At 45.6% G+C, this 140544-nt stretch overlaps 4 protein-coding genes across 5 annotated transcripts in view; 1 reads left to right on the plus strand and 3 right to left on the minus strand.

Moving 5' to 3' along the window:
- The window catches only part of lsm6 (LSM6 homolog, U6 small nuclear RNA and mRNA degradation associated), a 2520-nt gene extending 1162 nt beyond the window's left edge, over positions 1-1358 (minus strand). Inside the window, exons 1-3 of the mRNA XM_070980646.1 lie at positions 1294-1358; positions 742-847; positions 531-644 (exon numbers count right to left, since the gene is read on the minus strand). Coding sequence (XP_070836747.1) covers positions 531-644; positions 742-835 — 208 coding nt within the window. The 5' untranslated portion in view covers positions 836-847; positions 1294-1358. The remainder of the gene's footprint in view (positions 1-530; positions 645-741; positions 848-1293) is intronic.
- Positions 1359-13615: 12257 nt separating this feature from the next.
- On the plus strand, positions 13616-77725 carry znf827 (zinc finger protein 827). Its single transcript, XM_070975992.1, has 14 exons — positions 13616-14063; positions 33054-34328; positions 36595-36767; positions 37069-37564; positions 45932-46216; positions 55186-55428; positions 58912-58966; positions 59048-59148; positions 64388-64525; positions 65887-66058; positions 66808-66974; positions 69747-69956; positions 70738-70915; positions 73529-77725. The coding sequence occupies exons 1-14, from the start codon at positions 14021-14023 to the stop codon at positions 74553-74555; spliced, it is 4563 nt and encodes a 1520-aa protein (XP_070832093.1). The 5' UTR covers positions 13616-14020; the 3' UTR covers positions 74556-77725.
- A 12569-nt stretch (positions 77726-90294) lies between these two features.
- Positions 90295-99482, minus strand: mmaa (metabolism of cobalamin associated A). 2 transcript variants are annotated; one of them, XM_070991714.1, is made up of 7 exons: positions 99391-99482; positions 98633-99059; positions 97591-97713; positions 97171-97341; positions 96359-96444; positions 95396-95545; positions 90295-92153 (listed from the first exon to the last, which is right to left on the minus strand). In XM_070991714.1, exons 2-7 carry the CDS (start codon positions 99057-99059, stop codon positions 91869-91871), a joined length of 1242 nt encoding a protein of 413 aa, XP_070847815.1. In that variant the 5' UTR covers positions 99391-99482; the 3' UTR covers positions 90295-91868. The 2 variants fall into 2 exon arrangements, with proteins under 2 accessions (XP_070847815.1, XP_070847823.1); XM_070991722.1 differs by lacking the exon at positions 99391-99482 and adding an exon at positions 99141-99254.
- Positions 99483-100921: 1439 nt separating this feature from the next.
- Positions 100922-117049, minus strand: smad1 (SMAD family member 1). The gene is made up of 7 exons (XM_070985169.1): positions 116981-117049; positions 108757-109328; positions 106116-106385; positions 105902-106018; positions 103696-103917; positions 102869-103125; positions 100922-102538 (listed from the first exon to the last, which is right to left on the minus strand). The coding sequence occupies exons 2-7, from the start codon at positions 109154-109156 to the stop codon at positions 102395-102397; spliced, it is 1410 nt and encodes a 469-aa protein (XP_070841270.1). The 5' UTR covers positions 109157-109328; positions 116981-117049; the 3' UTR covers positions 100922-102394.
- Positions 117050-140544: the final 23495 nt, after the last annotated feature.

The following is a 140544-nucleotide window of genomic DNA, read 5'->3' on the forward strand; positions in this document are numbered from 1 at the left end:
AACATTGTCAGAATACACTGTTAGCGCATTTCCATTTTTAGCATTTCATCTCTGTCTAACACACTTCCTGAGATAGCTTCTCCCACAAGATCCTTACACTGAGCTCACATTGTGCATCAATGTTTTGGGCTGTTTGTAATAAGAGAATAAATGTGCTCAAGTAACAGGTGCTCTTAGTTTGCTGTATCCTTGCTTGTATACTAAGTAAAGAGCCAGGTAATGTTCAGCTGTTGCACTTTGCCGAAGACGTCTTTGTCAGACATGTTTGTTCTGTCTCTGCAGGCCAACGCAACCCTGCATGTAACTTGATTTCCTTTGTTCTGCTGTAGACAACAAAACCTCACCAGTGACCTGATTACTTCAAAGCCGATTCAGAATACCACAATAACAGGAGTCACTCATCTCAGCTTGTATATGCCAAACTTTAGGACTCGTGCATCGATCATGACGAGAACCACGTCCTGCTTCATGTCTCGAGGAGCCCAAATGTCTCTGAGTTGCAAATATAATCCTAAATTGGAGAACCTTACCATTGTTTCCTCGAAGAAACGCATCCCCGTACTTGTTTTTGAGCTGCCCGTTGACATACTCTTCAGTCTGCTCGATGGCGATGTTCATGTAACCATCCAGACAGGCCAGGACACCTGTGGACAGACCATAAGTATGCAGCGTTTAATCTAAAGAGGACATCAGTTTTCAAATCACGAACGGGAAACGGTGAAAACACACCGGTTGCATTACCTCTGTAATCCACACCGGAGTTCAGTTTGACGACCACAGGTCTCCCGATAATCTGCTTCAGAAAGTCGCTGGGGGTCTGTTTTCTCAGACTCATCTTGACGGTGATCTGAAAGGGTTGAAGATAAACAATACATGTCTCGCTTCACGCTGTTTACTTCAACTAGCCACATTAGCATATCAGCCAACTAGCATAATACCAGCTAGCTAGCTCGTGTTTAATAGCGTTCACTCGTACAGTTTCGGTTTCTTTACATTGATCATTGCTTGTAGCAGCACGTAGCAACGTTTCTAATTTGACCAAACATTCACGTATTTATTACTATCTTAACACTGTGTGGACAAGTAGGGTTAGCTGCTAGCTAATTAGTGTGGCTAACCGGCTAACTGCCAACTCTTCAGTGAATATGCTAACACTGAACGGTGGGTCAGGGTCGTTATCCTCGTGAGTGCATTTTGTACGTTTGTCGGAATGGAAGCAGACTGTATTGTACGTGCATAAGTTTGTTTTTAGATTTGTTATCAGCGGCTACATGTTTGTGGCATTACACTTACCCGTGAACGTCGTCCAAACGATCGTATTAGGCACGAGCCGCGGATTGACCAATCAGAAGCGTGAGCTCTACGGCGTCTGAGTGAGGACAAAACTCTAAAGAGCGCAGTGGCACAGCTTGTGTGACATCCATCAAAACTAGATGGTTTGATAATCGGACATATTTCACTGTGACACATTTTCAGTCAACAGGTCGCCAGTTTAAAACACAGGTGCACGGGTCCGTTAAAGAGCAGATAAAAAATATATGAATGTTCCTAAAATGCACCGTGAGAAGATAAGATCATGTTAGATTTGAATATTTGATTCTTAAGTATAAAAATATTATTGGGATAAGAAGTCTTATCCTGTGGTTGTGCATGCACAATAAACCAAATGAGCATATCATTAGAAAAACCCACCATAATAAGTATATGTTTCATATTTTCTATTCACATAACTAGTTTTTCTGAAGAGATCATGACCACAGCGAGATATTTTCAGTTGCAGTTTGTTTCAAATCATTATTAGAAACATACAACTTCACGATTTAAAAAAGAAATAGTCATGCTTAACAACAACAATCAAAATGAAATGAAAATGGGCTTTTAAAAAGAAAGTAATATGAGCTAAATTGCTATTGTCTTAATTAAACTGCATAATAAAAACTAAAAGTTCAAATTGATTAGTTGATTAACAGAAAATCTGCAACAAATTTGAAAATGAGCAAATATATTTTCATGCTCCAGATCTCAGACATGAGATAAACTGAACTGTCTCTATTTTATGGTAGTCATTACAATGGTATTAATGATACTAACCCTAAAGAACAGTGTTTTGTTCTTCTCGTGAGAGAAAAAATAATTAAGACATTGATGATTTCAGTATAAATTATGTATCTGTGGTAAAAATATTGAAAATGCATCAATATTAGATTTGTCTTGACATGAAGAAAACATTATATTTGAATTTACCCAATTATTAGGGCCGATATTAATTAACTGAGGCCTTTTATTTCACATTTGTAGGATGGTTTTCTTATTCTAATTCCTTTAAGATAATTAATTATAATAATGTTATAACAGTGTTGTAGGCACTTTTTTGCATATTATATACTTATGTACTTGTACTGTGTATATGCTACCCAAAACCTACCTCAAAACCTTATTTCACTTTATATATATTTATATTTCATCATTTTTAATATTCTTAAAGGAACATCTGTATATAGTAACATTCCTAAATGTATTCCAGCTTTATTTTTCTTATTTTCTGTGAGCACAATTTAAATTAATCATCCTGGAGGTTACAGATCTTTTCATTATTTTATTCTCATTCAGCCTGGCTTTGTTTTGAAGGATAAGAGAAAGTCTACCATCTGATAAAACTCTGGTTGCTGGGTGCATGACCCAAACACTGCGCGGCTTGGGAGGTACATGAAAAATGGTGTAGGGGGGAAATAGGGATGAAATGGTGAGGTGAAAGATAGAAGAGGGTAGAGGGAGGGAGGGAGGATGTGCCAGTACATGTTAACAGAGACAGAGAGGTTGAGAGAGAGAGGAAGAGAGACAGAGAAAGGGAGAGAGAGAGAGGGATTGTGAGAGGTGGAATCATAAAGTACTTCTTGTGTGTCTAGACAGGTTGCTTGTTAGCAGGGCATGGCTAGCCCTGTGGAGGCTAGAGGTTAATTTGGTATCTGCTGCTGTGTTAAACTAAGGTCAGTACTACAAGTCCTTAAGTCATAAACAAGAGTAGTTAAGAGCCATGTATACACCTAGGCACCGGTTAATGAATATTCAATGAAGATTTTTTTTTTCCCCTTGTCCCCTGTTCCCTTCGTTGTTGCTTGCTTTGAAGGAAATTTTTGGAAAGAAAAAACCCCACAGTTTATTTCTGTTGCCTTCAAAAATGACCTCTGTGCACTTACATTCACTTGTCCTTTGTTATCATACAAAACACGGCCTTAGTCGTAATAGAAAGTGGCTTTTTGCTATTTGAAATGTGGCACACTCATTATGCAGTTCTGTCCCTGAATGCACCAAATGTAACTACCCATAATTTGATTGCTTAATACAATAAAACCAATAATGTAATAATAATGTGTTTTTTTTCCCCCCACGTCATAAAGTTTGTGGTTAAAATAAAACTTATGACCAAGGCTACCTGCTCACTGGCATTTGGTGCAGATGTTTTAATATGCAGCCTGGCAGCTGGGCAGGCAATGAGAACTTGAACTGAGCAATCACGGACAAATCGTAGTATCCAGGGGCCCGGAGATAAGTGTGTTTTGCCGGTAACCTGCAGAAAATTCAACAATAACAATTCAGCTGAAATAGGGGTTAATTGTAAACATTGACACTGTGGTCTAAAATCATCATCACATCCCACGGGTTACATGCCAATGGTAGCCACACACTCTGCAGCCTATACATTATTTAGAATTAAAGTGCGTAGGCGTGCACACCTTTAAAATGCCAAGCCGTTTTCTACATAGCCTGTAATAGCTGTTAAACACATCAGCATTTGTAGACTTTGTTGTTGCTTATAGGTCAATCTGAGCGTTGACAGTCAGTATTTAAGATATATTATTTAAGGTTATCACTGATAATTAAGATGATTTGCTTGTATACTAATTGACTTCCTTTGAAGACCAGTTTACAGCCGTGCTATTAAAATGTTTTTTCCACTCAGATTCACGTAAAGTTCACAGTTTTGCAGGTGTTCTTCTTCTTTGGTGCCCATTGCTTCAATTGCTTCAGGTTTGTTTTCTGCCTTAATACATTATAATTTTAGATTAGTTATCAACAGTACATTTTACATGTTGTTTGTGATGCATTTCGTTTTAATGCCAGTTTTTGCTTTCATTGTTTTTACTTTAACTCATAATTCAAAGTTGCTATTTAAAATTTTTTATTTAAACATGGATACGTTAAATGTGAAAGGTGTTGCTCGCGGTGACAAACCTGCAGAATTATCATCTGACTCTACAGTTCCCCCTGCAGTGAAAACAGTGTAAACATGAGCTTTATCAGCAGCATTATTATAATATGATATTTTATTGCTCATAAATGAATTATTAGCAGAGTCTATAATTTCTTTGCAGCTCCTTCTTCTTCTTCAATCTGGCTCTTCTACTTGCCAGAGGCAACATTTCCTTAACTTCATTCAAAAAACACCTAAAACATCGATGTCTGGACAGTGAATGACTCAAATATGCTCCGACCGCCCGGTATGAGGCTGGTCAGCCAGAAAGCACAGCAGCAGTGCTGTCAATTGAGAGACAAATCCTGTCTCCATCTCCAGACCCCTTAACCCCGAGGGGCGGGCTCGTGAAATAGAAAGATTATGGTGACGGGAGATGCTATTGTAGGTGGGAAATAGGGGACTGGACCAAAGGAGGAAGGGGCTCAAGGTGAGTGGGAATAAGGAGGGGGCACATCCCTCTTGTATACTAAAAGCAATATGCAGGATGGGGGTGGAGGTGGGGGTCGGCGGGGGGAGGATGAGGAAAAAGTCTAGACTGCATTGACCCCTCTGAAGCCAGGTTTTCTCTTCAGGTCAACCTTGATATGGAGAAGATAATGGAAAAGCTTGGGGGAGTTTTCAGATAAAAAACATATTGGTAGACAGAGTGTCCCTGCTCTTGCTTCTATGTAATCCCTTACTGTATATGGAGGTAATAGCTTGGAAGAGATGGGAAACCATCTTTCCTCCATCAAAAAGGGAACAGGGAACCTCAGCTGCATGGCTTGATGCTCGGATCTGCTGCCCTCGTAGCACCGAGGGCTCTCTTAAATGGCTGAGATATTCAAAGCTCTTGCAAGTCCCTCCATGCCTGCCCTCTGTACATTTAATACCAAAACAGGCAGTCAGACCTCTACATCCATCCTCTATAAAGTACATCCCCTATAAGAGTTCTGGATCCCTTCGTCATAGCGTTCTGTACAAGAATGACAATTTATAACCAGCTGTAAATTACCCATAAGGTGCAACTAGTGTCCCTGCGCTCGGGGTTCTGCTCCTTATTATTTCCTTGCCAATGACACATCGCTCAACTTCCACTTAATGACTCAGCTGTGAGCACTGACAGTTGACAGCGGCTGGTTGCCTGGGGGCCCCATGCTGAGAGAAGGGGGTGGCGCGAGGCGGACGAGGTGGGATGTAATCACTCCCTGTAATTTGGAGGAAATTCACTGAGCTGCTCACAGCGGAGATGAAAGCACTGCTCTTGTACCGTCTCTCCACAGCCACCGAGCTCCACTGCTTGCAAAAGCCTGAAAAGAGAGGTTCAGAGAACCAATTCTGCCTGGTTGGTGTCCCCCAGGGGTTAGTCCTGGGACCATCTCAAATCAGCTACAGCCCTGGAGCCATGTTCTATCCCCAAGGAGTGACACCGCAGACAGACAGTCAGACTGGCCGTCCTGTGCTATACGGCCCAGCCAGCTAGCACACAACTCTCCTGAGATCCCCCTTAGTGGGAAGGGAGCTCAGTGGAGCTTATGCTGAGGGCTCTGCTTGTATCCGCCTGTCTCTCTGTCTCTCTGTCTGACACCCTCCCATGTCACCTTATCCCCTCTTCACTTCCCTTCAGTATCTCAATCTGAGGCAGGGAGGGAATGTCTTTTAAAGCCCCACATCCAGTGCTCCTTTTTGTCACATTAAGGAAGGAACAAGAGCCTTATATAATCCTTAAAATAAACAATTTTCAACACTATGACAAGCCTGTGTGGACGAGTTTGCCTCAAAGCATCCTGTCATAAAAAAAATAATTATGTGCGCAGTAACTAATAATTATATTTTGTTAACCTCAGCATGCTTTATTGTCTTGGCTGTCAAAACGACAGTCCATTTCACAAGAAAATTTGGCTCAAGCCATGAGCAGATCGCCCAGTTTGATCACTTTGTCACACAACACTATCCTACCAAGTTGTCAAAGAGACACTGTAGTGTTTTAGCTTGATAGATGGTGAATGGTGCTTATACAGGGAGCCACTCCAGTGCGCCCATAAATATGCATCGTGACATTTGGAACAAAGCCGCTCGTCCTCTCTTTCCTGATGAGCTCTGCCTGCATACTATAACATATTGCAATACTGTCACACCTTGTGTTTCATAGCCAATCTCTCTGTTCATCAACTTGGCAGATAACCTCTAGATGCTGACAGATGATATGGGGGATGGCATTAGGGCTCTATTGTATGCAAAACCAGGAAGTGAATTTCCAGTAGGGATGCTTAAACCAGTGATTAATAATTAATCCTCATTAGTTTATGATGTATATAATGTATGGTTGTATGAATATTTAAAAAGAACATACACAGTGTATCTGAATGAGCTGGTCCTCCAGACAGCTTGGGTAAAGTCAATCAAATTTCTCTATTGATCGACAAAAGGTCAGAGGTGGAAACATGTTCTCACATTCGCAGGCCGTAATCTGTTTGGCCGAGTGCGAAAGAATGCTCTCTGCTCTCGCTGTAGCATTAAGAACATAACTGGTTTCTTTCTCCAAACACCTCATTGCTTTAGAAAGGCATAAATATCCAAGACAGCCAGGAGCAGTTCCTTTCAAATCCCACACACACGCATATCTCTCTCTCTCTCTCTCTCTCTCTCTCTCTCTCTCTCTCCCTCTCTCTCTCTCTCTCTCTCTCTCTCTCTCTCTCTCTCTCTCTCTCTCTCTGTCATTTGACCAGCAGTGCTTCCTGCCACTGAGGACCTGTGACTCAACAGCCAGAATACAGCACCGTTCTCTTGCCCACCCTCTTGAATATTCATAGAAATGAAAGGAGTGAAGCTCAGACCCATCCATCTTGTGTTCGTCCACATTTATATAAAATAAGGAAGTGTGTATATGTGCGTGCCGGCGGGGGGGTTACAAGTAGCGCTGGATATCCGAACGGGTGCTGTGGGAGAGGGGGCGTGGGGGCTGTTTTACACTAATTTCTTTATCCCTTTCACAGGAGTGCCATGTTACAAGAGAATTCCTGAGGCGAGCCAATGGCCCGATAAATCTGCCGGAGCCTCTCTCTCAATTTGTCTCCGTGGAATGTCAGCTGGCAAGCGCCCAGACACTGAGAACCTCTTTTCACAATGCGCCAATCTAACAGACGAGATCCCATGTTGGAGCTACAGTACAAGGACTGGCATGGATAAATTGCCACGTGCCTTATCTAGGTCTCTTTATGTCTAACTGTCTGAGGTCTTGCTCCTCGCAGCGCCCCCCCCCCCCCCCAAGGCCGCTTCCTCCCGGCCCCGCCGGTTAACCTGACCGGCTGAGTGGGTGACATTGACAAAATGCAGGTGTCGCCAACCAGGAACCTGTGATATGACACAGATGCTGTGTCAACCCGTCTTACTCCATATGACCCCCAGTGTGAACAGAAATCGTCCTGTTTGGTGTCGTTCATCACCGCGTGGCGCATTCTCCCACATAGCTCGGTCCAGGTGGTGGAATGGCAGAGTGGGAGAACAGACCATGTTTGTGTGAAGATGCAACAACTATCTCTCTTTTTCTCTTTGCCTTTCTCCCTCCCTCCCTCCCTCCCTCCGTCCCTCCCTCCGTCCCCTCTCCCTCTTCCAACAGACTGCTGTAGCACTCTTTATACTCTATTTAAAGGTTGTAGGTTAGCAAACAGCAAGATGCCTTCCCACCTGTACCCCTAAATGAGTCATGAATGAATTTCTCCATTTATTTATGTACAGTATTTGCAGGGAAAATACATATATATACACAGATGGACATGAGTGTAGAGTTCCTCTTTCCCAATCAAGATATCAAGTTTTTTTTAATCTCTGATTACATAAATGGTTTTACTGGAATTAAGCTCTAAATGTTATGTTTGCTGACAGCATTGGTACATTTTTAAAGTGGACGTAAATTAGTAATGCCTCATAAAGATGCTTACAGAAATTATCGTGTATAACTATGTGGTGATCTGAGCATGTTAATCTATCTTTATTTTGTAAACCAAATCAAACCATGCAGGACAAAATAAAATAAAAAAAGCCCAAATGAATACCCGCCTATCCTCTACAACTCTGAAATTTCAACACAGCCAACCGCACAAGCGTATTTAAGGGGCTCATGTTACTGCCTGACAGTTGGCATGACTGTAAAAAAGAAGCATGTGCCAAGTGGAGCTGCCAATGCTCAGCATGGCCGGTTTTAATATTTTAATGTGTTTCATTACAACAGTATGGGCCAGATAGCCTTTCCGACGTCCAAACAATTGTCTGCAAATGAACAAGATTACATGACAAGCCCTGAATGACGGAGCTACCCGCGGCTGCCTACCCCAGCCACTTATCTGATGGTAGCCTAGCAACAGATCCCTGACCTGGCTTTGACCTCCACCCGATAAGGTCAACACCTGAAGGCTCTCCCATTGGAGGGCTGGCTGAGAGAGAGGTGGAGCTTGGGGATGTAGGGAGACAAAGGACTCACAGAGCAAGGGCAGCCTCCTCTGCATAGAGTTCCCTGCTCCCTGCTGACAACAAAATGTTCATACAAAAGCATGCCAGACCTCTTTACTAGGGTTCGTTATACCTGTGTGTGTGTGCGCGCATCGGACGCGAGCCAATCATAAGAGAGAGCACTTGCCGGTACAGTATCCCCCGTAGCAAATTCAGACAGCGGTGCCTTATTTTACAAAGGGTCAAAAATGTTTCCTCCCTCAGCGCAGCATCAATGAGAGGAAGCACAGCAGCTGTAACTGTTCATAATGAAAACTATTGTGGTGACAAATGGAAGAGACACATTATGAAGGAGGTGCTGAATGTGAAATTAATCGACCAGAGCAGCCCACCCTGATAAACATCCCCACTTCTCTATCGTCTGCGCGCACGCACGCATACAAACCTCACTCAGTTTAACGGCAGTGATATGGAAGTTAATCCAAATTGTGATCGTAGCAATATCCTATTAGACCGTGGCAGTAAAATCAAGCTGAGACCGGTAACACATTACAGATATCAGGACATGTTCAGCACGCTCCATTACAATATGAAGTGACATTAATCAGCAGGGGTCCTCTTACACACACATAGAGGCATAAAACAAACATGCAAATCACACACACAGACGCACACAAGCCTAAAGTACAGCTCAAAGGAACACGCTCGAGTGCTGAACTGCTCTTTCGTTTGATATAATTTCGAATGGTGAAAAGAATTTATCACTGGCCTTTTGCTAGATAAATTCAGACATATTGTAAAGGAAAAAGATAGTCATCCAGCCAAGGGCAGAGAGGTGGACAAATGAATAGCTGTTCGTAACACTTTTTGTAATTATTTTTGCTCACCGAGCCTCTGGAATAAAAAAGGGATTTAGAGGCAGGTGGCAGACGCTGTTATTGTCCTCGTGCTTTGTGACTTCTTTTCTGTGAAAAACGTACTGGACGCAAACTGCTTGAAATGATAAAAGAGCACATTGTTTTTAGGACTGTTCTCACGAGCGCTGTGTCACTGATTCCTCTCAGTTGTTAGTCAGTTTTTACTTTTAAACTGTAGGTCTCTCTTTCTTTCTGATGACGATGATGCATTCAGTGAGGTGTCGGCGCTGCGGGGATGATCATTCAGCCTGTCAGCTTCAGCGCTGCTAAAATAACTCTCGTCCCCGAGTTGAAGGACCTTCGCTTCCCTCCAGGGCCTTTTTGCAAGACCTCTGCCCCAGTTCACCCAGGGCAACCTAGGCTCCTCCTCTGAGTGTGTGTGTGTGTGTGTGTGTGTGTGTGTGTGTGTGTGTGTGTGTGTGTGTGTGTGTGTGTGTGCGTGTGTGTGTTTGCACTGTCTCCTGACCGCAGGGAAACTGTTGAAGGTCAAAGGGCAGGAAGTTGGCCACCTGCCTCTGTCACACTAGTAAAAGTAGTAGAGCAGAGAGGAAGTGGTGGCAGGAGAGTAAGACATGGCAGAAAGTGAATTTATATACAGTGTGTGTGCATGTTTTTCTCTGACAGATGAGCTTACAAGACGGTCGGATGGATTGTAGCGTAAAACAAGCGAGAAGCGAGTCGTTTCCTCTTTTTTTCAGAGCGTTTTGTTGACCTTTGTGAAACTTAGTCTATCTGATCTGCAGACTTTATGCCAGATTAAAGGAAACTGCCGCTGTAGGCCTTTGAGTTCCCGAGGACCACCGCTGAATAACCTGGCGCAGGGATCTCTCCGTTGCTATTTGCTGGAGGCGACAACCCTTCTCGCTCCCTGCATAAATGTGCCAACCGAGGACGAGAGCATAGAAGGCCAGAGGGCAAAAAGGGAGTGAACCACCTGCTTCTGTCACGCTGTCAGGATGAAGGCGGACGAGTGCAAATAGGGTGAAGTGTGTGTGTGTGTAGGCGTTGGGTTGGGGATATTGTGTAGGAGGGGGACAGGTGGCACGCCGGACAGCGCTGGCACACTCCACCCCAGGATTTATCACTCGGCGACAGTCACGGCTGGGCAGGGGACAGATGTTTCTGTTTACCCCAGGGCAACATCTGACTGGCCGAGCCCAGCGCTAGCCCGGCCGGCCTTGCCCACGCAGGACAGAGCCGGAGAGGACAGAGGAGGAAAAAAGAGACGCGGAAACTGGAGGATGTTCACTTTGCCCCCAAGGCACATAAGCAAGTTAGCTCATTTCTCTCCAGTCTGCTCCATCCTCCACCGAAGCACCTGAAACTCATTTAGCCCCCAGTAACTGTTGTGCCACTATAGGGAACCATTTTAATAAGTAGTAATAATACCAAGTGACAATATGAGCTGTTTTCAAAGCAGGGAACCTGCACCAGTTATTGGGAAATGAAACAAAACAACTCTAATTGACCTCCGGTACCTTCTTCATCTGAGCACAGCGCTTATCGTGTCTTTATATTTACGGGCGATTCAGTGAAAGCCCTTTTTGCGTTAGTGAATAACGCACAGTGTGTGTTCCAGCTGGGACATTTGAGAGCCGTCACTGATAACATAGCTGGAGCACTCATCCCCACAGCAATGAGGACTGACCTTTAGGTTCAACCCTTGCCATGGCTACTATCAGCAGGATGTACTGTTACCAGCATTACCTCAGCTGCCTGGCATGGCCGGGGTCAGAGAACAGGCTGTGACCTCCCCGTGGTGATCAAACTTAACTAGGAACAAAAACGCCGCCAAGACAAACACGAGTCGAGGAGGACAGCTTATATTTCTGTTAATGAACGCGTTCAGTGGACACGATGCCACCGGATGCAGACGTTTTACATTTCTGCACTGATGTGTGTCTGGAATAAGTCATCCTGCTTAATTGAGGTCGATATTATGTAGAGTTTGTTATCATTAATTGGTGCAATAAGCAAAGGGTGGACACACAAGGCAGATATGGCGCCGACTGAGCCATCCACTGTGAAAAGGCTTAAGGGAGAGTTTCAGCTTCTCTCGAATTATTCATACAAAACTGTTAAGCACAGACATGACTCTCAGAAATCTTGAAACCCGCTGAACAAATACATTTATCTTTGGTGTCATGAAGACATACAAACCGGAGCTGCACTGTTTGCACTGCACTGCATTTTATAGACATGGGAACTGATCCGGAGCAAATGTCTATGTATGCTCTCAAAGTCACCTTTTCCATCTTCTGCAACTTATTTTATACGTAGTGTAAAATCGCATATTTGTAGTACAAACACATTGTCAAAGTTGAATGTTTCAGCAGCAGAACTACAGTAGCACAGACTCCGAGTGTTTAAACGCAGTATTTTTCCCCTGAGGTAGTTGGAGAAATCGTCTAGAGGTCTTGCCATATGCATATTTTGTGCTGTCCACAAAAATACAGACAGCGTGCAAAAAACGCAGAAACCAAAATGAATTTAACCTTTTCCTCGTAGCAGCATATCCACTGTTTGGTCAGAGCGCCTGTCCATAAGCTGTCCATCTGCAGGCGCAGGTAAGAAACACAGCTGTCTGCTCACAAGAAGTCGATTAAAATTCTAATGTAAACTATTATAATATTCAGTATTGCACCCTCACATTATCCCCGCCACATAATGGGATGTCTTAATCATTTCATGCAGGAGATGCAATAATATATAACTCTTTTCTATTTGTGGAACATGTTTGTCCACTCTCCTCCTGATAGGCCCCATTTAATCATGTTGTTCTGTTTCCTAATTAGCAGAAATGCAAAGTGTCTTTGTCACCTGTGGACAGCCAAGAGGGCTAATTTGGGCTTTTCACTAATTGCCACGGTAACGAGCCTCCTGCGCCTCCGCTGGGGGTGGGTGGAAGGCATGGCAGGAGGAGGACTGGAGGATGGAAGGATGGAGGGATGAAGACACAGCTCTCCTCACACACGGCCGAGGTGTGAAAGAACGCGGCAGGCCAACAGAACGCAGCCTGGAGGAGTCCAACAGCAGGGAGTGGGGGACAGCCTGCGCTGTGAAAAAGCCCCAACACCCAGCTGAGAGGGAGGAGGATTCAGCTCTGGCCAGTTCTGGTCTCTCAACTTTGATGAGGAGATGACTACATTGGGTTGGATAATTGTTGGACACTTTTCTGACGCTGACACCTGTTATTGCCCCCACCTGATTTAATACCGGTTCCCACACAATGCACCTTTTTCTCCGCTGTTCTAATAATAGACACATTTTAGGTATAACTCAGCAGGCAGTTTTTAAATTAGCGGCGTGACATGTATGAAGCCTGCGTGCTGAGACGGGGGCAAGAGGAGGTCATGACAGACACACAACAAATTAAAATATAGCATGTTTGATGACGATGAAAATCGTTAACTTTCATTCAAGTGTCAGCTTTTGGTTGCTTTTTACTTCATGCAACTTTTGTGTAGTTTATGAATCCTGGTGAAAATCATGCAGCCTTGTAGAAACTTCAGGGCACCCTGAATGTAAAATACTATGTGTACTAATATACTAAAAGTATTATCAGTATCACAGTTATTACAGCAGCATAGATTTAATACATGCATTTGCAAAATCAGTGTGTAAAATAAGTCCTCCAGTCAGTATTAACTGCTAATATTCATATTCAGTTTTTTAAATTCTACCATGCTGCATGTGGGATAGTTATTTTTAATTATAATGAAGATCTAGTGACAGCAGTGAATTGTCGTTTTTTTTTGCCAAAACAAGCGAAATTCGTGTATGTCATTCCTCTGCTTTACGTCCAAACTGACATGTGCGTTCATGTTTGCATCATTCGCATAAACCCTCACTGTTATCATAATCCTCTTTATTATTTTTGGGTACATTAAACAGATTCCGTGAACGCGCTCTCGGTGCTGAATTATCCCCTCTTTGCTTTTTCAAATACATCCTCTTTTCAGCAATACACCCTGAAAGCTCGGGGGCACCTTGTCCGTACGCCGCTCTCGGGGGCGAGCTCCTCGAATGTGTGCGTGCGCGCAAGAGCGCGTTTGAGTGTGTGCGTGAGTGTGTGTGTGAGAGCGTGTGAATGTGTGTGCGTGTGTGTGTGTGTGTGAATGTGAGTGTGCGTGCGTGCGCGTCTGCTCTGCTGTTGCTGCCCTTTGATCCCTGCATTAGTGTTAGTTAGGGGCTCGGAGACACACTTGCACCGAGAGCAGCCATAGTCAAGACACGGCAACAACAACAGCGGCACCTCCTCCGCCTGTGCTCCCATTCCCCAACAATACACTTTAAACCGAGCAAAGCCAGGTGCACGACCAAGTCCCTGCCATCACTGGCGCCTCCAGTCTCAATGGGAAAAACCTTTTTTCTTCTTATCCCTAAACAAGGACGAGAATGTGATTAAAAACGGGGGAAAATGCCAAGGAGGAAGCAGGAGCAACCCAAGCGCCTGCCTTCACGTAAGTCGTTCACTCGATTTGCTCAATTTTAACGGCTCTCCGTGTGTTTTGCGCAGTAGTTTAGGGTTAAAGAGGTGAAACAGACAAAAGACTCGGCGTAGGTTATTTCTCCCTTTTTAGGTCCGAGCGAGGCAGCCATGTTGTTGGCGATGGGCAACGTTAGCAAGGCAGAGAGTGGATAAATGATACGTGGCTTTATTAAAGAGTATAATCGTTAAAGGTCCGATTCCGCTAAAGGTTGCGGTCAGTTGGCATATGTGTCGGTTGTGTGTGAGGGATAACGGCAGAGCGGTTTTTCGGGGAATGCGTTCGCCTCTGCTAGGTCGCTTTTCGGGTAGAAAGGGGAGGATCTGGGAGTCTGGCCGCAATAAAATGAAGGGTCAGTCGGATCAGACAAGCCAGAGTCTGGCTACCCGTACCCTAGTGTTCCTAGTTAGCAATAGCGCTATCTAGCAACGCTCGCTAAAGTTCATTTCCGCGGCGATTAACGGCTAACTTTCGCCGCGTACTTCGGCTTCCCGAACCGCGGAACCGAATTCGCTTGTTTGTCGTCGACTTTAAAAAGTGTGGAGAGGGTTTTTTTGTCTTTCCCCAAGCCGATGGTAGTTTTTTTCCCTACCCCTCCCAGTCTGCATGCAGGCTGTGTCAGAGCCATGGTCGGTCACCTGAAGTTCAGGGTTTTCCCCCCCTTCCCTTTGCAGCCATTCATTGCAGACAGACTACGATCAATAACGCGGTTAGAGGAGGGAAACGACGGTCGTGCTCCGCCACATTGCTCGAAACATCGCCGTGCCGCAGCCTGAAGCCTGCTGTAATTCCCGTGGAGTTAATTTTGCGAGCAGCTTGCTTTACTTTTGTACATTTGACCCTCTGTATCTTGGATGTTCGTATTGTGCCTTTATCGGTCCAGATAATGAAAAAGCTGCAGTTACACCCTCCGGCCGCTAGAGGATCGCTTGGATGGCAGTGGGCAATGACAACCATTATTAAAAGAATTATCCCAGAGTGACATCTTTTTCTTTTTTGCTCGTGATCATTTCTGCTCAATACATGCGCAAGCAAACAGCTCAATTAGTCACATTGGGATGCAAATGCAATGAATAATTGAGTGATTCATCTTTAAATCAACGACGGCCGGGTACATTTATCTTATGACACTTCTCTTCTTCATCTCTTAAATGTCAGACCGTGCCAGCTGTTCAGCATAACCAGCCACCACCGAAAAGGCCACTTTAAGTTGCACTCCGCTAACTGTCTCGCAGTGTGATTTCAGAGGGGTTTGAGGGGCGAACCTGGCGCTGCTTAACATTTCTGACACATTCGCTCAAATTAGATTTTGTTTTTTTGGGGGGGGGTTGTTTTAGTGGCTGATCAGTTGTTTGACCTAGGCTTGAACTTGGGGGTTTGCAGCGTTTGTGGAGACTGGCTGACAGTGGCGAGGGACTGGATCTGTGTGTGACTGAGTGACGGGGGGGTATTTGGACAGTGAGCCCTCCCTGATACGCTGCAGGAGGACTATGCAAGCCGCACGGCTGGACTGCACAGAACAGGGTCATGATGTACAACCAGACGTAACCCACTGCAGCCCTTTAGCCAGCGTGTGCACACACCAAGGCTTCCTTTAGAGAGCTTGTCCCTGAATGCATTTTCCCCATCTTCAACCAGAATCTGTGTCTTACGAAGTGGACGGTTTGATCTTGAATTACATTAGTTTTAGCAGCAGTTTGTCATTTCAGCACCTGAAACGAGCAGCCTTTCCCTGAACGTCCCTTCCTCCTTCATGACGCTTATCTTCCTCTTTAGAAAACACATCTGTGAAGCCGTTTCCAGGCTGTTTGTTTAAAAATTCAGTATGGCGTGCAGTATGGCCCATTGATACTTTAATAAGTTGTACATTTTCCTTCCAAATGAGAAAAAAGTGTCCTGTTTTGGCTAATTGGAGTGACTCACTGTGTAGGATTTTATGACATGTCACCCTGTTAACAAGGACACGTATATTAATAGTTTTTGAATATTTTGGTGATATGACTCACTCGTCTCAAAATACAGCAAAATTGAAATAGATTTCATGTTTTTTTGTGTGTAGCAGATAGAAAATGATGTTTTAGCAGCTACTGTAGTAGCCCACCGAGGAAATAGCGATTGATTGTCCATTTCAACAACCGAACGTACCCTGGAGTTTCACCACAAGCCCTGCTTTGTAATGATCGGAATATTTAAGGGCACGCTTTGTTAGTTTCAAATGTGATCGAACCAAGAGGCTTTTTAAAACATCATTTAACAGATGGAAAAATGGTGAGCAAAGTAATTTTAAGATCCAGCAATTAGAAGGCACACAGTTTATGTGTGAAAGCTGTATTTCACACACTGTCGTCATTATAGAGTCTGGATCAGTCAAACATGAAGTCCAGTATTTTCCATCTTTTGGCCAAGTGGACCGTAGTTAGCCCAACTCAACCTTTCAATTAAGCTTTGTAATTGGCCTGCAACAAAAACACTCTTCACACACCAATCTGAAAGCGTGCACTCCAGTGTCGGCACTGCGCTGTGTTCCTGGGTCTAAATGAAAGCCTCTTTTTTTCCTGATTGAGGAGTTGTTTCCCTCCTCAGTCAACAAACTGTCACCGAAAAGTATGAATTTGTCAGAAGCTTTTTGCGCTTTGTTTTGGATCTTCCCACTCTAGAATGGAAGTGTCACCTCATGCCATTCGCTGTCAGTCTGTGTGTTTTCATTATTCAGCCAACAACACCCTGGTGGTGTGCCAGCCAACAAGCCGGCACAATATCGAGCTTCAAATCTCTTCATCTGTGGTGAAAAAGGGCACGCTAATACACTGGCTGCAATGCTGGAGGTGCTTTATCTTAGCACAGACCCAGATATATGGGTTGTGCAGCCCCGTGTGCACTGTCCTATTGTCTGTGTCACAGCCTGTGAGACGAGACTATTCTTTAAGTGTGTGTGCACGGCACGCACATGTGAAAGTGAACACGCAGCCCTTGTGTGTTTGTGTCTGTCTGTGTGTGTGTCTGTGGGTACATAAGCCGGCTATGGAGGTCACTGTACAGTATGGCGCCTTCACTCTGACAAGTAAACATGACCTTTGGTGCCACAGTGAAAACTGCCATTCTTTATGACCTTGCAGCGTGTTATTGTTTGTGTAATTTCACTGCCTTATTACTCCCTCTGAAAAGTTAGGGTTAGTGAAAATGCTTATGAGGTTTAACATTTTGCGTGAAAGACTTTGCAATTTCAAAAATGGCATCTTGCATCAGTAGGAAAAAGGCTTAATATTCAGCATGTTTCATGCCGAGCTGTGCATGTTAAAGGTGGTGTTGTTGTTAGATTGAACAAATCCCTTTAACGTCCCTCAGCTCGTGGTCATCCATGTTTAAAATGCAGCCTGACTGACAGTCTGTACCAGGAAGAGCGCATCCTTTAATGTTTCTGGAAGAACAGTTGTGTTCTGCTCCGTCTCCATCTGGAATGGAGGGATTTTTAGCATTTTTTCCGGATAGATTTGGGCTCCTCTTCGTCGGCCGATGGCTGACTGACTGGGTGGCTCTCTACCTTACTGTAATGGTGGGTCACTGGCTCCCTTCCACTCGCTATGATTATAATGACCTTGGTGGGGCTGGGGCTTGAAAACATTGGTTTAAGGGGAAAGGAAAATGAGAGGAGGTTTCCATTTCTCTCTTGGCATAAAATTTGTGGGGAATTTCTGCCAAGAATCCCCCACCTCACCACCACCGCCACACCCCCCATCCCCCCTCGAGTCGATGGGGCTTGGGTGCTCCGGCGGTGTCGGGCGAGTGGAGCTCAAGCGAATAATGATGCACAGGCTTTAACTTAGAAATGAATTAAAGGGCAGGGGAAAGGTGGTGGATGCCTCGCTCGCCATACGCTGTCATGGAGAGCGTGGAAGCCTGCTCGCAGCGAACGCTCATATTCAGCGGCCAAACTGAACTCTGTCTTTTGTGTTTTTACTTGAGAGTAAATGAAAGCACTGAGCCTGTGAATGTACAGTCGGGTGAGGTCTAATTGGCCTGGTTTAAAAGACGTGGCTGAGCCTCAGGTTGTGGATCTTATGCACAAATGTTACACCTTATTCGCTGCTTTAGACAAAAGGCGAAGCACATCTGTAGCACGGCGTTTCATCCTGTATGATAAGATTCAGGGTCAATACAACTTGAAAATACATGTTTTTCTAAGAGGCAGAGTTCTCTGTATGTTACCCAAGAAAAAGAGTTTTCTCAAAATCACTTATTTCACGTTGTTGTTGTTGAATGATCCTTTTGATCTTGGGCGCCCCTTCATTTCATGTAGCACATTACAGTGTCACTATAGGACCTGGCTAATGCCTGAAATAGAAAACTGACTCTCAGCTTGAAAATAACGACTGAGTATTTATTGATAAAGTCACAGCTTCACTTGTACATGTCAGGACAATCAGTTTGAAGATTCACGGTTGTGTTGTTTCAGGGTGTAGTGTCTCTTTCTGTGCAGGGCTTCATCCTCAGTGCGAGCTGAACGAGTCGTCGGTGTCTTGGCAGAAACTGGTTGTTTGCTGTTAGCTAAGCTATGCTAGTCAAACCAGCCCAGCACATTCTTCAGATATGAACAGTAAAGCAAAAGTAAATGAGGAGCCAGAGCGTGAAGACCCTCCACGTTTATTTAGATCTCCTGTTTAGGTGTCTACATTGTTCAGCCCAAGCTAGCATAAGCTGTATCTGCTAACTCCCGCGGCAGCATGAGCCAAGTTTGTCTGTTATTGAAGCTTTAAAAAAAGACTGAGTGCAGGTCCTCCTTTCTGTGGCCGCACATGTTTATTGGCGTGAATATGGGAACATCATCAGTGACTGGTACGAAGCGTATGATCAAAGATCCTTGTGTAATGTTCCATTTTTACTTCAGTACTTATTGACAGAATGCAAATGTACATGTGCCTTAATTTTAACTGTAGGATTAAGGCTCTTTGTATTTGTTTTTCAATCAAATTCACAGCAGAATTCCCCAAATTTCACTCATTTTCATTAATTCAAAATGAACACAAATGTATGGATTTTTAGGAAGAACTACAGCCCGCGTCTTCGTGTCCTCTCTGGACTGAAAACACGTGTAAGCCTCACCTGAAAACTGTGGGACCCCGTGGTGTTTTTGCATATTGCTAAACCCCTAAATTGTTGCTCTTATCTTGTCTTTTACACCACAAATTTTCTTGATTAGAAAGTGTTTGAGGTCACTGGAAGGAGACCTGAGTGCTTAATAATTTAGCATTCAGCAGAAGAGCTGATAGTGTTTACATGTGCGTGGAAAAGGCTGGCTGTGCCCCGAAAGTCGAAAGTAGCTCACCCAAACTTTTTAAGTAGCTCACTTATTTAATGGCAAAGCAGCAAAACTGTGCGAAGCATCTTTATGAAAAGAAAAGTAATGCTTTGACCATGTTCATACATTTATTTGTTATTATTGTACTGGTTATTATAATACTTTTACTTCCTCTGAAAGGGGTTCGTAGCAGCAGTTATCAAAGACTGTCAAACAAAAGTTGATTTTACTTTCACCCAATGGAAAACGCTGATGTAAACAGCAAACATTGATCTCATTTTGATGAATGATCAGAGAAATCAGCATATTTCTATCTACCCTGAGGTTTTCTCAGTGCAAGGAGCAACAACTTTCACACAGTCTGCATTTGCTGTGATGATGAAGGAACATTGAAATACATGCTCTTTCCAGTTTGTGATTCATTGGTTGTCTGCTGGCATCTCTAAAAAGTAAATCCTGGTGCTCGACACCACAGTCAAGTTCACATCGTAACATAAAAAACTGAATTGATCAACTTTTAAAATGTTGACTCAGATGATTTTTGTTGGTTTTTTTTTGCTCCGCATCTGATTACGAATTACTTAATTCAGTATCAGGAAGTTAAACTGAAATTCGCTGCAGACGTGTAGTTTTTTTTTTGTTTGTTTGTTTTTTCAGATGTTTGTTATCTAATAAGTTCAAAGTGCCTTCTCTAAGCAGAGAATCCTCTGCAGCACAAAATCAGGGAACAGTAGTCATCCTAATACCTTCAGTACAGTACCTGCCTGTCTGCCTGGTCTCAATCAGACCCCCTCTGTGTGGAATGGAAGTGCCTCAGCCTTGGTAACGATTTTTCCCGTGTTGACAAGTCACAACATGGAGATCTACAGCTCGGAGAGCAGCCCTTTGGCTACGCAGAGCCCTGCTTGCACTGAGTAATAGCAATCTCACAGGAGTAGCAGGCTTTCAGCTGGCAGCAGTTCATACGGAACAGCTCGCCGGTGCAGCTGGGAAAGACAGAGCAGAGTGGAGAGGGAGAGAGGAGCTGGTGGTGGTGGTAGCAGTGGAGATGGAGGGAGGGAGGAAGTGGAGAGGAAGAGCTGTTAAGAGCTTTGGGCGGTTTCTCTGTTGTTGTACCACACAAGTGCATCCAGGCCCTGCAGGACAAGCCTTTAACAGGCATGAGGGATGGAGAGCATGAGAGGAGAGGAGGAGGAGGAGGAGGAGGCGGTGGAAGAGGAGGTGGTGGTCTGGGGAGCTGAAGCCGGCCAGTCGTGCCAGACGCCCGCTCTAAACAGGGATGTGATTTATTGTTGGACTCTGTCTCACGTTTCACTCCTAGAAAGACACTAAAATTACATTGTGCACATACAAAGAACTTCCTCAATTGTCTTAGAAGAAAGAGCATCGCCCGCGGCCTGCGAGGAGATTTTGGGAGCATGTGGTACTTCTTTAACTAGTCCGTGAACCTGGGAAGTTTTTGGCATAAGAAGGGCGTATGATTCCTGTTTTTTTGGCTGTGGATTCTGCGTTGGTTGTTGCTTTTTGATTGTCCCTGCGAACGCGCCGCTTTAGCATACTGCACATCAACTGTCCATAAAGCTGCTCTTTGAAACGTGGTAATTCAGCGCAGGTCATCAGTGTGTGTATATTTTGCTTGGGGCCTTAAAATGGCTTTTGGCCAACGCGTTGATCTTTGTCGCCCTCACTGAATGCACTCTGCACGGCGCAATGCTATGAGATGACCTCACTTCCTGTGTGGGTAGAGGAGGGCAGGAGGCCTCTTACACACACATGCACACAGATATTCTCTCTCAAGCACAGCCTGGCTCTAGTTAGCCTTTAGTGCACTAGCCAGGCTAACCCCTCTCTCCTCTTGGTGTGGAAGTGTTTCCACATTGCACATTTAGGCAGTCGAGAGCAAGGCACAGGCTAATGTCTTTAACCAGCCGGGCTAACAGCTGCATGTCTGCAGCTTTTTGGGCTGAAGGATCAGTTTTATAGGGAGATTAAAAGTAGGGAGAAGGAGGGGGGGGGCTGTTACAGACACAGGATAGTAGGACCATAAGGCAGTGACAGCTCTCCAGGGAAACAATATATCATCTCTAAAAGGAGAGTGGAAGTGTTTGGCTGCGGGACAAAAGTCCTGAGAAGTTAAAATCATTGATGTGATGTCATCTCTGAGAAAGCCATTGTCAGTGCCGTGCGAGATTATTTATGGTGCAGAAAACGCAGGTGAGCGTCTTGACTAATGCAGCATTGTGGAGGAGGCTTCCCCATTTGCACAATGTAGCCGAAGCATCACCCAACGCATTAGAAGAACAATGTGACTCCGGTCTCATCCTTTCATTGTTTACCAAGGGCATTTGGTCACTTGATTTCGCCCTTGTGATGCTAATGAGATTAGCTAATCACTGTGTATTCCATTGTGAGGGAGGAGCCCTGTAGTTTATGGTACCTGCAAGAACCATAACCATAAGCAGAGCGAAGCTGGGCGAATTAGCCGAGCGAGATAATGAATGAACGAGTGAATGGATGGAGGGAGCGAGTCAATCAGAACGCTCTGCTCGTGATTGCCCGTATGTTCCCACTGCCCACGAGTGTTTTGAATGGGGGCCATGTTGGTTCAGACTGCCATGTCATTAATCCCTCGTACTCTACGGGGGAGTGGTCAGCGGCAGATGTATTTGCACTTCCTCCAGAAGGTTTTCTAGATTAGCACAAATCCTCCCAGAAAAACCGTTTAAAAACCTCATTTGGCACGCACAGCCGGACTTTGTGCTCACAGCCGGCCAAAGATGGGCATCCCTCCCTCTGCATCTCATTCTCTGAGACTCCCCCGATTTAACAAAAAAAAAAAAAAAATCTATATGTTATTTTTAGTTTTTTATCCCCCACCTTGCGGTTCTGAGAGCCCAGCCCCGTGTCGATCTGGACAGGCCTGTGTAATTGTTCGGAAACTCGGTTCTGTCATTTGCATGTAGCAAGCAGCCACTTTGCCAGTTTCAGTGGTTTGACCTTGTTGTACCTGCCAGCCAGAAATGAGATCATCAGAAGAGTAGACGAGAAGCTGACATCTCTCCTCCACCTACCCGTGGCTTTAAGTGATGGTTGTCATAGCAATCATTATGCCACAGAACAGACTCAGTGGGTGAAGGATGGCTTTGAATGCGGCAGCCTCAGGTCACAACCTGGTTATGACAGAACAGATAGACCTGTGAGGGTTGCAGTCGACAGTTGCGCAAAGTAAACAGCTGCATACATCGCATGTCAGGTACATATAGATTTCAGGTGAAGATTGAAATTACCCAGGCGATGTCTCTTTTTATACCTTGGAGAAAGCGAGGCAGGTATTGGTGTAACGGAGAGGGAGAGAGCAGCATGGGGCGAACAATGCCTCTCATTCCCATCAGCTGCCCTGGCCAGCATTTAACATGGAGATTGGAAACGGAATAAGCTCTCCCCCCGTCCTCCCTGGACCTGCATGTAAATGAGGTTAGCGGTTAGCATTTCCTGCTGTGCCACGGCAATTCTTCTCCCTCTCTTGCTCCCTCTTTTTCCTTTTTTTTTAAAAAAATAATGGCCTGAAAGTGCTCCCCCTTTCCTGGGGTAGGGACCGGGACCAATGCTGATTAGTGTCCCTGTCCTAAGTGACAGGCTAAAATCCAAGCAGGCACTGCCTTGGGCGCCTCTGCCAAACAGCGGTCAAAGCAATACCACCATTAAGAAAAGGCATCTTCCCCAACCCCCCCTTAGTTCTCAAGATTCCCTCCCTCTTTCGTCTTCCTCGCTCCTCCGCTCCTTCTCCCTCGTCGTCCATGCTGAGTGCTAATAGATACGGCCTCCATCGCTCTAACACACTGTCCCCATACATACATGCACATATAGAATTACCTCTCACTCTACCCCCACCTCCCACTGGACCTTGCTTTGTATCCCTGGGAGGACTGGCTGCTATAGAGCCGAGTGTCCCTTTGCCAGTAGGGCGATTTACAAACAATACATGGACGCTGTACACACTCCCACCTTCCACCCTCCTACTCTCTCTCACTTCTCTTCCACAGACACACAATCACCTCTGTGAGGAGCTTCAGTATGCCAGAAAACTACACAGCAGGGTGATGGCCTGTTCTTTTCGCACTTGTTCCAAAGAATGTACCCTGTCTGCTTGAGAACGCTAGCGCGACATCCACGTCTTGGTTGAATGAGGTTACTTTGTCAACCGGAAGGGGGGGGGGGGGGCGGAAAAGATGGATCTGACACGTATGTCAGGTGGCTTATAATTAGCAAAACCGCACGAAGCGGTAATCTGAGCCACATTCATGACAATTTCGCCTGATGCAAAGCAAGTGCGAGAGGGAGTTGTGTTAGCTGAACAGCGGGGATATGCTAATTACTCAGTGTTTGAGAAGAGGAAATTGTGAAAAGTGAAAAAAGCACTGAAATAATAACACCGTTGTGTCTCTATAGTAGCTGTAATGAAGGGGTCACCATCGCGCCGTCTTCTGGATTTGTGACGATGCCAGCCTTTAGGAAACACTGTGTGCACAATACACTGTGAAACAACCGCCGCAGCCCAGCAGATTAATCTGGTTATGTCACTCAAAATGTAGTGCCACCAGGTTCATTTGGGCATTTATAGAAAAGGAATTTGCACTGTTGTGAGCACTTATGTCTCAGAGGCATCATTTCTTGTGTTTTTCCTCTCATGTGTGTGGAAAAACACAAGTTTTTTCCTGCCATATGTGGTGTTTTAAAGTGTGCTGCATGTGCTCGCCTGTATTCAGTTTTTACAAAGAAGCATGCCACCCACATACGCCTATTTCTATGAGACAGAATGGCTCAAGTCTTGATGAATATGAAGAGCTCTTTCTCACAGAATCAAGAGATTGGTCTGTGTCGTACAGCCTTTGCTGGCAATGAGCCCCGTTTATCGAGCAACCTGTGAATTCATTTTTTTCCCTCTTAATTTGTTTTGACATTTACAGGAAATTCACAAAAAGCGTGCTCATGTGCATCAGCAGCAGATCCGCGTGTTCCTAAATCTAAGGTGTAAATGAATCAGTAGGAAAAAAAAACACAGAAATGTAAACACAAAGTGTTATTTTTAATAACTACTTGATGAAAATGAAGGTCAGTTATTCTTAATTTGTTTGAGGGAACATCTCAATAGTATCTTTCTGAATAGCCTACTTCTTTTTCAGAAATGAAAGGCTTGTGTTTTGGCTGGTTACAGACAGACTTGGCATCTGGCTTTTATCCGCAATAAATGGAGTGTTATATTGTGATTCATGATCGCAGTGCCAATTACTTGTATTACAGATTTTGGAGAAACTACGTTTGTTCTGTATTGAAATGAAAGCAGCGTTGTTTTGTGTCTTTAACCTACAAGCAGGTTTAGAATAGAGCATTTAAGAAGCATGAAGGCCTTAAAAGACTGAACTAAAAGAAGTGCGTAACGCAGACTAAAGCGGTGAAGACGAGAATACGCAAAATGATGCAACGCAGCGTGAAGATATTTGCAGAAGTTTAGCACTTTCCAAACAAAATGTGACCAAAAGGCCTTTTCTGAGCACGATGGCTGTCAGCACAGGGACACGTCGCTGTGAAAGACCCCGACCCGCTCGTCTGTTTTGGGGTTATTTCCTTGCGTTCCCTGGATGGATTTGCCGCCAAACGTTTTCTAAATAGCTTGTTATTATGTTTAATTTCGACAGGAAATGCTCGCTCACCAACAAACCACTGAACCGGTGACCTCCAGTGAATGGGAGGCTATCCGTCGCATTACATTTGACCTTTGACGTTTCTTTTCTGATTTTAAAAATGGCCGCACTGCCTGTTGTGGAACACGCTGCTGCGGCGGCGATCCACAGATAGAAGCTGTAGCTGTTACTGCCTGTCAAATTATCTCGTTTTTCTTATTCATTCAATTGAGAGCCAAGCACAGAATTGCTTTCAAAGATAAGAGGAAATATGCACAACCTTGTCGGACGTGAGGTCTTCTTTTCTAATGGCTGCTTGTGATATTTACCAATGCTTGTAAAGCAGGTTCAACAAAAAAAAGGCATGACTCATCATTACCGAAAACACTGCAAACAGCGGACAAGTCATTCATGATGAAATAAAACATTTTGGCACGGAGTTTGACAGGAACATCGTCCAGTAAGATGCTGACCCAGAGCCAGCTGATTGTCCAAACCGCCGCCTTGGGAATGCCACCATGCTCGTTTTAGTATTTCTCACCTTGTAATTGGTCAGTTAATCCTTCTGTCTGTGCTGTGGCGCAGGCCCACTGTCCTGAATGCTGTTTTATGCACCCAGCAGAATCACTGCTGTCAGCTGGGGAGGCGTGGAGAGCTGTTCACAAACACATCAGTGTGCCAGGGATGTTACACGCATGTCAGTCATATCAGAAGGCGTAATCTGTCGCTTTAAACAGCAGCTTCACCTACTAACGTACACGATATTCAAAGCATCAGATTCACACATGAACACAACAAGTGAGCCTCTGTGTGTTTGTGTCCTTCCTTGAGTTGATTTGATGAAAGTCATCTTTTTTGGTCAAACATAATCGCCGTCATGTTGGGCTGTACGACAGGACGATGTGCTGCGTGTGTTGAGGCTGCTGTTGTGACTGTGGAATATTGAATTATGATTTTTGCATCAATTCGATGAATTACTCATTACTCATCTGCTAGATTAGCCAAAAACCTGACATTGCTGTGTGGTTATGTGAAGCATTGATAATTTGTTAATTAGTTGATTGACAGTCTGAAAGGTTACGTCAGAGGTCGAGGACTCATCTTGAAGAGGGGGACGGCCTTGATGTCACCGTATGCAGAAGTTACCGTAGTCACCCCCGTGATTAGCAGTTAGCATCTTCTACCCACAACTGAAATCTACTGCACAAATACAACCCTGATTCTGAGAAATTTGGGCGTTGTATCAAACATAATGTGATCGTTTGCTAATGCCAACTGACTTACCCTCAATTTAAAATAGCACAATATATTTAATGTCTGACCTCATCAGCTTCATTGATTTTTAGAAATAACCGCTTATTGTGAATCTGATGCAGCAACACGTTTCACAGACTGGGAAAGAAGTGGAACGCTCCAAAAACACCTGTTTGGATCGTTCCACAGGTAAACAGGCTCATTGGTTCATTGATTCAAGAAGGAATCCAGGCGTTTTTTTAACGGACCGCCAAAGGCTAAACGGAGGAGGCGCACGGTGAGCGCGCGTGTCCGTTCGCCACCTTCACTTTGACTCACCACAGATGCACATATTGTGACCAGAGCTAGAAACAACAAGTCTGTGCGTTGTGTCGGCAAGCTGAGAGTTTTGATGTGATCCTAAATTCCATTTCCATCACATTTGCCTGCCATCAGCCATCATTATTGCCTTCGGCTATTTGCAGACAAATAGTTTATTGTTACGGAGGGGAGGCGCATGCAGAAGCCAGACATGGTCGCTCCCTCCTGAGTGACAGTCAGTGTTTTTCATTTTCCTTTCATAACTGAGGTAAACTGCAGAAACCAGTTGAGAAGGAATTCAACATGCTATTAGAGGCCGCCAGAGGTTAAATAGATGTAAAGTGTAGTGATACCTGCACAGGGGCTGCGTAACATTAACCAACCAAGCAGACAGATCTCACATAATGAAATCAAAATACATCTTCAGCGCAGACGGGCAGGATTTGTCTGAAGCTGACTTGGTCTCGCTCAGGCTGGTGTCTGTATGCCTTCAGGCTCTTCTGGCCAACATTTACACACCGCTGACCGTCCGCTACGCTGAACTGGTCATGGTTGATTCTTACGGCCTTAAGTTACGACTTGTAGAAGCTTTGGCGTATCTGCTTTTGCCATGTAGGTAACACGTGAAAAAGTCACATTTTTTTTAGCAGACTTTTGAAGAAGAAAAATACTCCAAACACACAAACATGGCATTGAAAGCCTCTGATCGTACGGTACATTAATTAGAGAGTGACTGGCCTTTGTCCACTCAGTTGAAATGAGGATTGGTAGACAGAGATGGGATTTGAACACTCGTCTGTAATAGACATTTCAAACATTTTGATGCTGTTCTTGGGACTGTGACAGCGAACGCTGGCCCGTTTTCACTCACCAATTAGTGTCATTAGCTGGGTAATGCAGTTTGCTTGAAGCCTGGGATGTAGATTATTGCTGGAGTGATAATCCTTATAATTTAGAGAGATACTCTCTGCGTTAAACTACAGAGGGTCTCTAGATGAGATGAAAAAGTTCTAAAATTGCAAGATACCTCTGTCTGTTTCTGGGCAATTAGTGACTCACGCAGGCTTTGCTGTAATGGTACCACATGCATGCTTTTGCATCAGGATGTTGTTGCATGTGCAATGGAAACTGTCTTCAGGAGTGTGGGAAAACTTTTAAAAAGCTCACTGCAATTAAACTAAATTAATGCAATATACTGCGAGACAAGGCAGCAAATAAGATCTGAATTTCAACAACAGGTTTGCTAATCCAAACCGTCGCACTCTAAAAATGCACCCATATGTCGCACTCATGTTCAGATGTCACAATGCAGACACGCAGTAGGTTATGTGTGATACCACCTTTACTGTGATGCCATAATACACACACACGCACAGCATCCAAAGCATGCTCAGGAACATGAGTTTCACACTAATTTAACCAGATGCAGTCGTTATCTCCTCTAATCACAATCTCTGTAACGTGTCTGTTTGTGCTGCAAGGATGCAATAAACACAGCGCTTCTCTCCCTCCAGCAGTTCAGATCCATAGCTTTGATGACACATTTGAGGCTATGAGCAGGTTTTTTTTTTTCTTATTTAACACAAGATGCTAAAAATGGAAGGGAAAAATAAACCAGGGGGTAAAGTGCACTTCATCTGCAATGAGGAATTTCAGAGGTCTGGGGCTCTCAGTCGTCTCATTCTCTTCCAAGAACACTTCTCCTTCCTGTTTCACCTCTGGCATGCGGCCCAAAGTGCCCACAAACCACGGAGGCCAAGGCCGAAAATACACAGATGGTAATTTGCACTACATTTCAATACGACTCAACCGCCATTATATATAGCCCTGCTGCCTGCACCCTGATCCTCGCTGAGAGTATCGCCTCACCTCAGATTCCAAATAAAAGATGGACTCTTTATGTCTTTGTCGCAGACCGCCGGTGTAACGGCGGTGGGCTGAGCTGGAGGGAAGTTTTCACAATGTCTAACATGAACCTTGATCAGCGTACAGGAGGACGCTTTTCCTCGAGTCAAGACGTCATGTCAACGTAATTAATTGCTGGAGGGGTGTTGAATAGTTAAGCTCACTTTTGCATAGAAGAAACATGGGTGTCACATCTCTGAAAGTACAGGCTTTGACAGCTGCCACGTGATAGATTATTGTTTGTTGGTATGAGGAAGTGCTTCTAAGAGTACAGCTCATCTGATGGATGCATACTTCGTTTAGATCGGCTAATTTAAAGGTATTACTTCCCGCCGAGTCACCAGGTCGTCATCTCAGAGCTGAATATGTTACCTGCTCCACAGTTTGCCACTTTGCTTCAGTGATCTCACGCCTTTCCCGTACTTGGTTGTCATGTTTCATCAACTTCCTAATGGAAGTAACACGATGGTTAAACTTTGAAGCAATTATCATGTTGCTCCTGCAGAAGAACAACAGCATTTAACAGATTGATGGCGTATAGTTTTATGTGAGGGGGGAGGAGGAGGGGGGGTGGTCTCCCACACATCCAGCTGGATTTATTTAGAGCATCTGTGATTTATTTATTTCTTTATTTTTAATATTTGCATTCCCAGTCATGGCGGCATGAGAAAGAGGGAAAGGGGTGATTGGAGATGTATAGAAGAAGAAGAAGAAAAGCGTGTGGGTGTGAAAGACATCAAGCAAGCGAGAGATTATGGAAAACTGAGCGATCCTCATCCAGTGTGTCCCAATTAATGGAATTACCTTCTTCCTCGAGAGGACTGTTAGTCATTTGCAGAGACGTGAGCCCGCCAGTAGAGCGTCTCTCCCACCATATTGTCCAGCAGGCACTAATAAGGCAGCCCTGACCGCCGGGCGTGCTCATTAGCATAGCCCGCGGCCGTGGTAACCCCCGCCAGGGCCCGGCCGGACACTTAATTACCGCCGTGGCTCCTTCCTCGCTAAATCCATACTTCTACCTTCCTTCCTATGTCCTCACCCCCTGCTCTGCCTCCTTAACCCACCGCGCGCACGCCACCCCCGCCTCCCCCGCCTCCCCCTGGCAGAGCAGGGAAAGATGTGAGGCCAGTCACTTAGGCGATGTGGATGCGATGCCTTTAGTCTTGGTGTGTCGTGGCGGTCTTTTATGTTACCTCACTTTTTATGCCTTTGCGGTCAGCAATCTTTGAGATTTTAGTGATTCCCCGACCTGCTCCACCTCTCTCTAGCTCCTGCTCCCTCTCTCTCTTGGCCTCTCTTACTCTCATTGCTATATTAGCTCATGGGCATGACTCTCATTTTGACATCAGCACAGTATCGATGCACCCCTGTCCAGCCTTAATCGGCTAATGGCCTCCTCCTCTTTCCTGCCCGGCCAAATCAACCCCTCCCCTAACCATCCCTCTATCTGTCCCTTCCTTCCTTCGCCTTCCCGGCTCCTCTCCCCCTACCCTGTTCGGGCCTGGGGTCAATGAGGCCAATGTTCATGCCTGGCTAAGTCACAGAATAGCTTTGTGTGTATATGTGCGTGTATGAGAAAGAGAGACATGTTAGTCAGCAGCCTCGCACAAGTCATGTGGTGGGTGACCTCATGACCTACCTTTACTTTAGTCCCTCGCTCTTCCCTTTACCAGCGATCGCTCTGTGTGACAGAGAAATCTGGCTGACTCCTGTACTAAACTCATACACATGTGCGCGCGCACACATACGTGCGCCCCTCGCTGACCTAGAAAAGCCACGGCCAAAATAATCCTGCCAAGTTCACAAATGGAGATTGTTGACAGCACTGCGTGGTGAAACAATGAACAAGAACACTACCTGCAACGTCCAACTGTTTTTAGCTGTAGTTACAGGCCGGGAGCTCCCTGTCTTGTTTTCGTGACAGGTTAACACAACGCGCCGCTTCCCAAACACTGTAAGTCACAGAGGTGCTACATCAAAATATTTTTAGCTGCTCCGTGTGCATCTCTGTTCAATCTCAGGCAGGCGGTTTATTGGAGCCGGTCTCGAAGCCTTGCGGCCCCCTCTTTATGTCGCCTCAGCTTGCACTTTGACTCCTCGTGGCTTTCTTTTTGTCTATAATGTGGTGGCGCTATACATCTCCGTGGCCCAGAGAGAAAATCCCCTGCCACTGCACCACTGAATCACCCATGTGTGAGTGATAACAGATCCAGACTGCTGAGCACCCCGCAGCTGTTTGTCTCAACATGCAAGTCATCCCCGCCATTACACCGCTAAATGGTTCCCTTTCAGTGGCAGACGCTCGCCGCCTCGGCCCGTATCTCCGTGCCTCCATCACTTGCGGGATGGGGGAGGGGGGAGGGGGTTGCAGTTAGTGTCGCCGAGCCAGCCACCGTACCGGAGGCAAAGCAGTTGAATGTGTGTCAGAAAAAAATGCAGCGGGGGTGAGGACTCCAGCATTAAATCACATTCTTGGCTGTGTACTTTAAACATATGTGTGCACGTGCGTGTGGTGGGCATACAGCGGCTGTCGAAGCCTGCCCCCCCCCCCCAGAGCTCGGGCCGGAGACCATGACCTTGGGAAATGTCATTCCGCCTACGGGGGTGGCTCGCCTGTGACACACAAAGCCACGGTGGTGGAGTGCATCGGTGCACTGTAGCGCTCTGGCAGGAGCCTGGTGGTGTAGTGTTGCGTCCAGCTGCACCTAACCCTGAGGTTTAAGAGTGAACCTTGGAAGCAAGAGAGTTCAGCCTCAAAGCTGAGACCTTGGGTCAGCAATCTAGCGATTTCCCTCTAACCACATTACAGCCATTAGTGGCTCTTGCTGCTTTTCGCATGTCACATGGAAATGGGTCAAGCCCTGCCCTGCATGACTCACTGGCTCTTTCTCCATCTCCCTCTTTCTTTCCTGTTAACCCTACTCAGGTGGCGAAATGGCTCCGAGGAGCATGGGAAATTGGCTCCACAATCAACGCATTATGGCGTTTTCATTCACCTTTATAAGAAATGAGGAGGGTCACGCGTGCTGGTTGTGCTCATCGGCGTCTGGCATCTCGCGCTGTTCGTCGAGGTGAAGTGTATCAGACGTGGGTTTGCAGGCGGTTTGCGGAGCCCTGAAGACAATATTATAACGTAATCTGGCATTTTCTGTCGGCTTTTGCTTATTCGATTGTGAAAAATGTAAGATGGGGAGTGTGTGTGTGTGTGTGTGTGTGTGTGTGTGTGTGTGTGTGTGTGTGTGTGTGTGTGTGTGTGTGTGTGTGTGTGTGTGTGTGTGTGTGTGTGTGTGTGTGAGAGAGAGACAGATGAGAAGATGTCGGGAAGTGTGTGTGATATCTGTTGCAGCAGGAGAGTAGCGGTCATAGCGGGTTGTGATCATGGTCACCTTTGCAGACCACGGTGCGCCACGCTGGCCAGATGTCAGCCAACCATAATGATCCCAACAGGTCGCTGGGCTGGGTTGCCTGGCAACCATTTTTGCCTTTGCCTGTAAACAGAGCGCGGACCCACCAGGCTGCCGTCAGGGTCGCGAGGGTGAAGACAGCTTGGGTGTGTGTGGATGTATGTGAGATTTTAAATAATTCCTTCATTGCCTCATGTTTCTTGCAGATGTGTGAAATCTCAGCCAGCTCCTCTCATCAGACGTTTTCTGAGGCTGTGTACGCTAACCCAAAGAGGAGGAAAAAAAGTCGGTTTTGACATTTTGCTTGGTGCTTTTGACATATTCTTATGGAGGTTTGTTAATATGTATCAGGAATATTCACTTTTCTTTGTTCGCCCTTGTCTGGCAAGCTGTAATGTTTTGCTTATGAATATTGATACATGAAGTGTATATTAATGACCCTTGGTGACCTTAACCCTATCCTTATTGGCTCCCCGGTGGTATCTGCAGGCTCATGAATATTAATCTAGTTCTGTAACCTCCATTACCCTAATCTTTGCTGTCTAGCCTCCCAGAAGGACCCGTTGTCATGGTAACCTCTTTACCAGACTCTTCCAGACCAAGGGTGGGAAAAATATGGTTAAAAAAGGACAGAAAAATCTAAATTACTCAAACATCTTGGATGCGCCTCGTGGAAAGCCGCCATTATATAAGAAAGGGGTTGAATTTGCGTCGGAGGCCGTCGTGGCGGTCGCACTGCTGAGCTTTTACTCGGGTTCAGATGGGCAGTTGTGTTTTAGGTGTTCAAGATGGTTGTGTCAGTTAGGTTTCTGCATGGTACACTGAATGCTCTGCAACATCAGACAAGCAGAGATGGGAAATAATAAAAGTGAATAGGAAATAGTAATTTCCAATGTTCAAAGCTGTCTGCAGTCAGCCAGAGGCTATGACTATTCCCTCTGCTTAACTCTTAATAATGAGTGTTTGATGTTCACAATTCTTACTGGGGATTCTGGAGTGTTCAGCAGAAATATAATGCCCGACTGTTCACCACAGCAGCGTGGTGATGTGTCCGTCACAGTACCTGCACAGCGTTTGTTTCTCTTGCCTCGCTGTAAATTGTGTGCTCTCTCTCCTCTTCCAGATGTGGACAGCAACGAGGAAGGAGGGCCTGACGACGGTCCTGTGGAGGAGGAAGGCTGGTTTGGGAATGCTTCTGACACGCGCTCAGAGTCGTCGTCCTATGGAGACACCCAGGATGAGCTCCTCCTGCCCAGGGGCTCCTCTCCCGATGAACGGCCCGGAGCCAGCACTGGGTCCGGGGACCCCGATGCCTGCGGAGGTGAGAGCTCGTTGGGTTGCCCCACACCCGTCCATCGTGCCTCTTTGGAGCTTCTTGGACTGGATGGAGGTGCATTCTCGGCCCAGGACACGCTCTCTTCTGTGGTGTCGTCGCTATATGGTGAGGCAGCATCTCGCGCCCTGGGGAAACCCCTCAGCAGCAACCTGCGGCGCCTCCTAGAGGCTGGGTCGCTGAAACTTGACACTGGAGAGCTCCTGGGTCGAGCATCCAGGGGAGGTGCTGGGGGCGAGTCTCCTCCAATAGGTCTAGCCCCACCTTTGACCCTCTCCCCGTCTTCCCACCACGCCCAACAGTTAAGTGCTCTTGCCCGAAAACTGGCCAATAACAACAACAGCGGCTCAGCCTCGCCGGCCTCCTTGGCACCCTCAGTCACCAACATTAAGCAAGAGCCCCTTGACCCCTTTAACTCTGTCACCCCCAGCAACGGCAGCGGCTTCGTGTGGGCAGGTGTTGCAGACAAGTGGCCACCGGCCAGCTGCTCCACGCCCTGCGGCTCCAGCCTGTCGCCGGACTCTGCGATCCAGAAGTTAAAAGCAGCAGCAAATGCCGTTCTTCAAGACAAGAATGCCGTGGCCTCCTCCTCGACAAATTCTTCCTCCTCCTCCACCTCTGCCTCATCTGCAGTGCCCGCCCTGGGAGGGGGTGGTCGAGGAGATGACGTGGTGCGCTTTGATGCCTTCAACTCTCCGTTCAGCCCACAGTCGGCTAGCTCCACCCTCGCTGCACTTTCCAAGAAAGTCAGCGAGCGGAGCCAAGCCTCGTCAACAGCCAGCGCTGCCACTGACCACCAAGCCTCAGCCAGTTCCTTTCTCTCGCTCGTGTCGATGACCTCCTCTGCTGCCTTGCTCAAAGAGGTGGCGGCCAGAGCAGCGGGAAACCTGCTGGCAGAGAAGAAGGACAGTTCCTCCTTGGCGCCCGCTGGGGTCCTCCAAGAGGATGTGAAGCCCCTGCTGGACAAAAACCAGAAGGCTCCCACGCCCTCGACACCCACACAGAGCCTGGAGTTGTTGTTGCCCTCCACCCCAAAGGGCAGAGGCAAACCCAACAGCCAAGCAGGTAATCTACAGTAAAAACATCCACAACAATCACTATTTGAAGTAAAATTACTGCGGAAATCAAAATAATGATGGCAGGATGCAGATAATAAGAGTATAGCTCAGCTCGGCTCAGGTTAGGTACATGTTTGGATGTTTTTCCCATTAAAAGATGTTTTTTTTCTTTAATGAGACACAGGTACAGAACACTCAGTTGCTGCCTTGTGTTAAACACTGAATCAGGCTACTTGAGCTCAAACAAGGTTGCTACAATGAAATAAAACGACCTTGTGTCTGTATGGAAGAAAGAGACCGTGAATATTCAAGATCATTTCAATCTGCAGCTCAAGTTTTCATCCTTCTTCACCAACATGCCCCTTTCTTTTAAAAAATAATAGTACAAAGTTACCTGAAGTTCAATAGAAATGTTTCCCCTGTCATTATACTTCTTCCCATTCAGCATTTATCCAAAGACTAACACCACTTACGTTATGAAATGCAAATTAGAACTCTTAGTGCTGATAAATTGAAACTAATATTGCGATGGAAGCGCAAATCCAAAAAAAGATCAAATGTGTCTGCTGTCACTGTGTGGGGGAGTAGAGGGTTTACTCGTCTCCAAAATACTATCAAAAAAGCACAATTCTGAACTTCCAGAATGACATGTTTTCTCTAGTTTTGTAATGGTTTTGTTCTCACCTCACTGGCGCCGAAGTAGCGAGTAGTGTAGCCTCGGCTCAACTGTCAGCCGAGCAGAGAGCGTAGCCGAGAGAAAACAGCCCTGGCTGGCCTTCTAGTCTGGGAAATGGTCTGTGGGCTCAATGGGGGGTTCCGACTGAGACCTCACTGCCTTCCCAGACCAGCTCGTTTGTGCTCGGATGTGCATGCTGCCAAAAGAGGGCCGTCAGTGTGTGCTCGGCACAGCGGGGAGCCCTGGAGTCCATATCCATCTCGGCAGCCTCCTCCTGGCTTCAGCCCCCACTAACCAGAGCCCTCTGCACTGATCAGCACAGCAGACTTAAGGCCAAACACATCATACTTTCCACTGACTGGATACAGATGCGTGCACACACACACTCTCCAGCTCTCATTCTCTCTCTGTTACTCACAAATGGCCATGCAGTATATTCTGCAGTGTGTACTCAGATGAAGACATGTAACCCAAACAAGGGTGCACACAGAGATCTCACTCCTGCTCGGGCAGAGAGAAAGCTTCAAAGTGCAGCCTCTCACTAAGTAGCCTTTAGGGAGAACAGAATGTTTTCAGGGAGATGGATGGGCACTTTTGAGGGATTGTGTCGCAACCCCGCCAAATCTAAAATGGCCGGATCAAATTGACTTCAGACAGATGAGGCAGTCGATGTAATATTCTGTGATCTGCATGCTAAAAAGGGGGTCTGCTCTAACCCGCGAGCCGTCAAGGTCGAGCAGCGCTGTAAAAATGCAGGTAGTTGTTTGGTCGCCAGACTGAAAAATGTGACCTTGATTACTGACTGTCATGTCTTGTTTTATTGTCGTCCCTCGCCACCATAAAACTGTACCGCGCGGGTATGCCGTGCACTTTAATGTATAAGGAAAGCTCTCTCCCTTTATCTGAAGCACAGTTGCGATTACATAGGCAGCGGATACGTTAAGCAGTGAGATGAAGGTACCGAACCCGCACTCGTTTCCTCTCTCCTGCTTTATTTCCGCTTCACTCGGCTCAACTCAGAATGAACAGGAGTCATTTTTGCATTGTGATCCGTGCTGTGCTTGGAGAGGTTGGGCCGCAGATGGCGGTTTATTGTTGCAAATAGGCAGTCTCGAGGTTTTACACCTCAGGTCAATGAATGGCTGAGCACAGTAATTTCACCAAACACTGATTACCAGATGTTTTTCAAGGAACAGCACTGGAATACTTATGAAGCCATCCTGACAGGCCCTTGTAGAATTTGTAATGCAATCATGCCTCTTTCTAATAAGACCAATTAAACAGTAATGGATGCCGGATATGAAGCCAACAACAATAATCGAGATACTAAAACATGCTTGAGTTTTTACTTCCATTGTTCCATTGCTTCCAGCTGGCATTTCCCTTGATAGTTTTCACCATTAGGTGTGGAGAAGTCGTCTCTTCCAGATCTGTGAATACTGTATTTGGGAAGGCAGCTTTTTAGTTTGTGACAGGAACAAAGGTGCATCTCAGTAACACTCTACATATTTCCACACGCTAAAAGACTGACGCCTGGCTTTTAAAGCTGCTCGGATGTTCTCTGTAAATGGTGACCGTGTTCTCTGGTGCCCTCAAGTTTCTCCGGAGGATGGCGGCAAACCGTTCCAGTGTCCTGTGTGTGGACTGGTCATCAAACGCAAGAGCTACTGGAAGAGACACATGGTCATCCACACGGGCTTGAAAAGCCACCAGTGTCCCTTGTGTCCCTTCCGCTGTGCTCGCAAAGACAATCTCAAGTCCCACATGAAGGTGAGGCGATATGGATTTTCTTCATCTCGTGACCCTGCACCCCCTGTCACCCTCACCCACATCATCTTTAATTAGTGGCTATTACGGCTCTTGGAATATAATTGTTAACATTAAAGGATGCACATGCTTTAGTTAAACTTGTGTTAAATCCTCTACACGGCATTGATTAAACACTCTGCGTGTTTGTTGTAGCACCTCATTTCTAACTTTAACTGATATGAAGCACAGTCTTTCCTCTTGATGTCCTGTAGTGCCAGAGAGAAGCAGCGATTTGACACTTAAACCTGTCCTCCTTTTCCAGGTACATCAGCACCAGGACCGGGGTGAGACGTTTCAGTGCGAACTTTGCCCCTTCACCTCCTCCCGTCACTTCAGCCTGAAGCTTCACATGCGCTGCCACCAGCACTTCCCCCGCACAGACGTCAAGGTGAAAGAGGAGCTCACCACCGACACGGAGGGCGAGGGCTCCCTGATGGGTGACAGCGGCTCCGCGGACCTGAGGGGGACGGAGGCGTCCCCGCTGCATTCAGACACTCAGCAGCAGACGTCGCCTCCGGCCGAGGCCTCCTCCAATCACGTCCACATCAAGGAGGAGCCGCAGGAGAGAGATCTGTCCGTGCTCTCCCCCTTTAGCATGTGCAGGGACCGTCCCAGCAGCAGTGCCAACTCCCTGGACCTACCCGGAGTCGGGGTCGGAGTCGGGGTCAGATCCAGTCCCAGTGGTCCAACCACAGCCTCCCTCTTCAGTCCTGACATCAGTACCAAGACAGCCACTGACCTGCTTATGAAGCTTTCAGGTGAGCTTTTCTTTTATTAATAAAACGAAAAATGCGATTCAGTCTAGAGCTGCAACTGATGATCATCTGCTGGAATGTCAGCGACCTCACGGACCAATCGTTTAATCTTCAGTGTGGTCAATCCACATGCGTGTGTGCAGTGTTGCAAACACAGCTTGTGTATGATGGCAGCAGCCTGTAAGAGCCTATAGAAGTTAAAAGCGTAACACCAGCGTCGTTATTGCCGATAACAAGGACAAAACCTCCGTTTCTTCACTTAAAAGCGTTGAGAAATTCGTGCAGAAACGGCTCGCGCAGAGACGCTGCCAGCGTGACTCCTGTAATCCATAATTGTTTTGTTTATTGTGCTGTTTTCTCAACTTGACTCTGTAACTCCAGTCGCCGCAGTCGCACTTTTATCAAAAGCGTTTCACTTCTCCCCGACTCGAACGTGAAGGCATCCGTTCTGATCTGCAGCTAGATGTTGTCTCCCCTTTGCCTTAAGTTTTGTTTTGATTCTCCGCCGTCACCAGAAATAACATTCGTAAGAAGTGTAAACGGTTTTATGTTTATCGTTTCAGGTCAGGGCTGCAGTGTGTCTCTGTGAGCTGTTTTTAATGGATTTTAAAACAATGGCAGCCTAAAAAGTCTGGGAGTTAGCTCAAACCTTTAATGAATAGACAGTTTTCGCTTTTGACAGTCGCAAATACGTTAATGTGTTTAGACTTTCTATGGGCTTTAACATCGAGGAAGGGAAAAAAAGCAAAATCCCACCAGTGTGTGTGTGAGAATAGAGCGAGTGTAGACGACATGTGCCAGATGACGCTGCGTGGGTCTTAGGTACATCTCCAGACAGGTTTGAGCTGTTGTTTTTCAGACTTTAACTATTATTGTGCATATCAAGGATATCAGGCATGCCTTCACTTGCACGCAGGGTTGTTCACAACCTTGGTTTCTGTGTCTTTCCCATGAGCACGATGGGAAAACAGGCCATGGATTTTTAGCCTTTTCTCAAGTACCACATGCCTTTTAACTGCTCAGGACAACACCCAACGAATTCACAAGCTGCCCCGAGGACGCCGATGTGAGGGAGACTAGAAGCTTTTCATTTGACTGAATAGATTCAGGTTTGCTTTTTCATTCGTGCAGAAAGTTTTAGCACAACGTTGTCGAGTGAGCACACACATTTGTGCACATACTGGTATTGAAAAGCGTAGTAGACGATCACACAGGAAGCTCCTCAGCTGATGTAACAGTGGGACAAACACATGGCGAATGTCACCTACCAGCTCTGACTTTGCAAATCTACATTCAGCGATCGAGGCTGTGCACAAACGGTGGACGCCATTAAGCCATCGCAGCGCATCGAACGGATTTACCGGCGCCCTCCTTCTAACGTGCCACTTCTGTGTGCGATGAAACTGTGTTGGAATAAGCAAAATGCAGAAGACATTCCTCGCATAACAACAGCACGTTCCCAGTGTTCTTAATCCTTCATGCGATGCGTGGAATCCAATATTGTGCTCTTTTTCTGACTTTTCAGAACAGCGCCTAAGTGGCTTCATGCCTTTAAACATCGCTCTGCTAAATGGTCAACGGGGATGTTTTTGTTCTTTCTTTCTCTCCCTTTCTTTCCATTCATCAGTGAGAGCGCTGCTCGCGTAGAAACAGTGTACTCCTGTGTGTCCTGTCATGATTGGTAGCAGCAGAGCAGAACACGCACATCAAAATCAACTCAAGTACCACTGCGCAGTGCTGAAGTCATGACCTAAATCAGAGCAGTACAGTATGTTCGTATCCAGTCTTATAGATAAATGGTCTGTTTTTGAGCTGCTTATTATTTGCTTCAAAATGTCATTACGGCACAAAATGATGTTACATTCTTCTACTGTTTTTTGTACTTCCTATCCAGCCAAGGATGCATAGCTGAAATGACACTTGATGTCTGCCCTGGTAGCAAACCCCAAGTCCTCTGCTGTTGGCCACTGATTAGCTCCATTGAGGCAGTTGGGGACTAAGTGATTTGCTCAGGGGCACCTCGACAATAGTTGAGGAGGGATTACTTTTTCTCACCCACGTCTTGTCAGCTGGGAGGGGATTTGAAGATCTGTCACCTGTAGGCATCTTCCTCCTGCGAGCAGTCCTCTTTGTATGTGTGTCAGTGTTATTGTGTCTGACAAGATGATGCTAAAGTTTATTCTGGTGTTTATGATACTGGAAATGACATACAAGTGGAAGAAGCCAGTCTGGAGCCCTGCGTTAAGCATGGCTTATGTAGAGCTACTGTACTTTTGTGAAAAGCCTCATTTGAATATGAATCTGCTTCCAGTTCTTCCCCATTCATTGCAGTTGATGCTGCCTGCACTTCACCACTGTGACTACTAATAGTGGCCTCACTAATATTTCCCATTCATGAATCAGTTTAAGACTTGATTATCGTTTAATTTGGTATTTTTTATCATTGGTAAAGTTGCGATGGGACTTGTAATTGTCCAAGTTTTATAACGTCATGATGCAGCATTCGTCTAACAAACTTCCCAAACACGCCACTCTGAGGTACACTCGGCCCAGACCGTGTTTAGATGCATTTCACCATGTTGCAGAATATCAAAGGATGAGCTCTGAGACGATGGCAAGATTGATGGAAAAAGGTTGACCGAGGTTGAGCGTCGGGGTCGAGGCTACGGCTGCCACTCTTCCACTTAATGCTGTGTAATTAGATTGAGATCTTGAGCGAGGATGGGAGGAAAAAACCCTGGGAACATTAGATTAATTAAAAATTTATGCATAATTCATAATTAAAAAGGAATTCATAATTTGAGATGATTAGCGCCCTCAGCGCCATCCTGTGACCCCGCCAGGATGCACAGGGACTAGGCCGGCTTAGTTAACTCCCCCTCGATCTCGCACGCCCCGGCTCCACATGGATGCCCCCTGGGTGCCAGTTGCACTTCACTCCCAGACTGCACAATCAAGCCCGGGCAACTCCCAGAGGAGCCAAGATGGCTCCCCGCAATGTCAGTCCAGTGTCAAGTGGCGGACATCTTAGTCAGGGCATCATCCAAGGAGAGTGATGAAGGATATAAAAAGACCGGGCAGGAGAGGATGTTGAACTTGAATGCGTGATGACGTTTTTTAATGAATACTGCTCCTTTGATCACAAAGTTCTCCCTTTGTTGGGGGGGCCGGATTAAAGGTAGAGGCTTCTGAAAGTGAGAGGAACTGGGCTCAGATCTCGGTGAGACTTAGCCATGCCACAGAGCAGCCCGGGGAGGGAGAGGTGAGGAAGTTCCTCCTGGGACCTCTAGACTCTATTTCTTCTGACCTCCCTGCCAACCCAGATTGAATGTGTACACGAGCAGCTCATCCCTCCTGCTTTTACTCTGCTGTCTCAGTGCCTCAATCCCACAAGGCCTGAGAGAGGGAGGGGCAGGGGACGGAGGGGGTGTATAAAAAGCAGGAGAGGGAACGACAAAAAAAAAAAAAAAAGACAGATAAAGTGACAGCAAGTGAGGGAGAAAGAGGCAAAGAGGGAGTTGCGTGGAGTTCCCCAGGCGTTAAAAGCCGGTGAACTCCTCCTGACCTCTGACATAATAAGCATATCATTTTTTGGGCTGCCCTGCTTTCCATTGAGTGTTGTACTGATACCCTTTGATTTTTATCCTTGCACGCTGACACAACCGTTAGCTATCCAGTGTGATCCACATTTTGATTCAGAGATGAAAGCCACCGAGACACTTTGAAATGCACAGCCCCTACCCTGTGCCCAGTGGACCCCGAGTTAATAATGACAGTGGGCACTGCACACCCTCCAAACACCACCCCCACCCCCCGCTGCGGTGACACAGGCGCAACGAGCTTGACCCTGGCTGGGTGTGAATAATTGGCATGCAGGGGGTTGTGGGAGGTGTTGCATCTGTCATGATGCTTCTGCAGTTGTCTTATTTATCTCTTTCCTGGGAGAGTATTTTGCATGCAGCGCTCTGCCACAGCGAAGTGGTGCACTGGCAGAATTTTAACGTGAAATCTTGAGTGCTTTTAAGGATTTTTAGAGATTATTTTTCCTGCGTCATCATGTCGTTATCTTAGTTATAGACATCATTTTTCTGTTACTGTATTTGAAAAGCCCACAGGGGGTGTCTATTGTATGCTCAGCTATGGAAATGTTTGGGCTTTTGTTGCAGCAGCTTTGAGTTGACAGAATATTTAGAATTTTAAAATGTCTTATCTTTAGTTTTGTCTTTTTTGTCAACATCTAGATTTAATCTGCATGTCCCTCGCTTTCCAGCTCCGCATGAGCTGACAGAGGCAGGCCTTTTGTGCGTGACCTCTGGTCCATACATCCCCGCTGCAGCCATCAGTATCACTGTCCGGTGTCTAGCACACTGTCAGCTATTGTTGGGTTCTCAACCTGCCCCACGTAGCCCTCTGCTTTTTTTTTTCCTCGGCGAGAAAACAGCAGCCAATTGTCAGAGGGGGAGCAGGCCGGCGTGACAGAGGTGGAAAGCTAATGAAGTTATTTGACGGCAGCCCTGGCCACGGAGCGAGAGGTGAGGCGAAGTGGACAAGCGCCTGGCAGCGAGACGGATGAGGCGCGAGAGAGAAGCGTGGCGAAGGGGAGAGAAACGGGCAAGAGAACAGCGATGGAAGTCGCATTGGTGGCAGGTGTCAGAGGGCTGTGATAACACGGAGACGGACTGATAGCATCGTTGTGGAGCTAGGAGCGGCCGTACAGTATCACGCACAGGGGAGCTGACATTGGCCCGGGTACGCACCGGCGCAGGCGGGAAGCTCGCAGAAGAGATGCCCAGTCACCCAGAGACGCCCGTCACCTCCTCAGATCTGTGCTCACTTGACGAGATCATCAGCTACAGACCGGACGCTCATGTTGCCGTTGTGAATGTGAAATTTGGACAGACTAAAGGCCAAAGTGTAAGCTGCATTGTTCCTGTTTGTACTGTGCTCTGGCTTTTTTTCTGTCATTGAGCCATCAGCTTAGAGGAATAAAAAACGTGCCTGTTGGATTAGGCTACTAAATAATTCATCGGGCTCTGTAACATAGATTCTTAGTGGAAATACACTCTATTTATAGCGACAATCCAAAAGGTCACCGTGTGGTGTGACTTTTTTGTGCGAGTGCACATCCCGGGGTTGTTGTTGTTCTCGGGAGGCCACGGAGGAGAAGAATTTGAAAATCTAAGTTTGTGTTCAGCCCGTGTTTGGAAGTGACTTATGTGCAGCCCAGCTTTTTGCATAGTTTGCACGCAGCATGACACACAAAGGCGGCGTTTGTCCTAACGCGTGTGTCTGTGTGGGTAAATGGGATAGTGTATTTTTCTGTGTGTTTGTAAGGCGCTGACCAAGTGTTCTGTCCCTGTCTGATCCGACATGGCCCAACACGCTTCTAATTAGAGGACGTCCTTCCAGGTGCTGACCGGGTTATACTTAGCCTGCCCGCTGACATCTGACGGTGTGACATTTCCAGCTGGTGCCGCGTGCGACCCTGCGCCACTGCCCCTGAACTTGAAGGTCACTGTCCCCCCTCCACCCCACCTCCCCCACCACTCAAACCTCTTCCCCCCCCCCCCTCTTGAACTGCAGCCCCGGCCCGCCATGGTGTGGCACTGTGGCATCGTGGCACCACATGGGTGGTCAAAACACCTGCACCTGTCCCCTTTCCCTGCCCCGAATCCCCCGTCCCCGAGCCCTCTATCCCTCCGGCATAGATCATCATTAATCAGAGGGGCTGGAGCCGGCACAGATTGATGATGCGGGCAGGGGGCGGCGGGCCTGTGGCGGTTAGAGATGTTAGGTGAGACGGTCGGGTGAGGAGCAGAGCAGATCTCTGCTGGGGCCAGAGGAGACTGGACAGCAGTCCGCCCGAGAGTGATAGCCTCTCTTATATCTGTGTGTGTCTGTGTGTGTGTGTGTGTGTGTGTGTGTGTGTGTGTGTGTGTGTGTGTGTGTGTGTGTGTGTGTGTGTGTGTGTGTGTGTGTGTGTGTGTGTCAGTAGTGATAGTGGACATATTGTTTGAAAACTGTTGGAAAGGGGCTTGATGTGTTTGTTGGTGCCCTTTCCAGCCACTGTCAAACTCCTCTGGAATAGCATTTTAAAACACGGAAATTCAAAATTTTTAAGATATAGTTTCAGTTAAAATCAAATTTTAATTCAAACATGTAGATGATGATAGAGGTCACTCCCTAAGCATCGAGCATCAGCAAACAAATGTGCTTATTTCCGTGACTTTTACATTGAGGTCAGGTTACAAACTGATTCTGCTGTGAGGAAAAATGACTCCTGATGTGAGGATATTTTAACAATAACAAAAACATTTACAGAAATATAGACATCAGCTCTGCTACGTTTCATCATCATTAGCATATGTGCTGCCTTTTAAACATGGCTTCAGCAGCGAGTGCTCTGCTCCTTACCTCGCATGGGAAACAGTCTAAAGCCTTGACGATACATATACTGATATTTTTTATTTTTTTAAAAAGGTGTTTTCCCCCACCATTAAAAAAAAAAGAAGCATGCACTTGACCTTTGTTGTGCACATGCAAATGCAAAAACGCAAATGATCATGTCAGAGCAGTAGCAGGTGATTAAACTATGCATCAATGATTGGTTAAATACCAGAGAAGAACATTCTGAGCATGAGTGTTTTTTATTATCGTATGATTAACCAAAATAAGTCAAACATTAAGAGTGAAAGTGTTATTGACTCATAAAACCAGAAATAAAATGGAAGATTTCTTTCAACAGTGTGATGTAAAAATGCATATTTTGCAGCAAACACAATGGCTCAAAATGACAGCATAACTTACACACTGATTCATGTGACAGCTTCAAGTTTCACGTATTCAGAGCTGTGCCGTGATTGGCTCTGAAAGACGGCGTGGTGCACCAGCAGTAAATCAGGTTACAGCAGTGGACAATAGTGTCCTCTAACCTTCCGCACGGCTCCCATAGCTGCACAGGATATCGAGTCACCTCGCAGACAAACACGATGAACTTTTAAACATATTTCCACTTCGTCTCTGTGTTTAACACCCATTTTAAATTTCGAGACCGCGCTAAACCGTAGCCTGTGTAAACCTTTGTTTTAGCAGAGTGTAGTGCAACACGCTGAGACACACAAAGAGAGGCGCTCGCCCCGCTGTTCTTTTCTTGGCGGCTATCGGAAGTTGCTCCATGTCTAATTATTAATTATTCATCTTAGGCGGATTAGATGTGGCCCAGTTTCTCTTGAAGATGACTTTAGAGCAGAGGGATCCATCTGACAGTTCACTCCCAAACCTAGGCTACACACAAGGCTTCATCTGATTGCTATCGCGCTCTACAGAAGTACAGGAATAATTTTATGTCCCTGCGCCTGAAGAGGATTCACCGGGACAGGATGAGGAAACCGGACTTAAAGGAGAATGGAGCTGAGAATAAAGTGTAGAGAAATTAATGTGATGGGGAGGGAAGGGGGGCAGAAAGGAGGAGGGAGATGAATTGTGAATTTGTTATGGATGCCCTGAAGACCGAGAGAGGAGGACAGTCATGAGGTTGCACCCTGTGTGTTTGCTCACAGCACACCAACTGTGGTGTCTGTTGCAGTGACGAGACTGTGAAAATGCACTGTGGGCCACTTTGTTGATCCATTTAATTAGCATTTTCATGTATTATACTTTCTGTTGTGTATACACGGTCCTCTTCGCTCACTGGAAACAAACGTTGATGGCACATCACAACCCCAATTCTGAGAAAGCTGGCACGCTGTATGAAGCACATAAACAGCCCAAAGACAAAATATTTAACGCTTGACCTCATTAACTTCATTGATTTTTGTAAATATCTGCTTATTGTGAATCTGATGCAGCAACACGTTTCACAGACTGGTAAAGATGTGGAACGCTCCAAAAACACCTGTTTGGATCATTCCACAGGTAAACAGGCTCATTGGTACCAGGCTCAGTCGTTCATGAGCGAAGTTCACCACTTTGTGAACACATGACTGTCTTCATTGCCTTCTGGTTTTATTCCTTTTGCACAGTGTCTCGACTTTTTTTTTTTTTTTTTTGGACTTGGTTTTGTACGCTAAACTTCAGCGTACAAAACTTCATTGTTTTTGCGTTTTTATTCTCAGTTTGCAATGAATTCGAGATCTGAAGCTGAGGAGTGAGTGGTATACAGAACGCGCTGTGTGACCTTTGGGTGCATGAAACTTTTGAGACCTTTAGTTTTTTTACATTCAGATGCTGTGTAGAAATAATGCAAACTTATTATTACTGGGTTAAACGCAACCCAGCAAACCTCATGTATTTAGTCTCTTTTTTTCTTCTCACTCCCCTCAAGTCTCAGTTTCTCCTCATTCCTTTGGTTTCTTTTCTTCCCGACTGCAGCGGCCAACCAGAGGGAGACGCTCAAGTCTCCATTCCACCTGAAGGAAGAGCCCAAAGTGGAGGAAGCCTTGAGCCCTAGACCATCCTCCCAGACCCAGTCCCAGGTCCAGGTCCAGCCAAGCTTCCCTGCGACTTTCTGCCAGGACGGGCCAGCGGGGGCTGCAGCAGCCACAGAGCGTCCAGGGCCGCTGAAACCAAGAGAAGGCAGCCCGATGGCGAAGAACAGCTTGCTGAGCCAGGACATCAACGTGAAGGTGGCCTCTGAGCTGCTGATTAAGCTTTCAGGTAATTCCTCTAAATCTAAGCAGCAAACATACTTGGATACATTAAAAAAACAGACTCTACACAGACGCTGATGTACAGAAATTGATATTTGTGCTGCTGGTCGGCTGTTGGAGTTTGAGATCAGTCAGAAGCAGCTCAGGTTAGCTGTAGGCCAAAGGTTAGGACACCGACTGCCATGAAAGGGCTCTGTTGTTTTCCACCGTGGCCCACCGAACCAAGCTGAAATTGGGGGCTTCTCAGAGGTGAGCAAAGTGTACCTGTGGGGAAAAAGCATATGTGGCGAAATAGTCTTTGTTTCTCCGAGGCCTCGGCAGGAGACGGTGCTGCAAAGCCTTTGTATCCTCAGCAATGATATTCAGCTAACTTGTCTTGACCTTTCATTTTCTTCCTGCGGCAGCTCTCGGTGGTTTATCACACGTTTCTGTGAAAACGAAGCGTTGACGTCCAGTTCTGCTTTGTGCTCTGCGACACTTTTCCAGTCTAACATCCCTCTTCAAAACAATGCTATCAAATGGCGGGGGATGTATCTGCTTGCTGTATTGAACTTAAAACTCGACCCTGACCTGCCCCGTGTTCCGTGACAGACGGTTGAACGGTAAGATATTCGACATGCACCATGTTTCAACCTGTGTGGACCGCTCTGACATCATCCAGCGCGGCATGATTTAGCCTGCACAGCGTCTGGTTTGAGCTCAGCAAGAATGCTGGTAACAAGTCCTCAGGCAGGGACTCAGACCTCGTTCTTTGTTTCGCAGCACATTATGTGTGCTGCTGCGCTGTTGTTTTCCAGTTACAAAACACTTTGTGTCGCTGCTAAATAAAGTTTCAATCTGCCGCTGCTGCTGCATCCAAAAACTGCTCCTGAACTCCAGGTCCAGTTTAAGTGTGTTATGGACAGGTGTTTGTCCACTGTGGGCTGCTGGAGTGCATCTCCCCGGCAGTTAAAAATGAAATTTGGTGAAGTATGTGTCAGTGTGTTCCCGAGCTATGTGAAGAATGCTCTTTTTTCCCTGATTGAGCAATTCATTGCATGTCACTTTAATCTGGTACCTATCGAGCCTCGTGAGCTGCGTTTCTCCCGGCTTCAAAATTGGACTGATCAGTATGCGAGGACTGTGCAGCCGTAAAATTTACAATGTGACACACGCGTGAAAATATGCATCCGCGGTGTTGAAAACCACAAAGCAAATGGCAGTCTGATGGTGGCGCAGTGGGGCGTTGCTCCATCCGCGGCGCTTCATCCTGTGCCAGTGTGTGCGTGCCTGACAGACACCTCACACACCGGTTGCCATTGTTCTCTCTGGGTCGACTGGTGTTCAGAGTGACTCATGCTGGCTGGAAGCTCTGTGGTACTACACGTGTGCTGCTCCACTGCCTGCCCCCGGGTCACGTTTCCCCGTGTGTGTGCGTGCGCTTTTGTGTGTTTCAGGAAGACAAAGATGACACGATCGCTGCTTTAAAACAACAGAAGAGCCTAATTTGAGATATCGGCCTTTGTGTTAAATCAGAGGGAGAAACTGAGAGGATGTTGTGGGCTGTATGTAATTCCTCTGCTGTGCTGCCTCCACCTATGTTCTTTGTTTCATCTTTGTTATCCTTCCTTCGCTCCCATCAGTTTTTGCCTTTTCCAATCACTGCACTGATGTTATCCTGCCAGTTTATTTGGTCCTCAAGCAGCTTGGCCAGCGTTTATCCCCTCCCATCACTTACACCAGCTCTGCAAGGTTGACCTAGGTTAGGGAAAGATGCTGCAGCGTTCATCCGTCCGCTGGCTCCCTCTGCCCCCTCACACAGTCCTCGGAGCGCAGTGCCGTCCATTGCCATGGCAACAGCGGGGGCGGTAGATGGAGAGGGCTGTCTAGAGTGACAGCCTTGACAAGAGTCTGGACCCTCGAATGACCCTGGGGGGAAGGGAAGGAGAAAAAGATGGCGAGGAGGAAAGGAGAGCGCCGGGGAAAGGTCAATGCCGTTACAGTCACGTGTGATTACGGTCGTGAGGTTCAAGGGCATCTCCGCCGCAACCTCCCTCTGTCCCCTGTTAAAGGTCAGCCCTGCAACACAGCAGCCCCGTGAGGATACTTGAATAGGGAAATCACTTTGGAGAGTTTAGGCTAAGCTTTTTCTTTGTTCAAAATACGGCTGCTTCTCTCTGTAAAAGTGCATCTTTTCCCAGTCTTGCTTGTCGTACAGCAGACGGACGCAGCCTAATTAGATTTCTGGTGCTCATCATTCGTCGGCCACGGCATCGGACGGTCGGAGCAACTGGGGTTGTCATCATTACTGCCCATTGTGCTGTAACATGAGTTGCATCATCCCTTTAACTAGGTCACTTCTTCTCCCCCCCCCATCTCTCCTCTCTTCCTTATCAAACATTGGTTGGTTGTGTTGAGTCGCCTTGCTAGCGCTACCTCCCCCACATCTGTTTAAAACCAGGCTGCTGGTGTCTGGGGGCTAATTACGCCGGGCTAAATAGTCCCCGGCGCCAGCGGCTAACGTGTCCTAGCAGATGGGCACTGGTGTTGCAGGGCAAGGGGAACATGGCGTCACAGGAAGGGAGGGGGAAGGGGGGGGGGGGGGGGGGGGTTCAGGCAGGGCCCTAGGTGGTGCCCTGGCAGACTGGCATCGTGTGGGTAACAGCCGTGCCACCCACTCACCATCCAGCCACCCTCACTATAGGTGTGAAATCACACTTTGTGCTAGCTTAACTCATTCCTCATTCCTAAGGAACAGACCTTCCATATCTGAGGACATTTTACAGGCCCTCTCCCCTCCGCAGTGCTCGTTACCTTGCTAATAAAAGCAATTAAGCAGTTTCAACCACTAAGGTGCAGAAACACTGGTGTTTATCCCCGGTTTGGTCCACCAGCCCTGCCAGTGGTTTTTATCAGAAACCGGATTGTTTTGGTTTTGGTCTGTGCGTCAGAACAATTAGCTGAATGCAGCAAGAAGAGAGAAAGTGGGAGTCGATTTCCAGAAGCATTGGCAGGTCTCGCAGCAGTGGCCAAAGCTGATTGATTGAGTGATAATTAACGCTGTTTATAATCAAAGGATGCCAACTCCACCTGGCTTCCCCTCAAAAGGTTTCACGGCTGCCTCTGCTGTGGGAGCCGCCGCTGTCCACGCTGTCGTCCTGCAGCGTGGACGTTCTCACCGTCAGCTGGATGAACTGACGTGACTCTCCATCAACAGTCCCACTTCACCCAGTTCACCGCAACATTCCCAGTTTTGATTTTGCAGATGCTCCGAGGTCTGCGTGGGTTTTGTGCAGCTTCCCCGGTCGGTCGTGCAGTGCATGATTTCCTCGAAGTTAACCACAGTGGATCGTGGTGCGTCATGGCTCTGCTCTTTGCCACAGCACTTGATACAGATGAAACATGCACTGAACATCACCTGCTGCCTTCAGGTAGCTGTAGGGATTTATTCTACCAAAGTGCAAGGCTTTCCTAAAGTCTAAAGGAGGTTTACGGCGACAGATGCAGACGGGATTGTTGACATTCTTTCTTAAATTGCATAATACTTCTGCTATTTCTTTCTTTATTTCTATAGGTTGTAGAATGTGTTTATTCAGCATTATTATGCCATACTTCTACCACACATGGTCCTTTTTTAGAAGGTATTCAATGTATTGAATATTCAAACAGGCAGTTTTCACCAAAACACCAACCCCTTGCCTTATTTATAGTACATGTCCTCGCATTACTCCTACAGAAAGTACAGCTGAAGGTTAGCTTATAGCACTGGTTATGCTAATCGGCAAGTTTCGAGAAAATGGGAAGCCTCAGTTTCTTTGGCTTCCTGGAGAAACCACCCAGCAAGATTAGGAATGAACCAAAAATATATACAGCCAAGTGACTTAAATGCTCATTATTTATGTTCATCCTTACGTTAAAGGATTCACTGTTTAGTCAGCAGAGCTCATCACAGCTGACTGTAAGCGTTGTAAATCACAACACTGGCGTCACTGTACAGTGTGACTTTATGTTAAGCTCCGCTTTGCTCTGCTCTGACAGCGTCCTCGTCGTGCCCCCTCAGTGTGGCCGCTTGCTGACCTCTCTTACTCCCACCCTCCCTACCTCCACATCTTTCTTTCTGTCTCACTGGCTTCTCATCACTGCCTATAGTTCTATTTGCAGAGATGCAGAGTCGATTCCTTTTGCCTCCTCGCTGTATATTTGTTTCCTGGGTGGGCAGTTTTCTACGCGGACGTGATGGATAGAATCACCGAGGCAGTCGCTTGTCGTCTTTTGTCTTGCCCTTGTATGATAAAGCTTTGCTAGCCTTGGGTCAGCCCTGGCTTGCGCCGAGCGTTTTTGTTTAGGGCTGCTTTATAAGGGCCATATCTGGTTCCTGATGGGCTGTTTATCAAGCGCGCTGCTCCGGAGTCAGATGTAGCTGCAGTTTGCAACCGTCGGAAGGCTGAACTACTGAGCGCTAGCTGGTCGAGGATCAATTGTAGCAGCAGCTGTCTGTGAAGTCTGCAGGCACGGCTGCTGTGGCTCCCACATGACATGCAGTCTCCACACTGCAGCCTTTGAAGCGCCTGAACTCTTCACCCCTGTCTGAGCAGGTCGGCTAGAGAGCAGGAGAATAGAGAGAGAGAGAGAGGGATGGGGGCAGGGATAGAGAGATGTGGAATAACAGAGCAGGGAGAAGGATAGGGGTGGAGAGGTTGTCATTTAGGCTCTAGCCGTTCCTCATCCTTCGTTCCTCCCCCAGCTCTTCTCTCTCATCCAGCTTTCTTCTTTCCTCTCTTACCCTCGGGTGTTCTTTTCCTGGCACTGTTTGACAATTTCTTCCCTCTCTTTACCCTTCCTCTTCGCCTCTCCCACTGTCTGTCTGCCTCACTGTGGGTCCGTCCAAGTTTTTTTGTTCCTCTGCTGCGTCACAGTGCTGCATTAAATTGACTTTGCATGCATTAAATCACTAATGGTATGACCTTTTTTTCGTGTAGTTACAAATCCACCCAGGGTCCTTACCCTCCTACTGTATATCCTGAGCGAAACAAGCTGTCACATCCATGCAGATTCAAGTAGACACCTGAGGTCAAAGTTGATCACTAAAAACAGAACATCGCACAAACCCCAGTCACTTTCGTTCTGACTCAAAACTTGAGCAGTGCTGCATCGGAGGGAACAAGGTATGTACAGTGCATTTAGAGGAAGCTGGCACACAGGCCGCGTCCAGACACATTGTAAAACTGTGGAACACGGTCGCAATTACAAACCACGCCGAGCTGAAAGAAGCTTTCATTTGCGGACGTGATGGAGAGTAACATTCGTACAAAAGTTTAAAACCCGCCTCATCCAGTCAGACTTTGTCAGAGAGGATCCATGTGCGAACCTTAAGCACTGAAACTAAAACCTTAGTAAACTAAAGGTGTGTGCAGTACTTCACTGTCAGACCTGCTCTTAAATCAACCGCTGTGGAAACTCTCAGGACAGTCAGGAATCGTCACAGCGATTTGGCTCTAAAAGTTTTCAGAATTGCACCAAATAATCAGTTTAATTATGCTTTTGTGCCCCCCTGCTCCCCCTTTTTAAACGTTGGCATTGAAACTGAAAGTGATGTCGGTGAGTTGAATGATAACATCGCTGGTTCCACCGGACTGCGTTGAGCCTGTAATGTTCAGACAAGAGGACTTTGTGCACTTTGCTGCGAGATTAATACTCTTTCAGATCGAGGCCAAATTGTGAATTTGAAGATGTAATAAATCTGATTGTTTGTAATGAAATAATACTACCCTGGTTTTTAATATTTCTCAAATATTACCACAGAAATGTCTCCCACGTATACCATAACTGTCTGTATTATCCACTAAATGCCAGGTTTCATTTTTGATTGGTGCAGCTATTACACACACACACACACACACACACACACACACACACACATGCACACACACATACACACAACCTAATAACCTGCAGTTTAACCCCTTTATTTCCTGTAGTGCATGAAAAATATGAATAGATTTTATTTACGTTTGTTAAGTTTTACCGGCACTTTGAAGTAATAAAAAGAACAACTGGAGCAACACTGACACGACCGAAAAGCTCTGATATTTGTTTTATAGAAAGGGCACTGGCAGTTTTGCACACACACACACACACACACACACACACACACACACACACACACACACACACACACACACACACACACACACACCCACACACACACACTCACTCACTCACACTCACACACTCACACTCTTCCAGACCTGGTTCTCTGGCCTAATGGCAGCTGGTGTATCATAGAGGAGGCTTCTGCACCCGAGGGGATGACACATAAGTGCGCGCGCGAACACACACACACACACACACACACACACACACACACACACACACACACACACACACACACACACACACACACACACACACACACACACACACACACACACACACTCACTCTGGATTCAGGCAGACTGAGGGTTGCTTTTTATGGCTTCAGAACATTAGGTCATGACCCTGACCAAAAAGCCACAGCTATTACAAGAGTGGGAGTACGGCCACATTTTCATTCCCCTTCGTTTTGTCACAGGTAGACTTCTGATGTCACGTCAAGCTGTGTGTTTACCGTCAGATGTTCTCTCCGTTTCATGTGATCTCTCCGTAATGGCTCTTTGGGTGGCGAGCGTGTTTGTCCCAGCGCGGCGAGCTCAAGTACATACAGTGCCCTCGGTGCGTGGATGTGTTTTTGTGTGCCGCTCTGTGTTTCTGCCACTCCGCCTCTGTCGTTAGGCTGGTGATCCACTGATGGAGGCTCGCGTGTCCCTTGGTTGACCCTTGCAGAGCAGTGCCCCCCCACCCCTCCGCCCTCCCATCTCTTCCCTCCATCAGCCTCTCCTAGGTTACTCTTGGCCAACTCTGGCCACCTGATTAAGGGATTAGCGGTGCTGATGGTTGTCAGTGTCCCCCACATGCTGGTTACTACCACTAAACCAGACACCTGGACCCGGGGGAGGAGGCGAGGGGGGAGTTTCCACTTTAATTCGTCCACATAAACAGCACACACACACACACACACACACACACACACACACACACTGATTCAGTTGTGCATTCACACGTGCACACAAAGGACTGTAGGTCCAGTCTTGGTGTCTCACACTGGCCTCGTTCAGCAGAGGAGAATGTGGGAGGGGAGGGGGTTGGCAGGGTTAGCGCAGGGTTACTGCCTTGTATCTCCCTCCCTCCCCACTCCCTGCCCCTCCCACTGCTCCCGATGCCCTGCCAAATTCATATATCCCATAATCGTGCTGAGTCGCCATGTCAGCAGCACTGTATCAACCCCACGGCTTTGTCTTGCTCCTGCTTGTCACCGCACTGAGACACTGCCTCCTGCCACCGCTGCAGTCAAAGGATCAGATACCTTGGATACACAGACACCCAGGGCTGTTTTTCCTCCACTCTGATTTATTTATTCATTTTTTTCCACATCATACAGCTGCACAGTGTGCAGGCCTACATTCATCTAGTAAATTTCGCCACAGAGACCATTAGAGAGCCGCTTTCTGACAACGGAATAGCCCTGCATTAAGAAAATACAGCCCGCCTCACAGTTTCCTTTTAGTACTTTCCAGTTTTTTTTTTTGTGGCAGCTTGTAGTCTTTTGTTTAATATCCGCAGACACAGGAGAGTCAGGGTTTGATCCCGCAGTTCGGCTCGGGACATTCCTAACAGATGCCATCTCGCCTATATTTAGCGCGCCGTCTTCGCCTCACCTTTTGAACTCGTGTGAGAGGCGAGTCAACAGCTGTGTTCAGGCCTTTGTTTACGCCCCGAAAAACTACCTTCACACAGATATCCAATAATTATCACTATAAACAGAGACTCATTGTTTCTTCGTTAGCATTTAAAGTGTTTTGCTGTCTTTCCTGTTTGCCTCAGTGAAGCTAAATGAGCTGCTGGAGCCCTGCGAGCGACAGCGTGACCTGCCGATGCCCTCGTGCCCTAATAATTACACAGCAAGATGCTAACCGGCTCAGCTCGGCTTCAGCAGCAACGCTCGTGTTTTGGCTGATATTTGGATTTCCCTGTTTTGCTGCAGCTCCATTCATACATCAGATATGATGCTTTCAGGCTGGATGTTGAATTCACATTTGAGTGTTTTGTTTTTTGTTATTGTAGATCGTAGATCAGACCAGCTGTGTGTAGTAATGATCCATACAAAGGAAAGAAATCCTTTATCCTCTTCTGTCGCTCTTTCTGAGGTTTGTTCTGTGGATCGTCCACATTGAGGATTCGTGGGTGTCACATATCTTATTTATTACTTATCTTTGCCAGCTGGTTGTTTTTGAGTTCTTTAAACTTGAAGTATTTTTGAGTTATGAATGTATTTACATGAAATGACCAAAAAAATGGGAACACCTGTACATTTTAATGTCATTTAATGCAACAGTCCTGTAGTAATGCTCCCTGATACACGTAAATAAAGCAGAAATACCTTTCAGTGAAGTCCAATAAAAGCAAATATAAAGCAAACAAAGTGTAGTAGTCAGCAGTAACTAACTGTGGTAGAAGTAATCTGAGCTTAATGTCAGTGAAAGTACCACAAAGTTAAAATACTCCATTACCAGTGAAAGTCCTGCATGCAGAGTCCTACTATGATTATTAATTATTGATTTACTGTTTGTATTTTTCTGTAATCTTTGCTTTTTTGTGAAATACTGTGTCAGTTTTACCTCTTTTGGGCCCTGAACACCTCAAAGTTTAGAGGGGGGAAGAACTGCTACTACAGTAACGTCTCAAAGATTTGACTGAGTTACTTTCCATCGCTGATCATGACAAAATATTTTTGGTACCTGTTGCAGGATTATTGCGTTGCACAGGTTTCTGTGTTTCTGCTCAGAGTATTGCAGTAACAGTGAATAAAACAGCCTTCTGTACTCGTGAATAATGTCCACCAGCTGAATCTCTTTAATCAGAGTCGAAGCAGTAATCGTGCTCTCGTTCTATCTGCTGCAGAGAACAACAAAGACGCCCAGTACCAGAAGGTGAAAGTTAAGGCAGAGCCCATGGAGGTGGACCCGCCCCCTGCAGAACTCACCCCGCCTGCCTCTCACCTGCTGGCCTTCAGCACTTTAGGGGCGAGTGAGAAGAGTGAGCCGATGAGCAACCTCCCCGAGACGTTGGCCCGCCCCCAGAAAGACCTCTTCTCCCAGGACATTTCGGTCAAAATGGCCTCCGAGCTGCTGTTCAAATTGTCAGGTATGTTCCTTCAGGACGTGTCAGGCACATGCTGTCCTCTGAGCGCCACACACGCACACACACACGCACACACGCACACACACACACACACACACACAGACACGGAAAGCAACATGTCTTCTTTTTCCTCGCAGCACCGCAGCGTAAACCTTGGGCAGTTTTTGATACTCAACCATAAAACCCACATGTTTCCATTTCCATCCTCTGGTGGCTCCGTAGTAAAGTCAAGGATATATGACATGTAATGACATCCTGCTTTTTACCTGCGCGGCCATGAAAGTGACATTGAAGCGGCAGACAGCTGTTTGTATTGCTAGATTAAGACGGAGCTTTGAGGTGGAACCGTCACCCCCAGAGAAAAGGATGCGTGCATGCGTGTGTGTGCGTGCGTGCGTGGCAGTGGGGGGGTCCAGGCTCGCGGTCCTGGGCCATGACCCCAGCCTGTGATTGCTTCGCTGAAATGCCACACAGAGAAACAAGCTCGTCTAAAATTCTTTTTCCTCTTGCTCTCACACATATTCACTCGTTCACACGTTGACAGCCTTTCTTTCCCACACAGTCTTGCGTGCACACCTTTACACACTCACACGAGGCCCCATGGGGAGCGGTGTCTGCACACACCCCCCCCCCCCTGCCTCCTCCCCGTCCTCCCTCCCTCGACTCGTTTTCAGACATGCCGGCTCAAGCACACTTGGCTGCACACGCTCTCCCCCTGCGCCTCCCCTCCCTTTACATTTCTCCCGTACGGCATCTCCATGGCAACGTGGAAAGAGACCTCTGTCCTTGGCGAGCAGTGTGACGGAGTGGGGTGTTCAGGGTGGGGCGGGGGTGGGGGGGGGGCAGAGGATAAGGAGGGTAGAAAGGGCAGCGGGGGTACGCAGCATGCCCACCCAGGGAGGGCTAGCCTGGCAACAGCAACAGCCGCCCCCCTTAGAAGTGGGTCTGAATGTGAGGGGGACTGGAGCAGAGTGGGCTGCTGTCACACAATGAGCAATCAATATGAATTACCCAGAGCAGTAGGACCTCAGAGACACATCAGTAGCAAGGTCGCTGTGAACACTGAGATGGTTGCAGCTTTGAAATTCGCTTCAGTCCATCGCCTTGAATCTCACACATACGGCTCCGTTCTCAGGCGTTCTGTGTCGCGCTCTTTACGGCTGAACACTCAAAACCCTCGGTCTGCGCTCGCATCAGCCGCCCGAGCGGCCGCATTAGCTGATTTTACAACTCTCGTTTTAGTTACCACTTAGAAACCTCTTAAAGTCATTTGTATTTAAGGCTCAGCCACTCTGATTAACTGGAAACGGCTCCTGTGTTAAACTGTTTTCAGCTCGTCATGAGCTTCGGCCATGTTGGTGCACAGAGGTGGAGGATCTGTCGCTTCCAGGTGCTGCAGCAGAAACTCGCCTTGCTTGTGCACAGAAACAGGTGTTCTCCCTCTCAGGTGCCAGAAGAACAGGTGTGAACACTGACTCCAAGTCAGTTATTGACACTTTTGACTCGTAATATCTTCATATTCGTGCTTAATCGCAGGATTTCCTGCAGCCTCGCCTGTAAGAAAGCGCCCGTCAGGAGAAATTATTCCCTTTTTGTGAAATAAAATATTACACTTGTTAAGCGTCAGGAGATGTCTGATTCTGCTCAGCAGGTGAGTGATCGATCGCACCGTGCGCTGTAATTAATCTGAGCAGCGGGCAGCTTTGTCGAGGGAGAAGAAGAGACAAGTTGGGAAAAGTAGACAAACAGTGAGTGAGGGCAGAAAATGCTGCAATGCAGACCAGAGAGCAGCTTGGAATTAGTTTGATGGTCACGAGTTAAAGCATCCTTCATCCTGGCATATGTTCACAAAGTGAACGACTGAGCCTTTCCAGGATGCCCCTGGATCCCCTCACCTGTTACCAATGAGCCTGTTTACCTGTGGAATGATCCAAACAGGTGTTTTTGGAGCGTTCCACATCTTTCAGTCTGTGAAACATGTCGCTGCATCAGATTCACAATAAGAGATATTTGCAGAAATCAATGAAGCTGATGAAATATTTGAACGTCTGTCCTGAAGGTAAATCGCTTTCAGCAGACATTTACATGCGTGACCAGCACACGTGCACCACATGGGCCGTCCAGCGCAGATCTGAGCAGCCAGCATGCTGAATCTTTTCACACTGGTGTTGTCGGGCTCACTTTGGGCCCACAGGTCGGCAGGCTCACCGCAGAGACTCCCACCTCTCCAGATGGCCAGCACGCCCCCGCTGGCACGGCGAGCCTGCGCCTCACTGGCCGAGCTGAGCTTCAAAGGTTCAGGATCGTATAGTGTTTGTTTCTCTGTTCTATATGTGCGCCAACATTTTAGGATATTTTTGGAAACTATTTATTATCTGAGTCAGTTATATTTGCAGGTCTTTACATCGAAATATCTGTTGTCCATCAGTGGACTCAAGACTTAGAATAGAACAAACTGAGCGAGAGTATTCATGCTTGACCTTCACAGTAATAGTTTCTAAACTCAAGTCTGTGTTCAGACACGTTATCCAGATAAAGGAAAAAAGTGATTGGATCTGCTGGAGCACATCTGGAGGTAGTCTGGTCCACCTCGTGTTCAGATCTGAGGTGTAAAATCAGTCCGCACTGTTATTCAGCAGAACTGAAACATGAAAGACAGTCAGAAATGAAGCATGACGCTGATCTGATGTTGACGAGTCGTTTAGTTTGTCTCATCCGACACAAACCGTCACCAGAGCTGCAACCAGTTAAAAAGATTATTTAGACAGCACCTTTCAACAGCAGACGTCACAAAGTGCTTCACAAAAGAAGAAAAAGAGCAAGTAAGAGACGTCCGGCTGGAAAGAAGAGGCAGAAACAACAACGAGAAAAAGAAATTCAGGAGATCAGATGGACAAAAGAAATATTTTGATCATCGATTCTTTGTTTCAGTCGAACATTTGCTGCTTCCAGCTGCTTATTCAGGAAATAGTGATGAGCATTTTTTTTTTTGGACATTTTATACACTCAAAACTGAAACGACTAATTGTGAAAATAATCTGAACATTAATCGAGAATGAAAATAAGTTTCAGTATATAATTTTTTTATAGAAAGTAATACTAAAACTAATACATGAAGTTCATGTATTAGTTTTGCCAAATTTACAAGAGCAGACAGACAATTTGACAACGTTTATACAGTTTCCTGTAACTTCAACAACTCACGAAAACTCAGATTTCTCTGATTACTCAGATTTCTCAGATTACTCAGATTTCTCTGATTACTCAGATTTCTCAGATTACTCAGGCGCAGGTTTTGCCCTGCAGAATCAAAACATGAAAAGACAAGATTGGATCATTTTTTATCCACGTCCAGATTTTCAGTCATGTCAGGTGGTGACAGGTGGTCGTGTTTGGGAAGTGGATTGTAGAAATGGAAATTAAATATGAGCATATACATTTTAATGTCTGGGTTGATAATTACTGTTATTTTCTCTTTTCTCGCAGAAAAAGTCAGCAAATCCAACAACCACAAAGACAGTAACATGGTGGGAATAAACAGGTGAGTGGACGATAAACGCCACGTGTCCGTTCTCCTGCGTTTGAACGTGTGGTAACTGTCAGCTTCACGCTTCACTTTCAGTCCGTTCCTGGACGAGTGCTTCAGACAATCACCCTTTAACTCGGGCTCCAAGAGCTCCTCCCCCGCAGAGGCCAGCTCTTCTACCAGAGCGCCGTTTCACGGTAAGACATGATACACACACACACTCAGAGCTGTAGAGAGCGTGAAGGTATCGCTGGCATTTGGTTGCAGGCAGTAGATGCATGGGTATTATCTCAGTGGAACAATCGATCCATTGGTCGACAGAAAATCAATATGTAACTTTTGTGATGATCAAACGAACTTTTTGATCATTTTTCATTCAAACGTGACAAACTTTTACTGGCTCCAACTCCTCAAATGTGACTGTTTGCTGTTGTTCTTCATCGTGTTTGACAGAAAGTTGAATATCTTTAGTTTCTGGACATCAGACGCAACAAGCAAACTGAAGCCATCGTCCTGAACTGATGACAGAGTTAGAAAACAATCAGCGGATGAATCAGTGGTGAAAATAATCGTTAGCTGTGGCCTCCGTGTCTTTACGCTTGTCCGCGTTTGTTGTTTTACACGAAGATCTCCAAAGTCTGCAGCGGGCCGAAACAACGAAGTGATTAAGTGCCAGCGGTCAGTGCTGCTGTGTCGATCAGGGGACGGTGTCTTCAAAGACGTGTGTCCACAGCTGCACATGGTCCTCACTGGAGCTCAGAGAAACGGCCGTTTATGCAGAGATGCTCGCTGTGCACATGCATGCAGCCGGAGGGCGGAGGTGCGATTTGAGGGGTGGTGCGTTGGTGCAGTTTGGGATTCCTCCCCCAAGAAAAATTTATTTGACTCACACATGACATGATCACTGAACATCTGAACTGAACATCACTGAAGAATGGGGCTTTTTGAAGTTATCGTTGTTAAATTAAAGAATAAATTTACAACAGCGAAGCCACTACACACACTGAGCAGTGTTAGTTAAGAGAGGGTGAATACGCGTCACTCTCACCCTCTCACTCGTTTTAACACACGTGAGGACACCTTTTCAGTCCATGGCCACAAGGACGCATTACAATTAACCACCTCCAGCTTTACGTGATCTCCCCCTCCCCTCCCGTAAACCCTCCTCCTCCCACCTCCCATATTCAGAGCTCCACCCGGCCGCTCTGCGCTCTCACACATTTCCCCAACCTGGAGGCCTCTGCTCGGGGCATCCCCCGTCTCCCTCTCCTCCCCTCTTCCCTGGCATCCCAGAACTTCCCTCCGTGTTCCTTTGGCAGTGAGAGATCCAGAGGTTAATTAGCTTGTGCCAGCTTTGCCTGCCCCTCTGCCAGTTAATGAAAATCTGATTGGCTTCTGGGTGTCAAGAGTGTCCTGAAAGTTAATTCGCCCAGCCCACCTTCCCTTTCCCTTGTGTGTTTAAGCTTCAGATCCAGCCTCTGCTGCTGTTGCACAGTTTTACTCTTTTCTCCGCTTCATGTGTGTCTGTCCCCCCCCCCGCCTCAGTTCCTGTTAAGCATCTCTACTCAGATGGACTTTGCTGTTCTCACAGCACGCAGCATTAAGAGACTTAGAGACATTTTATTTTTGGGTGATGACTTATAATTGGCTGCTGTGTCACGGCTGTCTTGCTGTTTATTTAAGAGGAAATGCCGACATTGTTGTTGCAGATGTTTTAATCATGTCTTTGGCAACATACCTGTTTTTCTAGAGGGGAAGATATAAATATTTGTATTATTATAGTCATGTTTTGATTAAAAACCTGAATATAAAGGCTGAGTTTAACACACTGATGGACAGTGCAACAGCTAGTGATGCAGAAATAGAGATTCTGGGTCTTTCTCTTTAAGACAGAAGGAATACATGAGCAGGAGTTTGTGTGACCTCAGTGAGTTTGCCATCTTCTCCCTTCAGTCTGGGGTTTAACACAATCCTTAATTTCTTGTTTGTGTCCCTCTCTGTCCGGCTCTAATAGCGCTAATTAACCCATTAACCACTTCAGGGCCCACGCCACTCCATAACTGGCTTAATCATCAGTGCGTTTGCCGGGTCGTGGCCCCGAGCCGGCACCCTGACCGGGCCATCCCCGAGTCTCACTTCTGAGTTAATGCTTTTACGGACTTAGCGTTAGCTTCAAGCCCCATAAGAAGGTGCAGGATTCTCAGAATAAGCCGCACGCAGACGATGAGTTTGGAGAAAAGAAGTGTGAACAGGCGGTCGAAGAAGTCAGATACGAGGGCCATGGTGGCGAGAGGCAGAGTGCGGCTAATGCAGGAGGTCAGGAAGTCTGTGACCTGCGGGTGGCCTGAGGTCGCCGTAACTCACGTCTGTCTGCTGCCTCCTTTACCACCTGTGTGCATGCATTAACCAACACACACACACACACGTTCAGAGCGATGAGTCACAGACCTACAGCAGGAAGGAGGTAAAGATATTCAGTAAACAGGTGATAATGTCACATTGGAGAAGCTGTCCAGGCAACATTTAGCACATTTCCTTAAAAATCAATTTAAAATTCAAATGTAGTCATTTCAGCTCCCAAACTGATCTGGACCGTTCGTTCATTTCTGATGTGTTGGGGACGACATTTTCCTTGAGAAAATACTGTGAAAAAGATGCTTCATCATCACTTAATTAAATGCAGTTTGAACGTGCTGCATCTCCTCGAAGCTGAGTTCATACAAATATTCTTTCAGTACTCTGAGTTTTGACTGCTGCGTTATTCCCCACGTGATATAAGCCCGATTTATTCAGCGTTTTTTCCAAATCAAGGTAATGTGAGACATGCAGTGCAATAAATTTTCATTATATTTGATTAATTATGAAACATTTGGCACATATATTACTGCATATATAACAGATACTCTGCATATGTAAATACATTAGCCCAAAAAATCTGAATTGAAATGCATTTTATGAGCTCGAATCAAACCGAACGTGCTGTTTCGCTTTGGCGCTTCCAGAAACATCGTGACACGAGTAAAAGCAAGCAAACAAAGGCGCGCAACAGAAATCTGCTAGTTTAGAGGGCAAAGAGGGGTTTAAACATGTGAGACCAATGCAGAAAAAAACGCTCCAAGGTTTGTGAGTCAGTGCCACAATAGTAAAATGTCCTTTCACACCTCCTTCCAAATCCAGGGCATCTGCTCTTTAACATTTGTTTTACACAATACTTAACCCTGAAAGTGAGAAAACAGTCTTTGCTCTTCCTCGTTGTGTGCTTACGCTCACAGACTCCTTCATCGGTGGGCGAGAACCCAAACGGTTTTCCCCTGGAGGCGAAAAATGAAAGTTAACGCTGGGCCAAAAGCAAACACCAGATGCATTAACTGAGTGACGTCATTAACAGTGTCACTCAGATTGTGGAAAATAATGAATAATTAGGGATCCTCCATAAAGACCATTTTCCCCTCATAAAAAATACATTTATTATCAATGTTATTTGTTTATTTAATCAAATCAAACCTTATGATGGGCCAACTTTGGCCCACAGGCCACTCTTTGACTGACATTTTACTGGTAAAATGCACCTTCATCATTATTTTGCATTAAACATAAATTGTACATTATGATATGTCTTTTGTGTTTCTCTTTTGTTAAGTTTATCCAGCTGACTTCCATCTGCAAAGAATTCAAAGCTTCAGTGAGAAACTGAGCATCTTTTATTTGCACAGGACATAAAAAAAACTCGGAGAAGCTGAAAGAATCACTTCTCTTTATCCGACGCCCTCCAAGTACAAACGTTTTGGCCGAGGTCAGGCTGAGTCGCATGTTCGGCGAGCACATAGACAGTAGCTAGAAATCATGCCTCCGCCTGCAGAAGCCGTGCAGCACGCCTTCATCCTCGTGGACTCGTTCTCCGCTCTGAGCCGTGTTCACGTGGCGAGGCTGAAGTCGAAGCTGGGACAGATTCGATCAAAGCGCCTGAAAACCGCAGCCGCTCATTTGTGTCTTTGATGAAGCGGTGGAGGGAAGTGGGGTGACGCATTGTAAGGAGAGTTTCAGCGATGTGTGTGTGCTGCAGGCTTTAGAGCAAAGGACTGATTCGCTGTTGACTTTAAGGATGCATTTACTCTGCGTCCCCCCGCCGGCTGCACGAGGAGCATCTGTCAAACGGTAGCAGACAGGTTTCAGTCTTGTGGGTTAGCAAATTAGCCCGCAGTGTGTTAGCCGTGTTGTTTCAGTGACCCTGAAGGGAATCAGACTTCTCCTGATTAGATGTCAGGAAATGTTATTGGAAGAATAGATTTGAGGCGCATCAGTCTGCTGCTGTCACCTTCGTATCTCGCTATGAGACGCTTCAACAGAGTCCTAAGAAGGTGATTTAAAGCAGCCAAATGAGCGAATGTGTCAGACACCAACCACTCATTAACCACAGGCTGAAGCGTGTCGTCTCTTTCATTCTCGTCTGTCGCCCTGCAGCCCCTCCGGCCTGTCTGTCCGGGAGGGTGGAGGCCAGAAGCGGAGCATGTAGTGATGCAGGCTGATTAGCATGGAAAAGCACACAGCCACCATAGGAGGGATGAGGACGGATGGGTGGAGGGAGGGCACATGGGCAGCGTCACAGAGAGAGATGATTGTTGCTGGTAGAAAATGTCTTTTTTCCTGACTATAAAGGAATAGTTTGGACATTTTTTTTGAGCTTACTCGACACAGCCGGTGAGTTTCAGAGCAGCAGGGAAGCAGCTAGCCGAGCCCTCCAAAGTTCAGGAATACACCTACGTACTACACGCACCTTTGAAGCTCGCTAAGTAACAAAAACCAAAGTGTGAAAACAAAAGAAGTGGTTTTATTGGGGTAATGTGCCAAGCTATTTCTAGGCCCGACACATCCACTTCCTGGTGTCTCAGCTGACCTGCGCTTTCCCCTTCTTTGTGGTCTTTGTGCTTAGCTTTAGCAAACCGCCTGCTGGCTGCAGCGGAGTGGAGTCAGTCCTCTGGTAACTCTCAGAACGAAAGCACATAAACATATTTCCCAAAATGTCAGAGTACGAGTGGATGAAACGGACAATACTGGATCGTTCCAGCTGTGTGACTGATGTTAAGACACATCTTTTATACCGGACTGTTGCTAATTACAGCTTCAGTAGGTTCGTTTCTGACCTTTGTCGCTTTCATCCCCCTCCTGTCCCCTTGAGTCCTGTCACCTCTCCACTGACTATCGAATTAGAAAACAAAAGCCTGAAACGCCGCCGTCAGGACTCGAGCACATGCCACAGCACTGTGTTCTGGTTTGGTGGTTACGCTTTCGACATCAATACATATTGAACCGAAGTTACTTTGATTTATAGCAGCGTGACTTCCCGGCCTTTTGTCCACCTGCAGATGCTTTTGTGGCTGATTGTGTCAGCGATGAATGATGAGCATGGTCTTCTGCATGTGTGTGTGTGTGTTCCAGAGTCGGAAAAGGACGATGGGGAGCCGGGAAACGGGATTGCCCAGTGGAGGCTAAATGAGCAGCTCTTCCCCTGTCCGGTCTGTGGCAAGGTGTTCGGCCGGCAGCAGACTCTGTCCAGACATCTGTCTCTGCACACGGGTAAATAAACACGCGTACACAAGGACATCGTCGGCGTATGTGCGCGCCGCCACCGCTGTCGCCTTGTACGTTTGCTAATGCTAATGCTAATGAACTCTTTGTCAATGTATAAATGCTAGCTGCTGTGTTTGTGCATGTGTGCTTGTTGTTGTGCTGCCCACAGTAAGTAAATAAGGCTTACTAGACTAGATTACCCTTCCTTTAAAGAGATTACTACCATGATTAGTCTCACTGGGAAAACTGCCCGTCTAATTACCCAGCTAGAGGGATGCCTCACAGAGCATCCACACACACACACACACACACACACACACACACACACACACACACACACACACACACACACAAGCGCAGCAGTACTTCTGATGCAGCCTCGATTGGTTCCCTCTTTCACTTTCAGACACGGGAGACTTCCTCAGGATGTAGCTGTTCGCTCCCTCGTGTCCTGATTACACTGTGTTTTCAAACTTGGCCCTTCTTTGCTTCAAATTGATCCATTCTAGCCCGTCACTGTCTCCTGCAGCCCCCCCCCCCCGTCCTTATTAGAGGGGAAAAAAACGAAAAGAATCAACATCCTGCTTAAACAATTTTATTTTAAGCAAATTATGGCTGGATTAGAAATGAAACAACCTACTTGAGATCGCAGACTCAATCACCGGCTGCACAAATGGAGCCTCGTGTACGAAATGCCCCCGCACAATTGGACATGCTCTCACATTTTGCGTGCACACACCACATCACACGACACACACACACACACACACACACACACACACACACACACACACACACACACACACACACACACACACACACCATCTGAGAGTGTTGGCTGTGAACAGCTTGGCCACACCACAGAGAGCAGAAGCAGGGGCATATGTCAGTGTGATGGTCTTTTTGGTTTCCCCAGCGACATAAAGGTTGCCTGGCTTCATGTCCTTGGGGCAAATGGTGTGTGTGTGTGAGCGTGTGTGCACGTGTGTGTGTGGGGGGGGGGGTGAAAAGGATGTGTGCTGTTACGTTGCTTTGTTTTGGGGTAAAAATGAAAAGATTTTTTTATTTAATTTTTTCATTTCGCTCACAAATGAGGTACAACGACATCTCAGCTTTTCACCGTCCTGTGGGAATATTCAGGCGCTTCCCTGAAAGGTTGATTCTGTCAGACATCACAAGGTGTTTTTCTCCATCCTCCCAGGATCAGAGTTACACATGGGGTCAAGCGAAGGTGAGGCGGGGTTGGACATTAAGCAATTAGGTTTAAGATAGCTTGAAAGGCTCCAAGGCTGAGCGCAACTTCATGAAATATCATCTGAGGTAACGTTTACGGAAACCCGGGGTCTTGTCTCTGTGTTCTGTTGCAGAAGAGAGGAAGTACAAGTGTCACCTGTGTCCTTACGCAGCCAAGTGCAGGGCTAACCTCAATCAGCACCTGACCATCCACTCTGTCAAGCTGGTCAACACAGACGCCGAGCAGATCGTCAGCGCTGTTACAGCCGACGGCGCCGAGCGCAAGAACTGCCCCTACTACTACAGGTAGCGATGACGGGCAGAAACACAACCCGAACTTCTTTTAGGAGGCAGTCACGATGAAGTCATTGCATTTTTTGATTGATCTCTATCTGCAGCGTGATGTTCGATTTCCTGATTAAATTTCTGTTAATGTTTTCAATGCTCTCTATTTATATGAGTCATATATCTGGAAATGATGCTTATTTGCTTTTTTGAGTGTTGGATGAGATCTTTAAAGACTGTATGAAGCTACAGCCAGGAGACGTTCAGCGTAGCTTAGCATAAACACAGGAAGTTGGTGGTGGGAGGAAACAGCTCGCCTGGCTCTGTCCAAAGGCAGTAATCTGCCTCAGCACCTCTAAAGCTCATTTATGTTAAATCATTTAATCTGTACAAGAATTAAAGTGCACAAATGTTTGTTGATGACTTCCTGTAGAATTTCAGATGTGTTGGTTCATAGATAATTGAACCTGGGACGGAGCCAGGCTAGCTGTTTCCCTTTATGCTAAGCTAAGCTAACTGTCTCCTTGCTCAGGTTCGTATTGACGGTATGATCGTACTGTCGCTTTAATACTTAAAAGCTCTCTGAAAATGGTCGCACGCAGTGTGGAAATACTGTATCTTCAGTAATCTTTAACAAATGCATCCACACTGTCCCACTTAGCAATTCATGCGGGCATAATCTAACACTAAAGCTGACGGTCCCCCCCCCCCCCCCCCGTTTTCCTTGCCACCTTCCTTCCTCTTCCTCTTCCTCTCTGTTCTCCGTCCAGCTGCCATGTGTGTGATTTCCAGACGGAGCTGAACGCCCAGTTTGTCAGCCACATGTCGCTCCATGTGGACAAGGAGCAGTGGATGTTCTCGCTGTGCTGCAGCGTCTGTGACTACGTCTGCATGGAGGAGAACGACATGAAGAACCACATTAGCACGGGGCACGCAGGTACAGACCCCCCCCCGACGGCCGCTGCTGCTGACGGACAGCATTGACACCATGCTCTCCTCTCATGTACATCAGTTATACTATATTATATTATTTTTCTCTGACACATAAACAATTTATTAATATTACGTAACACAAAGACGAGAAGCTACAGTCAAACTTGGCTTTTGTGCTTAAAAAAACGACTCAAATAAATCAGCAATCATCAAAATATTTGCTGATTTCAACTTTCCTGATTGATCGATAGGTCTGCTAATCGATTCAGGGGTGGTGAGCTTGTTTCTGCTGTTCGCGCAGGGTTCTCAAACGTGTCCCGGATAGTAGCAAAGTACATGTTTCAACCCCTAGAAAAATGATTTATGGAGTTATTTTCAAAATTACTCTCACATGTTCGAGTGGGTGGTAGCTTACACATTGTGGCTCTTGTTCACAGCTCAGAATAGAAATGCAGTGCAGCACTTGGACGGTGACACATTTTCTATTGTTTTGGCTCCGCACTCCAACACACGGGGTTTAAATTTAAACAGCGACCAGGGTTAAAGAGCTGACTTTCAGCTGTAAGGGTTTTAAGAATTGGAGCCTTTTTTATGTGTAATCCCTCCAGTTCCTGACGACGCTGAAGTTCCTGTCTCTTCACCGTTAATCTGAATGTTTGTTTATGTAACACCGTCGCATTCAAGTTCAAACTGCGTGTCGGAGCCTTACGGTCACCGCTTCATGGAGGACTGCAGCTAATTAGCATTGTCATTACGGATTCACCTGCTGATTAGTTTCTATAATGAGTCCCTTTGTTTTTAAAATGCAAGAAAATAGCGAAAAATGACTGAAGTGACACGTTAAGCTATGAGGCTAAGAAAACCAGCGGAAACACATATTTTATTTTATTTTATTTTATTTTATTTTATTGTTTTGGCAGGTTTCCTACAAAATGATGAGAAATCAATCAGCAAGATCTGTGCCAATTAACTGATCGGCTGATTGACGAATGGCTTCAGCTCTACTTTCGTTTCAGGCCAAACAGGTCAAATGAGCGTCGCTGTGTGAATGTTTACCGTGTCTCTCAGCGTTTTACTGCACAGGAAAGGAGATCAGCGAAGGCCGTTTCTTGTCAAATCATGTTGCTAATGTAAAAACAGTAATTCTTCATGAATCCAGAGGGCTCCGAGGAAGACGAGCAGCAGAATTGGGTTTCGCACTGGAGCCTCCTCCAGTCGACCTTCTTTGGACTTTTAAAGCCGCTGGTGTGAACCCCTGGTGGTCGATATGAGTGTTTTTGTCTAAAACAGCTTTGTCCAGTTTATTGCTGACATTTTGCTCTTCCACTGCTCCTCAGTGTGTGTGTGTGTGTGTGTGTTGTGCTTATGTGTGGGTGGGTGGGATTGTCCGGCCTAGACAGCTGAGGGTCTTTCAGAGGCCACAGTGGCCTTGTTTATCTGAGAAGGTTGGCCCTTATCGTGCCTGAGGGGAAAAAATCAATAGGCCTTGGGTCCTTTGGAGACGAGCCGGGTTTACGATGCCACTGTGGCCATCTTTTAAGTCTCCCAGCCCGGCTTGGCATTTATCTCGGTCTCACACAAGATGGACACCGCCACCGCCGAACACAAGCGTACGTCAGCGTGGCTGATTCTCGCCCTCTGTATGTGGAGATCATAATAATTTGTCGCCGTCCAGCCCCGTTTGTTAAAGTGCGTGTACTTCAGAGGCCGAGGCGGACGCCTAGTTATCTGGTCAGCTGTGTGGACACGCCCACGCAGGAGGCGGCTGAGCTCAGCGGGTGTCGTGGTTCAAGCTGACCCCCTGGGAAGCCTGGACTCTGCGCGGGTAAAGGGCTGCGAGGTGGGAAGGTGGTAAATTATGTGGCAGTATTCCTTCGTGTCTACTCCTTCGGCAGACTTGGCTTTTTTAATTCCCTTCCTATATCACCAGTGTTGCCGGGCAGTCGTGCACAAAGGTATGTGGTGAAAGAGAAAAGATGTTTCAATGAAGGTGTGTTCAAGGCTGAGGCCCGCTGGCTCAGAATACAGCATCTTTTTTTCTTTTTTTTTTTGCATACATTCTGTGGCATTAGCCTTTTGGATGTTGTAAGAGGAGGCAAGTGTATGTTAAATACTGCAGCAGACGAGATAAAAGCTTCCTCACGCTGGTTCAATACTGTATTCAAAATGCTGCTGAGGGTGTGCTGTGAATGACCCTGGTATATTTAGACTTGATTGAAGCCAATTAATCACATCTTCCCGTGCTGTATGTGTTGAGCGTGCATCCCTCTGTGTCTCAGACTCGCTCTCGTGTGGTCTGTGCCTGTATTAAAGAGATAGGTCAACCGTTTCAGGGTCCGTGCAGCCTTTTCTCCTCCTTTCACTCCCTCCTGAGTGAATGCCCTTTGTTGAGCTGTGCCCTGAGATGCTCCCGCCATCTTAGCTCCTTCGGCCATGACCCGCGCTCCCCACCCCTCCCTCCCGTCTCGCTGCCTCCCCTCCTTAATTCCCTCTCTCTTCCTGGTGAATTGCGGACTTAGAGCGGAGGATCAATAAAAGCACACTGCATCTTGATTTGAGTGGCAGCGGGGCCTCAGCCCGAGCGCAGGACTGTCGAGGCTGCCTGCTTCATGCTGTTGGTGCGTGCACATAACAGTGTGTCCATGAAAAAACAGGGTTCTCATATAATGTGTTCCTGTGAGTTCTCCTCATGGGAGCTGATGCAGTTTTTCCTCAACATCGCTTTCTAACACCCTGATAAAGATTCTACTTTTGCCTTCTGTGTTCTCGTGTCCAGGTCTGAACTCAAGGAGTCCCCTCAGCGAGACCAAGAGCACCTCCTCGTCGCTCTCGGCCCTCAGTGATTCGCTCAACAGCTCGGAGGGCGGAGACCTCACCCACGGTAACGAAGAGCTGAGGGGCCTGCTCGCCCCGCCCTCCTCCGCAGGCAGCCAGTCCAGCTCTGGAAGCCACTCGGGATCAGGAACTGAGGACAAGTCTGACAAAGGCAAGACGCCGCAGACACACTGACAACCTTCAGACCTTCAGCACAGCAGTGTGTGCAAACGCACCAGCTGCATCCAATAATGAGTCAAATGTTAAATCCTGATTGGTGTGTGCACCTTTTTCCTGCTGGCCCCGCCCACCTCAAACCAGTTAGAGCCTCACGGGAAAAAAAATATTCTAATAAGCAAAACTGTTATAACTTTGGCAGAAATAGTGCGTTGGTGCTCATCCCTCACAGTAAGACGCTGATTAAGAAGATGTGTTCAGGGCCTTTCCAGCACGTCTAAAGTGTAATTACCCTCATCTTCTGGAGCCATACTGAGACTGAACACTTGCTCTTTGGTCAGGAAGCTGCTCGCGCCTGGTGACAGAACAAAAACAGGCATCAGGGAGACGAGGGATCGTTCAGGAACACACGCGTTAATCCGGAACAGTTGCAGAAGGTTGCAAAGTGACAAAATTACATGTTGACTTCATTCACTTAATTGTGTTCGTGTGTGGCCCAAACCAGGCTGTTCTGAATTAGTCTCCTTCTTCCATTAAGTAACTCGACAGCGCAGCCTGCCAGTTTAACACATAATGTTTTCTCAAGATGGCGCCGCGCAAGTGGCAGCCTGTTACAGCAGCTCTCGCTCACCGTCGAGCTTTTTCTAGTCAGGAGGAGAAAAAACAAAGATGTCGTCAGAGTTAGATGATGCACAGTGGAGTTTGAAAAGTCCCCCAGCTGTAAATCTCTGTGTCAGCCTCCTCGACTCACCCGCTTCCTCTCTCCTTCCCGCCAGGCTTCGAATGCGTCTTCTGCAACTTTGTGTGCAAGACACGCAGCATGTACGAACGGCACCTGCAGATCCACCTCATCACGCGAATGTTCGAGTGCGACGTCTGCCACAAGTTCCTCAAGACGCCCGAGCAGCTTCTGGAGCACAAGAAGTGCCACACCGTCCCCTCCGGAGGGCTCAAGTAAGGAAAGCAAGTACAGACAGAGGTTCCTAACTCCGCCCGTCCTTCCCCTCCCTCACCCCTCACCCTCTCAGCTCCCTGCACACAAACACACACATGCAGGATGTGCACATTCGTAGACCAAAGCCAGGGGTGTGCGAGTTACAGCGTATTTAAAATGTGGCTTCATTTCAGGAAAATCTAAAGTTGTCAGGCAGTGGTTTCAGTTTTTAGTTTACATGCATGAAGCAGGCAGATAACTGAAAGGACAAAGACAGCTGCAGCATTTCATGCATATAAAACTGGCTGCTCCTTTTTAATAAGAGCTGATTGCAGCAGCCACACAGATGACACCTTTAAACTTTCATTCATGAGACAGAAACACAGATTCGAGCCCTGTTTGCACATTATTCCAGCCATGTGTCCTTAATCAGTTAACCTCACTTTAACGTTCATTATCTGCAGCCAGCAAATGACACGATACAAGCTGCAGTTTAGCTCGACAGCCTCTCTTGGCACATGTAACTTATCAGACAGTGGTCTCTGGGTCTGCAGTGGCTGCTATGAACAGAAGGGAGAGCGGAAAGGAGATGGAAATGGGCTTCGCCTCAGGGTCTGTTGTTCCACTGCCCACAGCTAACAGCCATGCCAAAGAAGAATATCTGATGAAACCTGCATTCCAGAAAGCTACTTCTTTTCCCCGAGAAAACAGTCAGTATACTGCGCTGTGTGTTACATAGAATTGGTTGGCACACCCCTGCAAGCTCATCATTTAGAAGCACACACTCCAGAAATGTCAGGGCGCATTTGTAAGATCACAGACTGGACTTAAAGTCAATCTGAAAGCATATTTAATGTACACAGCGCACAGCATGCCTCCTGCAGAATGACGAGCTTTAAAACGCGACGTCCAAACCGAGCTTGTGCTGTAGTTTGCATCCCACACAAACACACAAATACACCAAGAAGCACTCCTGCACATGCATCTGCATTTAGTTTTTTAAGCGTCCTTAATAAGGCAGCTATGTTTTGTTATACTGACCGTTTACGTAGCGCTAGTCTCCTCACACGCTTCCCTCTCCATCTCCATCCTCCAGCCCCACAGGAGCCTTTGTTGTACTGTGACACGTTTATGTCCCATTTCAGGCCTGTCGAGCTCACGTTAAGACCATCTGTTGATCTCGACATTCACACCACACTGATGATGCTAGCGGGTTTAAGCTAATCGTAATACATAAATTCACTTTTAGGGCGGCTCGGCTTGATTTCAAAAAAGAAAGAAGCTTCAACATGTTTGTTTAAATGTTTAGGGGGAAAATGCAGATTCATTTCAAGTAACACAAGCCATTTTTTTGTTTTTCAGTTGTTCTCATGTTCCCACTGTGTGCATGTGCAGAACCATTGAGCGTCATTATGATTATCGCCTCATCTTGTCATAAACGAAGATCTGTACTCGACATCTTTGTTTCTGTGCAGCCATCAGTGAAGTTAGGATGTCGTCAACATTGCCAAATGTGTGGAAACGGTAGCATTGCACTAAATGTAAACTAGGAAGCTGCCAACACAGTGACATGGACTTTAAACTTTAGACAAATCCTGAGGATGACAGAACACAAACACACAAGAAGCCCCTCAGAGCTCAAAGATCGCCACGCAGCATCTTCAGTGGCTGCTAGCTGTAGTGTGTGAGTGAATACATCCAACAGTTTGAAATGTTTCTTCTGTCTGGTGTTAATGTCTCTGAAGCCAGATTGATTTCCTTGAGCTAGCAATGAAAAGGGAGCGAAACAGGTTATTTTCCTTTTGTTCAAGGGAGAAAAAAAAGAGCTCTGTTGATATTTTTACAGTTAGATTTATCAAAATCTGCTTCAACTCAACGTCTTTGCTGTACTGTTTCTATCTGCACATGTGGGTTATGTTTTCAGCTCTTCAAGGTTTACACAGGCTCTTAATCTACGTAAACCACGTTGATATTTTCTCCCAAAAGCTGGCAGGATGGAGCCAAACAGGTGCAGGATGAGTTAACGGACCTTCAGGGCAAACGGTTTCAGATAAACTCCTGTTGCCCACATTTTCTGATCGCCGAGGTCCAGATAAAGTTTTTTTTCTAGACTGGCGTGTACACGTGTATGCACCTGAGCAATGTGAAGTGTTTCTAGAATTGCAGGAGTGTGTAGAAAGGGAGAGAGGGCCTTGACCATTTCGAGGTTTTCTGAGGTGATTCTGTTCTGCAGGGTTTGTGAAGCGCTTTGGGGCCCAGAGCAGATGAAAGGTGCTATTTAAATGTAAGTGCCACTCCATTCCTTCATTTCCCTTCATGTCCTACTGCTCCAATCTTTTCTCCTGCCTGTCACCACCCCCCACCCCCACCCTCCTCCTCCTACTCCTCCACCCACACATATACCTGATCACCTCAATTCTCCCACCATTAAACTGCCACACATACCGCCCTGAGCACACAGAACTGTACATGACACACACTTTTCCTTTACCTGTCCTTCTCCTCCTCATCATTTTGTGTTATTAAAATTCAAGGTGTGTTACGTGGTTGTCAATGTACACATCCTCTTAAACCGGCCTTTGCTTTTGTGTGTCATGTCCTCCCCCCCGCTGCCCCTTTGTCGCGCTCCTCAGGTGCCCTTTCTGCATCTACTCCACCAATCGTCCAGCGGCCATGGAGTGCCACCTTAAGACGCACTGTAAGATGGAGTACCGCTGCCGCATCTGTCAGGGACTGTGGCCCGACCAGACCTCACTGGAGGCCCACATGCGCGGGCACCGCCTGGGCAACCACTACAAGTGTGAGCAGTGTGGCTACTTGTCCAAGACGGCCAATAAGCTGATCGAGCATGTGCGTGTGCACACGGGCGAGCGGCCCTTCCACTGCGACCGCTGCTCTTATAGCTGCAAGCGCAAGGACAACCTCAACCTGCACAAGAAGCTGAAGCACGCGCCGCGCCAGACTTTCGGCTGCCAAGAGTGCCCTTTCACCACCACACACCCCTTCGTCTTCAGCCGCCACCTCAAGAAACACCAGAGTGGAGGGGCGGGGGGCCCGGGCGGAGGCCTGGGAGGAGAAGAAGAGGAGGACGATGAGGAGGCAGGAGAAGAGGAGCTGCCGCTCCAGGGAACATCTCCGGGGGGCTCCATGTTGCGGAAGAGCCAGGAGAACTTGCTGTTCGGCGGAGGAGGGGGGAGCAGCGGAGGGAGCGGGAGTAACAGCCCCCTCATGAGTCTAACGGCGTCCCAGGCGCTCCAGTCCGTCGCCCTGTCGCTCACGCTGGGCAAGTCCCACCCACCGGACGCCGCCGGCCCTCTGCACTCCTTGGTCAGCACCAACGGCAACAGCGCCGCCAGATTCCCCAGCGACCCGAGCAGCGGCGGCAGCGCCCCCTCCCTCTTCCTCCCCTCCTCCCGCCATGTGCTCGAGCAGTACAGGAACTGCGACCGGGCGCACCTGATCCCCCTCACCACCCTGTTCACCCACAACAGCCGCTTCACATTCCACTCGCACCTCCACTCCAGATGGCAGCCCGCCACATCTCCTCTCCTCTTCTCCTCCAGCTCGGCGTCCCCCTCCCGCTCTCCACCCTCACCCACCTCCCACAAACACTCCTTCCTGGCCTACCTGGGACTGATGGAGAGGGCCAAGACCGTTTGACCTCGCCCACCTCCTCTCCTCCTCCTCCTCTCCTCGCTCTTTCCCTCACTCCTCGGACGGTGGCGTGAATGACACTTGACCGCCGCAGTGGGAGCAACGTCTTTTCCAATCAGACCAGCAGAATAAGCTGGACCAGACAAACATATTGAAGAAAAGAAAAAAAAACATTTATAAGAGAAAAAGGCTGTACATGCTAAAAATGCATTTATATCAAAAAGCTGCTTTTCTTATCAGTTCTATCGATTGAATTATTACTACTTCAACTACTACTCTATTACCTTTTTTTTCTGTTTTTAAATGTCTGAATGACCTGGACCCAGTTGCATTACCTGAGGAAACTAACGTATCTCAGTTTTATAGATATTTTTCTTTAGTCGTTCGACGAGATAAAAAAGTTGAAAAAGATGAAACAAAACTTGCAAGTGCTATATTTTAGTGCATTTTTTGTCTCTTGCTATTATGCATCGAAATAGCATGCCTGTTTCTGTGTTTCAACTAGCTTTGACGTCATTAGGAAGCTAAATTCGAGATATCCTGAAGTGTTAGCGGTGCAACGTGGACAGAACCAATGAAACGGAATGCTTTTGATTGTGAAAGCAACGCCTCAAACCACGCACTTACTTATTTATCAGTCTTGTACATAGTTTTGTAGCCCCTCCCTTGCCCATCCTTTCGATTTCTGTTGGTTTTTTGTATAATGGTGAAACCATATTATGCGTAGCTGCTGCCTGATATCACCTCTGCCTCAGAATAAATGCCATTCAAAAGGGTTACTAGCTAATTTTAATAGTTTCCTATAAGCTCACACAAGAGAAGATAAGCTGTGATACTGTACATACGGAAAAGACTCAATCTGACCTATCAAGACAGAAACGTTCTACATTTATTACCAATAATTTGAATATAAATGTAAAATGTTGCCGGTGAATTTGCACTCGCAGGTGAAACAACGAGACAAAAATCCTTCTTTCTGAGACCAGGTGGATATCAGCACGGCGTCGTATGCAGAAATATGTATCACGCACCTATACTTAGAAGAGATATATGAGATAACCGTTTCGTGGAGGTGACCGGCTCTGGGTCAGCGAGCTGCCCGCGGCCAAGGTCACCGCAGGCCGATTCAATGGTGCTTTTTGGAGCTTTTTGTAATTTTTGTGTACAAAAAAAAGAAAAAAAACTGTTCCAAAATGACTTGAATGAATGTATTTTTGTTTATGTACATGAAAGTGAAGCGATACGGACGTGTGACCCGGGACGTCTTCTGTGCTGGAAAAGACGGGAAAGTTTGTGTGTTTGGTGGCCTTCTGTGTCTTTTTCTTTTGGTTTTTTTTTTGTCTTTCATTTTTTTTTAATTTTTACTTTTTTACTGAGCCTTTTACATCATAATAAAACATTTTCTACTAACATTCATAGAGAACCCATTGTGAGAAAAAGCTCCTGTAGGTGCAATGATGAAGCAAAGCCATTCGCTTGTACAGCGTTGCGTTCAATGGCACTGGCTTCTGTTAGGCCGGCAGACACGGTACTGCTTTTTGCCCCCACTTCTCCTCCTCCTGTCAACCTTTTGAGTTTTAATTGCACTTAATGTAGTTACACTTCAAGCCAAAAGCACTTAAACCTTTAATTTCCCTTTTTTTTTTTTTTTAAAGTGCAAACTTAGATCCACCAAGTTACCGTAATGTGAAGTGGACAGTATTTGCTGGAAATGACTCAATCAACACCCCTTAGTTTCACATCTAGACATTTCTAGCAGTGCAAAAGGGTCTGCCTCTGTGAAATCGGAGAAAGTAAATGAATACAAATTGCATGAATTAGACAGTAGAGGTCAAGCTCTCCCTGGGAACTAAAGGTCCCAGGCTAAATTGTGATGAGCCAATTTTGCACAGTGCTGCACTTTTTGATTAAGAGAATATGTATTTATCCGTGAAATGCTCAAAAAGAAGTATGTTTGCGACATGGGGCAGCATAGTACAAGCATTTTATTTTGAAAAGCTTTACCCATTATTAATAGCACTTGTGTTTTAAGTGGTCTTCAAGCCAAAATCCCTTATTTGTAAAGGGATTGTTTTTATTTTCCTTGTGTTTTCCTTTTGTCTGTTTTACTGTTTATGATGAATAATTGTCACCTCTTTTTTTTTCTTTTTATTATTTTTTTCTACTTAATTCATGTCAGAGAAATGCTGATTGGACAGAGAACGTGAATCATCAAGACCAAAATGAAACTGGCGGCGAGATGTGATGTTAGGATTGAATCCGTCACGTCCCGCTCTGGAGCGACGCCTCGATTGTCCCCCTTTACTCTGCTGTTTGTTTGTTCCTTTTTGCTCTGTCAGTGTCTGGCATGCTGTGTCTGGAGTGAGAGGAGCATCCCTCCAGCGCGCGCACGCACACACACACACACACACACACACACACACACCTCGTACTATCTGCGTTATCTTTTATACTCTAGTGCCACTTGGTGGAAGGAAACCACCTGAGACTTCTGAGAATGAGTCAAACTAATTGTCAGGGTCCAATAGAAAAAAAAAAAAGATGAAGAGATAAAAAGAGTGTGTCCACTCTTGACACCTTTTAAAAACGTCTGCCTTTTATTACAGCGGAATCATGAATGGCTGCACTTCCTCTTTATGCCCCCCTTAGTTTGAGTGTAATGTTTAAAAGGCGACAGGGCTCAATCCTTTGGGAATCCAGTATTCTGAAGCACTTATTCTGTTTATTTTTGCCCAATGGGAAGCAGCACAGCAACCTTTTTTTTTTTTTAAAGCTTGACTACCTTTCAGCACTTCAGAGTATGCATGACGTCGGCCTCTCTAGTTCTTCAGCACTTAATTGTGTTTAAAACTAACTCCCTCGGTTGCATTTAGTTAGCATCACACTGCACTGTCTACAATCAGTTAGCTTTACGTTTGGCTGTGTTTTACGATTAGGAAAGGCTCAACTATCTTATCTTTTGGCACTCGGTAAAGATTGGTATGTGCTGTACAAAGCTTTTTTTTATTACTCCATTGTTAAGGCTGTACAGGGTTGTGACGATAACTGGTAAATAGATCATTTGTACTTTTTTGGTTTTGTATTTGTTTTCTTTATTTGGCATTATTTTATGTTCAACTTGCCAGATCTAAATGTAACAGGATTTGAAAGTAAAGCTTACATCAGATATTACGTCACTTTGTCTTCTCTGTTCATTCTGTTGATGGTGCTCGTCTCATTTATCCTCCACCTCAAACGGCTTCGCCCGTGCACTTAGTTAAATGTAACTAAAGCTCATTCCTAGCGTTTGTGCCACATAGATTTCAGACAGTGTGCACATTAGTTTAATGTTATCTATGCTGCAAAGTGTATTTGCATGGTGAAAAACTGAAAGGTGACATTTTAGCAAACTGAGCAGGAAGCTCCAATCATGGATGTAATACTGATGCCCTTGGTTGTAGTTTCTAAACTGAAAATCCACAGCAGGGTTTTAGCATCCTGCTCTTCTCTGCTGAATATCTGAAAAGGCAAATTTTAAGTCTTTAAAGTCAAACACAAAAAAAATAAAAGGGATAAACATTACAAACTAAAACAGAGTTTATATCGCCGAACAAATGTCAGATTGATGTTTGGTTGCAACGAACTGCTGCAGGCAACGTCTCTTAATTATGTAAAAGAAAAACTTCAATATATCATATTCATATATTCAATAGAATTTCATACATTAAACTCAAATTCTGCAGAAACCCTTTATGCCCAGTCAATAATCCTGTCAGAGAAAAGCAAGTAAAGACACTGAAATACAGAGAAAGACTCGTTTGGACATATGAGATGGGCAGGAAAGGGCGGACGGGGACGGGAGTTAAGGAATTTGAGGGACGCGGCATTGTGTAATTTCTAACGCTGTCATGTCGTCATAATAATAAGGGATAGGATCTGTCATGGTGTCTAGCTGGTGTTTTTATTAGACCGATGGGAGGTCTCTCTCCCTCTCCTTCCTGCGTCGTAGTAATGAAAGTTACAGCACGTTCTCGGCCAGCCAAAGGTTGGCCCTGCCTAATGAAAACAGATGAAGCAGAGATAAAGTGTTTGCCGACATTAAGGGACTCATTTATCACCGTTAGCCCCCGAGCTATAGAACACCTTGGTCTGGAGCTCTCCTTTAACGGGCCCTGCCTCACAGCACCCTGGTGGCAGGCTGCAGCCGTCCAGGCACATGAAGGCCTCCATCTCTGCCTCTTTCTCTTCCGCTCGCTGCAGATTTCGCGTCACTTTAACGGATAATATCACTGCTGACATCTCTGCGCACGTCGTCTCATCCGCGCTGGTTATATAAGCTGAGGCTTTAGCTGCTAAAGAGGTTTTTTTTTTTTTGGAGGAACCTTTTGGCAACCCTTGCGGGACCTCCGTCGCCGCGCCCTCAGTGTTGACCCATGTGGGTTCAACAGCCATCCGAAGCCAAATCTCTTCTGTTGAAGGGCCGTGTTCTCATCTAGCTGCTCATCTCGCCTGTGTAATAATGAATCTTTTCGGCTGTGTTTAAAGCTGCTTAATTAAGTTCAAAGCAGCGCTCGGGGCACTGTGCGCCTGCTCATCTGACCTCCCCATGAGTGGAAGTGTTGATTAGGAAGTGAGGAGACACGCAGGCACTGCAGGGGATGGCTATTGATTGAAAGGATAGAAAAGCTCATTTGGATTTTGTGATTGGAGTATCGCACTGTACACGGGGGCTGTTTTTCTTCATTTGCCGAATAACAATAACTCCATTCCTGCGCTGACAGTTGGGCGAAATTGTCAACTAAGTGAGGAATTTCTGTGATAAGACTAAACGCTGGAGTTTTCCCTCATCCCAATAATAGCCCTTCACCCCGGCCCGAGCTGTCTGCACAATGTCGACCTTTCGACACCACCTCGCGAAAGTTGGCCGCTGTCGATCGATAGCGTGTTAGCTTTTTGTTTGAAGGTTCAGGCTGCCTTGGCTTTATTACAGCTGCTGAGAGTCATGGGGGAGTCGTGCACGGCTTTGTGAGAGAGGAGCTCCCTCTTGTTTGCCAAAAGTGTAATCCCGCCGTGACCCGCCGTGACCCTGCCCTGAGAGGAAAGCTGCTTAGACAGAAGTGCGTGTCTGTGGGAGCTCCCAGCTGCCTGGCCTCTCTCGCTCTTTTCTCTATATTTTGCTCACTGCATCCACCTCACACTCCTTTTCCCCCCTCTTCATCGCTCCATATAGCGTAGATCTTTCTATCACAGCCTCTCCTCATGCCCCTCACTCAGCGCTCTCCTCCTCTCCTGTGATGTTTACCTCCTCCTTCTTCTCTGCCCTTTCATTTTTCTTTCTCTTACAGTAAACTCCACGCATGCCTCGCTCAGCATCAATAATTCCGAGCCCCCCCCTCCTCGCTGCCCCTCGTCCACGGTGGAGGTTTTTTACCCGGCAAAGGAGCCGAGGCTTGCCTAAGTGGAGACAGATCTCCTTTTCTTTGCTCCAACAGGGAAAATAAACAGAGTCCTGCCATAGAAAGCCTTCAGAACGGGCTGCAGAACAGGACCACTGGCACACGGGAAGGAGAAAATGAAGGAAGAAAATGACCTCTGGAATCGATTTGGCATGGGTTGAAGCCAGAGCTAAAACTGCACAGAATAAGGCTCCGCTGAGGCTGCTGGTTGATTCGTAAATCTATTCATCTTTGGGAAAAAAAAAAACAAAAACAAAATTAGGCACCGAAATGAATGGTGAATATGAAACTCCATGTTTATTCAGTCCTTGATGGTGTGTGGACGCCGTATGAGTCTGCGCAGGCGGCTCGAAATACAAGCGGTTTTATGCAAAGCTAAAAACAAAGATGTCAGGTTCAAGCGCGTGCAAAACAAAAAAGACGATCCGCACCTGAGGCGCACCTGGGAGAGCAGCGGGGAGATGATCCGGAGGCTGTGCTGGCTCGGACACGCATGGCGGTGCATGTATTTACATGCATGTTCGGTGCCCGGCCCAGGGGCACAGCACCGCCGCCTGCCCGGCCCCCTGCTGCGCCCCCTCCCCGCTCTCCTGGGTGAGACATCACTCAGCGGGGGTCAGCAGCAATCTGATTCAGGAAACACTGCAGGGGGTGTTTTTTGGTGGGTGGTGGGGGGGATTACCCACAAGTCCCTGGGCCTGGCATATCAAGACTTAGGGCGGCCTGAATCAGCAGGAGGGGGCAGATCATACCCCCCCCGCTGGGTGCTGCCTCAAATATAAAGTTAGTGCTTAGCCACTCCAAGTGGATGACAAACACATTACAGAAGTGAGGGAGGGGAGGGGAGGGGGGCGGTAATGGCAGAGGGAGAGCAGCTCTACTTAAGCATGATCATGTCTTTGAAACAGATAGGACACAAGCCAGCCCACACCCCCCCCACCGTTATTAGGCTCCGCTGTTACCATGGCATTGGATGACAGTCACCAGCCATAGGTTTCTCGGTTTCTATGGGTAACAGTTGGCGCTGCACTTCATTCACATCTCCTCTGACACTAAAACTGAAGATGCTGCCCGCCGCTTCTCGCCAGCTTCCAAGTGAAACCTGTGTGACTGCAGCACAACAGACGGTGATTCTCAAAGATCCGCACGCGCCCCGGCCTCATAACCGCTCTCGCCTGCAAGACCCGGCGATTTCAATGATTCGAGTCTGCTGAGATCTGAAGTGAGGAGATTTGGTTAGCGAGGGCTTAGCAGAATAGCCCAAGGTCAAGCCCAAACTAATCAGCCTCCTCATTTCCCTGAATGGAGTAATGAAGTAGAACGCTGACCCCCGGCTGACCCTGGGAATCCGTAGCAGGGAAAACTGGCCTGGAGACCAATTAGCTGCAAGTAAACGGAAATATTAAAACAGAGTATTCATTTATTAATAAATATGATCTGAGTCACCCAAAAACACAGCTTCAAAGCGCCTAAGTGTGCCTTCATGTGAAGAGAGCGGTGGGTGTTCCTCACTAACTGTCCTCAAACCTTAAATATTGCAGGATAACGAGCTCCTTTTCGTCTGGATCCTAAAGATGATTTGTACCGAGGGTTGATTGCAACCTGGTTAGCTCCCCTAATTATCTCATGCACTTGAGCTTTTAATGATTTCCATGATTCAATTATCCCTAACTGAATTTCTGTCTTCAATCAATTAAAGCCATAGCTGCACACTCATCCATCTTGCAATCAGGACATCGGGAATCCCTCCATCCATTCTCATTTGAGGAGAGAGTGGGTCAAACAAATTAACAGAGATCGCATCCATCCACGTCTTTCTGTCTTTTTTCACATCTTCCAACCTTTTCTCTTACTTTCACTTTGTTGCCCGTGTGTGTGTGTGCTGAGGATTTGTTTGGGATGAAGGCATTACCTCTGGATTTTCTTTCAGAGCGACTGAAGCTGATGAATATGTTGAACGTTATCATAAACAGGATCAATGCGAGCCTCCTCCTAGCTTGACCCCACGTCTCCACCCCGAGCGACTGCTGTCCTTGTGATCATAATATATTCTCCTCAAACCTTGAGGAAGCACAGCTCAGTCTTTTATGTGGAAAGCCTTTTGTCCGGCTCCTCTGTGCTGGTTGTTGTGATAGTGATGCGAAGGTGAGCGACACGGCCTCTCTTCATTCCTCTCGCACAAAGACGCCCACAAAAGACATCGACACACACACACAAACGCTGGCTTCTGAACACAAACACACACAGTTTGGCACCATCTGCTGGAACCTTTGGAAACATGTAGGAGAAGGATGTTTAGCGTGAGGACGTTTGGAGGAAAGTAAACAAGAAGAAGATGTGTGTGGGGGGGAGGGCTAAAGCCTGAAACAAACATCAGAAATCGTTCAAACATGGAACATTTCAAGATTCCTTAACAGCTGACTGAAAGGCAAAGACTGATGACTGCAGCCAGTTTGGAGGAAAAGGAAGAAGACGAGGAAGAAGCCCAGAAATGGTTGCCAAGGTGCCCAGATAGTCACTTAACCCTCATTGGTTGAGAAAGAAGCCAAGGGCAGGGCAGCCTTTCCACACGCTGCTCTTTCCATCCCCATTATCTCCCCTGTCTCATCCCTGCAACCACCAATATGGCTTCCTTGAAAGGGTTGAACGTTCTTTTGAATGTAAATACCAAATTGTGCTCTTTGGGCGCAGGCGCACAGGATGGCGCCCGAGATTAGGTTTGATGTTTTATCACCGCGCCGGCTTTCTCTTGAGCAAAACCATTTACCGGCGGCGGCAACAGCAGAGCATCGGGGGCCTGTCGGTCACGTTTAACATCTGGGGAAGATCAAACGCAAAGACGGGCCTTCTGCGCCGCTGCGGCCTCGTCCGACCATCCCGCCACGACGGGCCGCGCGGCAGCAACGAGGCTGCAAACTTCAATCTCATCGCTCTCAGCGGCGTTCACCGTGTTACCCAGAAGCCTCAGATGTCTCCAGTCAGAGGGCAGCATCGGATATATCTTCTCTCAGAGCCCTTGCATTTTTTTGGATGGCGGTGAGCGCGCATTCCCTGGCACAATTTTCAATAGAGCTCCCCCTGGAGTAGCCGGGGAATGGCTATCACAACAATTACACTGACAGCTCTTTCCTAAAGTGCACTTGATTTATTTGATTTAGCTAAGATTAATGGCTCTCCCTCCAAGCAGGCCTGGCTGAGATGTGCAGCAAAGCACAGGCTTACTCCTGCAGGAGCACAGGTGCACGCTCACGCAGATAATGGAATTGCATCAGATGTATGCACAAATCCGAGAATACATGTACTTATACTCACAAATCATCCTCCACCGTCAAGCTTAGGCCTTTTTTTTTTTGTATTTTTTCTAGCTACCCCTGAACTGACAGACACAATGCTCCCAGTCAGACATCAGGATGATTACAGTGGAAGAAAAGTAAGATGGAAAATGGAAGTCCAGAGCTGCCAGGTTTCATTAACATGTTAGCTATTATTTATTATCCGAAAAAACATTGCTGATGAACTCACTTGCTAACTGCAGTTTTCCCTTTCAAAGCTTGAAAATGAAATGACAAACTTAACAACGTGAACAGCTTTTTTTTCCCCGCATCATTAATGTCGTGATTCCCTGAATCTGCCAAAGCCAAGCATCAAAATCACTGGATTTTTACCCACAACATCCAAAATACAAACACCAGAGAAGGCCATTCTGCTGCTCTGGTTCCTGGACACAGTTATCATGTCTGTCTGCTCATCTGGGCTTGATTCAAAGTCCAGCAGGCTGTCTTACTCACTGCTGATGTCTGTATTTTAGTCTCAGGTGGTTGTTCGGTTGCTGTTGTGCTTCATTTATGTACATATTTGGATTTATCATGAATACTTGGCCCACTTTTACCATTTGTCCTTTGTTTAGCCTTCTGACAGTCGTGCTATACAGATTTAAAAAACAGCATGCTAATTTTTTAGTCAGGATCTACGTACATATAAGGAACTGTCGCTTGAGCATCATTTAAGTTATGAAGGCCAAGCCGACCAAAACGTGTGTTTTATATTCATTTCTGATTAAACTGTGAGAGTTGTGCTGCCCTCTGACTCACCTGTCAGGTGGACAATTTTGAACAAGATTTCATTTTAGTATTGGCAGCTGTAGACTTCCGTAAGTCCGTAAACCTCAGAGAGCTGCTAAATAACGGCAGAGCGTCTGATTTCAGTCTGATTTCAGTTTGGTTTGTCGCGTTTGTTTAATTGATTTCTCTTCTTCTCTCTCAGCATCAGTTACATTTTGTTCTAAATATGTAATTGGTGTTACATTAAGTTATATGTTTTGATTTTTAGTGTCTCTCTCACACACACAGGCAGATACACTGTATGCACACACACATGTTCCCAGAGCTCGCTGCTAGAGGGAGACACCTGCCCCTCCACGATGTGCCAGGAAGCGCTACGTCTGGCTGGCCGGCCAACAGTTGCCAGGCCAGCGGTCTGGTACGGTCCAGCGCGGTTGGCACTGATGCCTGCCCATCTGCCCGAGTTGACACGTTTGCTCCCACACCACTTGTCCAGGAGGACGAAATGTGCTGCGGTGTCCTGGCAAAGCTCCCCGAAATGTCAACCTGGCGTGACAAACCCATGCCGGCCCCTTGGCCCTCGCAGGCCTGGTAGTGCGGGGCGCTGCCCTGGATCGGATGCGAAGCCAGGAACATGCCACGGTAACAACAACCGCTGATCAACTACCGGGGCGCTACCATCTTGTCCGGGGTGGATAGAGCTTGTTCGGTCGGGTAGAGGATGACTGTTCTCATTACTGGCCCTGAACCTTACAAAACTTGGCTATTCACTGGTTGATAGAGGGCAGCTGGACAGAAATGAGACATCATGAGCAGGAAATGCATTCAGGGAACACGCTTAAACCCTCGTCTGAAGTAATCCCATTCCATTAAAACTGTTATGAATGAAACAAATTGTAACTCGCCGTCTCCTCTCATAAGCCAAAAACAATGGACGCGGAAGACAAATAACATGCGGAACATATTTTCTGTTGTTTGAGCAGATGGTCTTGGAGGTGCTGTGGGGGTCTGATGTTGGCCGACTCGGCCCTGCAGCCCCCTCGGGGCTGCAACTGTGAGTGGTCATTAACACGGAGCAGGCCATGCCAGGACAGAGAGGAGTCTAGCGGTAGTTAACAGCCACTATCCAGTTAAATCCTTCTCCTCTTTGCTAAACAGGAACAACTACAGCATTCCTACCGGCTGCCAAGCCTGTAAAAGCAACACATCATGTAAAGACTTGAAGGAAAAAAGACATTGTTTCACGAGCACAAAGGAACAGAATGGGGAAAGGTGGATTTCTAGTCGACTGCGCCTCATCGCTCACTTTTGCTGAATCTGAGGTTACGGCCAGGTCTGTCTGGCAGTTATCCATACACAGTGAAACATGTCGTCTGTGCGTGTGCGTGCATGTGTGTGTGTGCGTGCACGGCAGAGCTGTGGACAGGTATGACAGGCTGACCTCCACATGTTACCAGAGAGAGTGTGCGGCCCAGTGTTACCTGTCATAACACGGGCTGCCTGGAGCCCTGCAGCACCAGCCTGACCAGGCCACTGGGCAGCCAGAAATAATGGAGACTGGCAAGAGGGCAATGAGGGGTCACACGGAGGGAGAGAGGAGGGGGAGGAGGGGGACAGGGACACATGACAGGAGGGCTGGTGGAGGGATGAAGGCAGGAGAGTGAGAGGGAGAGGGAGGAAGCAAAGAGAAATTTAGTGTAGCGAGGAGAGCGCTGAGGATAATGATGTGGGAGCAAGTGGGTCAATCAAGGAGCAAAGAAAGGAAGATAAAAGAGCGGGATGGTGAGGAAGGTGGCGGCTCTTCTCCCCGCATATCACCTCCTCGAGCCTCTGAAGAGAGCTGAGAAATGATGTGTAAAGGCAGCGAGGGAAGAGAGGAGAGAATCTGACGGCTGCCTTCTGAGCTCGCCGTCTCTGTGTGACACCCTCCAACCAGAAAAACAAGCCTCGGTCTTAACGAGACGGACCACCTCGCATCACTTCCCATTTGTTTTGAAGCCCAGTTTATCTTTGAGAGTATGATGTTGGAGCGTTCCCGAAGTGCAGCCGCTCGCCTGCAGAGATGGAACAGCTGAATTCACTTAGGCAGACTTGGCCGGCAATTAAAGTGCTGGATTAAGAGTGATTGCATTTTGTGTCCTGAGGAGGCGCTGCCTGCCATCTTGAGAGGTCTCATTAACATGGCTGCCGTGGGCTGTGCTGAGCACTGCCACAGGCAGTTAAAAAATAATGGAGACATTATCAGCCTTAATGTCTTGTACCTGGAGTGGAGAAGATTTTATAATCACTATTGTGATGGGCCACAGGCTGCCGGTTGTGCGAAAGGGAAAGGTTGGATGAAGATAACCCTTTCTCTGACCAGACCCCTGTGTGTTTTTTTGATCAGCCACTACACGTGGGGAGTCTGAGCAGCTGGATTTCATTAATTGAGTGCTGGCAGCGTTCTGCTCTGGCGGCAGGGGTGAGTCACACTGGTGGGATTGGTCTCTCTCTCCCTGATATCATCTTCCAACCATAACTACAAATAATTATTCACTCAAATCCATTACCGGGGGTCAATCAAGTTCCCCAATCAGTTCTAAAGTCCAATTACTGGCGCCAAGGCTCTATTCGCGCCTTCCTGCAGATGAAGGCCTGGCCCGCAGGCCGCCCAGTAAATTACACATAGCAAACAGTGGAGTGTGCATGTGTGGGAGAGCCAGCCTCCTCAGGTGGGTAATAAAGCAGAGGTACACACTGGCGTCCCTGGGGCATTCTGACCGTACCATCTAGCAGACTTCACCGGGTTAAATAGAATTAGCCCATGCAACGCGACGCTCTCCGAATACCAACCACATCTCATCACTCTACAGGCTAGAGAGCACGCGGCATGCGCAGCGCAGCCTGGTATTAACATCCATCTCAGCAGCTGATATAATAAGACATGTCGCCATAAGGGTCTTCTTATAAAGAGGCTGCACGGTGACCCATCAGAGCGGCATAATGAGTGAGGTGTTACATCTACAAGCGTGCACGCACACACACTCACTCGGGGCTTCGCTGCAGCTCTCCAACCCCATTAGCGTGTGGCTTCTTGCAGCGTTTTGCAGCCGTCTTGAATGTGAGGCCCGAGCCTGGAGGAAATGCTCCTCGTGCACTCATCTGTCACTGCGGAGACAGCAGCGCAGCCAGCCGAGTCGGGAGCGTCCGGGTGGGCAACAAGGCGGCGTGCGGGTGTGTGCGAGTGACAGGGGATGGATGGCTTGTATGTATGTACAACACGTGTAGGAGGTGAGCAGGACGGGCGTCCATGTGTGTGGAGGAAGAGGGGAGGGCGAGCCCGTGCGGCGGTATGTGCTTGTGTGCGAGGGGACGGGGTGAGGCTTTGTGGATCAGCAGCCCATGACCGGTTGTCACACTCCACACACACAGCTCCCAAATCAGCCTGGTAGGAGGGCCGGCCTGACATTTCCCTCAGTGTCAGGCCTCCCTCACGAAAACAAGCCGACTATAACGCTGACACAACCAGCCAGAAGAGGAACATAGATGTCTGTCAGCGCTACGAAATGCTCGCTTTGGTTGCTGACATTTGTAGCAGCCCCACTGTTGAGTGCTCGTTGCAGACTTTGAGGTTTTGAAGGGGAAAAGCTGAGTTTTTGGACGGCGCTCGCAACACGAGGGCACCGTTTTGTTTTGTCCCGAGCCAGGAAAGCATTCTGACTTCAGACTGCTGACACAAAGAAAGGCTGTCAGTGTAAGCCCCTCCATTAAACATGAAAAAACCTCATCAAAGAGCCAGTCTCTGTCCTCTGCTTACATTCAACAGATCCGGCGAAATGCTAAACACATGTGGACGATTCCCTGTGTTTAGGCTAAAATGGCCGAACACGATCCGGCAGCATTTGAGTTAATCTTCCTTAGTGGAACCGCATGGTGTTGTTTACACTGGAGACAACCATGTGTGTACATACATGCGTGTGTGCGTGTGTGGACCGTGTCCAGAGCTGCAGAACTCACTGTTCCCTTTTGCAAAGCCAGAGCAGTTACAGTGTGTATGTGTTTGTGTCAGCATGATGGAGGAGAAGGGTGTTACTCAGACCTAATGAATCCATCTGCATTCAAGGGGCATTCTTCCTCTTGTATGCAGGCGGGAGCGAACGAGCAGCGACCTGGGAGCACATCCAGCGGTTGGGGGGCTCAGGCTCGGTATTTCCAAAGCAGAGCAGCAAGGACAAGCGTGGATTAGTCTTGAATTCGCCTCATTTTTCTTTTACCCTTGAAATATAGGCTGTTTGTCAAAGAGAGGGCTGAGGCCGAAAGCTGTGCAGTCACACGCTCAACCCTCCCGCTCCGCTCTGCACTGAGCATTGCTTCTGTGCGTTTCTCGGCGAGGGCTGAGAGTAGCCGAGGAGGGTTTGGCACTGAGGACGAAGACTACAGTACAGCCTGTGCTCCAGGAGAGTGGCAGCTGCTGATGTCCTCACCTCTGAGTGACCTGGCACCCCAGGCAACCTCAATGAAGAATGGATGGAGGGCAGGAGGCGGGGGCGTTATGAAGGGGCGGGTGGTTGGCACTCAGGGCCCAGTCATTAGGATAATGAATCCAGAGCTGAGTGGAATTTGGGAGACCTCTAGTGGCCGAAGACAGTCATAACTACCACCCACAGCGTGCTGATGTACAGTATCATGAATAATACACATACTTTATAATATCAAGTCTGGATTTCTGTTTGCTGCTGACCAGAGGACAGCTATTCACACGTTCATGTTTCATCCCATCTTTATTTTTATTTCTCTTTATACTTTAGTTACATAACTTCTGTTATGTCTTGACGACATCAAAGCCTGGATGGCCCTGAACTTTTTAAATTTGAATGAAAATAAAACGGAGGTGTTGATGTTTGGACCCAGTGGCCCCTGTGAAACTCCCCCTGTTGATTTGGGCCCCTTGGCCCTATATGTGAAGCCAACAGTCTCAAACCTGGGTTTTAAGATGGACGGTGATTTTAAATTGGACCGTCAGATAAGTGCAGTGGTCAAATCGAGCTTCTTCCATCTCGGGCAATTGGCAAAGGTGAAGCCTATTCTCCAAAGTCAGCACTTTGAAACAGTGATTCATACCTTTGTTTCTTCTCGGCTGGATTACTGTAACGCCCTTTATTTTGGAGTCAGCCAGTCTTCCCTCTCACGTCTCCAGTTGGTCCAGAACGCTGCTGCTCGTCTCCTGACTGGACCACGTCAGAGGGAACACATAACGCCCGTCCTGGCCTCCCTCCACTGGCTGCCTGTGCATTTTAGAGTTCACTTTAAGATTCTTTTATTTGTTTTTAAATCTTTAAATGGTCTCGCCCCGCCTTACCTCTCTGAGCTGCTTCATCTTTACGCTCCTGCTCGGTGCCTCAGGTCAGCTGATCAGCTGCTCCTGGAGGTACCGAGGTCAAAGTTGAAGCTCAGAGGGGATCGTGCCTTTTCTGTCGCTGCCCCAAGATTATGGAACGACCTACCTTTGTGCATCAGACAGGCCCCCTCATTGTCCATTTTTAAAACTCGTCTTAGAACACATTTTTATTCCTTGGCTTTCGACCAAGCTTGAGACCCTGCTCCTGTTTTATTGTGTCTATTGTTTTTATTGTTTGTCTTATATTTTAGGTTTATTCATTTTATCTATTTATTTATGTTCCTATGTGCAGCACTTTGTCACAGCTGTGGTTGTTTTTTAAAGTGCTTTATAAATAAAGTTGAGTTGAGTAGTTAAAACAAGCACCAAATTGTCTGGAGTTGGATCAAAATACAGCTGCTCTGCTTTTAACTTGAACTAAGAAACCAGAAGAAATGACCCCAGTTTTACTACGCCGCCACTGACCTCCAGTTCATCTTTATGATGCTTGAATGAGTTACTCCAACTTATGTTTTTCTAATTGTTTTGAAAGCACTAAAAATTCAGGATGGCAGCATTGCTTCACTGATCATTCACTTCTTTACATTTTTGGGAAACATGTCTTTCCTCGGCCTGAAAATGTCACTTTTTCCAAGTTCTGCACTCTTCAGCTGTTGGATGGAGGAAGAACATATTGAGTCTATATGTACAGGACTGCACCACCAGGCCGACAGAAGGCTCCACCCACAGAGCTCCATCACTTCTTTTAAACTGGCTGAACCAAACATTTCCTGGATTACATTATTTTACTCATTTGATCTATTTTACTACACATATAGATTTTTTTTATGTTATTGTCTTCTTTATTTGTCAAGGCACCATTTAATTAGATTCAGAGTTACTCAGAAAAAACTTTATTACTGTGCAGTCCAACACAACAAACCAAAATACTGGATAAGAAAATCACCACAAAGCTGAATCAACACTTCTGACGGTTTCCTTTAAAATACATCATGTGCTTCACAGACAGGAGGATTTTATGGCTTTTGTTCTGGTTTGCAGTCTGAACTGAAGTTTACGTTCACACCAAATCTGAGACGATTAGTTAATCAATCGGTTTTGATAACTGATTCATCATTTAAGTCTTTTATCATGAAAAAATGCTGAACTGTCACTGGTTCCAGCTTCCAGCAGCTTGTCTCTGTTTTAAATCACCATAAACTGAATATTTTAGGGTCGGACAAAAAACAATTTTCAGACACCAATTTGGCCTTTTATAGACTGAATGATGAAGCTCTTAAATGACAAAAACGGACAGATGAACAGATAGTGAAAATAAAGGGACAGTTGCATCTCTAGTTTGTGGTATTTTCAGCAGGATACTGGGATTCAGTATACGGAACAGTCTTCTGCTCTACACTGAATAAAGCAGCAAGTCTGTTTAAATTAATAAAGCAGCTGCAGCGGCATTATGAGTGTGTGACTTCCTCTTCGGTGCTCCGGTGGTGTCCAGGACTGCGTTATGAAGGTAATTCAGAAAATATTAAAGTGTGTTTTGCCTGAATTAGAAGCAACTGTGCAGCTGACTCATTCAGGGGATACCCAGCGCTGACATTTCTGGCTCCAGAGTGCGGGAAAAAAATTTTCATTACATCTTTGACAAATCTCAGGACTAATAATCGTGGAGGTAACATTAATCACTCCCCCTTCTTTCATATCGGGAGCAAACAGGAGGAGAGAGGAAGGCTCGGCCAGCTGTACTGACAGGTTTAATGTTGTCCATTTAAGATTCACATCATTCTTTTAATATTTAACTCACAAAGAACAATAGCAATAATAGCGTCCAGTGGCTCCTCCAAAGAACATTTTATTTGTTATTAGATGCAGTTCAACAAGAGAAACAAGTGATCATAACAAAGCTCGGCCGATCTTTCATTAGCACTCCCCTTTTGTGGGTTGCAGACAGTTTGTATTATTGATCGCTGTGTGAGACGATTGGCTAGAAAGTCTCGTATTAGATCACCATTTGATGAGCCTGCTCGTAAAAATGAAGAGCACTGTGCAAACTCCAAACGCATCTCATCAAACAGTCTGTGAGGGTTTGTAGTGTATTGTTGTTGAAGGCTGTGCTTCAGAAAAGCAGGCCGTTTGCAGAGGAGCATCTTGTATCTCACGGCTAAAACGCTTCATTTTGCCGTCCGTTATCCCAAAAGTGAATGTGTCTTGAAGCTGTGGGCGAGAGGAGTCAACTGTCAGCGCTCTCATCTCTCTCCTGATTGGGATTAAAGCATGCAGACACTCGACGTTTCTGTGGAGGGCTGACTTCCATCTGAGGTGTTTTAAATTTTAAATCGAGTGGAAAAAGAGCAAGACTGCTTTTTTGTGCAAACATATTCTGACTGTGTGCCGTGGCCCTCATCAGCCGCCAGCCATCCGTCCTTCTCCGAAACTGCAGTCCCGCTGATTACTATGAGGCTGAGAAGGCTTTGAGAAGCAGGTCGGCAGCCAGGCCGGGGGAGATGGCGCCTTTGGTGACCCTCTCCTCAAGGTGGGGCAGAGCGCCTCTGACACTGGGATGATCCTGGAAATGGCGGAGGACATTCTCCTGGATCAGACTCCACATCCACACCTTCTGCTGGGCCCTCCGCCGGCCCTGCAACTCGCCGCTGGCCAACATGACGTCCCGGTACGACTCCATCTTGGCCCAGAGCTCTGGGATGCCCTCGCTGGTGAGCGAGGAGGCACGGACCACCTGAGGAGGGAGTTTGGGGGAGGAGGAGGGAGGTGCAGGACGCATGTGTGAATTTAAAGCATCTCATCTGGACCGATGAGGAGGACGCTGATGACACAGCCTTCCACTTTATTCAGCATGGAAAGATTTCAATGACATGTATGGACTCATGTCTCATATTTAAGATTCTGTTTAAGCCACTTTGTCAAACTCACAGACAGCATGTCCAGAAAAATCAAGGGCAGCTGGCAAAGCGAAACCTTTCTGTGAGAGCAGCAAACCTCTGGAGCCCAGAGGTTTTATCTAAAGGAACTTAAAATGTGGCGATAAATGGTCCTGGAGGCCGAATGACTGAGACGGATAATCGTCTCCAGGCTGATCGTCTCCGTTGTTGGACTCTGTAAACTGTCCAACAACGGCAAAAATATTTTTCTTAAAAGCTAAAATCTTCTCATGTATGCAGACATTTTTGTAGATTAACTCTAAAATGTCTTAAAAGTGTCTTTGATCTCATTTGATGGTGTTTTGTTTGTTTTTCTGCACTTTTCTTGTGACTATGTTTAAAGAAGGAAGCAATAAAAAATCTATAAAACATATTGCTAAAAATATTTCACAGTGCAAAACAAACCGGGTTTCTTTTGATAAAGACATATTCTAACTCAGCTTGAGCTTTGTTTTTAATAGTTATGCACATAGTTAATTGCAGGTGAGTCTGAGGAGTTTCTGCTCTTTCTGTTCTGTTGTTTTTTCGGCGGTTTAAGATGTTTTTTGTGACGCACTTCCATCCTGTAAGAGGCTGTCGTGTCACTTCACAAACAGCCTGAGTGTTTGTCTCATAACACCTTGTTCACACCAGCGACCTGGGGATAAATGTCACTTATGTGTTTAGTACAAGCGACTGCACGTCTCTTGTCAGAGCTTGCCACAGATTCAAGAGCGCATGATGAAATTCAGGGTAACGTTCGGATTCAAAGCAGACACAGGAGTGAAAGTGCTTCCCGTTTACGGACAGAAAGTCAGGGCGTTCGATCGTGCTGCACTGAGACGCCATGAAACAGCTTTTATAGAAGCTAGCTTTCTGTTCTTTAACACTTCATTACACATATGAATTAAAATAAGAGGATGGAGGCAAGAGAGGAGCTCGGTGCTGATGTCAAATACTCAACAACCTCCAGACCGCTGAGGAGTAATGAAATTACACGTATCATTTGGAGATAATTTGACATCAACTGGCGAACGGTGTAGCCGAATGAGACAAGCCTGATAAATATGAGAGGCCTGTGATCAACAGCCAATTATGAATCCTCTAATTACATCATTAAGTTAATCATTTTACAAGGATTTGATTCAAGTCTGATGTAAAAACAGGAAATCAAACTCTGAGAGACTAACTGTACCGCACATTCGCTAATTATCTTAGGGCCAGTTCGTAATCAATAAACAAACAAATTAATAAATAAGTAAACACACCCCTGCTGGTGTCGAGTCGTGCAGATACGTTTGGTTTTATTTTAACAGGCAGCACCGTTTCAGAACAACACAGCTGAATGCAGTTTTGTTATTTGCGCCCACAGCAATGAAATTTTGGATTAAAAAATATTTTTCTTAAAGAGACAGTGTCCCTGTTTCTGTGCTCAATCCACCAAACTGTGAAGAGTTTTCAGGGGAACTACTTTCTCCTGATGAATTTACCTTTTGTGAAGCCGTTCGTGAGGGAAGTGAGAAAAATCTGGATGTTTAGTGCAACTGAAGGCTCGCACTTTCTTAAACTGAAGGATCCTACACTTACCCAACTAATGATCCCATAATCCAACTCAGTTGCATTTCTGTAAGATCCTCGCTGCCTTTTCAACGTCTTTCAATCCTATTTCTTACACACAAGCTCAAACTGAGATTAGAAGTTAAGCAGAGTGAGTAGAAGTTTATTTATTAGACACTTTTCAAAACCAGGGTTAAAAAGTGCTTCAAAGAAGCAAAAAAAGGACAAGAGATGAAGAAAGAAACGGATGAAAAAAAGGATCTGAATGAATGTTTTAAGACGAGAAACTGTGAAAGAATAGGAATAAATCGGGGCGAGGAAGCATCAATAAATAAAATGCCTTTGAGAATAAATAAGCCTTGAGATGAGTGATTCTCTCAGACTTCCTCCAGTGTCACAGAAGACATTCAAGTGTTTTCACAGGCTGAACTTATTCCCTCTGACGAGTAAGCCCACTTTAATATGTAATAACGGTGGAGTGGCCCTTTAAGACACTAACAGAGACCACAACTCGCACTCATCACTGCTTCTTTCAGTTTGTAGAGAAGTCTTATCGTTAGCGGAGCAGGCATGATCAATCGATCGACAGAGCTAATTTGACAATTCACAACAAAAAGTCGTTTTTAAAGCTAAAAGTCCAAATGATTTCCACTTCCAGCTTGTTTAATGTGAAGATTTAGCTTTTCTGTGATATCATTGTCTATTGAATGTTTTTTGGATTTATGATTCGAAGGCATTCAATGACGCCACCCTGACCATTTCTTTCAACAATTTTATGGAAGAAAAAGTGAATTGATTGAGAAATTAACTGTTAGTTTCAGCCTTAATTGCAAGTCAAAGCAGAAGAGCATTTATGTCATTCATGTCGTATGTTTTCATGCAGAAGTTGGACTGATGGAGAATCGAGAGTCTGAATGGTAGATTGTGGTACAGAGAGCAAAGGTAAGACGGCGTACAGAGAGGAGCGACTGAGGAGCAGCCGTCGAGCTTTTATGTCGAGCGTGCAGGCTTCTAATCAGCGAAATGCATGACACAGCAGCCGAGTATTCAGAGCAGCGGGAGTGGGGGGGGGGGGGGTGAGGCGGGGGTGTTTCCTGGCAGCTCGCCCAGAGGGCAGATGCTGCGCTGAAAACAAAGGGACAAGGCCAGGAAGGCAGGCGGGCGAGCCGGGACATGCGGGGAGGAGTGAGACACTGCAGTACTGAAAGTATGATGCTATGACATCACCACCACCATCCTCATCATCATCATCATCATCGCCATCTACCCCCTCCCTCCCTCCCTCCCTCCCCCTGGCTCAGCTGACCTCTCGGTGGGATGGCTTGTTGGGTCCACAGAGCGTTGCTGCTTCTGCTGCAGCTGCCCAGACGGTCACATGTCCTCCGCTTGTCACTTATCCTTTTTTTATTTTTTTTACATCATTCTGTTGTTGGCTGCCTCCATCCCTACGCTGTCTAAACACACACAGTCATTCTCACACACACACACACACACACACACACACCTTAGGGTTCCAGGACTTGGACTGTCTCCTGAGCAGCTTGAGTGCGCTGGTGTATTCGGCCTGGATCCTCCTGGCTGGCACCACCAGATCTCCATCCGACTTCGTCACCACCACCAAGTCGGCCCTCTCGATGATGCCTCTCTTGATACCCTGGGCAGAGATTTTGGCATTAAAGGGGTGGGCGGGGGGGGGTCATTAACTTCTCAAAACACTGAAAATAAATCTGTTGTCTAGACGTCTAATCTGCAGAGATCTGAGCAGAGAGACGACGGAGCTGCGTTTTTCTGCCAGTTTACTTTCTATTAATCAGACATTGTTGCTTTCTATCTCATGGTGGAAGCGCCTGACTGATCCAACACAGGGAAAGCAGCTGAACGCGTTTCATTTTGAAGAGTCATTTTACTCCGTTTGGGTCACATAAAGCATCACATCTCGATGCGAGTCGACGTTCATCTCACACAGTTTTGTGGCATTCCACTGCACTTATCTGAATAACATACGCTTACTGTTTTTATGTTGGTTTGATGAATTCTTGGTTTCACTTAAGACATAATTACAACAATTAAAACAAATGCCACTTGAGCTGCTGAATGTCCCACAATAATCACCACATTAATCCTACTGAGTTCGGCTAATTCAGCTAATTCTTTGAGCTAATTAATAAATTGATTAGCATACGGTTGACACACTTATCTTGACGTAAAAAAAAGTCAGTTTCTCCACAATAATGTACATTTGTGAATGTATTTAAGCAGGAAGGTGATTCACAATGTAGATTAATACATAATCTAATAACTAAACTTTAACTCAAACCAAGTATGCAAACAAACTTATGTGAAGCTTGTGTAATGTTACTGAATTCACGCAGCAGCAGAGAACATTCAGTAGATTAACACCACGAGCCGAGAACATCTGATTCTCTTCCTTCTTTCTGGCTTGTTGCTGCTGCTGTTTTCCACTGACCTGCAGCTCATCGCCCCCTGCTGGTGGAATCAGCAGCACAAACATGTCAACCATGTCGGCCACTGCAAACTCTGACTGGCCCACACCTGGAAACACAAGAGAGATTCCAGTGACAACACGACAAAATATGATGCCAACTCCTCCAGAAACACAAATCAATGATGAACTTAGAGCCTCCAGTCTGCAGGTTCATTTGATTTTACAGCAGCATGCATGAAGAGCAGGAGATTAAAAGTTATTCACCGTTAATGGTCTTACTCAGAACTTCTCAGAAGTTCTCTTGAATAAACATGAGCCTCCGCAAACTTCAGATCCATCACGCTGAATAAATTCTAGCCTCTGAGATGCAAAGAAGGCGTCTGATGAACAGGGCCGAGTATCAAACCTCAACACTTGATCGAATGTTGTGTCTGGAGCGCCGAGTGCCAGAAAGCACTGAAGTTTCATTGAATACTTGCTGAGAATGTTCTTACTCTTTGATCATGTATTTCCTGACTTCTAAGCATAATTTTGTTAATTTTACAGTGTTTTTAATTTGCTCTTGTAAGGTCGTATTACAACATTTTGACTGAGTACTAATGATGAACATCAAGGGAATGAGCCACCGTGCTGAGCTGCCACTTTTCAGTTTTTTAAAGAATCAGTTCACTGAAATATGATGCAGAAGAAAATATCCCAAAAGTGAGACTTTGTAGTTTTGGAATTATAAAAAGAAAAATCAGCTAACTGGGTGAAATTTGTCTCATATGGATAAAAACATTATCATTATTACGGCTGGAGTGAAAATTCACTTTGACATCACAGTGTCTTACCTACGGTCTCCACAAGGACGATGTCATATCCCGCGCCCTCACAGAGAACAATGGCCTCGTTAGTCGTCCTGGTGACTCCGCCGAGGGTTCCCGAGGCCGGAGATGGCCTGATAAAAGCGTTCATGTCCCTGGAGAGTTCAGTCATACGAGTCTTATCGCCCAACAGAGACCCTGCAATAAGAGAGATGAGTCAGTCTGTGGCATGAAATCAATGATATGAGGGAAACTGTGCTGCTGCTGATTGTACAAATATTATAGCTGGAGCCTAATTAATTACATCAAAACATAAACGCTGAAATCACTGAGCCTGAAAAAATAAAAATCTTTACACGTCGCTTTACAAGCGCCCACATTAATCTAATGTTGTAAAATGTCCAATAACAGCTCTTCACAGCAGAATCACATGATCTGTGATGTTACCTCCTGTGGTGCAGGAGGACGGGTCAACGGCCAGCACCGAAACTTTATGTCCACGTGCTGTCAACATCTTCCCCACCACCTCGATGAAGGACGACTTCCCCGCCCCCGGAGGACCTGACAGACCTGAGAAACCAACAAAGCCGTCAAATCAGCAAAAGCTGGAACCAAGAACTGACTTTAAAACAGACTTAAATACAAGATCAGCAGTCAGTGTTAGCGATCGCTGGGATGACAAGGTGTAGAGAGCATCTGCGTGAGGCACTGCTCTCAATGACTGCATGTTATTCTGCATGCAGACAAGAAGAATGACTCACAACAACAAGAGCAGTGTGAGATGAGAACATGGAGCTCTTTGGTAAAATGTCAAAGGTACAGGCCTGTGTACACACAGCATTAAACTGAGTCAACAGCTAAGGTTCATTTCAGTGCAGAGCAACTTTAAAATACTGTAATGTGCACACGTCCTGCAGAAACCTCAGCAGCTTAAATCAGCTCGCTTTGGGATTTCAGCTCAGTTTTGGATTCATTCAGGTGCTGCGGTGCAGTATTTTGTTCACACTGCGAGAAATTTAATTTACAATGAGCCCACAGTATCGCTGAATTGTCCAGGAGACTCGTTTAAAATGAGATCCCAACTCTACATCATGGGTCCTGCACTGCTGTAGCCTGGCGTCAAAGCCTTTTCTAAAAAAATCATGTTGCAAAGCGTAATACATATTGTACTTCCAAGGCACCTGGAGGATACAGGGTCCATACAGCTATACTGCATGTTTATTGCTGATGTTGTACTTTGCAGTGGTGTTGAACTGGACTGAAGTGTGCTGAATGGCGTTTCTAATGTTTTGGCCACAAACACAAGGGAACACATCTCCATATAAAGCAGTTCAGTACAACACCACTAAAAAATCTAAAAACTGCTTACATATTTTTACTGTGCAATAGCCCAAATTTGACACTGTCTTTTATTATTCATATTATTCCCATGTGCTACTGAAAAGCCACTGAGAAGCTGAATAAACCTTCAGCCACTCAGCCCACACACCTACTCTGAAGGCCACCGGCTTCCCTCCGTTCTGACTCTCCTGCTCCCTCCTGTAGGCCAGCACCCTCTGCAGCAGCACCTGGGCCAGCTCTTTCTTTCTCGGATGCTGTGTCTCCACCAAAGTGATGGATTCAGCCAGAGACGCCCGCTGTCCTCCGATCAGCCCCTGGTACAGTTTATCCAACAGCCTTTGCTCAGGTCCACTCAGGTCCTGGATGTGCTGCCCGAGGGCTGTGCTCACACCTCTGCTGCGCTGGCAGCTCTGACCGGGGACGGTGCTCTGGTGACAGGCGTGGGAACCTGTGAAGACCCCTTGGTGGAGGCAGCATGTCCGGCTGACTGAGGGGACAGTCAGTGAGGGAAGGGGAGAGACGTGGCGGCGGAGGGAGACGCCAAACCGTCGCGTTTTATGGAAAATGTGGGACATCTGGGAGGAAACAGGATGAAAAACAATCAGCCAGGAGTGATTTTCAACTCATTATCGAGGCTACAGTGTTATCATGCTAACTTGAAGAGCGACTTTTCTGTCTCTTCATATGTGGTGCCGAAACAGACACTGCTAGCTAAAACATGGCTAGCTAAACAACTTTCAGACGCCAAAGTTTGGAAACTGTTCGCTGTTTTAACGGTTGCCCTCCATTGGACGTTCGGCTAGCGTCGCGTCAACACTACGGTTGTAAATCAGCTGTCGAATATATAGTTAAGAAACAATTTATAAAAAACTGTCCATTCAGTTTAAAATGAGAAATCACGCTGACCTCGTACCAGCTGCATTGAGGTGTTACAGGTTAACCACTAACGCTTGTTTCATTCATCCTCTTCCTGTTTCCGGTGACGTAAGGCACCGCCCCCGACAAATACTTCCGCCGATTCACTTATACAATAAAAATATCTTTAAATTCTGTAAATGAAGATATCTACAGAATATATCTTGAAAGATCTTTGAGTTGTTTACGAAAAGTATTAAATAAAAATAAAAATCTAAGGAGGAGTGTAGACACCTTTAGCCAGCAGGTGGCAGCAGAGGTTAATTTTCACATCCCATATGAACCCGAAAGCTGGCTGGTTTCCCTAAAAATCATCAAACTTAACATGTTATGACTCTCTGGCTGTAATGCTGCCAACGCATTCTTTATTTGTCACTGCGCACCTCCGTGCTGAAAAGGGAGCTCGTGTGGCCTGCAGAGTATTTTAGACAATTTCTCTTGACAGCGATCATATTAGAATATACTGCTTTTGGCTCACTTCTTGAATTCCTAATCACAAACACCTGTCTGTCCTCATGAGCTCATTGGTTAAAAACATTAAATCATCTAAACCTTTTAAGAGAGGACTGGCAGAGGCTAATCCAAAAGATTTAATTATAAAAGATTAAAATTTGTTGTGCTCTTGGACTAATTAAGCACATTATAGACAATAAAAATGTGGGCAAAGAACTTTTATTTGATGGGCTTTTGGACTCATTCAAAGAACAGAAAATAGTGGGTCTTTATTTGTAAAATAATGCACACTTAAGTTTGAATTAGACTTGCGATACTGAAAATAAGAACACAGCAGTAGTGATGGAGAATACACAAAATCTGCATCCATTAAAATGCTTTTGAAAAAATAGCGTTTGTAATATTTGTTTCCTGAAGAACTGACGGATCATCAGCACATAAGGGCTGTAACAGACAAGGTCACTAAGACACTCAGTCTCTGGTCCACCTGACGTGCTCAACTGGAATTTGGGAGAAACATGCAAACTCTTGGGAGGCAACAGTACTAACCACTATGCAACCATACCACCCACGTCATGTACAGTCAGATGAATCTCTGCGCACACACAGACACACACACATAAGTCAGTGATTTCCAGGGGAGCTTCCTGGAAGATTGCTTTAACTGTTCCGGTACTGTCACAACGTTTCCCCATAAAACAAAGGAGAACACATGATTTCATGCACTTTCCAGCAATTTACTGGAAAATGCAATTATGCTTAACATTAGTGGAGTTGGGTTTCAGATGCACTTGTAATTGTTGTGCTTCCCTAATTGAAGGTCTATGTCCACACACACACACACTCACCACACACACACACACACACACACACACACACACACACACACACACACACACACACACACACACACACACACACACACACACACACACACAGAGCGGTTGATGTTTTTGAAAGTCCCCGACAATACCATGATGCATATTTCTTAGCATGGGTGGCCTGTAATTAAAGAGAAAGACACACACACATGCCCTGACACAGTGTCCATAAAAGAGGCAGAGATGTTGGAAGTACTGAAACAAATTTATTGAATCTTCCAGTAGAGGCTTGATATTCATGGAATAAAACTGCTTTTCTGGGAGTTTTACTGAGCAAAAACACAAAGGAGAAAAAACAAAAAACAAAACGAGGAGGCAATGTGTGAAAGTGCAGACAAACAAAAGAGAAAACATGTTCAAAATTACAAAAAGAATGTCAGGAGTAATACAGTTTAATAGCAAAGAGGATCGCTCGAAGCATAAAAGAATTGAATGGCAAAATCTGCGTTTTATAAAAAAGAAATCATACCGGGAGGTCAGTCACTGACACCCTTTTCTCAGTCGACAATTAAAATTTGAATGCTCAACATTTTCCCATAACAGTCATTTAACAAGTTTTGCTCGGTCGATGTAATAAGAGAACGAAGCGCAGTCACTGAAACGTTTACGTGACTGCGTTTGACACATCTGATTCTGCTGCAGAGTAAACAGCCAGGGACAAACGAAACTGCACTTGTATTTGCCTCTGCTCCACGTGGTGTTCAGCTACCAGTCTTACATGTGTAACACTACACTAACCAAACTATGCTTTGCAAAACCAGACTGCACAGCACATATCCTAATAGTGAATATATCTAAACACTATTCTTTTTTTTTCTTAAAATTCATTTGAAACACGAGTGTAACACAAGATGAGCAACATTTAAACATTAGTCTGAATAGTTTGAAATGCCCTTTGAGTGCCATGCCCCACACTAAACCCCCACTCTAAACTCTCAACCTCCCCCTAATTTTGCCCTCCTATTATTTTTCATGATCTGTGATATGGGATTTTCGTAATAGCTCTGTACTGCTTTCATTTATTAGCCCCCCCCAAAAAAAGAGTACTTTGAGGAAACGACATACTTCTTGAAGTATCCGGAGGTGATTACAAAATTTCAGTCATATTGGTCGACCTCCAAGTCCCTGCTAACTTTTTACATAAGCACATTTCATGCCAACCTCATTGCAGTCCGAGTGCAATTTTGGCGACCTGGAATGTCCCATAATTATGGTAACTATACAAGTATATCTGGATTTCAGAGGGAATATTTAGATGCAAACTAGTAATGAGTCAGAATAATAGAAGAACAATGAAAAAGAGACATTGTTGGAGCAAGATCAGGGAGGATACTTGCGTCATGATGAGTGTGATGGTCTAATTATTACAGTTGGTCACAAAGATCAAGTATCTTCCAGTTGCATCACGCTCACGTTGCTTACTCCTCTCCCAGGCTGTAAATGTGCCCAATCAGACATCCTTCAAGTAGAGAACAAACCAACCCATTTAACAACCCGCCCAGCCCTTCTGATCCCAGATCAGCTTGTGTTTCAGTCGAAACCTCCATCTGTTATCGGACCAGGCCGATCGGCCGAGCCACAAGCCGATCTGCGACCCTATTCTCGCTACTTAGACCAAAATGCTGGGGTATGGACAGCCACAGGGCCGAGGACAGTGAAGCCTAGGAGACGGACGATATAGGGTTGTGGGGGGAGCCCATCTGGGTTAGCACCTTATCCAACCACTGCAGGGGACCATGCAGGTGGATCTCGATCCAGCAGGGTGTGCTGGTCACATCCTGGCGGTGGTACTCTGCTCCCCAGCCCTGGAAAACATGAAAACATCATGTTCAGTTACGCTTGTTGTTTTTGCATCATGGCCCGTGTTAATGCTGACTCAGATTTTTACTGAGAAGATGCATGAAAAGATGCATCAGATGAAGAAATGACAGTGTTTGCAGCAGAGATGACATTTAAAATTCAGATTTTTGTGATTTTCTTTGTTTAAAAATCTATTTAAACATTTATAAATTCACACATTTCTTAAACAACAAACAATAAAACTTAACTGACTCGCCAGTCAAAGAGAAAGGAGAATGTGAACATTTGACAGGCCAAATGAAACACTGTCACTCTTTAGTGTCTGATTATCTTACTTTAACAAAGCTCATGCGGATGGTACACATCTTGGTGAGCTCATAAACGGCCTCGAAGCCGTGGTTGACGGACTGCGCCAGCAGCTCTGCAAACTCCTGGTTGTTGAAAATCTTCAGGCTGCAGCCACTGGGGATCTTGCACACAGTTGTGGGATGGAAGCCGTGGTGGTAGTTACAGTTACGACTCTGGACGAAGATACTGCTGTCGCTCAGACATTCTGCGTACACCTCCCCGCCGACGTAGTACAGGTGGACACCTGAGAGGAAGAATGAAGCGTTGGTCACCTCGCTCTCATCAGCTAAAACAGTCCCAAAACCAGTGTGGTCATCTTGAATCCATCCATTGTCTATACCCCACTATCCCTTTCGGGGTTGCGGGGGGGCCTGGAGCCTATCCCAGCTGTCATTGGGCAAAAGGCGGGGTACACCCTGAACCGGTCGCCAGTCGATCGCAGGGCTTCATATACAGACAGACAACCATTCACACTCACACTCACACCTAAGGACAATTTAACCTAATGTGCATGTTTTTGGTCTGTGGGAGGAAGCCGGAGTATCCGCAGAGAACCCACGCATGCACGGGAAGAACATGCAAACTTCACACAGAAAGGCCCCGCCCAACCCGGGGATCAAATCGGTGACCTTCTTGCTGTGAGGCACGCGCACTACCTGCTGCCCCACCGTGCCGCCCTCATCTTGAATCAATGCACTGAAATGTTGACTCAATTTGTTGTTATTGTTCCGTTCTAACATCTATCGACAGCGTGAATTGATTTAGTCTCGTCTGCTGACCGTGTGCAGCCATTGACGGGCTCTGAATACTGCACCTTTGCCGATGTGTCGCCGGGTGTTCTCAATGGTGGAGTTGCGGTTGACGTTGGAGAGCAGGCCGAGGCAGAACCGGTTGCGGTTGTTGGAGGGATCTGTGAAGCCGTCGACCAGCACGCTGGTGGAGGACGCCTGGAACGCCTCTCCGACGCGATTGTTGAGCTCGTAGTAAACAATAGAGCACCAGTGCTTGGGTTCCTCGTAGGCCACGGGCTGCACATCTGCTCAGGAAACACATTAACAGGTCACAGGAGTGAGCTTAGTGGACTGTACATGCAGAGAGAGACGCAGACACATTTAATACACATTTAGGATTCCTCTGAGCAGACTCGTGCAGACAAGCTGCCAGGAGCCACTGATGCCAGCGGAGGCTCACTATAAATCTTACTCATCTGCACCATTATTTCTTCCAAATTGTCCCCTGTAGCCTATAACAATGATTTGAATAAACATATAGGACCCATTGGTTGCATTTGTGTACATTTATGCTGACCAAAATCAATGCAGACGCATCCTAAATGATGCAGACTGTCTGTGGTCTGTGTGCCAGCCTTTATTGAGCGGGAAAACAGTCGATAGAAGGTGCCTCTCCTCGCTCTGAAGCTCTGCCTCAAATCCGAAGCGCAGCAGTGCCAGCTGGCCTCACCCTCTCGCAGAGAGGAATAAATCATGTTTATCTAAGCACATACTTCTCCCAAACCTCCTCTGTAGCGTGGCACTGGCTAGCAGGTGTGTTTTGTCTGTCCCATTCCCAGAGCTGGCCTACAATAGAAACTCACTCCCCTGTACAGGATGCAGCTTGTGGAAAAGAAAAGAACTCCCAAAACTCCCACTTCCAGCAAACATTTCGACAGCTCTTCCCGTTATCGCTGTCACCGTGTGTGGGCAGGATCTTTGAGCCTTCAGTTCAGTTCAGTGGAAAAGCAAAAATATTTCGTTGGTCAGGTGTCCAGCTGTTCTTCCACAGTGAGGAGAGAATAACTTAACACCTACATCCGGTGCTTGTGCAAAAATTAAACATTTAATACTTAAACAACTTATTTCAACCATTTTGCCCATCGTTTCTACTGGTTGTCTGACAGCATGGCAATACTACTACAACAAAATTAAACAGAGCAATAAAAAGAAAAATAAGACAATCAGACAGGCTTCAGCCCTGAGGTCTGAACCCCAACAAGGACTCACGAGATGAATCTCAGGGGTCTTGCGATAATTACCAGGATGTGAAATGACAAAAGACACAAAGCTGCCTGTTTTCTGCACTTTTTTTTCCTTTTGAAAGTTATAGTTTACCTCTTTGTGCCTCTAATTAAGGGAACATCACTCTTTGATGGCACTGCTTGCGGCGCACAAACATGTCTGTTGTGATGAGGCGTCACAAGTTGACACCGCTTTGATGAAAGGAGTCAGAAGCAAAAAAAAAAAAAAAAGCTGGGAGTGACTGATCTCAATCACTTCATGTTGAGGTTAGCAATGTTTCTCAGCCATTAATTCAGCAAGTAAATTGCTCACTGAAATTATTCCCAACACTTCCAAAAGTGCAGAGTTTGCCAGACGGCTCTGGAGACTGCGACTTGTCCGTCGTACGGTCTATTAGCATCCTGAGTGCAGGGCTCGGATGTGTCTCCTCTCCAGCACAATAAAGCCAAAACCACAAAGCAGAGATAGCAGCAATTATTGCACCACATTTCAGATCTGAAAGTTGGAGGTAATTAGTGAATCTTATCGTTAACGAGTTTCAAGTCATTACCACCAGCAGAGATGACATAAGCCCCAGCTTTTATAGAGCTCATAAAGCTGCTCTGAGGTCTGGCTTCATTTGCTGAGGCTCTGAGCGTCCCCTGGGCTCGCACCCGCAGACACAGCCCGGCTGTGAACGAGCAACACTTCCACACTCTGCTCAGGTCTAATCTGACAGGATACGGCGTCGACTCAGCTGAGGCTTTTCTCTCTTTTTCAGATTTTGAGCTTGACCACAAGAGAAAAAAAAAACTTTAAAAACAACCGGGCTTCTCAGAAATCTTTGCACCTGCAGATCAAGGCGAGCAGGTGCAGACAGCTTTATGTGGATGATATCACCATGAACACAAGGACGTGTGTGTGTGTGTGTGTGTGTGTGTGTGTGTGTGTGTGTGTGTGTGTGTGTGTGTGTGTGTGTGTGTGTGTGTGTGTGTGTGTGTATGAGATAGTAACTGCCATGGTTACCTGGCCGGTTGTTAGTCTCTAGAGACAAGGGTGGAGCCATGAGGTTGGTGTCCATTGGCTGGGGGCAATCCTGAGTCATCTGCTCCTCTGGGGGCATGTAGGCAGGAGGGGGGGTCTCTGCATCAGGAAGGAGGTGGAACAAAGAGCAGATAAGTGAGCTGCTGTTTGGAGAAAAAGGAGGAAAAATGGAAGATAATTCGCTGTTGGGTCTGACCTGGCATCTGGAATGGACTGCCGGGGTCAGAGCTGGAGGGTGAATGGGGAAAGGTGGCGCTGCTGCCGCTTCCCGGTGAGTTCGGGTAGCTGTTCCCCGGCGAATGGGGGAAATTGGGGGGCATTGTGTTGGCCTGAGGAAAGGATTCTGGGAAGGTGGCATTCTGCGGCATGTGCGGCTCATTCTGTTGTAGAGGGTTGCGGAAGCGAGGCAACATTGTATGCTTGGCGTTGAACTCACTGTTCCTCGGTACCAACACAGGGGGCAGCACTGAGGAGGGAGAGGGTCATAAAAATGGTTAAAACAGGAAGTGCTTAGAAGCAACCAATCACAGTATGTTTATCCAGCATGTGCAGATCCTTAAAGTCAACTTGTTCTCCACTAATACGTCGAACCAAACTGATTGACGGACAGCTAAGAGCTCGAACTCTTTCAACAAACAGTCTTTGTTTGACTTTCAGAAAAGAGGTTTTCTTTCTGTTACACAGGGATTTTATCCATAATACAGTAATCCTAATGTCCTGGTGTCCTGATGCTTGACCCCACAAGAAAGAGGCTCACATTGTGCACGTTGCTAACACTAGATTTGACTCCGATCTAATCAAATGTCAGAAAATAGTACAAAATGCAAATCACAAGTTCCACAGAGCCAAAGGCGAAGTTTTCAAAATCCTGTTTCCAACAATGGAAAAGCTAATAAACTCAACTACGATTGTGGCATTGTCATTGTTCAGTCTACATTCTGCACACATTAGAGTACGAATATGTTCTTGGTCCAGCTTCTCCTCTCAGATGTTATCTTATTTGAGTAGTTTGCTTGAGTTGATTGTTCATTATTTATGGCCTTACCTTCTTCGGTGTCTTTACGTTATTGTTCTGTGATTTACGTGACTTGGCTTTTGTGATAATTGACAGTTGGGATTAATGAAGAGCGTAATCTATCTCGGCCAAATGATTAATTGACTAATCCTTTCGGCACTGTGGATGTCTTGTGCAATCACACACATGCAAAACCTCTCCATACAAACTCAATAAGAGCTGAGTTATTTGATTCCAACATAATAAAGCAATCTCTTTCTGGCACTCTGCGTGTTTTTACGTCCTGAGCACAGATGTCGCTGCATTTTTCAGATGTCAGCTTCCAGCCTGTTGGTCTGAGCCAGCAGTATTTGGCCCAGACTCTCAGGTTTCTGCTCTGAAAAGACATTTTGAGCCAAGCCATTCTTGAGGAATTCATCACTTGGGGTAAATATCCTGGCTGATGTGAGGGCTATTCAGGTGCAGTGCACACAAACCACACAGATATGCTCCACTTGTGTCTATAAATACCTGCGCAGATAAATAAAGCTGGTGCTGAAATTTTAGACGGGGCCTGCGCTGCTGTCAGTGTTCCTGCAGGTAGCCCATGTGTGCTGCAGCGGACCAACGCATCAATGTAGGAGTTTATTTCAAAGGTTATGTGTGGAGCAGGTGTTCACTAGAACAGCAAAGAAAGATTGACAGGATGTGTGTGTGCGTGTAGGTGGGCGGTGTTCGGGGAGTAGGGGAGAGGGGTTAGAATGGACGGACAGGTGCTGTGGGGCTTAATCACCTCCGCCCTCCGTCTTCCACCCGCTGCTAAAACAAAAAGTGTGCAAGGCAGGCAACAACTCTTTCCTCCCATTGTGTGTGGGTGACTGGCTTCCTGTTCCAGCCATCCTCAGAGAAACTGTGCGTGCAGTCATGGGTGTGTGTGTGTGTGTGTGTGTGTGTGTGTGTGTGTGTGTGTGTGTGTGTGTTCGGATCCTCGTTTTTTTAACACGCATGCCAGTGTGAGTGTGTGTGCCTGTTTGTGTCTACATGTGTGCATAAATGTAAAAAAAAAAAAAAAAGGCCGGCAGCACAGAGCATGCCCAAAACAAAGCCCTCATTCTCCCCCAGATGGAATTTCCTGCTCCACACACACATGAACGAACACACACACACACACACACACACACACACACACACACACACACACACACACACACACACACACACTTGGCCCTTTACACACTTAGCACCCTGCACACAGCTGTTTCCATCTTGTCAGCTGACCCTCATTTTCTTGTTAGTAAGAGGCCGAGCAGTGTTTGATTTCTCTTGTTTCTGCGTCACCTTTGCAGTGAGCATCCCTTCAAACCTCCTCTTCTTCTGATTATACTTTAATGCTTTTCGTTAAATTTTCCTTAACGTGTCTCTTTATTTCTGACTTTTTTTTTTCCACTGGAACGTAATTTGACGATTTTATTTTGCAGCCTTTTGTGAAGCATTTTATGATTTGAAGTAAAATCTCTTGATCCTGGATTTAATGTCCTGAAGCTGAATTTTGCATTTTCATAAAAGGTACACGTTGGTTTTTCTTACTTCTGAACACAGAAAAAAAACTTTTCAAAAACAGATAAGAGAGTAAAATAAGTGAAAATCTGCAATAGTCATTACTGGAAAGGAAAATGCAGGAACATCAGTGTAAAAATATTTTACATGCTCAGATAACTGCTCAAACATTCCTTAAATTTACTTTAAATCAGTTTATTGACTGTGGAAAGACTAGCATCGACAGCGGGGATCAGTCGGTCCGTACTGGCCCTGAAGGGGCCGGTGTCAGGATCACATCACTCACCTGGACTGTCCACTCGTTTGTAGTGGTAGGGGTTGATACACACATCCTTCTGTTTGGATCCAAAGGGGTACTCGCAGCACTCCAGGGCCTTCAGCTCATGATGGGACTGCAGGTCGGGCCAGCGCCACACCCGACAGTAAATGACATGTGGCAGACCTTTCCTATGGGACACCTGCAGCCGTCCATCCAGGGAGCGGGGGATTGTCACACAGTTACTGGGCTGGCCCGGGCAGCTGAGAGCCCTCTCCAGCTCCTCCATGGCCCCCTTCTTCTTTTTCAGTTTCTTGACCAGAGCATCCACAGCCTTTTCCGCCCACTTCTCTTCCTCGTCTCCCTGCTTCCATCCCAGCAGCCGTTTGACCGCCGGGCTGGTGAAGGAGAAGAGCGAGGTGACGTTCATGTCGGACGAGCCGCCCTCCTCTCCTCTCCCTTCTGCCCAAAGGAAGTGCGAGCAGCGGTGCTGGACAGTCCACTTAGAAAAGAAAGGGTGAAAGGCTATGAGTGCTCGTCCTTTTGGGGTTTCAGATAATCCTCTGCTTCAAAGACGTAAGATCAGGTCCTCTTGACAGTCACTAAAAGAAAAGGAGTGGTAGGTTAGTATCTGTGAGGAGATTTCAAACACGCTTGTGCAGATCAGCCCTGCTCGCTGCGTCCTGTTCCAACTCTAACAAAGTTGTAGTGAACATTAACCTCCCCCGTCCTTCTTCACTCCTCACTGATGTCTCACCAGAAGACTGTGATGATGATGTCACCCTCATAGCTGTTCTGGCCGTATCAATCATGACTTCTGGGAAACTGGCAGAGGAGTCACAGCGGACACCCTCCTGTGAACATCCACCCCAAACAGACATTCTGCAGATAGCTTCCTGTCCGTATGGCTTGTCACATTACCACCACTCACTCATGTCATTTACAGCAAAGGACTCAGATGCAGTGTGTAGCCTCCAAAACCTTCAGGAATCTGGCCTGCAGATTTAACACCTGATTCACTTTGCAGAAATGTGTACTCTTCACCGGTTAAATCTGACCCCTGTGCAGCACTTTAGCATCCACTGCACAGCTATATGGCACTTTTCTACTGATACTGCAATACAAAACTCATGCAGCGATAGAGGAATTTAGCCATGCTGCCACAACAGTTTTACTTGCAGCAGCTCGAGCAGAAAAGCGTTTGCCTGACGACTCTGCATATATGCAAGTGAAATCTGAAAAGGTCTTTGAGATTTCAGAGGAAGGGGACTTTAAATGAGAAGCCCGCTGAGGCAAATGTTCTGTAAAGCTTCAATACGACCAACCAACAAACACTGGTTTTGGGCAGGAATCTGCAGTGTGCAGGACAATAAATAGGAAGTGCATGTGGACCCCAGGATAAATGTGCCCATTCACTCGGGTCCCACTGGAGCAATTCAGTAGCCAGGAGGTACATGCATTCTCGCTTTTAGAAGGGAAAACAAGAGCGCATTGAGCTCTCCCAGTTCCACCTTCTTTTCAAGGTTCTCTGAATGCAATTAGGGAGATAAAAACAAAGTTATGGCGGAGGTTTGGCTGTGCATAAACGTTCAGATGCAATCGCAGAATCAAATGAACAGCTTGTCAGAGATCCACCACCTTTTGTCCGTCCTGAGTCACGGGTGAGGATGCATCACCCTCTGACAGTAAACCCTGCTGTATATTGGATTTCCTACGAGCAGGAAGAAATACATCATTAAAAGTGCTCTGTAGTTATTCTTGGCCCTTCAGATTATGGGATGAATAGCGATTTCTATCTTTGTCAGCTACTGCATGCGTCGGCTACATCATACTGACAAATGGGCCGGGAAGTTTGATGAGAACAGGTGCTGTTTACAACGTGTGTGTGTGTGTGTGTGTGTGTGTGTGTGTGTGTGTGTGTGTGTGTGTGTGTGTGTGTGTGTGTGTGTGCGTGTGCGTGTGTGTGTTGTGAGTTCCTTGTACACTTACAATTGCCAACCCCACTGACAGGAAAGCAGTAAGTTGCACCTATACTTAGCTTTGCCACCCGAATCACACTGGCTGATCATAAGCGTCGCAGAGCTACTACCATGCGAGGGAGGGGACCTATGGGTTGGGGTAGCAAGTGTGTGTGAGAGAGACAGAGAGAGAGACAGATCAAGGGAAAATATATCAACACTGATATCTCTTATGGCACAAACGCTCACATCATAGAGAACAACTCTCTACCATCAGGGAAACAGGAAGCGAGCTGCACAGTTACGTCTTCATAACTGTCATCACCAGCAAAGACATCACTTCCTCTTGCTGGGACCTGCAGGTTTTTTGCAGGGTGGGAGAGAAAAAGGTAGGTTTGTAAAGTGGCCACCCCTGACTTTAATCTCTCTCTCTCACTGAGAATGCTCCTTCCTCTGTGGTGAAGCTGTTCACAGAGGAGGAGGAGGAGGATGGGTCAGAAACGTACTGGGTGCAGCTTCTGTTCCTGCATGTTTAGTCACTGAAGTGGTTTTATTTCAGTCATGCTTCAGACTTCATATACATACTCTTGTTGCTATCAGGGCTGGGTATTGTTTGAAATTTTCTGATACTTCAGGTGATGCAAGACCTGAGTTTCAGTGCCAATACCAATTATCTAATCTTTGATACCTTGCTTTGAGGACTATAAACATGTTTTTTTTTCTTCAAACCCCTTTATTTAGATTAATAAAAGATGCCAAAGCTCCTAAATGTTGGTTAAATACAAGCAGTTGCACGAGAAATTTACATGAACAAAATACCTTTAAGTCGGGAAACAGCTCATCAAAGAATAAGTAAACAAGATTAGGAACTAATGCAGTAACGATTAATCAAATTATTGTTGGTCTATGCAAAAAAATGAAGAATTCACACGAGAAGTTTCCAGGGCCCAAAGATAATCAGTTTACTGTACTTTATGAACAGTTAAAACCATCAAATGTTTTGACAGTTTTGAATGAAGGATTTTACATCTCAACCAAAATTCATCAAAATAGTTGCAGATCTACTATTGGCTTAACTGTTGCAGCTCTTAGCAAGATTACGAATGGGACCAAACATTTAATTCATGTTTTTGGCATGTGAGTGCTGCACACAGGTCAGTTGGTACCAAGAAAATATGGTTTGGAGGTTGAATAACCAACTCTACTCAGAAATGTCAAGGGTACAGCCTCTGCTCCTTCCTGCTCTGGAGTTTCTGGCTTTCTGTGCTGTTGTCTCAAACTAAACATATAAACTATGATTGTTGTCATAATAAATCTCAAAAAGCTGATGTACAGCATCGTGCTACACGGTGACCTTGTCGGTGCCCGATGCAAAACTGACTCAGCACAAAGCAAAAGACATACTTGAATGCAGAGTGTGGGGCATAACAATAAGACATTAAGTTCAAAAGGCAAACACTGCAGTGTCGTCTTTGTACCACAGTCACCAGCCAGACACGCAGAGAGTCTTTTTGATCGACTTCCAGCCACAAAGCCGCTTTGATGGCTTCTCAGTGACAGGCAGCCCTATCAGCACGAGTTCAGGACGAGTTGCAGAAAGACAACCTTTAATCCATTTCAGATGGAAGATTCCCGAAAGTTCTGTATTGTAACATCTGGAGCAGGCTTCATCATCCTCTGTCATGCTCCTGCAGCTGGAGACCATATCTCTTTGATATTTCCAACCCTGACACTGACAAATATCTGACTGCTGGCCTGACCACATGCTTGTTTAAAGGGTCTTGATGGCTTTGTATTGGTTCTTTGGACAATGCTAGTTTAGAGCTGTCTGTGAAGCAGTCAAAATATAAAGGCGCCATTGTGCCTCCCTGTTCCTATATCTATGTATAGACTAGGATGTTTGCATGACATAAACAGGCTTTTTGTGCAGCAACTTTCCGAATGACTCTGAAAATCTCACTTTAAAAAGACTCGGTGTTCACATCCAGGTTTGCAGATTGTCTGTCAAAACATGTTCTGAGTGCAATGAGTGAATCTCAGATCTAATCTAAACGCTTAATAGAAACCTTTCATTGGAAATGCTGGCACACCTTGTCACCTTGAAAGATCCTGATTCTAGCACTTTTCACTCAGACAAACATTCGAGGCTCGGTTGGTCGCTAATACCTCCGTAATGACACAGAAACGCAGTTCATTTCACTTCTTCACTCAGTGTGATCGTGTGTTCCTGTCAGCTTGTTTATGTATGCAGCTCAGAGCAGTTAATCTCAGCATCCTGATCAGAGAAAATGGCTATTTAAATGTTTTTATATCAGCAAATGAACAAACAACAACCTGCACAGGTGACCTCTACCATTCCTCTTATTCCTCACTGTCAATCAGTTTCATGCACACTGACGTGTGTAGACTGACTGAGATCATTTCCACTAATTCTCCTCCCTGATCACATGACTCAGTGAGTTCAACAAAGACACATTTCTTTCCATGCATCAAATGTCTACATGTATTCATCAGCCTTTGAGCCTCATCACCTGTGTCACACACAGTCAATGAAGACTCACACAGATGCCTGCAGTGGCCTTGGCTGCTGCTCTCCTCCCTATAAAAGCTGACACACACACCAACATTTACACAACGGCTCCATAAAAACCAGTCTGACATTCCCTTCAGCTGAGTCCGGGAAATGCTCTCTCACTATTGTGTTAGCGGTAGCTTGTTATGGCCATCAGTTAGCCCACCAGACAGAAACTGAGGCTAATGGGAGCACATAGTGGGATCATGCGACACGGACAGGCAAAGGCTTTGACCCACCTGGTGCGAGCTGTTAGCCACTACACTAGTCCCATGGATCATTTTGCACCGCTCCAGTGTCTGTTAATCAATTTAGGCCTGGGCTGTGTAGGATGAGGAGGCAGTAATGATGCTCTCTGGACCCTCCCCAGGGACGGAGCATTGTAAAGAAGCTACATTATTTATCAGCAGGGTCCTGGATGGGGCCTCCATTAGCCCGCACTCAATGGAGTCACTGGCTATAAACAGAGGAGAGCAGGAAGAGAGAGAGTGATAGATAAAGAGAAAGAGAGAGAGGAAGAGAGGGGGAATGATGCAGAGAGAGAAAGACAGGAAGAAAGTGAGAGTGATGGCAAAGCCAGAGATGTAAGACAGAGGGAGTGTTTCAGAGAGAGAGATGGAAAATACAACGTGTCTGGGCTCTTCCCCGAGCACTTCTCAATTAAGAGCCTTCAAGGGTCGTTACTGAGTAAAGAGTAACACTGCAAGGATGCGATATGAGCTTTTTCACAAATACAAATCATAGCAAACAGCAATGACATGTGAAAGCACCTCCGCAATAACAGCGGGCGCTCAGTGAGGCTGAGGATGAAATTTCAATATCCCGATATGATACTGAAAACCCATAAAGACACCGAAACAATACTTTTTTCTATATGTTCCTTTGAGACAAATGGACAAACGGTTGATAAATCAATTAGTCGATTGACAGAAAAAAGACATTTATCAAGCAAGCTTGTCAAAAAAATCTCTGGTTTCAGCTCCTCAAATGCATTTCTCTGTTTAGTGTGTTTTTAAATTGAATATCTTTGGGTTTTTGACTGTTTGTTGGACTAAATAAGCAATCTGAAGACGTCATCTTGGCCTCTGGAGAACTGCATTAAGCATGTTTCTCTGCTTTCAGGCATTTTACAGACTGAATGATTGATCCAACAAATTATTAGCAGATTAATTTACAGTGAAATTAGTGGTTGGTTACAGCCCTAGAAATCCTGTTTTTCTACAAAACCTTTAATTCATTCATTTTCTTTGTGTATGACTTAGTGGCACCTAGTGGTCAGGCTGCAGACTGCGACCAACTGAATAAACCTGGCTGCGAAAAACGTGAAATGTGCGAAAGGCTGTCTCTAGAGCCAGTCTTTGGTTTATCCATTCTGGGCTACCATACAACATGGCAGACTCGCTCTCTATGTAGATACAAAGAGCCATTTTAAGGTAATGAAAACACAGCTTTTCTTAGTTTCAAGTGCTTATACACTAAAGAGAACATGACCGTGAATTTTTGATTGCATTTCTGCCACACTTTACTATATATACTAAACCTCAGCGCTCTCTGGTGGACAAACTTGTAATAGCACCAAATCTTTGGATGTCTGTACTGCGTTTAATTGCTAACTATCGACTAACATATACGGACCACATAACCAAATACTGGCTGATAGATCAGCAGGTCCAGTTTGCCAGTCAGGCTCAACTCTTACTATTTCAATAGTCAGCCCTAGTAGCCAGCAAATGCAGATATTTACCACAGCCACTCATGTCTTATAAAACAGTTGAAGAGCAAAGCTTGAAATAACCACAGTCAGACACGCTGCTGCCCTCAGTGACTAGACATGGCATTGACCCGGGAAACTTGCCGGGGTCACTTTTCCTTTACAAACACCAACACATACACAGGTCTGACGTAGTAAAGACACTCTGTCATGCGAGTGAGTGAAACCTCGCTGTCACATCGCCTCCAACACGGCATGGAAAAACACTAGAAAACCCTCCGTCACCAAAATCGTGGTCGGTATTGTCCTGACTTTGAGGGCCTGGAGTGGGATCATATTCTTTGTGTCCCAGACACACCAGTCCACACGCGACTGCAGACATAACTAGCAAACACATGGGGTTTCAAGCAGCTATCTCAACCATGCTTGGCACTCAGTGTTGGGTTAGTGTTGTGTTAGGGTGGACACCTCACCCCGACACATGGCAGGCTATGCCGTACAGATGCATGGGGGGGGTTTAAGTTCTTCACTACTGTTGTGACTGACTCTCTGGATACAGGAATGCTGCTAACCTATATTTACACCTCGTAGTTGAGAAGTTTTTTTTGTCTTTGTCTGACTCAGGCAGGCAAATATAATGTTTGTTACGTCCAGTGAGTAGAAAGACAAAAACGAAGCAGATCAATCGAATCTGCATTCGGCTTCACCCTGATGCAAAATTAACTCTGTCATTTCAATCCTATAAAACACTATTTGTTTCATTTTCAAACAGGATTTTAGAGCCGCGTACCCTGAGACTGCAGGACGGTAAAACAATTGGAAGTAAATCATGGACAAGGACAAATTCCTGTCCTTTGGGTAATCTGATATGTCATCTTCAATAATGTCAGGAGATCTCGCCTCAGCTCCTGTAGGTCTCTCTCTCTCACTCTCTTTCACCCTCCCTCTCTCCCTCATGCACACTTGCACAGACACAAATTCATAAACACATTGGCATAAAACCACACTTGAGGGGGGGGGCATGTCCTGTGAAGCATACCGGTGCACCAGCTCTGAAAGTGTCTGCATCAGCCAGAAGATCATGAAAAGCTCATGAAAGCTTCAACATGGCAACATCTATGAATCTGTGACAATGTAAGGCATGTACACTCCTTTATTCATTATGCTGGTTTCACACAGTTAAGTTAACACGATAACAGTTAAGTCACACAGTTCAGTTAACAAGTGTATGATAGAAAAAGACATCTTTTTAGTCCAGAGCTTAAAGGATTAGGCGATTAATCGATTAACTGATCACCAGAAACTTGATCATTAACAGGAAAAATGCTAAATATTCCCATTGTCTTGCTTCTGAACATGTGAGGATTTGCAGGTTGTTTCTGTTTCCTATCATTATAAAGTGAATATTTGGGGGTTTTACTAATTTGAGGGCGCCTCATGGGGCTTTAGTGAAATGTGGGGGGCATTTTTCACAATTTTCTGACACATCCTGTAGCTTAATAAACCAAATATGCCCACACCATGTGCTTCATAACTGCAGTTCAACCTTTATTCTCTACTGAATGGTGACTATATGACTATCAGTGTACTAATCTTTCAACTGATAGCAGCTTCAAAGTGATTTAATGGTGTTTTTAGTGTCCAAAAGCAGCTCTTCCACAATATTCCTTCAAAAACTCGCAGTTTTTCCTGTAACATACAGTAAGCTAGCCCACACTACTACAACTTTACTACAGTTCTTCATGAAAAGGAGCTGTTTTCAATACTTAGCCTTATGAATTATCGTACATTTCCACTAAAAAGTGGCTAAATGTGCAGCTCCAGTGTGACACAGTGAGTAAAAGGAAGAAAAAAAAAAGTTTGAAGCTGCCAACTGACACACAACCGTTGACTTGATAACCGTTGGGATCTACTTCTCTGCAAACAGAGCCACGCACGCCACAACGAGCGAAAACACACACGACGAAACTTTTCATTTAGCATTTTAAGACAGAAAATAAAAGTTTACGGTACCTTTTCTTCCACTGCTGCCCTCCCTCTGCCTCCTCCTGTGTGCTCCCTCTGCCTGTCTTGGGTCTGCTCGGCCTGGCGTCAGGGAGTCGCGGAGCCGCCTCACCCTCCGCTGAGCGCCAGTATCACGCCGCGGGATGCAGCCCCGACAATAACAAGACCTACTTTTCACACATCTAACATCTTCATTCACTGTGTGGAAATGGATTATGTAACTGTCAAACAATGCGGTTTTCTGACTCAATTCGAGGGGCTTCTCACCAGCGGAGAATTTCTTTTCACATGTCACAGTTGGCAGTTACAGACCTGCCCGTTGGAGGTGGTGAATTGTTGCTTGTTTCGATGCAGTTTAGGGAGAAAGAAAGCAGAGGGGGGGTCTTTTCACTGCAGTGCCTCCCAGAAAATCCATGCAGAACGTGAAACAGCTGCTTCATTTGACTTTTTCTGCATGTTTTATATTACCAGTATGCACAATGAGGAATTTTAAAGACTTTTCCCGATCTGATCTTTCACTCCTATCACTCTAGTACCTCCTTAAATACAACAAATTCAACTCAAATGGGGCCAAAACCTTGATTACAGTTCCAAATACAAACTACACTGTAAATTCAGGTTTAATAAAACAGCTCCTCTTCTCCAAACTTGGCCAGTAATCTCTTGCAGTAGTTTCAACTGGCAGACAACTCTGTGGTTTATCTGTAGTGAACTCCTGAACTGCACCACGTTAAACCTGCCTCTCAGTTCCCCTCTTGCTTTGATTGTGATATGATAAGCACTATTTATGTTGTCAGGAGAACAAAAGTGTCCAAGAGCAAGGGTAAGCACAGGAGCATGCTTACACATGCCATCATCTCAACTTCTCACCCCAAGACAATAATGCACAACCTGTTCAGTCCTGATTCCTCTGGTGGGTGTACAGGAGCATAATTTTGCAATGTCAAAAGTGAAACTTCTTCAAACCATCTCATCAACGTTGTATGATTGTTCATGAAAATAGCCTGCAGACAGGAAAGTAGCAGCAGCAGCAGAGGACATGCAGCGTCCACTGAAGTGAGCTAAATCAGTTCATGCATGTGCGTCATCATGCATGAATCTTTAGGAAGATTTCAGAATAACTTTTAATGCAATTGGAAACAATGCATAGTACTTTGGTGCAATATTTCACCTGATCTGAGCAGTGATGAGGAGGTGATTTTCCTCTCAGTGCATAAGAATGATGCAAGTGTCATGCAGGTGTTATAGATAAAAATGCACTTCCTCAGAAATTTAAAATGCCTTACAAGTACGATATATGATGGAAATAAATATCATAAAGTACTCTCTAACTTACATGGCAGGCATGTGAGTGAATATTATAGGAGTATTACAGTGTTAATCAGCCCAGGAAAACTTTAATTATATAAAAACAATGAGTCAGATAAAAAATAAACCATGTTTAAAAACAAACGCCACAGCACAACCAAAGTCTTTTCCGTTTTATGTCAAGTTCAGGGTTGCCGCGGTGAGGGGGGACTAGATTATCTTGAAGACAGGCGGAGGGAAACGCTCAGAGCGGAGGAGGCTCCTGGCGTAGGTGACGTCACGGCGCTGGCGACAGAATGTCTGAGTGAGGCGGGAGCGAGCTGCACGTGAATAAATCTGAGAAAACAGTGCGAGGAGGGGTGGAGATGATGGCGGTGGTGGTGGTGATGATGATGATGATGATGATGATGATGATGATTATGTTTAGGAATAGAAAGAAAGGCTCCCCTAACTTTTTTAGCTGAAGGATTCCCTGTAATACACGCACATGCGCGCGCACACACGCACAAAGCGACTGCACGCTCATATCACTGCAGTCAGGCCTCACGCTTCAAGGGAAGAGGCTGCTGGGTTTATGAAGACTATCAGGCTTTATGGCGTTTAATCTTATAAGAGCATAATAAACCTCTAATATTCTCATAATAGTTTACTTTGTATTATATGTATTATATATATTAATATTTGTACAGCGGCCGTCTTTATCTTGACGCTGGATTACTCCATGAAAAGTGACATTTACCTAGAGGCACTCCATTTTATTTCACAGGGAAACTACACTTTTACTGCACGACATTTATCTGCAGTTCAGTTCGTTAAATATTATGCATCGCAGTAAAATCACGTCATGTATCTCCATCTTCACCTGCTACAACATTAAGTACCAATACCACAATGTAAAAATACTCGATTACAAGTATATAAAGGATCTTAACACTTGTTCCACCACTGCATTCTATTTTTTACCATTATGTTTAGGGTGAGCAAGTAATAAATCCTTTATGTACTTGTTGGCCTGTACATTTGCTCTAACAAATACTGAAATCCACCCATAAAACATCCAACAATATGCTCCATAAAGCAGCCACAATGCAAATATTTGCATTTTTAACGTGACTAACATGAAGCAAATTATGTTTTACATCACATCAGTTCCCTGATGCCGTTGCTGGGATCGGGACTGTGTGGGCACCAGAAATGAAAATCAATTACTGTTGCTTATGTACTTTCTTTATCTAATCATTACGGTTGTATCAGTGGCAAAGAAGCTACCCAAACTATCACAAAGAGAGACTTTGATCATTCACACTGAAGCCTGTATGATTGCATCCTGGTAAAACAAGCAATCAAATAATGTGTTTCATATATATTATGAACACAAAGACAAAGAGGCTGCTGTCATTTCCCATCCTTAGACTGGCCAGTGGAGGCATTTAGATGACAGTCACCATTGTGGAGCTATCACACAGCAGGACACCAACTACTGATGGAGAAGAGAAAAGGCCAAGAGAAGGGTCAACTCCTTCCCTCTGCCGTCTGACACAGAAACTTGTACTACATTTTACTTTGTAAGCCAACCTTAGGTCACCTGTACTGTAGCTGAAAGAGATACAGTAAGCATCCTGCAAATGCAAAGCCGTGGCAAGACATGGGGAGATATAATGACCCTCGGGCAGTAAGATAAGTTCACCACAACCACCTGATTTCTAAATTAAACTGCAAACACATTGCAGGAATGTGGCAGACATCAGCCCTGCTTCACATGAAGCGAACCGAGTGGCATCAAGGTCCCGCTGCAGCCTGGAGACGTGACGCTCTGCGCGCCTCATGTATGGTCACTGCCATGCCATTGGCTTCGCTGGACCGTCCAGCATCCACATCTGGAATGTTCATCGGGTTCAAAGCTGACAAAAGATCATTAATGGTCACTGAAGTGTAGTTGCAAAAAAAACTGCAGTACATGACTGACAGACTGAGAATTGGAGGATTAAACTGTGAAGAAAATTAAGGTAAATTGGCAAAAACCAAGGTAAAAACCAAATCTCAGACAACATGTCAGCATGAAGTCTCTCTTTCTTTGCTGTCTATAACAATTCAATTTCCCCAGCATGGGATTAATAAAGTTTTATCTTATCTTATCTTATCTTATCTCAGTATGAACCAGAACTAAAAGACACCAACGTATAATTTTTATTTCTTGATCTGGAGCGAATGAACTGAAGGAGAGAGTTCCAGTTGTGGCTACTCTCTAGTCATTATCAGCCACGGCTGGATTATGATGCCTTTAACATCCTATCACTGTGGTTTAAAACAACAGGCACCACTCACCAGCTTCCACCATTTGCCTTAATCATCATCCTTTTGCAGTTTCAATGTATAAAGCCTCAGAGGGCTGTCCCATGTACAACATAAGGGATCCTGCATCCTTAGACCTTTGTTTAGCATCAGCATACATTTAATGACAATTTAAGAAAGAAGTACATATAACATATATCTTAAAAATGAGCATTTGAAGTGTGTGTCAAGTGTAAATGTCTTTGGGTGCACAGCCTGTACTCCAGCAGCAAGGGGTCATACCTAAAGCATTTCATTTCTTTTTCATATTGGCTCCACGAATGAGTAAGTGTACCTTTGGGCTTTGATTATTTTGTTACTCATACTGTTCCCAAAGCTCAGCAATAAAATGTCATGCTCCAATTTCATTTCTCATCCCGTCACCTAAAAATTTCTTTGGCAGAAAGTCCTGCTCTAGCGTCCAATCCTGAAATCACAATCACACTGACGGGCAGGAGGGACAGGTCGCTTCATCTAAAAGCAGAGCTCCGGTTCTTGAAATAGTCAAATACATCTCTGCTCCCTCAACCCAAAACAGGACAAGAACTACAAGGCCAAAACGTTGCATGTAGAAGGTGTAGACAGGACATTAACTTTTGAACCACTTAGTATTAGGCTCTATTAGGTCAGGGGTGATGAAGAGCGGGAGCCATTTAGAAACTTTGGAGCGCTGCCTGTCTCTAACCAGACGGAGGAAGGGTGAACTCACGGGTTCGGATTGATTACAGCATTAACTCCATAGACCTCCATGAATTAGCACGGGGTGGGAATTCTTCACGATGACTGACACACGTGTTTAGATGACACTCCTCCACACATGCAATTCATTTCGCCATCCGAGGGCTCTTGGCAGGCCCATCAGATTTTTTGCAGCAATGCGAGGCACGGCAGCAGTGCATCAGGCCGGCTCGCATTTCAAACGGGTGGCTCATTTGGCGCGGCTTTTTGCAAGTCCTTCTAGAAATAATGTCTGGGGTGGTAATATTTGAATGCTGTCTCCAGGGGCTCTCGGCTTTCCTCTTCTACCTTCATTGCACAGAGACAGAGGATGCACCAATCAGAGGGGGACACTAGCTGAAGTCCCACTGGCTCGCCGCTTGGTCACCGTATGATCAAGTTTTGTCCATTTACATGCAGTGAGGCTCGTTGAATGAGTCGCGTGCATGATGGGCAGGCACACGCCTTATCTGACACTTTTTTCACTGCCTCTCAAACACGTTTGATTGATCGTTCTCACAGGTCTTTTAGAGGTTTGATCTTTGGTCCTCTCACTAGACAATGCTGTAGTTCTAATCTAAACCCACTGTGTAAAATGAGACTCCCCTGAGGGCTGTGTCTGCAACCCCCCCCACCACCACCAAGCCTCACACATGCACACACGCAATTCTGTCCACCCCCAGCAAAGAGATTCCCCGCGCTCAGTATGGAGGGTGGTCTGCCCTGGTTTATTGAGTAGAAGTGTTGGAGTCTTGGGGAGGGGAAGTGTCTAACGGCAGCTGTCACAGTCACTTGTTTGATGGGACAGTTAACCCTAGATAGCACAGCTGTCACTCAAAGCGGTCGCGGCACATTGTGCACAAGGGGGTGGTGACACGGACTTCAACCAACTGCCAACGCTTGTTCAGGCCATGCACCTGTATCTTGTCCAGCTGTCCATCACTGTACAGGTGCGCCCTCAGATGCATTTCTTTTCTAAGGAAGTGCCTTTTCATCCTAATTATCCGATTGCATTTGAAGGTATTACCTGTGTTTGTGTGAATTTCCTTTCATTTTACAAAGACATGTAAGGCAAGTGAATTTTGAGGCTCTAAGTTGCCCAGGGCTGTTCTGCTTTAGAAGTGCAAAGCATTGGCGTCCAGTCCAGGGCGTTTCCCTTTGATTCATGAATTTGTGCTTGACACGTTCTACCTTTGAAGATCCTTCAGAGCTCAGCTGCTGAGGAAAGGCTTGCTGATACCTGCCAGGAGGGTTGTCGTATTTTCTTAAAGGCAACCTTTTGTCAGTTTTAAAAGAGATGGAACAGTCTGCAGAGTTATTTCGCTAACATTGTAAAGTATAGACTCGCGGATCCATGAGTGCGCTAGTGTCGCGCTTTGCTTTGTGTAGACATGAAAAGTATGTGGGTGCATGAAAGTGCGGTACCAGCAGGGGGGGATAATAACAGGATCAAAGCACGTACATATGATAAGTCGTGACAAAGTCCAGGAAAGAGGTCGAGGTGCATGGATGGTCAAACATATTTACAGTTTGAAGCTTTTGGAAAAAACGCTTATTTTCTTTTTTTGCAGTGAGTTAGATGTGAAGATCAAGACCACTCCCTTATCTGTATGGTAAATACAAGGCTATCATCCACCAGCTGGTTAGCTTAGCTCAGCATAAAGACTGTGAACAGGGCAAGATAGCCTGTCACCGTCTCAGGGTAAGAAAATCTGCCATCTTAAATCTATTGCATCTTACTATCTTATCTTATTAACTTACTTTAAGGTCCACATGCTAACATTGGTTTTGCTGAATCTCCTGGCCAATGATATTTCCATGCTGTGTGGAACAAAAATTAAACATTTCATGGGCAAATAGTCCCTAAAATTTCCCTGATGTGCACAATTTAGTACACTTCGGTATACAAGGAGACCTTTAACTTGCCTTCTTGTTTCTGACCCATTTCGAGACAGCAATCATAGCTGTAGTAGATGAGGAGGGATCACAAATATTTTCCCCTAGATCACACAAGGAAAGCTGTCTCCAGTGTAATGTCTTGCATCAGATCAAACCTGCATCCTGCTAACCAGATCATCACGCAGATGTTCCCTCTGTACTCCCAGGCTGAGGTCATACCTCAGGAGAGAAGGGGGTCTGTACATCTGGAGCTGGCTGGAGCATTGTAAGTGATAGCCATCATGACATCACCTCTTCCTGGTTTGGCCTCCAAAGACAGATCTGCAGGGCAAAAATAGACCGCTCCTCAAACAAAGCTGATGACTGACTGTTTGCAGCAAAAAATGATTACGCTAGCGGACATTTGAGGTCAGATGTCACAGAGTAAGCAGAGGAGCTGTGGATAATGAGATTCTGTAAAGCTCTGCTAAATTAAATTAATGCAGATATTTATATCAAACGTTAAACACAGAATGGGAACATTGTGTGTCTACTGTATATGGGACTGATCCATTGTTGGGTGTTTCTGGACAGACGTTTTGGACATTTTTATATTACATAAGGTTACATGTATACCCTGCATCATGTCTCCTTTGCATTGTTTCAGCAACACAAACAGGAAAATGATTTTCTTCTGTTTATTGCAAGCAAAACTTCCGACAGCCAAATTTGGGAAATCAAAATACGTGTTATTTTTTTCATGGTAGCTGCATGCAATGACAGTTTATCCACCAGTTTGGTCCAGACTGAAGTATCTCAGCAACTATCAGAAGGATCACAGACATTTATGGTTCCTGGAGAATACATTTCAGTAATAGTGATCTCTTAACTTTTCATCCATCACTGTGTCAAATTCTCAGTCTGTCCAGTATTTTGGTTTATGACCAAATAGCTTTGAAACTAACAACATTCCCGTCAGCCTCAGCAGTATTTTATGCTTAATGCTCTTAATGCAGCATCCTAATATGCTAAAATAAGATGTGAACATGCTTAACATTACATCAACCATTAGCATTTTAGCATGTGAGCATGTTGCCTCGCTGGTTAGCATTTAGCTCAAAGCACTGCAGCCTCATAGAGCCTTTGTAGTAATGCTTATTTTGATGTATTCTGAATGCCTTGTTACTGTTATGCTTTGATTTGAGCTTTCCTGTTTGCACCCTCAGATCTGTTTGCATGTGTTTATTTACATATATTGAGGATTCGAGATCTTTACCGGCCATTCACGTAAAAGAGACGAGTGCGGCTCTTTCTGGAACACAGCGCTCGTAAATACATAACAATGGGACGCTGTGTTTGTCTAACTCAATGGGTGGTGAGCTGGCGTTTGCCCTGCTGTGGTATCATGACACTATACGAAATGAATGCTGCCACCGCGCTGCAAATGTAGCTGTAAATCGCTTGCTAAAAAGGATTTTAAACCATTTTCTAAACCAGTGCTGACTTGAAACTATAACAAGAGCCGGTCACAGAGCAGCAGATGATGTAAAGCATACACATGGTCAACCTGGGAATTCCCTCCTCACACGGGGACAGAAACTGTACCCAGACACTGCGATGATGTCACCAATCTATAATTGATCCATGTGGTTACAGCTGTCATGTGATCAGGACATATATGTGTGTTGAACAGGGACAGGAGGAGGCTGATGTGTTTTATAGGGACTTTAACAGGACCAGACATTTACAGAACAAGCTCACTTAACTGCTCAGTCTTATTAGATAATCCTCTGTCTCACTTCCCATTCAATTCATTCCTGAGTGAACAAACAGGCTTCGCCCGTGTGCGAGCGTGGTGTCGTGTTGCTTTTCAGGCAGATGAAGTGCACCGCCCGTATCCTCCACCTACCTCCACCTTCAGTTTAAAGACTTGGCCCTTGGCAGGTGGCTGTGAAGGCGGGGACCCATCGATCACAGCCATTTACAACAGTCCTTCCTCTCAGGACACCAGAGAAACACTCAGCCCAGTTAGCTGCACCGTTGTTTGACCTGCTTTTTCTGAGGATTAGATGTTTTTCTCTTTACCAGGTGCATGAAAGTTCTGTCTCTCCACAACAAAAGAAATGTTGTCTTGTAGTAGCAGAAGGAATCTTGTCAAGCCCACTAAACATCACTTGTCCTCAACACCATCAGCCAAAATGATGTCCTTTTTAGTCACAGTGAATCCATTTTATCTCATGTGTCCTCAGTATGGACGGGAAGCTGATTTTCCAGAGCCCGGTTAATATTTCACATTTAAAATTCAAAGATGATTCAATGCACATGACTTCATATAAGCTATGAAAGTAAACACACTATTGCAAGACAGAAGACATCAAGCATCAAAAAACACAGGAAGTGTAAGTGAACCTCCAGCCAATCGAAAAGCTTGAGAGTCCTGATATTCTGCAGAATGAGAAATGATAACTGTATATGGCGTAGAAGACTCCCATAATTATTGTTTGTAATTTAAAAAAATGCATTTTTAATTAGTAACGATCAATCAGTCCTTTAAGGGTTCACGATTATGTTACCAAATCGTAATATCCATGTTTGGCTGCATAAACCCTAAACTTTATTATAATTAACAGAGAGTCCACGGACAACAGTCAGATAAATAGAAAATAAAAACAATCACAATAAAGCTTTTGTTTGAATGTCTCTTTAATCACATACATTTGTTACCATTTTGTAAAAATAAATGAAATAAAATGTGAACAAGCAGAACTGCCGTCAGAGGAGGAGCAGCAAATCTTAAAGTGGGTTATGAGCGCCATCTAGTGGCCAAAAGAGGTCAGTGACAGATTTTGCCTACAAGGCAAGCGGCTCAGTTTAATGTATAGTGAATGTATATTCAGGTACATGCCTTATGTAAAGAGATGTAATATTTCCACTGCTGGAAACACACTGAAATATCCATTCATAAAAGGCATAAAATTAACTGTAAAAAACATAATGAGCAAAATATGAAATATTTGGAATATTTAGAATTTTTTCAATGATTCCTGTACAATGAGAAAAAGAATTTGCATGATTTATGAAAAATTTGATTGACATCATTTAATTAAATTTGATGAAAAGAAAATAATAATGAATGAGTCGTGTAATTCCCTGCGATCGGCTGGCGACCGGTTCAGGGTGTACCCCGCCTCTCGCCCGTTGACAGCCGAGATAGGCTCCGGCCCCCCCGCGACCCCGAAAGGGATAAGCGGCATAGAAAATGGATGGATGGATGGATGGAGTCGTGTAATTGTAGGTTTTAATGATAAATGTGCATTTGAAGGCCTTGAAGTAGCATCTGATGGTCAAGGCTATGTCTTGCTATATGATCTGTAGTTTGAATCTACATCAAAAAGTCATTTGTTATAAGCAAGATGTGATCCGCGATACAGTTGATGAGTTATTATGAATCATTACAGAAGATTATTATTCCCATCTCCTTCACCCAGAGTGAATCAGAAAGTCACCCTATGTCTTCCTGTCATTTCAGTCCTTTTACTCTTTTTTTTTCACACTTTCACTTTAAGAGGAAATACAAATATCCTCCTCAGCTCCTTTGCTGCCTGTTTGCTCTCCTTATCCAGAGGTAAATTACAGCGTATCTACCTGCGAACATCACATTTTAGTTTCTAAATTAAAGGTGTTTGTATAAAAGGTCAGAAATCTGATAAGACAAAGAAAAGGGTTGGGTTTCTGTTTTCCTTGCAAGATTTTTTGTGAATTCCAACCAGTTGGAGGGTGAATGGGTTAAAGGGTGACTGAAGTTCTAGAACTGGATCCAAATATACTATTGGTTCCTCAAAATGTACGTATATATTTCAGAAACTGGAAACACTTTGCAGCTCACCCGTCTGTTTTCTTTGCACATCTTCCACTTTTCCACAAGATGTCAGTGTTGCACCACAAGCAGTTCCCATCTCCCAAGAAGTTGAGTCAAAGGAGCCTTTGAAAGTCTCTTGGCAGCACCTGACTCACAGCTAAACACTGGTACATTTGGATGGAAAATCAGACTCTCGCTCAGGCCTCAAGAAACATTCCATGTCAAATTATTTAAACTTTTCCGTCAAAATAGACTAAATTTTTTCGAGAACCTTTTCAACTGAAATGGTTTGCCAGTGATTCATGGAGCGAACATGGAGGCCAGTGTTGATTTCTATGGTGCCAAAATAGACAGAGTAAAGCCTAAAGTAAAACAATATCTCAACCAATGGTTCATAACATCTCAGCGATGGAACAGGCTGCCAGCAGCGGTTGCAGTGCGGTCAGGTTGAGGTGAGGCTCTGGGGTTGTCGGTTCCTCCTCAAGTTTAGCTTAAGTGGAAACTGAGGTTCGGTTTGGCGCGACCTGTGTGGCTTCAGAAATGGAGCTTGTCAAGCAACTTCGCATTGTCAAAAGATAATCTGAGCAACAATTAACGGAACATCAAAATATGTTTGCGTATAAATAGTGCAGACTTGGAAAACATCTTGTACCGTGTACCGCTGTCTGCACTGAATATGCAATCTGAGCTTTGCAGCCATAAAACAATTTCCACCCATTGAAGTTTTTTAGCGGAACACACTGTTTTCATTTCTCAGTTCCACTCTGAAAATTTAGAGTGCGTCCCCGCGGGCAGGGTGGGGTGGCGGCTAGGCAGAGTGAACGGGAAGGTATTACACAGCATGACTACAGTCCGTCTCTGTGTCTACGTCTGTGTTCCCCGACTACTGCCCTTGTGAGCTCACCGGCCACTGACAGGGAATTGGCTGCAGTCTGCTCTCACTGAGTGATTCCCCAGTGGGACGACCTGCCAAGCGGCGAGCTCGCCAGCAACCCTCTCATACATTCCTCAACCGAGCGGCCGCTGCCAGCTCGGCCGGTCTGGGTGGGTGCCACCCAGTGCTTCCTTAGCTGCCCCAGACACCTGAACTAGCACAGGAGTGGACGCGAAAGGCAGAGAAACAGGGATAGCTGGACGGGTGCACGGTGGGAGTGAGAGCTATGTTAAATAGCCAGCAAACAGCCACTGCAGCTGTTGTGGACTTTTCCACAACGATTCCACTGTTCCAGCTTCCAACACGGCGCTAATTAAAACGATGCCCATCCCTCGTCCTGCCAGGACTTTCCTCACATACGTATAAGCACACATGCATTCAGACACATGCTCTATCTCAGATGTATACACACCCCCCTTAGAGCCAGAGCTCCACTGACCACACTTTCTTGTGAACAAAATAGCCACTTTTGTCCTTTTTTCTCTCACTGATTTGCAGCTGCATTAACAGATTTTTGGCCACTTGGGGGCAGCAGAACAAGCTGTAAACACAATACTGATATACTATGACATTATGAATTGTGAACGTTAGCAAACAATTGCTAATTCACTCATTTAGCAGATGCTGAGTCTCTGAATCTCCTTTTAGCTCTGTTTTTTGGTTTCCACCAAGTCCTGCAGGAAACATGTGGCTCTTTAAATGCCAAAGGCTCCTTGTTGTTAACTCTGTCAGTGAGCTGTTTGGTGCTAGCTGTATCAGAGTTTTTTCACAAAAAAGAAGAAAGCTGCCTCGGTGTATAAAAATACGATGAGAGCTGTGACCTAACAGTGAGGTTCTTGGCTGTCAAACAAACATAATGACCTGAAAGATGCTAAAGCGAGACTTCTTCTTCCAATCACGTGCCCCAAAATAACATAATATTTACGTTCAAGCAAAAAAACCCTCTAGTGTCCATAGTTATTATGACAAGAGCAAAGGAGGAAGTAAGATGACAGCAGGGAGGAGGTCAGGGTGGACGGACTTTAAGACAGGAAACCGCAGTTCGTTTCCTGTTTCCAGCCTTTTTTTTCCTGTTTCCAGCCTTTTTTTTTAAAGCATGACCACGATCGTTCCTTAACCTGAACCAAATGTTTTTATTGTAACCATGTCAACCAAAGTCCTCAACAAAACAGCCTTTAACGAAATATTCATTTTTAACCCGAACCAGTGAGTTGTTTTTGCTCCTGAATCTAACCAAAGCTTAACCACGATGTTTTTGGATCATTAAATTAATACATGTTTCAACAGTGATTTGTAATGTTTGTGCCACCGCTGACAAACGCTGTCGTCCCGCCAATAAGGGCCTCAGATCAGAAGACTTTTCTTTCATATGTGTCATTCTAGAGGGCGTAAACAGCTGATGGATTTGTGTCATTACATCATTACATTTGGAGGAAATGCTCTGCAGATAATGGAAGTTAATGGAAGCTTAGTAATAATTTTGTAAATAGCGGACGGGGATGCATAACATTGGCAAACATACCAAATAATCAAAGGTCCCAAAAAACCTCAGTCAAGTCTGTGCTCTGGACCAAGGGATCATATATTTACATGAAGTACGATTATTTTCACCACAAATTCATCTGAGATGGTTTTTGATCAATATTTATTCCCCCAATGACCTTCATGATGGCTTTGGTGGCTTATTGTGTAGGCATGTATGTATTGCGTGGACTGCCATGTTTATTAATTTTTTGTATTTACTGTTGACTGTTGCCTGAAAGCCAATTGCAGCTCAGCCACATTAAAGCTTTAAAAATGTCAGAAAATGGCCAGAAGCCACGGCGGCATCTTCAAATCCACTTTTGCATAGTAACAAACAATCAATCGATGATAAGAATTGCCAAACTGACCAATCACGGTGACTCATTTCTGCGCAAACAGAAAGCAAACTCACATGTTGTAATAGAATAGAAATATATTTCTTTTTTTTTAGCCCTAACTGCTGCACAAAAGAGTAATGAAGTGTGTTGACTTCCAAGAGAAACCTTTGGTCCCGGCCACTTCCCCTCACCTTCTCCAGAGTGGACATTCCTGTATAGATTAGCTGGAAATCTTTCCTGTTCTATCGAGGATAATCCCCCAAACAAGGCTGCTCGGCCCTCATATTAAGAATGATTTAGGCACAGTGAATTCCGGTCAGGTCAGGTCTCCGCTTTCATGTTATGATGTGGCTGTTCCAGTTGTTATACTTACCTTGTGCAGAGAATAGGAGCAGACAGAAGAAAGGAAAGGGAAAGAGGGCTTTTTTTCCTTACTGTTCAAACAGAGTTCAAAGTCATCATGTGGATTTGAAACACGAATTAAGGTCACTGATACACAACTCAGCTCAGTCCATCTGAAAGGAAATGTGTGTGTGTGTGTGTGTGTGTGTGTGCGGAGCTTGAACGCGGGTGTCTGGGAGTTCAGTCTTTAAGACGTTTGAGGTCTTACAGATATTTCCACATCAGGTTTTCCTTCAGCCTCGCACACACACTCCCCACCACATAGCAGAACATTCATCAGGAGTGTATTAGCATGAATGAGAATTACAAGGAAGCGCGGGTGCATGCATGGGCTCTTTTCCCTCCCGGGGTCACACAGAAGAGAGTGACTCACATGTATTTACTCCACATAATGTGATTTAAAAGTGACTGAGAGGACAGTGCTGCCTTTAAGATAACAGAAAGCTTTAATTATCCCCGTAGCAGAATTGGGTATAGAGGGTTAGTTAAGCTGCTGTGATGTGATTCTATTTTCATTTCTAAACTGAAACAAATGAGCCCAGTTCATTTCTTTTTCTCCTTTTTGGCACAGATTCATGAATACGGGGTGCGATTTGGCAACAGAACCAATAAGCTCAGCTTTATTTAGTTCAGCTCATTTTGGTCAAATTCAATAGTGTATAAAAGAAATCTGGGAAGATTGCTGCAGGCAGCGAGCTGTCACACTCTCTCCACTCGACTGCAGATTTTGCAGGCAGAGAAAATGGCTCCCTAACAAGATTTATAATTTTACGGCAAGGGTTCAAGCTTTGGCTCATTCCCCCTGAGTGGGATTGGTCAGCATCTATAATTTTAATTCATTCATGGAAACACTGCACTGTGTTCCTCCTTATAGTGACTGTGTGTCAGAGGAGATGTGGGTCCAATAGGAACATAATACCAGAATTAGCCGTGGAAAAGCCTCCTCTGATGGAGCACGGGGAGAAAAGCCTGGCTTATTTCAAGCTAAAGTGAAAAGGACAGTATGGGCAAGACAGGGGTTTTAGTGGTTTTACAGTTCAGTGGTGGTGTTTGAAAGCACGGTCTTTCAGCAACGTGGGTGGCACGGTTGTTCCTAGCATCTCTGCTATTGTATTGTCATTGGCTCTATGCACTTGTCAGCATCACTGCTCACTTTCTCAGGATAAATGTTGATTTTGCCTTATATAAGGAAAGCCGAGGCAGCAGCGCTTTGATTCGTGAAATTGCCATGGCCTCGGTGTGAGAGCTCGTGTCACTGCTGATGTCCAAATTCCTCTGACATGTTTATTGTTTTCTTTTATTTTGTGGAGGCCATTCTGCACGGCTCCAGCGCCACTGTAGCTACTCCTCCATGCGAAATCTTGTGTGTTGTGTAAACAGAGAACCAGAAAATAACAAGCACAAGAAAAGGGAAAATTTCCACCCCAGCGTCGTCCTCCTTTTTCTCCCGAGCCCCCTTCAGTGTACCCACCACTTGTTGTCCTTTATTTGTGGCCTAAGTGCTTTGGCATTAAATCTTATTATTTTTTGGTAAATAAACCAGTTTCTGGTAGGAATTACACACAACTTGGTGTGAGGTCCTTTTCAGAAAGGGGCCTGGATCCTTTTATCTAAAATGTTTTCTATTTCTGCTTTTGTAAGACACTTTTGACTGCTTTGAAAGAGAGAAACAAGGTTTTTCTTGCGTTTCTGGGGGTGAGGTTGGGGATTTTTCTCAGCATTGTGGTGAGATTTATTCGAAGAGGCTGCATTTTTTCCTGATTTCCCTCTTTGTTCTCTGTAAGTAGTTCCAGGTCCCCCCTCACTCACACACACACTCATCTGTGTGTGTGTAAATGTGCATGAGGGTCTGCGATTTTGCACATGGCTGTGTGTGTGTGTGTGTGTGCAGCACATGTGTGAATGTGTGTGCGTGAGGCGGGGACTTGATGTGACACCTGCTGTTGGGATGAATAGGGTCAGTGGCAGGGCCCTTCAGCAGGCAGCAGCTGCTTGTTCTCACTGCAGCTCGACTCTCTCAGCGCTCTAAAGCCTCCAGGACCACAACCGAGGCCCTGACACGACACGCAGTGCCCCCTACCACCATCTCCTATCATTACAGTTATTATCTTCAAGCATGGCAATTCCCCCTCACCCAGGGTCACCATCTTAATCGTTGGGAAGGAAACGTAAAATTGGAGTGAAACATCAAAAAGGAACTTCAATTTCCATTCTTGTGCTGTGCGGACGCAGGAAGAGGTTTCCAGACAGCTGCTGACAGACAAAGATTCTTGGTATTCGGTTGGTCTGACCTGTCTGTGCTCTCTTGCTGTGTGGTAGTCTGCCCTGCGTGTGACTTAGTGGGTCTGAAAACATTCCCTGTGGCATGGCAGGGGAAGATAAACAGTGAGGTATGAAAACACCAGTCTGTGTTTGAAATGCCTCTGAATCAACTAAGTTGAATTTGTCATCTTTTTTTTGAAGGTTTTTTCATTTGAATATCAGAGAAAACAGCATCATAACAACCCTTTGCAGACATGTCATACAGCAGACTTACAGATTACAGTGAATACGTTCTGACAGCGTTTTTGAGTTGAGCGTGAAGGCAGCAGATACAGTATCTTACCTTATCTATCCACCAGAGGTCAGCCTTTTATTAACAAATTCTGAAGAAGTCTCACAAAACTGCCCTTTTCATGAAGAAAACTTGCACTTAACGGCATATTCAATAAATTACCAACAAATCATAAGCACTATTTGCGATTTTGTGCCGCAGTTCGTCGGACAAAGCTGACCCCATGTGCAGTAACAGCGGCGACGTTTCTGTGACGCACGGTGAAGGAAAACCCTCCTGTCATCACAGTCCATTTGGGCTGAAGCACACAAGCAAAGTGCAGAGTGTGGTCCAGTTCGTCAAATGAAGGGTTCCTTCAACAGACATCAAACAGGCGACTAATGGTGCTGGAGGTATTCCTGGTTTTTGCCTCCCCGGCTGTGAAGAGAAATAACAGCCTTGAACAGAAAATTGTTGGGACTTCACAAAATACTTGACGTTACAGCTTGTTCTGAAAACCATTTTGTTAACCTGAACACCTTTAATGTGTGTCAGTGTGTCAAGGGTGTTAAGTTACCCTTTCATGCTGCAAGTCTTTTTTCATTTATGAAGGTTGTAAGACTCTAAGAGGAAGGTTGAGCGGGCTTGGTCCTTTTCGAGAGTTTGTAGTTGAAGTACATGACAGCCTTGGACTGTGGGGCTCTCCTGGGCCAGCAGGTGCGTCCGTTGCCGAAGTAGCCCTCCAAACACTGACAGGTGTAGGAACCATCTGTGTTGACACACTGAGCGAGGCGGCTGCACCGGTGCGACCCGGTTAAACATTCGTCCTTATCTGTGGAGAGGAGGGGAAGGAGGTTTGAAATGTTTATACATGACGAATGCTTGTTATCAGAGCAGCGTTGCTTCACCGCTAAGTCATAGTAGATCAGAACGGAGGGTTTTGAGAACGGGCTGTTTCAAACCTGCTCGAGAGATAATTTAGCAATTTTTTGCAATGCACATGGTTGAAAACAAAAACAGCTCGTGGGTGAGCCCACAGCTGAGTGGGTGAGCTATGAGTGCTCATCAAATAAACATGGTCTCTGGATCCACCGCTGCCAAAGCACATCTTCACATGATCCCGCTCGCTGCCAATTAGCACAGATGAGGAGAACATGTGGAGCTGTGCTGCGATCCATTTAGTCATTTACAGGATTGGACATGGAACAGATCTGAATGTGGCTTGAAGAAATGTCATACATGGGCGTCGCTGTGGACTAGTGGTCTCAGATGCACAACACGTTGACTCTGGTGGGCAATATTTGAACACTCGAGCACATGAACGCACATCCTCGCACATTTATGAGATTTCATGAGAAACGTGAGCATCTGCTGAACAGCTACTGGGTCTGTGAGTGCTTCAAAAAGAACATTAAATCATTAACTTTATTCAAGAACCAACAATAATACCTCGACACTGCACCGAGCCGTGGAGCGTACCCATCACAAAGCCGTCTCGGCACACACAGACAAAGCTGCCGAACGTGTTCTTGCAGGTCTTCCGTGGTGGACACACATCAGCATCCCGCTGACACTCATCTACATCTGCAACACAACACAAACATGTGTCAAACACCAGCAACACATTTCATTGCACAACAGTCCAAAGTTTTGGCCTTGTTGTCCACACATCCCAGCCCGCCCTCACCTTTTTAAAACAAACACACGCACAAACCGAACCTCTCAAGGACAAGTTGCTTAAATGTTTCTTGTGTTTGCTAAAAACAATAATTACCTTCAAAAAGACACGAGAGGCACAAATGAGTACCTTGACCTTGCAACCACGTCTTTGTGCTGAAGCTTTGAAAGGTGCACCGCCGTTCAACAACAAGGAATGACCCAAATGCACTAATGTTTCGCAGAAGGAAGTCCTTTATGGCATCTTCTGGGCAACATTTACTGAAAATGACACATAAATTGTTCTCTACATTCAGGGTTTTTTGTCTTTTGTGTCCTTGTTTAGCTGTATGTCCTTTTTTCCTGTCCAAGTACATTGAGTGCAATGTTTAAAGCAGAATCAAATTCCTTGTATGTGCACACATACTTGGCCAATAAAGCCGATTCTGATTCTGAAATTCATCTCAAGCCAGTTGTGACCACAGAGAGTCCTTTCCAAAATAAGATTGCAGAAAATAAACATGATAGAAAATACCATCAGTTGGTGTACCTAATAAACTCGTGCATTTACTATCCTTAGCTACATGAAGAGAAACACCTGCAGGGTTTTCCACACTGCTTTAAAAACTGTTGTGCCAAAGCTAAGATTTCTGTCCCACCGAAAGCTCTCCCACAGTGTTAACAGCTATGAGACAGACTGTGGACGGCTCGCCTCATTACAGGACAGGAGGTGTCTGCTGCTCACTTATCGAGGGGACTTCAGTGCGGATGCTTTTCTTTACACAAGATAATTAAAGGCTTTTTACCATTGGGTGGACTGACCCACTGCTGGTAAGTTCGTTCTATGTAGTTAACATAATCTGCATGGGAAGCTGTGTGCATCACCTGTTCTGCAAACAAAGCCAGACAAAAAGATGTTGATGGTGGCAACAACAGCAAAGACAACAAAACTGAAGAAATAGGGGAGCCATGATAAGTAGGATATGCAGGATATGGCCAGAATTTTAGTTTGAAACGTTCAGATAAACATTATCAGCGAGTAGCAGTCCTGATGGTCCATGAATTGTGTTGCAGAGATAGCTACTGAAGTTAGCATGCTAACCAGTTAGCGGCGGCTCTTCCTGTGCCACAATACCACTTTGTTCCACAAGAGGCGAAAGTCCACTAGCATAGCCTCGTCCTGAGGAGCTATTGAGGAGGGTTTATGCTCAGTGGTCAAGAACATTCATAGTATTTTACAACTCAGCAGACACAGCATTTTGCTTTACAGCTCTTTGTTTAACATGTTTTAGATTAACCATCATGGAGTCACAGAGATTTAATGATAATATGGAGTTTTGTTTATGCTGCAGTAACCCATGCTGACCATTTGTAACCACAGCAAACATACAATAACACTGACATACTGTCACCTTTCAAGTGAATATGGCAGACTTGTTGGCAAATTCTCACCTATTTACCACCTGATCAACCTAAGCCTAATATTCACTGTCATTTTAACTCTGTTTTGATCTGAACCAACTCCTGAGAAAAATATGATGACTGCTTTGCTGCTAAATGGTTGCTAACTTTGTCCGTCAGCTCTTGGTGGTGGTTCTGGTGTTCACAGTTGGGTTTTCAGACCAAAACAGAAAAGATGTGGGCTGCAGAAAATCAAATTCTCTAAGGGCTCATCAGTATAAGCTGAAAGTTATGTCACCAGATACATACCTCTCTAATGATTAGTTAGGACTAAAGAACAACCCCTCCCAAACATGAATGGGATGATGATGATGTCAGACTGAACAATGAAGTGAATGAAAATCACACTGAAGATAAGAAGAACCATGAAAAGCACCAAATCTAAACATCTGAGGCGTGTTTCTGCAGCGATTCACCACAGCGATAAGCTGACGGGTGTTTCTGAAGAAGCATTACCTTCGCAGGTCTTGTTGTCAGCGGCCAGGTGGAGGCCGGGGGGACACAGACAGCGCACCGCTCCCCCCCTCTCCATCTGGCAACCAAACTGGCAGCGCAGGGAGAAACATGCGGCCTCTCCTGGAAGACAGACAGGGAAACACTGGCTGAGGATCGGTCAGAGAAATGGGCCACTGGAACACACACACACACACACACACACACACACACACACACACACACACACACACACACACACACACACACACACACACACAGTCATACCACCACACACAGCACACAACTACAGTCTCCACAAAACTGGGACCAGTAAAGAAGCCATAAACGGAAAATGGTCACAAAAATTGTACATATTTCACTCATTCATATTTTTTGCCTTCTAAACACCCTATCACCACTGAACTTTGCTATGATATCACTTTCTGTAATATAAACTGTTAATTTCTGTCATAAACATTTATGTTAGCCTGAAAAGGTGTGTAAACCAAGCACCAAGTCCTCAGATACTTAACCTCCTATTATGGTATAAAGATGGCAGATGGCTTCTTGTGGAGAACTGCTCCAACATCAGAAATATCATCTGTGAGCGTCCAGATTTTCTTCATTTAGGTTTTAGATACTGGACTGTAACTTTTAAATGTTCTGTTTAAACAGGAAATTACTCACTGGTGCAGGTGTATCCATCTGCACTGAGTGTGTATCCAGGTTCGCAGTAACAGCGATGGCTACCGTGTGTATTCATGCAGCGCTGGGAACATGGTCTCTCCAGGAAACCGCACTCATTCACATCTGGAGTCAATATGAAACATTGTTCAAGCAGCAGATAGAAATCCTTGTGGTAAATGATGCAGGAGCGCAGGTAATGGTTAAGAAATTAGAAACATAAGACTGAATGATTTGGTGCATTATGCTCTACCTTCATCACACTGAGGTCCTTGATACCCTGCGGAGCATAAACACTTGTCTGGTCCCACACATTTTCCATTTACACATGACTTCTTGCACACCGCTGTGGAGGATGAGAGACACAATAAAAACCAAATCATTCTAATGTCACCAAGTTCTGTGTTCTTTTATGTGCCAAGAAGGAGCATTCATTATTTTTTTGACCACTTAAAGGCAAAAGATAAAGCTGTTAACACAACATTGAGCTGTATCAAATCATGGTGGCTATGTTAGCAAACTTGTCTTTTTACAACGTTAGTTTTTTATATATGTCTTATGGCACCTTTAAAATGGTTTCCACCAATTCCTGGAGGAAATGTTGGATTCTTTAGGTGGTAAATACTCCAAAAAAATCCAAAGAAAAGAACCAGAAATGCATCAAAACTTCCTCACACTTATTTCTTAGTATTTGTTGTTTTGCTGAGATGCCGAACTGTGAACTGTGGGTAACGTGTCATTGTGCTGTCACTGAATCACAGACTTACGCTGACAAGTGTCGTTAACATTCCTCCATCCCAAACAACAGGAAGTAGTTTGTCCATAGCTGCAGAGTCCCGGCCGTGCACGACCCCCAGTGTGCTCCAGCGCATCCTCCGCTGACCTGTGGGGGCTGGGGCAAAAGGTTATCAGACCATTAAGCATCATCAAGCCTTCAGCGCTTCAATCTCAGCACAGAACCCACACAGACTGACGTCCTGCAGGAGGGTGAAACACACCAGAATCAGAAAAGCGTAGCTCATAAAAATGAGACTCCTGAATCAGCAGTTAGACTAATTTTATTCCAATCATCAACATCGTCCCTCACGCCAGAAAGAATCAAAGAATCACAGGTGAAAGATCAACACAAAGAGTGCAATGCACTAATTAATCTGGCAAACATACACAAGTCCAAAATCGCTTCACTCATTCGCCACCTCCTATGTAACAAACACTTAGCAGTTTACGCTATAACGAGCAGTTTCAAACACGTATTAATCATGGCCATTGTGCGTCATCGCTGACAGATTCCTATACAATGCTAATTTTCACTCCTATGTAATGTGATGCATTGCATTGTGGGACTGTTGCCTCGAACTTCATGCCATGGACACTTCTTCGAGGGCTCTATATGGTGCATTTATTTCATCATTGTCATCAGAATTCGGAAAGAGGCACTCGAAGAAAACGTAGCTCGCTAAGCTTTTAGACACAGTCATAGACTCCAGGAGTGAGAGTAAACAGAGTAAATACATCAGCAGTTTTAGATCACCAGGACATTAACAGTTCATGAGTTAGAGTGTATTAGCAACATGTTCCTCGACTGGTTAGAACAAAACTGATCAATGAAAACTAAATGTCCAAATCGCAAATCAACAGCTGTAATAAAAAAAAGCTAACTCCAGCTAAAAGTTGTTTATAATGGTATCATCACAACAATCCTCATTTCCTGACAATAAAAGCAACAAATGCATCGAAAATGAAAATGAATGAATAAAGGCCACTAAAAAGATATAAACTAGGGGTTAAAAAAGAAAGACAGAGGTGTGTTTTGATGCAGTCAAGAATGAATCTAGTCCACAATCTCATATTAAGGTAAATATCTCACGTACTTCATTGCCTACTGGATCTTTTGAGCACACTACTGCAGCTGTATACTGTAAGTTCTTATGAAACACCTCCCTCGTGCCCGTGCATTCACCAGAAAGCTCCTTCGACTCCACGCAGCCATGATTTCTCTCTCATTAAAATCTGCTGTCATCCACAAAAGTGTAGTAAACGACGTGGTCTGCAGAACCGTTGAACAAGCTCCATTCACAGCTGCTGTTAAATCTCCTCACGCTGCAGTAAGAGGCTATTAAACGATCACACTCAGGCCCAGTGGGTTCATTTCACATGATCATACTGTTCCGGAAGAGCCGCCATCAGTCTTTTAAGAGCAAAAAACAGATTCACTTCTAAAAAAAACTCTCCGTCTTACCTGTCCTGATGACGAGCCATAGATAGCGTAATGAAATGCACCATCACCACAAAGATCGTTCTGCTTATTTCAGTCATTGTCTTCCACCACAGCGTCCGTTATAACCCTTTAAGTTCATATTAACTGTCCTCCGAAACGGTCTCTCCGTCAACCCGTTTCCAGATGTGTGTTTAAAAGGCAGCTGTCGAGGTGTCTTCTGTGACAAAGGCTAAGGTTTAAGTGTGTGTTTGTTGTGGGGTAAGGCTTGGGGGAGGTAATTGTAGGGTGCTGAGAGTACGAGGTGTGACGGCTCACCTGTGTGCAAATACAGGGAGCGGGACAAAGAGGCAGGAAGAAAAACAAAGAAGGGAAAATACTGGAAGAATGGAGGTACCAAACTGAAAAAATCTAGTAGTTTTATTATCAGCTAGCAAGCTTAGTTCATTTTTCTGATCAGGACTTCTTGTTCATGGCAGCTTGACGGTTGATTGTTGACCTTAGAAACAGAGCGTCAAAGTCCACTTACTCACTTTTTCTGCTTTTTTCTACCATATCACAACGTCTTCATCAGCATCAGCAGACGTCAGGAGCAGTTTGAGGCTCCGCTGCCTGAGATGGAAAAGATAGATCATTCTCATGTCTGCAAGCTAAATATGAAGCGGGAAGCAGCAGACAGCTTTGACACAGCCACTGTGTTACTGAAAACGTTCAGCATGAAACTCTCCGTAAAACCACAAATTGTCAGACTTTTGTGAGGATTTAACTTTACAGATACATTTTGTTCACTCACGAGCTTTACAGGTGCTGGTGGGGAGATTTTTTTAAACTCTGGATAGAGCTCGGCTAGCTGTTTCCCCCCGCTTCCAGTCTTTATGCTAAGCTAGGCTAATCACCCCCACACAACGTGATACAGTTAACAGCTTCAGGAAAATAAGGAAGTGTACTTTGAGTGGAGGCTTTCAGCTGATCAGCAAAGAACTGTCACGCTCAAATTATATTACTGTTTCCTGTGCAGAATGTATTATTAGATTTTTGTTATTGTCTTTAATGATTTTTTTGTTTGTTTGTTTGTTTATTGGGCTGCATGGTGGCGCAGCAGGTAGTGCGCGTGCCTCACAGCAAGAGGGTTGCAGGTTCAATTCCTGGGTGGGGCCTTTCTGTGTGAAGCTTGCATGTTCTTCCCGAGCATGCGTGGGTTTTCTCCGGGCACTCCGGCTTCCTCCCACAGACCAAAAACATGCTCATTAGGTTGATTGGTGACTCTAAATTGCCTCTAGGTGTGAGTGTGTTTGTGC

This window comes from Chaetodon trifascialis, chromosome 2, assembly GCF_039877785.1.
Source record: "Chaetodon trifascialis isolate fChaTrf1 chromosome 2, fChaTrf1.hap1, whole genome shotgun sequence".
In the NCBI taxonomy this organism is placed as follows: Eukaryota; Metazoa; Chordata; class Actinopteri; order Chaetodontiformes; family Chaetodontidae; genus Chaetodon; species Chaetodon trifascialis.

Coding starts and splice junctions, on each gene's coding strand:
- znf827 (XM_070975992.1), top strand. CDS start 14,021: ATGCCAAGGAGGAAGCAGGAGCAACCCAAGCGCCTGCCTTCAC. Junction 46,217..55,185: donor GCTGCTGATTAAGCTTTCAG/GTAATTCCTCTA, acceptor TATCTGCTGCAG/AGAACAACAAAGACGCCCAG. Junction 58,967..59,047: donor AACATGGTGGGAATAAACAG/GTGAGTGGACGA, acceptor CTTCACTTTCAG/TCCGTTCCTGGACGAGTGCT.
- smad1 (XM_070985169.1), bottom strand. CDS start 109,156: ATGAACGTCACCTCGCTCTTCTCCTTCACCAGCCCGGCGGTCAAACGG. Junction 106,019..106,115: donor CAGTCCATTCCAGATGCCAG/GTCAGACCCAAC, acceptor TTCCTGATGCAG/AGACCCCCCCTCCTGCCTAC. Junction 103,918..105,901: donor AGAGACTAACAACCGGCCAG/GTAACCATGGCA, acceptor TTTCCTGAGCAG/ATGTGCAGCCCGTGGCCTAC.
- mmaa (XM_070991714.1), bottom strand. CDS start 99,059: ATGTCCCACATTTTCCATAAAACGCGACGGTTTGGCGTCTCCCTCCGC. Junction 96,445..97,170: donor CGTCCTTGTGGAGACCGTAG/GTAAGACACTGT, acceptor TTGTGTTTCCAG/GTGTGGGCCAGTCAGAGTTT. Junction 92,154..95,395: donor CCAAGTCCTGGAACCCTAAG/GTGTGTGTGTGT, acceptor CTCCCTCCTCAG/GTGGTCCGTGCCTCCTCGCT.